The following is a 104,148-nucleotide window of genomic DNA, read 5'->3' as shown; positions in this document are numbered from 1 at the left end:
GGGGAGGGGGACGCAGGTGGTGCCCTACTGGCTCTTCAGATCCGGTGCGTGAGGTTCAGGATCCCAGGAACGCAGGACCTGTCATTCTCAAGTAACTTTTCAAGTTGCAAGTACAGTGGGAGCCAAGCTACCACAGGACCAGAACTGTGACTGGCAAGCAGCAGACAAGATGACACAACCCTTGCCTTCCTGAGAGGAATCTGGCTCACACCCCCACTGCTGGCTTGGCTGGCCATGCCTACCCGACTCGGGGTCGCCCAGCTCCCTTCCGCTCTCTTGCAACACTGCAGCCCCGGTGTCCTGACACACACCTGGGATCGTACGCATAATTGTATTTGTTGAGTTAAAGAGGTTCCCACGTTAGTAAGTTTACTTAAGTGAAAACTGTGTTTGTACTAATAATGACCGTAAAAACCGTGTTTTAGAGGGGATGAAACAAACAAATCTTGAGTCCACCCTGCTGTTTTAAGACAAACTCTTCATTCCGAAGCAGTTCTTGCTAATTAGGATCCCGTTGATGGGTGCACAGTGCTAAGACTTGCTCTGATGTAACTTCGGCTGAGCTGGCCAACAAGCTTCTCCCCACCGGCTATCTGTGCTCCAGTGAGAGGGCACGCAGGGGCTTCCAGACAGGTCACAGCCCTGCCCGGCTCCCAGACACCAGTCGTTTGGCTGACAACGTGGCCAGTGTGCAGAAACCCCCTAAGTGCATTCCATGGGTGTGTGGACATCCTTGCAATGCCTTTCCCCTTCCCTTTAGAACATGTATCTCAAGTATCTGAGCTGCCAAAAACCCATTTTGGACAGTCACAGGCACTATTTTGGGGCTCATCAGGTGTGAAGGTGGGAAGGCCTGAAGCAGCCTGCACTTTCACGCTGGCTGTGCTTTCGAGTGTCATTCCTTCGGTACCCGGCACAGACGCCTGCCTTCTCAACCCCCCAGCACACCAGAGACTGTCCTACGTGACCTGCAGCAGTATGACTTCATCCTGTGGAAGTCCGTCTCCAGACCAGCTGCCAAAAAGAATGTACCGTTTTTAAAAAGTGGAAATACTGTTTTTATAGTCTCATTAGTTTTCCTCCACCACAAAAACTGTTTGCACAGCAGGGTTCCCCCCGCCCCCCAAGCATAATCATTTCAAATATAGTACATCCCTCTATGGGGAAAACAACTTTAACAGCTACAAGTCTGGAAAGATGGTCTATTGAGATCATTACTACCAAGGATCAGTGATGAAGGAACTGAGGGTGGAGAGGACAAAGGAAATGAGGTGTGCCTTGCTTAGGCAGTCAAACTAAACAAATGTTCAGGGCCAAAAGAGAGTAAGAAAGGGTTGTGGCGGGGGCGGGAGAAAGGAGGGGAAAAGTGTCTTAGATCCTCACAGACAATAGGATAGGACAGGGGCAGGGACAAGGACATCAGCCTTGGGGGGATGCTGCACATGTTTATGTAGGAAGAAGGTGCAGAAAGGGGAAGGCAGCTAGTCTATCGGCCTTCAAACTCATATGACTCGGCATCCCGGAAACCTGACTAGCTTGGTTAGCGGAAACTCAGTTCCTAGGGTAGGCAGATCGCAATCCAAGCCAAAAGGTATTAAGTTTTCCTCTACTCTCCACCCCATTAAGGAGACTTAAAACATTCTCTCTGGCATGGGCGGATTACTGGTGGGTCCATTTGCACACCTGGTGGTGCTGAGCTGAATGTCTATGACCTTAACAGAAAGGTTTATGGGAATCAGGATGGAAAAACCAGTGGGCTCTTATCAGTCAAGTGACCTGAAGGCATACAGGTGTGAGAAGAATTGAGGGAGTAACTGTTTTGCTGTAGAAACAGAAGAGAAGCAGCTAGATATTAAAGTGGGATTGAAAATACCTTTAAAAGAGATATTGATCTGGACTGGCAATGAGACAAAGACGCAATGAACTGCTGAGGCACGGGATGTGCTCTGCAGGGCCGTTTAAACCCAAACATCACTGTCTCCCCACAGTGGGGACAGGATGACAGGTCCTTACTTCACAGAGGTAGTAGACAGGGAGGCAGCTTTGGGACTGAGCTTGGGTTATGCTGTTAAGAAAAACCAGCAGCACCAGCACCATGTGGAATCTCTGAGTAGGACGCAGTATCCTGATGTCTATGGTGCTATTTGAATGTCACACGAACAAGATCCTTTCATCCTTTCAGGCCTTACAGACTCTCAAAATCATCATTTCTCTCTATTTGACCTTGTGCCCTTTTCCACACGGCAAAAACTACTATGCAAACAGACAGAAAACTATGGGTAGTAACATGCAAATAATTGATGTCCTATGTGCCTTTCACAGGGATCAGTAACTGATAGGCCTTTTTCCATCCCTCACAACCCTTATTATGATGAACTTAGTGTGAATATTATGGGCATAAATCTTCAAGGAACAGAATTTCTTAGGTAGGGTTTATAGAGAGTATGAATGAGATACACCATAAAAGATAACTGAGGCTAATTCTCATGAATACTCTCCTCTCCCACCTCTCTTAATTTTTCATCTTCCTTTGAATGTAGTAAAATTTGAACCACTTGTTAAAAGTGCACAAAAAAGTGACTGTATGCAAACAGCTGAGCACGCACAGCGTGGTAGAGGCCGAGGGTAGGAATGTTGGAAGCTCAAGTCTGTTCATCTCCATTTCTCTTGGCCTGAGACGTTCTGATTTCATCAGCATTGAAATATTCAGAAGTGTATGTGTGCGACAAGCCGTAAAGCTCCTCTGAGGACCGAACTGCGTGCATCTGTGCAGCCGTATGTGGGTGGGAGGGGTCCCTTGATACAATCAATCACCGCAGCATCAGAAGAGTCTTTTCTTGGGTGTGGGCAAATCTCACTTTAATCGTAAAAGCACTCACTTACAGCACACTGGAAAATGAACCAACAGGAGAGCTGTGACCCTTGAACATACGAATATATAAAAGCCCCTTGGAATTCAGGTAATCAAGATAAGGGCATTCCTCCAGGAAAGCATCCCTCCTCCTTTTTCTGAAGACTGTTATACACTCATTTTGGAAGATGATTAGACATACTTGGGAGTTCAAAGTAGTAGGATGTGCCTTGCAGGGAGAGAAAAAAAACCTTTTATAAAATTAGGTAAACACATTTCAGCATAGCCACATGACAGTGGGATGGATGTCCTCCTTAGATCAGGCCGGGGCAGAACACTCAGAGAAAGGCGGCCCGGGGCAGGGACAGGACCCAGGAGACAGGACCGCCAGGCACCACGCTGCCCAAACAAATCAGCTCGCCCCTGTAACTTGGACGGGACACGCCACTCCACGGCCTCAGAACAGGGTGCACACGAACAGCTACGGTAGTGACCGCTGTCTCACTGCCGGGGATTGTCGAACAGTCGCTGATTTAGCCCTGGCCAGGAAGCTCACAGTCACTGAATTGAAGCCATAAAGGATCTAAAGGAACTTCCTGTTTTATTTATACATATGTATGGGCTCCTATTTACTTAACTGAGGCAGCGACTCACAATTAATTAACATCCTTGTTCTCATATGGGTTTCTTCTACACACTGGAGCAGCTTAAGGAAAAAAGTGTTGTCTAATTTTGATTTTATTTTACACTTTCAAAAGAGAAAGAGGGACCAGAGAGAAAAGAAATGTGACTAATCTATCAACTTTGGGGCCCAGCATGTACAAAACTAGACCTCTCTGACTCGAAGTTCATGTGGATTGCCGGGAAGTTTCAGCGCCCAGGGAAGCCCAGGGAGGTCTAGGGAAGCCCCTTGCACTCCATCCCTACAGACAGAACTCTACAGTTAACCTATCAGAGTGCTCAGCTAAAGCATATGTCTAAAACTACAAAAGGTTTCAACTTAACATTAAAAATTTTAAACTGGAACATTTTAGCAATGAATAAGCTCAGAAAGCTCATCCCAGAAGTGAAATTAAAGAACTATTGCTCTGATGTCTGAAAAGTCAAGGTCATGCTCAGCTTCGCCCACTCGCAGGCTTAGGCAGACACATAAGGTGGCGGTGGCTCCTTGGCGGCACCGGTCACAGTAGCATCATCGTATGGGGGTAACAGCACCTAAGAAAAAGAGAAGATGAGGGTTAGTGTTGAAAAGTGCACCTACGTTCTACTCTGAGCTTTAACTTCAATTGAACTTTTCATGTAATTAAATGCTTCCCATAACCTGTACCAATTTCAATTTTTCAGGAGGTGGCTGGACTTCAACGAGAGACTTTTTAAATCTTTAAAGAAGCAAACGGGAAGAGATTTTCGGCCCTTTCTGAGTTTTCCAAACCTGTTCACATGTGCCTGGATGTCATGGCACCTGGAGGGCCAAAGGGCTATGTGACTGGGACTGGGCAGGAGGCAGTGGCAGCTCTGAAGAGGACAGAGGGCTCCTGCGTGTTATGTCCACCTGCACACACGAGCAGGGGAGGCACCTGAGTGACTACAGGAGCCACTCGCGTGAGATCCAAACAGGGGAGTGGCACACGCGAGGGCCTGGGCTTCCATCGGGAGCCAAGGCCTGGCTCAGCCACACTTGGTCAGGGTGGTCTTGGGGGAATTACGTAATCTCAACTCCCACGTCTGTGAAACAGCGATGACCGAGACTGAGAGGTCTATAAACACAGCACCTAACACACTGTTTGATGCACACCTGCAATGGCGGATACTGTATCTCTGTAAATGGCTGGAAAAAAACGAACGAGAACAAGCACTAAATTAATCAATAACCTCTCTGTTCACATTTCTAGTACAAAAACAATGACTTGTGATTGCTTATGAATTGTCAACGTACGAAAACACGGAGTAATTTTGGCTTTCTCAGAGTAGAAAACGAAACACAAGAGAGTAACAACTCAGTATAATTAGCCTTTTAATCAGTCAGCTAACATTTAGTATGTGCCTACTATGTGACAGGCATTGTGGGCATGACTAAAATAAAACACAGTTCCTACCCTTGGGAACTCAGAGATGAGATGAAATAAAATGTTATGCACTTCAAACACCTTGTGACAAGAGAAACAGTATTTGCAAATGGAAAGAAGGAAAACAAAACAACATCCCGTTACTCTTTCTAATATGGACATCACTTAGAGTGGTAAATGTTTATCAATTTCATCAATTTTCATTCACCTAACCTTTGACTCCTAGAGGGACAACACTAAAATATTAAGATTTTGTCATCCCTACACCCACAATCACACACACCCCCTCTCCAATTTACACTTCACTACCTAGCTCCCTCTTCTTCCAGTCTTGAAGCTTGTCTTGGGCAGAGCCCGGTTGGGCCCAGTACCTATCTGACTACAAGAACTCGGAAGATGCTAATGGAATTACCGAACTATCACTCAGGTGGCCCGCAGAGAATCCGTGTGGTTCATCTGGTGGGGAAATGGAGCCTGGCATTCTAGGCATCTATACTGGTTAGGGTCCCATCTGGGGATAGACACCACCAGTAATTTGAAAAGAGAAAGTTATTAACAGGATTGGAGGGGAAAGAGCTAAGGGGGCTGGACAGAACTCTAACAAATATTAGTGCTGAGTGAGGGCACTGAAGGGAAGAACCACTATGGAAAGGGGTCCCCTCCCCAAAGCTGGGAGCCGAGCTTCATTGAAGGGGGTGATCCACAGAGAAGTTTTCTGGGTAGAGCTAGCCCACAGTCAGCAGGCTGAGTTGCTGAGGTAGGTGTGTAAGGAGCCACCTGCTGGGACTCGGGGAAGCTGCTGCCAGAAGCTGTTCACAGGGAGGTGCCACTTGCCCTGGAAACTGCCTAGCAGTGGGTGTTTGCTGGGAAGGTGGCCAAGCAGGTGTGGCTGCCACTGTCCCCCTCCAACTCTGCGGCACTGCCAACAGGATCCAAACGCACTACAGGTGCACACCAGAGCCAGGAGAAGAAAACCCCTTCCTCCTCCGGTGCCCTCCACTGATGAGGCTTAACAGTGGGTTGGCTGGTAAAGGAGGAATATTTACATATGACACTCAGCTCCAATCAGGCTAAACTTGGGGAGCTAGAAGTGGTAAGTGGCCATATAGGCAAGATCAAGGCCTGAGCCTCACTCCTGTCTGCTTCACGGCCTCTGTCCCAAAAGTGGTGGTGACATTGTGCCTGTGGCCTAAGTCCTTCATACTTCAGGCATTACCGAAGGTACGGAGTTGAGGCCAGTGTTCACTTGTTGCTCTGCAGAAAGGAATACCCAAAATACACTCAGTGCAAGCACCTGTCCAAGGCCAGGAAGCACTCCCAGTGTTCTCCCCACGGGAGGAAACCATCTGCAAGTGGCATGACAGGGCACTCGGCAAGGGTAACACAGACCTGAACACATTCCACAATCTGTGAAGGAACTGACAGTCCAGTGGAAGCAGGTGACCTGCGCATGACCAATGTGTGGGTGTGGACAAGACGTTCAGGAAGAACAGACAGAGACAAGTACTTTGGGTAGAAGGTGGAGGAAAGTCCTCCCAGGAGGATAAGTAGGATCAGGCATAGGGAAGATAACTATGCAGGTAGAGGAGAGAGCACAGGTAAGCGAGGGAAGCTTGAAACAGAACTCTTTCTGGGGACCGAAGACCGTGAAGGTGAACACTTAGGGGACATGCAGCAGAGAGGAAGCTGGAGAGGCGAGTGAGGGTAACAGCACGACAGCCTGTGACCACCTGACAGAGCTTTGTCCAGTCCCCAGCAGCAGCGTCTCCAGTAGGAATCCTAAAAGTCTCAGCCTTAGTGGAGGCAGTGTGTATTCTCTGCAACAAAGTTGCTCTCCTCTCTGCAGTGGCATGTCTGGCTTTAAAACCGGGCCGCCGGAACTCGCGTGTGTGCCTGCACTCAGTACGGTAACTTATAGCCAGGGGAAACAGCTGTCATCAGCACAAGAATATTAAATTCTGCGTGAAAGAGCCTCAGCACTGTGTTCCCCAACCTCATTAAACAATCGCCTGACTCCTATCTATCAGTACCCTTGGAGAAATGATCCTAAAACACAGTGGAACTACAGGAAGGGCAGAAAAAAACAGTCATCCCGGCCAACTTTTCCTTCCTGCGCAGAATGCAACACTCAAACTCTCCAACACGTTCACAGAAGATTAAACATGAAATTTTCCTGAAAAAAGAAAAAGAATGCTGGAAATTTGCCTTTTGTTTGTCACTATTTCTTGCTATTGATTTTCAAACAAAGTTTCATCCTCACATCAGTGTTTAACATCCTAATGGCTTTTCCACTAATACCCTCCTGCCATGGACTCTGTGAGGAGCTTCTCCTTTTGATAGGGGACTCAAGACTTGCAAAATTTTAGCTTAAGGTAAAAAGTTGTAAGTCTAGCATGTAATGTGTATGTTAAAGCTTTTGTTTCAGAAACTACAGATAGGGCCCATCCTGGCTCCTGGGAGAAACAGCTGAGCTCCTGGGGCACTGATAGAAAATTACCACCTGGGGACATCCAAACCTTTGTTCCAGGGAGAGCCCAGACGACCACCCCTCCCCCTTGGGAACAGCTAACTGCCCAGGGCAGGAATGTTGCAGCTTCTGAATCTCAAAGCCCTCACTGCACCTTGTTTGTCCTCCCCCACCCCCTTATAAAAGATCTGGCCAGGAAATAGAAAGGACTATGTTTTGTTAGGGTATGAAACCCTCCATCTTCTCGGATCGCTGGCCATCTGAATAAAGCGCCCATGAAAGATTCAATTGCTGTCATTGCTTATTGGATTTGGTAGTGACAGGCAGCCCGAATGCCGGTGTCTTTTCTGGGTACACTTTCACTGCAGTTGCTAACACCATCATCCTCTGTTCCCCATTACCACGAACTAAGTGCCGACTGTAAAACAGCCTTCACACGGCTCCTTCCACAGGCTCCTGCGGAAAGAGCTCTCCAAATGAAACTGGTTTTAAATTCTGAAGGGACAGTGTCATCTTTTTAAAATCTAAATGATGTTAATATCATTGATGATTTCAAGGAAGGGTTGGTGAAGTAAGAATTGTTACAATCTTGACGGGGGGGGGGGAAGGAGCAAAAGGAAAAAGGACTCACGGATGCCAGTGTGGTGACTGATGGGGCAGGGAGCATAAGGGGACTAACAGTAATGGAAAACAATAAAGATTAAATAAAAAACAATAGTCCTGACTAAAAACACTTGCTATTATCCTTTTCCACTAAAATCAGTGAAGTGCTTGGAAATCTGAGAAAACAACTGTACTATCAATTAAGTTAGAACATGCCAATGAAGATGCCATAGAACAAAACTGGTGAAAACTGTTAGTTTTGACATTTTTAAGAAGTTGGCATCTAGTTAAACATAGTCTTTTCTTTTAAAGAAATTAATCATTCACAATCAATAACCAAAAAATCATCTCTGAGGACTAAGAATATAGGCTGTGTCCTACTTCAATCCGAAGTTACTGCCTGGTGAAAACAGCAGCTGCTCACGGAGTAGATAAACACAGACACATTACAAATCTCAGCCACACACCACACTTCAACAATATGCAATACGACCAAACCCTAACCTAAGTACAGTCCCTGGAAGTTTGTCTTACAGGATCTCAGCCACAGAGTGTCTGTATAATGGTGTAACTCTTCTCCACAGACGGAAAAACCCCTCCTGCCAGTGACCCCAGAAGGCCTCTGTTCGTTGGGGAGATCCGCACCTGTCTGTCTACACTGTCTCTTTAATTGGGAGTTGTCGTGTAGGTGACAGTGTGCTGGTGGGAATGCAGCTCACCACTCATTTCAATTCAGCTCAACAAGTATTCAGAGCATTACCAGGGGAAACACCACGCTTCTTAGCTACATCAACATACAGAACAATTGGAGAGGGGGAAATTATCACCAAAGGTAGCAAAGAAGCGATTCCAACCGGCCATATATCCACAAGTCATTAAAATTTGGGAAACTCGTTCATTCCATCAAATATTAAGAAATGATAAAATGCTCAAGAGGGACGAACGATTTATTGGTAAAAAAGAGAACATGTCTGGGTACTCTGGTTAGAGCTGGACTTTTACTATAATATTAGAGTTAAGCTATTAAAGGCTTATTGGGAATTCTGTAGGTGCTAGGATTACATTTCCAAAAAGCATTATATAAAAGCATTTATGTAAATAAATGTCTTCAGACATTCACAAAATTACATGCCAAGTTTTATGTTTGTTCAGTTATTTTCCCGGGGAGAGTAGAGTGTTCAGAGCTTTCACCAGATTCTCAAAGAAGCATCCCTGGGGATTTCGGGGTCCAGGTCGGGGTTGGGAGGGTGGTGGTACAAAGCACAAGGTGAACCTCGGCAGCAATCTGCTTGCTGCCCCCCACGTGGTCTTAAGGATGAGGGAAGTTAAAACTGGTCAGAGCCCAGGACGACAGCTGTGTGGCACCTCATCTATCCTGCAGCAGGAAGAGAGGCCCCAAGAAAGAAACAAAACTCATAGATTGTCTTAGAGTCAAACATTTGGAAAATAATGTTAACAGGTGACTGAGATCTAAGATAGGTAAAAGTTAAAAAAAAAAAAACTTGGCAGCTGGAAAAACAAGGCAATTGTTTGCTGGGGGGAAACAAAAACTGTACAAGAAAGAGATGAAGGGAGCAAAAATTCGGTGAGACTACATGAGGAGGATGAAGGCCTCAGAGAATACAGGGAGGGCAGTAAGAGACAAATGCCATTCAACAAGAAGTCAAAAGATATCTCAAGTTAATAATAAAAAGTCAGCAAGGCTGACATTTTATAATGGGGGTAAACACTAAAGGAAACATGTAAGAGTTGACAGTGGTGAAAACTGGGTGCAATTTGGAGGATGGGCAAGAAAACAGTAGAGGACAATTAAGAACTAAATCTTTCACTATTATGATTTTTTAGCTATATACATGTAATGCTGTGGTTAAAAATAAAATTAATGTTGAAAAAATAAAAGAATAATCACGGCAGTCCGGAAGTAAAGAGGAGGTCAGTCAGAGACCCGAGAGAAGCGCCTCTGGCAGGAAGGAGCCGGCTCGCGGTTCCTTGGACCTGTAATGCCGGGAGGGGAGCAGCACAGTCACTGACCCTACGACAGATTTCCCACCGCTGCCCCCACGACAGATTTCCCACCGCTGCCCCCAGCCTCCTCCTCTCCCATGTCTAAACAAAAGTAACTGAGTGATGGGAAAGGAGACAAAACAGACACCATTTCTACTGCGGGATGCATGTCTGCAAGCGCTGTGGGCATACAGTTATATTCCAAAACCCAAAGTAAGGTTTGGCTGGAACACCATCTCCTCCCAGCCACTCCTTCCCCAGGTACGGCCGAGCAGCCGTCTGAGGCCAGCTGTGGTGCCAGGTGCTGGGGAGGCGCAGGTGGAGAAACCAACTGCAACCTGGAGCAGGATGCCCTAGCCTGCCTGAGCAATGCTCATCACAGGAGGGGAAAAGCACATGTACAGTCATGAAAGACCAGGGCATTCATGTAAAGATGTAGGTGGTCTTCTGGGGACGGGCTACAAGAGATGAGCCTGGAATGACAGGCAAGATCCCAACTGGCCTTGTAAAAGCAATGACAGGAAAGTGGAACCTTCTTCTACAGAACCCAGTGGTCCTCACTATTTTGGGGAAAATGTGGAGTTTTGGTAATGTTTATATGTAAGGCTCCCATGGGCATACATAGATTTTACAAAATCAACTTCTCTCCCCCAAAATATGGGGAGATAAATACCACTATAAATGGAGACTTGTTTTTCTTTCTTTGGGGGTGCTCACTGAAGTGGGGGTAGCAGGTAGGAAGCAAGGGTTATGGAAGTATTCATGAAAGCCAACAGCTCCAGCCATGGCCAGGTGGCTCAGCTGGTTCAAGTATCATCCCAACGTTGCGTGTTTGATCCTGGTCAGGGTTCATACAAGAATCAACCAATGAATGCATAAATAAGTGGGACAACACATCAATGTTTCTCTCTGTGTGTTCTCTCCTCTCTCAAATCTGTAAATATTTTTTTTAAAAAAAGCACAAAGTTCCTAAGAGCAGCAACTCCTGACAACACATCAGCAACAGTCCCTCAAAGCTGCTTCACAAATAAAATGGACTTGACAGGGTGAAGTCAGAACTCCACTCCCTCCTCTCACCTCAACAAAGGACTAGAAGGCAAGCAGCTGAGACAGAGATTATTGTAGGGATAATCCTGAATCTGCTCTTAGTGATTAAAGTGGGGTGGGGGGCGGGGTGGGGTGAGGAGACAAACCACTGGCAAACTTGGATTTTAAATATTGGCCCCCCACACCAAGTCACAAATGGCTGTCACATAGCAAAGTGGAGTGACATCACAGTTTAAAAATGCTGTAGTAATAAACAGCAGAACCCCTCAAGACTTTTAAATACAGGGATGATAAAATCAGATTTATGTTTTAGATCAATCTGGCAGTAACAGAAAGAAAAAGTGGAAGAGAGAGCGGAGTCCAAGCCCAGAGGCTAGAAGACTGGTTATAACAAGTTTAAAGATGACTCCTAAGTTACTGGCCGAGGTGACAAAGTGGACGTTGTGACCATTCTGAGAGAAGCAGGCGAGGAAGACATGAAGTGAGCTGTGCAGTGCGCGAGCTCTTTCTAGCGATGACCACTGGGTGGTGGGGGATGTGCGTATGGAACCAATAACGGTTCACATACATTAAGCTTCTTCCTTCAACTGAGATACAAAAGAGATAAGATTTATTAACCATCATTTGTTCATCAACAAATGTGGGTCATATTGTGTGCCAGGCACTGAGGCTACCACACTAACTGAAATGGGGAAGGTCTGAGACCGCACACGGCTTGTATGCTAATGCAGGGGTCCGATAAAGAGAATTACCTTCTGCCAAAAAACACAGAGCTTCTCAGCCACAGTCTATTCGCAACAGTGTGCCAAACAAATACTGTATTTTTCTATGTTTGCCGCCGTGTCGAGAAGACTGGGGTGTGCTGGGCTGTGGAGTCGATTGTCTAGGCCCATCTCCTCCCAACTCTGAGGCCCTGAGCCAGTCATTTACCTCTTTAAGCCTCGCTTTTCTCCATCTGTAAATGGGGGCAATAATAATCTCTATCTAACAAGGTTGGTGAAATAAATAAGTCCCAGTAACTGCTTACTAGCAGAGTACATGGAATATGATAGTGCTCAACAAATCTTAATTAGTATTATTCCTGATATTTGTGCAAGGATGAGATGGTTTGGGGTCTCAGACAAAATGCAACATAAGACATGTGAATGTTAAAATAACCCAGAAATAAGACAAAAGGGACAGTAATTGGGTTATGAAGTTTTCATTTCTATACATAGAGAAAGGAAAAGAGGAGAGAGACGAAAGTGTATGTTTCTCTTTTGTGACAGTAAACTGAAACAAGACGTCACAGAACAAATAGTTGTGTAAAAGAAAGAGTAACAGCACAATAGCTTTAGCTACTGGTTTTAAAAAATTTAGCAACTATTTTGCAAGCAAATTATTCTTTTATTGATTTTTCACTATAGTTTGTTAAATATAAGTTTGATTTAGAACTGTAGGCAAAATGATAAAAATGGAAGAATTAAAACTTTCTCAGGAAAAAGATATCCTTAAAAAGAGCCAAAAGATTAGGTGCTGCTGCTTGCCAACCCACTTGCAAGAAGGAAAACTCCACTGTGAGGTTTATCTAGGCTGAAAGCTGGGGCTATTCAGTTCCCTGGGAAGGTTCAGATACTTGTCCTACAAATGCTTAGGAACGTGGGCTTAAATTTCCACCCAGGCAGGGGTTGTGAACTACATGGGCCAAGTCTGGCCTGGCACCTGATTTTTGTGTGGCCTGTGAACTAAGACAGGTTTTTACTTTTTAAAATGGTTTAAAAAATGTTTCAGGCTATGTCAAAATTGTATAAAACTTAAATTTCAGCATCCATAAATAAAGTTTTACTGGAACACAGCCACACTTATATAGCTACACCTGGTTTCACACTACAAGAGCAGAGTTCAATAGTTAATGTCAGACCGCTCAGACAACAAAGCCTAAAATATTTACTATGTAGTTCTTAACATAAAAAGCCTGCCTTCGCCTGGATCAAGGAAGAGCATTACTCTGAATTCGGAGCTTGGAAGACAGGATACTGTCAGATGTGAAAGTACACAGGCAAGCCAATTTCGCCACTTAGAGTCACTTAAGTCTTCAAAGGTCCATTTAAATTCATCCCAAGAAGCCAAAATATTTATTTCCTCTTCTTCACCATTTGTAACACCCTAATAGTCTATGGTGTATCTTGCTTAAAACAGGCAGCATTTTACATTAAATGCTTGTCTTAAATTGGTCACACCACATTTGCCTATTTAGATGTGAGCTTCCTTTACTCAGGCCCAACAGGAAAGGGGAGACAGGTGAAACAACCATTTGGGATAGGATAACCACCCACAGAAAGTCTGGGCTTTATCTTTAAGGCATGCAGAATAACTGTTTCACTTTTGGAATACCCCTACCTGTAATATATGTAGGTAAACACATACATACATAAAACCATACAGAGGTGAGCAAAAGTAGGTTTACAGTTGTTCATATATAAAGATATACAGGTTATCATTATTACAACAGCTTTATTAACTCAAAAGAATGTCACAAAGGCACAATCTTATAAGTGCCCAAATTGCTGGCCCTCATTATTTACACATCTTTGGAGTCTACTTGCTACACTCAAGCACACAGCTCTTTATTGTTATCAATAAACCTACTTTTGCCCAACCCTGTATATTTTTGATTCTAAGGAACAAATTTCTGTACATGTTACCATCTGAATTTAGGCCCTGCCGTGTAATTAACAGGACCTTACAAAAGGTACCTAAAACAATGGTGCAATTTACAACTGACTGACTGTGTCTGTACCCAGTGAGTCCACCAGAGCAGGAGATGGGGAGAACAGAAACAAACTTGGGGGAGTTCTAGTGAGAGCCCCTCTTACACCTGCAATAAGGAGTCATTTCCAAAGGCAAACGAGACAGACGATTTTATCATCACTTCACTGTAAAACTACTATGAACTATCCTCACTTGATATTATAGAAGTTAGTATTTCTCTTAATTCTCAGCAGAGAAGCTATTCAAATGATTTTAGAGTGTACTCATAATATAGAATTCATACTTCAAATCTTTCAAATTGGGTCAAAATTTTCTCACTAGTGAAATATTTGGGCAGGAAATACCAAAATAATACACAGCAGCCCAACTTGCACGCTAAAATGGTTCTGAGCACTTAAATATCTACTATTTAAATAAACACATCAAAAGTAACTGTATCTAAATATACATATACCTGTGTAACAGCATCTAATTAAATATATCTATAAAATCCTGTAGCTTTATCTAATATGAAAATATCTAATTTAACTACGGAAGGAACAGGAGACATGAACGGTGAGCTATCTATCACCACTGCAACCCCACCAAAGGCACCCCAGCTGCTGCTCTTCACTGCAGGCAGGCCTGCATGTGCTGTGCCACCCACTGCGCACGTATGCCCCTGGTGACTCTGCACTAACCCTTCTATAGGCACTTGGGCTGGAGGACTGTCAGAACCTCTGACCTCAGATTCCCACTTACCTGTTTCCCCTGCCCCATATACTTCCCTACCTCCCTCACAGTAATAGAGAGAACTATCTCCTACTTTGATTTCTAGCATCCAACAAAATCAAGTGCCTAAATTTCTATTATATTCTAATCTGTGTCTACAGCTTCATTCTTCCATAGCTGTAAGTGAAATACAAACTTCCATACTCTGTTTCTTAAAATACAATCCTTTCTTCTGCTGTCATACTGGTCATAATTTTTATAGTGATAAAGTCATTTTATCAAGTGGATATACCTTTATTTAACCAAACTAGTCCCTAATTATCCCATAATGAGATTAGATACTTTTGCTATTAAAAATTATGCTGAATAAACATCATATATACATGCATATGAGATATATGATAAATATATATTTACTATTCCCTTAAGATATATTCCCAGAAACCTTTCTTAGAATGTTAAAAAATAAAATTCATTTGTCCCTAGAGTGAAAATCAATATAAACTCTATTTTGGACATTTGTGATAAGAAGTCAAGTTCTATGTGTGTTTTCAAGTAAAATACAATGAAAATAGAGAGTGATTTTGTCCTCAGTTTACTGTAAAACTGATAGAAATTGTTCTCACTTGCTATTATTGGAGTATTCCAAGTAAGCAACTGATTAATAGATACTCTTATCCAGGTTCACAATGAAAACTGGGTTTATCTGAAATGTTCTTCAAATATCTATGTGTTGATCTGACTGTTCCAGATGCTTGCTGGGTGCAATAACAGGTACATTATATGGGTGAGAGATAATTTCTAGCAGATTAGAATATGACTTTTAAATGCTATTTCTTATTGATGGAAGGAAGAAAAGCTGAGTTAACATCACTCACTGTCACCCTGAACTGTGGAACCTACATTGAAGCAGGCGACAGCTTTCAGGAGGAAATCTCAGGGGACATCCAGTCCATTCTCACCCACAACACTTTTCTGTTAGAGCTGTGTGCACATAGAAGACACGGGGAAATGCATGGGGCTGAGCTGTTTCGTATATGAGGCATATTTAGTGTGCATGAATCTGAAACTTCCACAACTGAAAGAGATCTTAAAAGCCAGTCTAGTAACTAACCTTTCAATGAAGACACTTCACACCATGTCAGAAAGTTAGTTAGAACTTTCCTGAAGAATCTGCAAGATGATGATGACTATATTGTCACCTTGGTAACCTCCATTTCTCAGGTATGAAGGAACTTCTGAGGTCTAACTGTAGTAGACTGTTCTGCATGGAGTGGGCCCACCTCCCACTGGGAGATGCACAGGACCCACGCCCACAGACAGGTTTTCCCGTGGTGAATCAGGCCTGCAAGGTACTTAGGCTGCTATGAGTCTTGCTTTTTGCTAAAACTCCCTTATCCTGAATTGAGGACATTTACTGCAAAGCAACTTCCCAAAAACCCTGCTAAACCTTCCAAGGATGAGTGTAACTGGTCCAACTACTTGTCTTTTCATTTGCAAATATCCCTCTACTGTGATGTGATTACCAGCATCCTCTCCTTTGTTTTCTGTAAAAGGTAACCACCTAAAGCGAGCCTGTGCATAGTTAATAAGAACCTTCCTGTAATGTGCCCAGTAAGACAATAAAAGCTCATTGGAGCAAGGGCTGAGGCTTTTGCTCCCCTTAAGAGAAAAGCCATGCTATGCTGTCCCTTTTCCTCCACCGGACTCAGTAGTCCGTGTGAATGTCTCATTTCATCCATAATGACGCAGTCACTGCAGGCAGGTGTCTGCATCACTAACTATTAATCTCTCTCCTGAACTGAACCCTCAGTTTTGTTCATTCCCTGCCCTTTGGCCTCTCTACAGTGGGGGAAAGGGGTAAAATTACTTAGTCAAAAACTTGTTTCTAAAAATATTCAACCTATACGTAGGAAGTAATGAATAACCTGTTTTTTAAAAGCAACAGAAGAAAACAATACAGTGAAACTTTTGTGCATAATTTTTGAAAATCACTGAGAACACTACTAAATCTCAACCCACCCCCCAACCCTTCTTGGTCAACTGAGAATTTCTTTGTGGCACTTTGACAACCCAGGGTCAGCCTTAATTAATTTCAGGTCCCTCAGAGAAATCTGTTAGAAAATGGCTGCTGAGGAGATAATCTGGCCTTGGACAGGTCACTGACTTTTTAACTGTGTTTTTCAAGCAGTCAGACTCAAAGACCCCACATAGCAAAATACTTTTTGAAGTCAAAACAATAACCCCGTATATAATGATCACCAGGATTGGTGTCTACTGCATGACATAGCTTAACAGACCCCACCAAGTTTAAACTTTTCCTATTACCCCCAAGTAGTTAGGAATTGCCAAGTAGTTAACATTACCAAGGCTATGATTCTTTTATCTGAAATCATAACTTTAGACAACATTTTTACTAAATATTAATTGCAATGCTTTTAAAGTGCCCCAATTTCAAAGCAACTGGGTTCCCTACTGTTGAACTTAACTAAATGCTGGGTACTGTTAGCAAAACAAAGTTGCATAAATTAAAATCATTAAAAAAATCTCAACTTGAATAAATTTTAATATGAAAGAAATCTGTTTCTATAATGTGCATGTTTAGTATTTTAATACATTTTTCCTTTAAACATCCAATTTTGATGGAGGTAGGGGAGAGAATGGGGTATTAGCACTACGCATCCAGAATGGAAAGTCCACAACAATGTTCTGAAAGGAAGGTTGCATCTCCCTAGAAGACCCACCCGTGTGCTTTGGTCACTTGAAGAACCACCTTAGTGTTACAGGGTGCAGCCAAGAGGGGGGACCCCAAATAAGCATTTGAAATGGGGTCCAGAACTCAAGGTGTCCAGGAGATTTTAAGATGTCTCCACCCCTTCCCCCACAGGTGTGAGTTGGGGGAAGGGGCACACAGAGCAAGAACATGCAGGGCAGCTTTGCAGCTAATCCATGGCATGGTCATTTCACATACCTATAGTCTTTGGCTGGTCACTTAGATATGCTAAATAGCTATGGCCATGTTCAAGGCCAGGGGGATGGAAAGGGACTTCCCCCCTAAGATGTGACTGGGGGGCAGGTCCCCTGAGTTACAGAACCTGTGTGGGAGCTCGGAGAAGATTGGCTCCATGACATGGGGTCACACCTGCCCAGACCCACGATGGCAACCAGAAAAGCTGGAGAAGACAGCAGATTGAGGGCAAGAGTGCCCGAGTGTAGGAGGAGTTGGAAATGGGGCTGCAGAGGAAGACTGGCGCAGGGATTTAAACCCAGGCATGGCAGCCATTGAGAAGAGAACCACGCGGCCTTGACAGAGTGGAGACTCCCGCAGCCCTGGGAGAGAGGACCACGTGCCTTTGCCAGAGTGGGGACCCCCACAGCTTTAGAAGGGGAACCACCACCTGGTTTTAGCAGAGATCCCGGCGACTCAGCTGAGGGTGCCGGGAACGCAGGGAGGTCTCCCAGTCGAGATGGAGTACTGACTGGGAAGAACCAGAGGACTGCCTGAGCCATGGACTTCTATTTCCTTTCCTGAGATACGGTACTCTGGACTGGGCAAAGGGGGAAGGAAGGAAGGACTGTGTCTGTTTGTGGGTGTTTTAAGGGACTTTGGAATTTTGGTAAAGGCATTAGGTCACTACTTTAAGTTTGTATAGCATTAAATAAACATTTCCTTTCCTTTTCATGAATCTCTGGCATTGAGAGACGTCTTTCCTTGGGTGGCGGACATAATGGACCCGGGGGCTTCTTTCAATAATAGTATATCATCCCAGGCCTCCCTTGTTTGTTCTGTAACATTAGGACATCTTATATTTTCAAGGAAAACAAGTTTAGACACTATACTAGCTACTACTCCTATCTGGACCTGACTACTTAATGAAATGAACAGGTAGGTATTTTTTTTTTGACATATAAAGATGCCATGAACAAAATACCAAGACTCTAAAGCATTAAGAACAGAGTTTGTGACCTTTTAATCTTTGGCATTTCTTTCAAAGGGTTTTTTCTGTGTGTGTGTGTGTAGGGGGGGCGGTTGGAGGGGCGATCTGATTTGCTTGGGAAACTGGAGGAGAGATTAACCCACAGAATGACGTCCAGTATCTAATAACTCTTATCTATTTGGGAAAGTATATTATGTCTGCCTAATAATATGTATACTGTTTTAGAGGGGGAAAAAGCACACTTATTTTCTGCCAACAAGAGCGCCAGTATCTTTCCACAGAGGTCACCCTGAGACTATTCAGCCTGGGAGAAAAGCCATCTGGCCTAATATTTGATAGGAAGTGAAAGACACAACTTGTTATTTTGTCTGTGCAGATTCCAGAAAAAGACATGGACAAAAGATAAGCATACATTATTATACACTATGAGGATCCTAATATAGCTACAGACACCAGGGAAAACGACAAACCTAGATCATTCAAACCCCATTTAGAAACTCGGAGTGAGGCTCTGTAGATGTATATTAACTCCTTTAGTTCTATTAAAACAATCTTTAAACATAATAAAGAGCCCTGTCTCCAACAAAAGAAAGAACAGAACAAGAAATCTGTTTTCCAGCCCTAGGACATCAGAGCACAGTCTCCACCAAAAGGAAGCCGTGCTGCTTTGAGAAATGGCTGGTTCAGGTCTGGGCCCGGCAATGTGCACGGTGAGGGCAGAGCGCCTTGTCACACACACACCAGACAGCAAGGCGGCTATCACAGATGGTGTCAAAAGATCTGGGCACCAACCCGAAGAGGCTCCAACTGGCCAAAAATGGTACAATTGAGAAATAAATAAGTGTATTAACTATAATGTACCAGATATTTAGAGAAAACTTTTATTTCTACCCCTTTGTGAGTTTCAAAATAGGTATTAGTAACAGGTTAAGTTTTATTTAGGTTTACTGATGAAGTTTAACAAAATATTTGTGAAGCAGGAGACAGCACAGGAAGAACTCTGAGACTGCAATACTGTCACTGGCCAGCATTTAGCACCCTGGTTGCCAGGAAACGCCCTTTACCAATTAGGTAGAGTAAATAGTAAACCGAGTCAGGCAGGAGGAAGCAGACAAGTCTCACACGCTAACTCAGCAGTCCTAAGCCTGTTCTGATAATATTGCCAGGTGTTTCAATATCACAAGAAACACTATATTAGCAAGAAAGAAGGAAAGTCCTTGAAATTCTTTGTAACATTTCCACTATCTGGGAAAGAAAGCCTTGAAACTGTGCTTTCATCCTAAGGCCTGAATGTGGGAGAGGGTTGCCGGTGGCCAAAGAAAAAGCCCATAAAACAACTTTGGTTAATTGCCAACCTCTGGTCACTATCTGTTTTAGGAGGGAGTCTCTGATGCTTACAGAAAGAGCCCATAAATAACTTTGAAAAGTGCTCCAATTTTAATTAACTGCCTCCAGTCACATATTTGTTTTACAACAAGATGACCAAATGGAGTCTGGAACAAGGTAAGAATTCGGGTGGACAGACCCCCATTCATCCCTAAATGTGGGTAGTCACATTCCCCCAGGAAAGCTGGCGCCACATTTACCCGTTAATCAATATGTAACTTTTTTCCCTCCTATCCTACCAACTATATAAGTCCAGAGAACAAAGGACTTGCTCTCTCTCTCAGGGGCTCTTGGCTCTCGGGCCACAGGGCCTCTGGCCACTTGGCCTCAGGCTGCCCAGGGTCTTGCCACCCTGGTCTCCAGCCGCTCTTGCTTTTCTCACCTTGCTTTGCTCTGAAACTTTCCCTTTCACCGCCTAATCTACCAGGTCCTGTTCTCGTCGATGGAAGCAAGCCACTAATAAACTGATTACATACTACTAGGCTTGCTGATATGTAATTCTTTACATGTGTCAGCAAGAAGAACCAGGTCTCTCCCGTCAACAGTTGTACTTTTCAGCTGGACCTTCCCAGCTCTTTTAACAGGCCCTCTTTATTACTTAAAAAACACACCTCACCTACACACACGCACACACACACACACACAACCAAAAACTGAACAAGCAGAAAAACCCCACTCCTCACTGGTCAACCACTAGAAAGCGATGGACCAACTTATCATTTTGAAAACTGATAAAGAGAACAAAACCAAGTATATTTATCCACGTCACAAATACCACTGGGTAACCAAAGAGCATAGGAGGGAAAGCTTCTCCTTATAGAAATATTCCAGCTAATAAAAGAAAAAGGAATGATAGGATGTCATCATAACGTGACCCCCAACGAATCAATGAATGTAGGCATTAGGTAGCAATGGCTGTGGACATCCCAGAAAGAGAATCAACCAGATATTATCTGCCTCCTGGTGGAAGAACAAATAATCAACTGTGAAGTAATCTTGAAAAAAAGTGAGAATATAGGAACATAAATATGGGAAGCTTCAAGATCTAATTTACCAGAAATACAAAGCACTACAATCAGAAAAATTTGGTCTGTAGGACAAACTAGTTTCTTTAACCAAAAATTATAGAGACTTAAAATACATACAGGAGTGGGCAAAGTAGGTTTACAGTTGTTTATATAGAAAATAATATAATAATTAGTGAATAATAATAGAAAAATAAACTGCATGGCATACTCACAACTGTAAACCTACTTTTGCCAGCCCCTGTATTGCTCCGAAGATCCTGTTTCAAATAAACTACTAGGAAAATTAGGACATTTATGAAACACTTGGAAATCTGAGCACTTAACTGCACATTTTATATTAATAATTTTATATATAAGTATGCTTTTACAAATAACCACAATACCATTGTGTGTGTGTGTGTGTGTTTAATTTAAATGCTGTCAGAAAGCTGAGACTTCAAGTTGGTGATCTATCCCTGTGTTTTGGAATGAACTATCCATGCAACTGAGTTGTGAGAAATGATAAATCTCCCTTTCCCAAGAATACCATTCTTCAAAAAGAGAAAAGAAAAAAGAAAAAGGCTCACTGGGAACTCTGACAAAGTAGTAACATTATCAGCAGCAACTCAAGTCTCCTTATCTTAAAAAATGGCAAGTTGATACAGAATGACTGAGGAGATAACGACCAGCAACCACCACCAGGTAATCTCCTGGCATCTTCTGTCGGCACTAGGGAAACAACCCCGGCTGGCACTGGTCCCTGGTCCCAAATCCTAGCCACTCACTACAAACTCCTGCCAAGCTGGAACGCTTTCTGAAGAAAAGAGGTCTATTATTAGAAGAGCTGGGATATCCCATTAAAAAGTACAACTATTTTGAGTTTATGTTAGCCTAAATAAAACTTAGCTGTTTTATTCCATATTTAATTTTGAATCTTTCAAGGGGAGAAAAATGTTTCTTGTACAAAGTTAGTTAGATGTATTTTAGAGACTTCATGGTTCTTAAATTCTCTCAGCCTCTCAATTTCCACAAATTTCAGAGTATCCTTTGATTTGAAATGCACTGTGCTCCTGGAGGAGAGGCGGAAAAGGTGAAGGGACTAAGTACAAATTGGTTGTTACGGGACAGTGGGGGTGGACAGTGCCGCAAGGGAATGTCGTCGCCAGTATTCCGGCAGCTATGTGTGGTGTCAGGTGTGTGCGGGATTTTTGGGATGATCACGTGGTGGGTTCTGTGGTGTCTGGTCACTGAGGTGTACACCTGAAACCAGTATTGTATGTCAACTGTAATTGAAAAATAAAAAATGATTATAAAGAATGAAAAATAAGGTATATTATACAATGTGTATCTTTTTAGCTTTTCCCTTTGCTTCTATTAAAAATACACACAACTCTTAAGAAAGGACTATACAAAAACCACTATCAAAGGTATGTTAAAGCAAACACGTGCAAAATGGACATCACCTTTGCTGAGAAACTTCTAAAATATTGTAGCCTTGTAAGTCCTACACATTATGATATCTAGGGTAAGATTCTGATATAGCTTGCTTATTAACTTCATGGTTCTTCAAACTCAAAAATCTCAAACTTTGTTTAGACTTTTCATGGGTTAAGCATGACAATAAATGTACACAGATTTTTTTTAAAAGAAGAAAAAAGAAACATATAGATAACTAAATACCCAGAAATTGAGAAGAAAAAATTCTTTAAGCCAACAGTTATATCAAATGTATAACAATTTTGAAGTTACTTCCTTAAAGAGGCTCACTGGCACAAGCAAACTTCTTTAAAGGGCCGAGCAGACTCGTGTTGACTGTAATCAGTGCACAGAGTTCTGCAGGCCCCTGACAAGGGCATCTCAGCATCTGAGTATGCTGGGCTCTGTGCCTCTGATTAAACCACTGCCCGTGCACATTTGGTTCAACTTAACAAATGTTTGGTGGGCACTTAGGAAAACCATTCATGTATAACATGTTTTCCCTCAGAAACCCGAGAGAGCTCTCAATAATATCAGCTTGCATCTATCTATCTATCTATCTATCTATCACTATATTTAGCAATAGTTATGTCTCTTTATTACAACATTGAATATCAAGCTCTAGTAGTGACACTAATGATTACAGTTTCAAGCAGTGATGAGCATAAATGATATTTTGAGATATCTGCAACAACTCTGTTATCAGAAAATATTTTTCATTTCTGTTGATGACAAATCCTTATGTCAAAATGACACATCACGTATGCATGCAGTTATGTAGTACAAAGGGGAATGGAATGGGCCATAAAAAAATCACGTGCCCTGGCTGGCGTAGCTCAGTGGATTGAGCGCGGGCTGCGAACCAAGGTGTCGCAGGTTCGATTCCCAGCCAGGGCACATGCCTGGGTTGCAGGCCACAGCCCCCAGCAACCGCACATTGATGTTTCTCTCTCTCTCTCTTTCTCCCTCCCTAAAAATAATAAATAAATAAAATTTTAAAAAATCACGTAGTGGCATTAGGATAGTGTGGACACTTTCTGTTTCTGAATTACAGGAGGCCCTAACATTTAATTTGGAAGGAAAATACATTTTTATTTTCATTATCTCCTAATGCAACTATATATTTAATACAAAGTTTGAAATTGCTTTGTTCCCATTTTATACACAGGGGAATAAAGGTAAGGACAGGTTAAATTATTTCAGTAAGGTCACGGAGTGACCAAGTCACCAGAACTTAAAACAGAAAGCAAAATCTAAACCTCTGTTCTAGTTTAGATTTGACACACTATTGGTATTTACTCTGCATCCGTCCTGTCCATTCTATCCCCCACAGTAGTGTCCGTTTCCACCCATCCCACACGCTCATCCCCATCCTTTCCACAGTCATTCCTTGAGCATGTACCCGTGGAGAGTACTGCCTCAGGCTCTGTGCTGAATGCGAAGGTGGTGGGCACACAGGGAGGTTAGTACCTAGAGAACTTACACTTTTATATCACCATGAGCCAGACAGTTTAAAATAATTTACACAAAATGAAAATGATTTCTATGACTATTCCAGTGAAGACATGTTTTCCAAAATCATATCTGAAGCTTAAAAATCTTAAGCATGAACAACTAGTTATAGAACAGAGATCATCTAATAAATTCTCTTACTAAGGTTTTCATATGCAGGGCAAGTTTTAAAGACAAACCTCTGTCACTCTTATTTCTCTACCTATAATACCACATTTCTGGGTCTAATTTCACATGTCAAGTGAGACAGTATAGTCATACTATGCAAAATTACATACAATGGCTTGGTAATTCAGATTTAAGATACATAAATATGGAGAAGGTGCATCTATTTTCTATCTGTAATAGTTTTTAAAGTAAACCAGATGTTGAGCCATCTGGATTTTAATAAACTTTGAGGAAAATGAAACATATTTCATTCAACTACGAATCCCCTGATGCCTAAGCAACTCCTGAGTATGTTTCAACAAGAGTAAAAACATAGCCAACAGCCTTGACTGATGTGGCTCATTTGGGCAACCTCCCGCCAAGCTTTGATTCCCAGTCAGGGCACACGCCTGGGCTGCAAGTTCTGATCCTGGTCGGGGAGCATATGAAGAGTTTCCCTCCCTGCCTTCCTCCCCCATCTCTAAAAAATCAATAAATAAAATCTTAGAAAGAAAAAAGTAGACAACTCTAGAAACATTCATGAGCCTTCGAACAGCCAATGTGGGGAGACTTCCAGGAGGAGTGACTGGCACCTACCGTAGTGTCATTGCTGGTAACATATACCAGGACGTCGGAGGAGTTCCTGCCATTGATGTATCGGTAGCAGTTCCAAACGCAGCTAATCAAGTAACCCTGGAAGGTGAGTAGTGATTATTAGATCTTTGGTTTTCAAACTTCGGAAAATTTTAAATATCAGCATAATAAAGCCATGTTACAAAAGTTTTATTTAATAAATTAGAAATAAACATAGTGACTCTACTAAACTAAAAAGACTTTAAAATTACACATACTGGGTACAGTAACTTTCTGGCAAAGGGTGCTACTCTAGCCCTATTCTATCACACCGCCCCAGAAGGTGGGGGAGGACTGAAAGCAGAACAAGAAATTATAAGAAAAGGTAGTACCAATTGCCAAACACATTTATTGCTCCAAAATTCATAGAATAATTAAGCCATTTCTCATCACATTTTAAACTCTGTGTCTGGGATTTTTTATTCCACATGATTATCTATGATTCTACTATCAAGTCAATTTTTATAAAATGGATTACAGCCCTGGCTGGTGTAGCTCAGTGGACTGAGCACAGGCTTGCGAAACAAAAGGTCACTGGTTCGATTCCCAGTCAGGGCACATGCCTGGGTTGTGGGTCAGGTCCCCGCTAAGGGGCACAAGAGAGGCACCCACACATTGATGTTTCTCTCCTTCTCTTTCTCCCTCCCTTCCTCTCTCTAAAAATAAAATAAATAATTTTAAAAATGGAGTACAGCATGTACATCTGTTAAACAGTCAATGACATTTATTAAAACATTTCCATTTTCACAATGAAATATCCAAAGAAGATACTCAAAATGTCCAGAATAAACACATTCTAGAAATAAAGCATGAGTTCATGGGAGACATTTGAACTATGACCTCTTTGCACTTTTATTTCAATCATCTGCAACTGGGCTAGAACTAAATGATTTCAAAACCCCTTTCTAGCTTTAAAATCCTTTGATTAAAAGAAGTTTAAAAATATGGAGAATGTGGAATCCTCACACATTGCCAGTGGAAATGCAAAACGGTGCAGCCACTTTGGAAAACAGTTCCTCAACAGGTTAAGCAGAGTTACCATGTGACTCTGTGATTCCATTCTCAGGTATGTGCCCGAGAGACATGAAAACCTATGTCCACACAAAAACCTGAACACGCATGTTCACAGTAGCATACTCACAACACCCAACAAGTAGAAGCAGTACAAATGACGATTCCCTGATGGATGGATAGGCAAAATGTGGTGTATTCATACAATCGCATATTATTCAGAAATAATAAAGAAATTCTGATATATGCTATATAGGACAAGCATGAACCTTGAAAATATTATTCTGAGTGAAAGAAACTAGTCACAGAGGACCACATATATGATTCTATTTATGTGAAATATTCAAAATAGGCAAATCCACAGAGACAAGAGATCAGTGGTTGTCTGGGGTAGGGGTTGGGGTAAGGGTGAATGGCACATGCTAAAAACGTTCTAAAATTATACTGTGTAAGCACAAAGCTGTGATTATACAATTCTGGGACTATACTACGAACCACTGAATTGTATGCTTTAAATGGGGGGATTTTATAATATTGAATTAAATCTCAATAAAGTTGTTTTATAAAAAAGACATTTAAGGACAAAAGGAGTGCCTGTCAACACTTTACTAGAGAGTGAGGTAAAATGTCATACTCAACTCAGAACGCTGTCTGTCTTAAGATGCATGCACACTTTGTGGTGATTACTTCTCACATTAAATAAGATGAAAATGTATAATGCTATCTTATAAAAATGTTTCCTGAACAGCAATAATCTCAAGCTATTAACAATGAGAAAGAGAGTCTTGGCTGGTGTGGCTCAGTGGACTGAGCACTGGCCTGTGAACCAAAGTTTCACTGGTTTGATTCCCAGTTAGGGCACATGCCCAGGTTGCAGGTCAAGTCCCCAGTAGAGGGCGCATGAGAAGCAAGCACACATCCATGATTCTCTCCCTTTCTTTCTCCCTCCTTTCCCCTCTGTCTAAAAATAAATAATCAATCTTAAAAACAAAAAAACAAACAAACAAGGTTAACCAGCAGAGGGGAAGTGCCTGGGGTCTGGGATTTCACAAGCCCACAGTTCACACTCATGAAACTCTCCAACAGGAGGAAAACCTCTGGCCTGCTGTCTCTAAAACCCCAGTGACTGATTTCAGTGACTTTATTTCCTATTTGACACTTCTGTAATCTGCTGAAGAGAATTTAGTATATTTCCCAAATTAGCTTGCCTTGAGAAATCACATCCATCATGTACTTGCAGAGCTGGGGGGTAAGCACAGCTCCCTTTACTGTCCTCGGAAGGAGAGGCACTGACACAAGCCCTGGTTTTGACTCGCAGGGAGCTGGTGTGCTGATAAACCTTATCGATGAGTAGCAGCGAATTTAGGTTGTGAAAGCCACTAATGGGGGTACACTGATATGTGAAACCACAACACATATACCCATATTTTTTTAAACTAGTCGTTACTGAGTTCTCATATGTGAGGCATCAGCTTAGTACTAAAAGGGCTATAAAAATGAAGGTATAGCCCTTGCTGGTGTGGCTTAGTGGTTGAGTGCTGGCTTGAGAATCAAAGGGTCACCAGTTTGATTCCCAGTCAGGGCACATGCCTGGGTTGCAAGCTGAGTCCCCAGTAGGCAACTACACACTGATGTTTCTCTCCCTTCCCCTCTCTAAAAAATAAAATAAACAAAATCTTTTAAGAATAAATAAAATTAAAAATAAATAAAAATGAAGGTATAGTCTATGTTCTCAAGGAAATGAAATCTAGTTAAGTAAAGGAGATATGGAAATAAGTGAATATTAAAACAAGCACACATTTCTCATGGGTTGGAGATAGCATTATGGACCATTTGCACGGTGTCTTTTCATTATGATAATTAACACTGTTTTGAAACTTATAAAAGCACCACAGGACAGGAATTTTTCTGATTTACAACTGCCGGAGTCCAGCTCCAGCAGGTCCAGGGGTTCCCAATGGATGGACGGCGTCGGCAAAGGAAGGACACGAGAGGTGCAGTTTCAAGCTCAGCGGCCAGGCATCTCTGCCAGGGCTTTTGAGTTTTTTATTTTTATACAGTTGGGTGTGTACATGTGGCATATGTGAAAGCAATAAAAAAAATGAGGTTTTTAAGGCATATTTGCTTTATCCTTATTCTGTAGAAAATAGGAAGCAGCTCTCTACTGCATATTCTTGTGTAAGCTTTAGCTCCTAATCTTTGCAACTAATCAGTAACACATTTTACCACACTATGTAACACCTTAATTTCTTAAAGCTTAACTTGAGTTTGATCTATATATTCTAAGGTTGCAAGCTGGGCATGTAGCTGGGCACAGGGCTGTCTTAGCTCACTGGCAAAGGCCATGGGGAAGGCTTTCATGGTCAATGTGGTTAGTATCTGTCTCTCACTTCTCACTTCAGCGCCAGAACCCTGTCATCTTGTGCAAGTAATAATCTTTGTTTTGCTCAGTCTATTCGGCTGCCTGCTATCTACCTTGGTGTTGATGCATTTTCATTGTTTCTATCTTTTATGCCTGGCTTTTTAGGCAATAAACACCATGGGGGTCCTGATTGCTTAAGCATTCATAGAAAAGGAGTGCATAATAATCTTTCCAATACCCATTCTTTGAACTCTCTAACCCACTTAGGAGGACACTCTGGTGGGGAGTCACTATCCAATAAGCTGTCATTTTCTTGCTTACTTTCAAAGAACTGTATTTCTTCTGTGGAACTGCCATTTGTCTCAGTCCCATGGTAGATTACATAGACCCTAAGCGCGGGCAGTAATACAATGATTAAGCAGAAGAGTGCCAAGTACTTTCCCCCGCCGTGTCTGCTGTGCGGACGTATGGCTCCCTCTGTGACTGTGTCAGACAGCAGGGCTGGGTTGGCTCTCGGCATACAACTACACCTCAGTACCTAAAACATGACCTGACATAAGGAGACCTGTAATAAATATTTACTGAATAAATGAATGAGCAATGCATCTCCTCATACGTTACTACACCTGAATCTCATAGTACGCCTGTACAGAATGTTTTCTTAACTATCACTGCTTTTTAGTAAATGAAGAAACCAAGGCTCTGGTCACAGCTAGAAATGGCAGTGATAAAAGCTAAATCTAGGCCTCTGACTCAAAATCTCAGGTAAGCATTTCCAATACAAACGAAAATGCCTAGAGCATTAAAATGCCTTTTTAAAGAGCACTGGGAAGCTACAGTTTCTGAGCTTCTGGTAATGGCAGAGTAGCTTCATCAGATGAACCTTCCTGCAGGTAAAAACCATAAAAACTGGAACACACACACACACACACACACACTCACTCACTCACACTACGAAGGCAAGGGAGAGGCACCAAAACCAGGGAAAAGCTAAAGGAGAGTCTATCCTTCAAAGACAACTGCAATAAGTGGGACATGAGAGTCTGTGGCCTCTTGCCAGAGGCCCCGCCAAAGCCACATGCAGCCTGGGTGGTCTGGGGTGGTACAGGACAGGATCTGGGTTGATGGAGCAGCCAGGAAGCTGGGGTGGAGGGGAGTGGGTGCTGCAGAGGTGTAAGCCTCAACATCTGTGCAAAAAGTTCACCCAAATCTTTGACCATTAAACTATACATGCAGTATCAAAATATTCAGTGTGTTTTACGGGGGGAAATGTAGACTCAAATGATTTTCAATGAATTCATTTTCTTTGAATGATTCACTTCATATTACCTATTTAAAATAACTTTTCTTCCTAAATGCAGCTTCCTCAAGCTTACTGAGGTTTGATTTTTTGAAGAATTGGGTAATTTTACATCAAAATAAAGACTATGAAAGAGGTTAAAAATTCAAAGTTCAAAGTTCAACAACCATTTGAGAATTTTCTACTCATTAGTAGCACACAAGTGTGGGTTCTAATGATGTTCATATTATCAGGTTCACAAAGATGAGAAAGGACAGCCCTCAGATGCTGAGGGGGGTGTTAAGTCATTCAACTTTTATGGGCATCAACTTGACAACCTATCAAAGCCTTCAAGTTATGCACACCTTCTAATTTTAAGAAGTGTATCTTGAGGAAGGCATAAGGATACATAAGATGTATTTAAATTTACTCATTGCAGCAATATTAACTGGAAAGGTAGACAGTGTCTTGATGTCCAACACTAAGTAATTTATTAGATAATGATAAATTCATATAATAAACTGTTATAGAATGATGTTCAGAATATACTGCATTTTAAAAACAAATTAAAACATTGCAATAAATGCCGTACATTGTAATATATAATATATATCCTACATAAAGCATAACATTTCAATTTATTCTCATCCTAATAGACTTTGGAACACCCCCTGACTGGCCTGTGGAAGTCTGATGAGGGTTTATCTCTCCCACAGATAAGGGAAGGAACGTAATTTTCAGGAAATCAAAAAACAGTGCGGACATCTAAAGCAAAAGAATGAGCTGACTCAAGTTTGTTTACTTATTTGGCACTAGAATATTCCGGCAATAAGTAAAATCTTCAGGCTTACCTTGAAAGTCAAGATAATGCTGATAAACAGAAGAATAATAAGGACCAAACAGGTAGAATTCACTGACATGATATCATCTCTGTAGGGAAAATCAGGAGGCTGCAAAAGAAAAGCACGTCATTAGCAAATCTCATTAATCATTCAGGATTATATCCCTAGGCATTAATCAAATATGCCTATCAGAAAACAGTTAAAGCAGAGTGCTACTAAAGACCCCCACAGAATCTCTAGCCCACCACTACTAAAGAAAAAGCTACAAATGGTGTGGTGAGGAGGGGCTCATCTGTTCATAATTCAGACAACTCTTGAAAAACTGGAGGAAGATTCATGAATGAGACCTGAAAACATACCTTTGCCTTCCAACTCTACAAAAAGCTAAAAGGCAGTAGTCTTTTTCTTTTCTTTAAAGACTTTATTGATTAATTTTTTTAGAGAGGGAAAGGGGGGAGAAAAGAGAGGGAAACATCAGTGTGTGAGAGACACAACAACATTGATCTGTTGCCTCTCACATGCTCAGCCAGGGACGCGGCCCTGAAACCCAGGCATGTGCCCTGACTGGGAATTGAACCAATGACCTTTGGTTCACAGGCTGGAGCTCAATCTGCTGAGCCACACCAGCCAGGGCTAAAATTCAGTAGACCTTATATACCCCTGATATTTGGATCTCCTGAAAACCTGAACCATTCTAAAGAACCTGTGCAAGGCAAGGGAGAGAAACCAGTTAAAATAGTGTTTTCTTTATATAGCATTTTGTTGATATTACTTCTCAAAGAGCAGAATCTTTTATAACAGGAGTTATTTATAGCATTGAAAAAAGATGATCAAGTCCTGCCATCTGACCACACTGATTGAACTGCCAGGTCAAGGGATATCTTTTTAGGACAATCAAAATTGGCTACTGTGGTTAGTGGGAGGGACAGAGCTTCACCACGAGGCACCAGCACAGTGCTGAGTGCAGCCCTGCATTTAACTGGCCAAGGTACATGTGCAGGGAGGAGGCCCAGTGTGCACCGACACCTTTGATCTCTTCTTTATCAGCCAGTACTATGTGTTTGGATTCCACATCAGCAGTATTTTGAGACGCAACAAAGAAGTTCCAAATGTTCGGGAAGAATACAGAGAACACTCGTGATTCATGTGCTTGGCCCCTTCTCCCAGGGTGAGCATCACTCAGTGATATTTAGAGTCTCCTTTCACTTTGGGTAAAATATCTGAGAAATAAAATCTAAGTCATTCTTTGTGATCAACTGGCCCCTTCCCTTGGAGCCTGGAAGGGTTTTCAAGTACTTTTCTTTAAAGGGTAAGAATAAAACCAATTGCTGTTCACAAGGCCAACATGAAATCCTATTGTTTCTATGTCTAATAGAAAAAAAAAAGGTGGGGATTAAAGTGGAAGTATGTGACCCTTTCCATAAAGATCTTTATCCTCTTCCCCCCAGAAAAGTGAAGATCATTTCTGTATCCAGCTGAGACCCATAAACACACAAGCGCAGCTTATTTTAACTGCATTTTATAAGACTCCACATAAACAGAAGAGGCATTAGTGGGTGCTTCCCTCAACCCTTCTCAGATAACAGTCTCTCTGGACTCATTACATCTCAACTTGTCAACAAGGGCCTTAAAATCAGTGGCTCTTTAACAATCTTTTCAATACTGTGTCTTGGGCATTGTGACAACCTGCAGACCTCACTCTTTCGGCCCAAACTGATTTTTAAGTAGAACATGCTTACTTGTTTTATTTGGTTTATGATAACAAATAAAAGTAGATGGTGATTTTTAAAAAAGAGATTATTGAATTACCGTCAGCATTACCAATACTATCATTTTACTACCAGTAGCTCTAAAGCAAATGAGTCCAGTGACTGAACAGTGTGGGGTATAATACAAAGTCTAGGTCGTATTCTCAGTGTTCTAAGCACTTGCCTACATACTAGGCTCTGCGCTCCTATTCATAAATCTCTGCAATATGTGGGCTGTAGCACAGAATATACTCAGCCCCCTCACATGACAGGCTATGCAGAGATAAGGACTCCTCCACACTTCCAAGGCTGATCCCAGCACCAAACTATCATTACAGACCAAAAGCCACAAGGCTTTAAAGACAGGATTCTGTACAATCTGCTGGTCATATACAGTGTGGGGCAAAAGTAGGTTTATAGTTGTTCATATGGAAAATAATACAATAAGTAACTATACAAGAATAAATTCTGTGTTTCATGTACTCATAACTGCAAACCAACTTTCACCGCACCCTGTATAAACCTCCTCATGCACAAACACTCAGGTATACCACAAGGGATAACACAAATTTAGCACATGGGAAATACACAAAAATTTTCTTGGCACAATATTCTACCAAAACATGGACTTGTTTTCTCAAACAGAGAGAAGCTATTACTAATGAAAATGGCATCCACAACAACAACCTAGAAGACACTTTTAAGGAGCTAAACACTGGAGACTTTTCAGCCTAGGTCTGCTGAGAGCGTTACGTGGTCTGGGCATGACTCCACAAGATCACACACTTCTGCTGCCCCATTTCCTCCTTTCCCTCCACCCACCCCTTTCCCCACTGAACTTTTAACCTCCTTTGTCACACCAAATTCCAGTCTCATCTCTCCCTCCCCAGAACCACTCTGGCACCTTCCCCCATGTTCAGAGACTACTATTAAAATCTTCAGAGTGAACATTCTCTCCATTTAAAACATTGTAAGATTTTAAATAAACTGAATTTTAAGACATATTCACAGTTTAAAACACAAAGGTTAAAACTGTAAAGGCACAAGCCTTGGCCAGAGAACTCAGTTGGTTAGAGTGCCATCCTGACACACCCCGGCTGCGGGTTCAATCCCTAGTCAGGGCACATACAGGAATCAACCAATGAACGCATAAATAAGTGGAGCAACAAGTCAATGTCTTTCTTTAAAATCAATACATTAAAAAAATTTTAATGTAAAGGCACAAAAGTAGTCTAATGTTACACCCTCCACAAACTTTCTAACACTCAGCTATCAATATTCGCACATATGGTAACAAAGAACATTCAGGAAACTAGTCCAAAAACAAAAAGTGCTTGGGGAAGAAAGCATTCTGTGGCCAAACAGGTTTGGGATGCAGCATACAGTGGAGTTCCACTTTTTCCATACAACAGCAGAGGCAAAAAGCTACCCTTTGCTGATAACTGAGCAAATTACATTTTACAAAAATAAGACAATTAGCAACTAGTTTAGGTAGATGCATCTAATACCTTCACCACAGTCACCAACTTATCTCAGATTATGTTTTTTCCAAAAGGCACTCTAACAAAAAATCTCACCTTCAAGATAACATTCAAAAATCTCTAATCAGTAACTCAGATGCAAATTAAAAATCCACAAATTAATGTGAGTGCATGTCTATGTGAATACCTCTGGGTCCCTCACTTAACCAGGGTTCCCTTGGGAGAGAAGCAGTGGTGGGAGGGCCACGTACCAGCTGCCGTATGTACTCCTGAATGGAGCTCGGGTAAACAAGCACGGTGACGGCGACCAAGGTGTTCAAGGCAAAATCGAAGATCTGGTAACAGAAGAAGGGGATGATCCAGGCAGCGTGTTGCTAGACAGAAGACAAAATATGATGTTAATGTTCATCTGTTCGAGATTACAGAACGTTATTTCTTTCAACTCAGAGAAATCTTTTCTTAATATGCAGGGAAATGGAGGAATAGCAATTCATTAGGCCGGGCCATGATGACAAGGTAGGCCAAACAGAAGGAGTCAAACAAATCTCAGCAAACATTTCTGAGACTGCATTGATTTTCCTAGTACTACATAATATTAACAAGAGATTATAACCCCCAAAGATTCTATAGAAAACTGAGAATGACTACACCTCACTTCTTTCAGACAATGGTACAGATTATACATGTAAGGAATGGAGAAAAAGGCCCAGCTAATTTTTTTTAAAACAGGAAAAAAATTAAAATTTTAATGCATGTTCATGGGGAATTCAGGCAACACTAGGTATATTACAACATTTTGGTCCAAAAAAAAAAAAAGAGGGGGGTGGTGAGGTATTAAGCTTCAGAAGTGAGAATGAGTGATCTACAGGCAGCTGAGGACGAGCGGAACACACTTGGCAGGCAAGTTCTTGTTAGACAACTAGAAACAACGGGACACAGTGGGTATCTAGCCAACAGACCCTGCTGGAAGCCCTCTTATTTACTACACTTAGTCCAAATCAGGCTACAGCAACATTGTAAGAGTCCCTTCCCGGTCCAGGTGTTTCTGGCCGAATCTCTTGAAGGCCCAGCTTATTTCAAAGCTGCTTACCTTGTAAGCTCCGTAAGTCGCCATTGCACATATCAGGATCATGAGAAGAGAAATTGCAATAGCAATGCACATGTCTGCCAAAGAGTAAAAAAAAAATAAATGAGTAGATCCATCATTTAAACTTGTTTTAGTCTTTTCTTAAAGGCATTTTGTTTATAAACCAATTATAAGTGAGCACTTCATATTAAGTAAAACACCAGAGTTCTTTGAGAATTTAAGATAGTTAAGGAAAACAAAGTGCTCAAAAGATATTCTCCCTAAATCATATAACGACTATCAATAAGAGACTGACTAACATATCAGTTTATTTCAAAAATGCAAAAGAGATGTTGGTTTCAGATACATTTAAAAATGTATCAGCTGAATTATATATGGTAAACTGAATTATATATTGGTGGGGTTTTTTTAACATGTAGGAAGGAGTCTAACTTATATTTTACAAACTCATGGTGTCTCGTGTCCCTCTTAAAACCCTCCACTGGCTTCCCATCTCATTTAATATAAAACCTCAGTTTCTTAATCATGGCTTTCATGTCTGCTTATTCTAAAGCAGGTCTACTTCCCCAGCCTTGTCTGACCTTCTCCCACACTTCCTTGCTCACTATAACCCAGCCATACCATTTGGTTCATTACACACAGCAAGGGCATCCCACCTTAGGGTAATTCCCACGGACTAGAAGAAACATCCCTCATATTTTCACACGGCTAGCTCTGCCTTTTTAACCACACACATCTCTCAGCTCAATGTCAACAACTCCAAGAGAGCTCCCCTCCCAGGCACTCCCACACGCTACTTCATCTTCTTTGTGGCACCTATCACTATTGTCTTGTTCATATTTGTTGTGCATTCTCCATCTCCCTCTGCTAGAGGAACCTCCCTGAGGGAAACGACTTTCTGTGTCTTGTTCACTACCATAGCCCCGACATTGAGAAGGGGATGGAGAGCCAATAAAGCAGCTACTAGCCACATGTGGACAGTGAGCATATGAAATGAGGTTGATCTGAATTGGGATGTGCTGCTATAAGATTAAAATATACTCCAAATTTCAAGGACTTAATACCAAAAAAGAATGTAAAATATCTCATTAATGATTTTAATACTGATTATATGCTGAAATAATATCTTGGATATATGGCACCGAATTAAATGAGTTATATTACTAAAGTTAATCTCACCTGTTTCTCTTTACCTTTTTTAATGTGGCTACTAGAAAACTGATATCTGTACTTAAGAACATTATTTTTCTGTTGAACATGCTGGTCTAGAACAATACCTGTATCATAGCAGGTACTCACTGAACATTTATTCAAGAGGTCATGCTACCATACCTTTAGGATATTCTGATTAGAGAAGTAGGGTGTGACTGGGTTTATGACTGAGTTTCTGAAGGTGATGCATGGGGTTTTCACTGACACCAAGAGAGCACAAAAACCATGTAGTAGGGTATCTGCCCAGTGCTGACGGTTTCCACGGCATTTCACGAACATCTCATTTAGTCTTCCTCACTCCGAGGTAGATGTTATTGTTCCCACGGGGCAGATTATGAAACCAGAGCTCGGAGGTTATGTAACTTGTCGAGAGCATTTGCACAAAAGGCTGAACCATGACTAATCCCGCTCTCAGGATTTCAGTCTCTGGCTCTGTCTCCTGTACACCCAGCCTCTACTTTGGCTGCAATAATGCACCAACCCAGGCTGCCTCTTCCTACAGGTTACTTCTCCAAAAGAAAGTAGTATTCTAGTTTTAGAACCATCCTCTCTGTGTCCTCAGCTTCAGAGCTCAGAGAACATTTTAGGCAGGAAGATTACAAACAGAAGCACAGGATAGAAGTACATTCTAGTACAGAAATGCAAAAGTGTCAGCAAAGACCATTTGCCACCTCAAAAAGAAAAAGTTTCCTCAAATTGGTCTATAGAGTTAATGCAGTAAATTTATAACAATGCTGATGATTTTTATTAGAGTGAAAATAAGATTTTCAAAAAAGAAAAAATATGAAGGTTATAACCTCAGACCAGTATAGTTAAAAGACCATGATTTCTTTCATGATATATATATATATATATATTATAGTTCAGTTTTAAATTTCAATGCTAAATTAATTTACCTTTTCCTTCTTGTGAGGAAAGAGGTACCTACAAAGAAATTTCATCTATGCCTCATAGGATTCTTGTATGACCAATGGAGGGAATAAACTTGAATGCATTTTAAATGCTTTAAATGCAAAAGGAAAGTCTCCATTTACACACACAGGTACAGTAAGTGCACACACCCATTCTAGTACTATCATCTGCATATGAAGCAATGAGGGTATTGTATTTTATCCCTGCATAAAGCTATGAACATAGTGGAATGTACGCTGTCTACTTTCTCTTTACTCCATTTTCCTCAGTGAATTAGCTATTGTTACTTAATTGAATCCTTGTAGTAAATTTAAGAGGTAGGTACAGTTATTATATCCTCATTATAGAGGAGATAAAGATGACGAAGAAAAGCCATAACTTGCCCAAGGCTGCCCAGCTAGCAAGTGGTGGATGATATTATAAAAAGAGTTAAGACATCAATAAGCAATTATCATGTCAAAGCCTATTAGAATTTACAGCAATCTCTGAAACTTAAAACTCAGGCAGAAGTTTACTATTTGATTCTTTGTCTACTTGTATGATTTCCAAATTCTGTACAGGTATATTTTATAATGAAAAAGAAAATTAATTTTATGGAAGCCAGCCCATCATAGGATATTCTTTGAATACCTCACAGATCTTAAACAATAAACAAATAAGCAAACTCAAGGAATTATTCAAAAATAAAAATAGTAATAACCTTTACTAATATGACAAAATAATAAGAAGAAGAATTACATTCCTAGACTGAAAATAAAGATACCCCAGAACTAAATTTCACATAAACATGAAAACTTTTAAGTATCCACCTTTTTTCAAAGAATATAAAATCAAGGATTTTAAAAGTACAAATAAAATGAAAGTCATAAAATAAAGTATCCTATCACCACTCACATGAGATACTATTTACCATAAAAATGTTAACTTGAGGAGGAAATTTTCAAAGTTCTATTGCCATAAATGATTATATGAACCACACTGAAGAAACTCAATATATCACAAGCATGTGAAATAACGGAGGTAGAACCAAAGTATAAATCAAATGTACACAGAGTAGGTAAGGTAAAATGGGCTACTGTAGTACACTAAACCGCCTGGCACGTCAACTCCTCTAAAATAATGTGCAGCACATCAGGGGTAAATGAGAGTTACTCTGAAGAATTAAATTTCGTTCTTTTTAATTGTCACAGGCAATTGAAGAAATGGTTCTAACAAAAATATAGTGATTTTTCACAAGGAGCAATAGTACTCGTCAGTGACAGCAACCCCCTTCACTGACTCTGGGCACAGCAGCTCCATGAGCTGAGGTCAGAGCACACTGCCACCACCCTGCTGCCTCGGCTGAGGGCCTGCTCAGTAATGCAGTTCACAGTGGCAAAGGATCCTAAGAAAATCTATCCCACAGGCCACAAGAGGCATAATTAGAAAATGCCTCCTGATACTTGGTCTGTTAACCACTGAAATAGAATAGGCATATAAAGAAGTCCTGAAATGCCTTTGTTTAATAAACAACATATTTTGAATTCTATTTTCCCTCCTATTTCTTGAATCTGTTTCCTTCCCACAAAACTTGTAGCGAGCTACATAACTTCCTGATTTATGTTCCCACATCCAACTTGTCTAATCATAAGTCATTCTTATGTCTCAGTTTTCTGTAATTTTCGGTAACATTTCTGGCACCAAGGATCATGGAAACAAACAGTATTTGGAGTATATTCTCACCATTAAGTCTAGAAGCTATGATTTTCAGCTAAATTCACAGCAACGGTCTGAACTACTCAGAGCAAAATGTAGAGTGCCAAACCCCACAGGGACAAACAGAAAACTCAAGTTCAAGTCCCCCCTCTAGGGTCTCACATTCTGAGGTTAAAAGCTTAGGGAAGAATAAGAAATAAGGCATAATTACATTCCCTTAAAACAGAAGGGAGGTTCTAATATACTTTTTGCATGTGTGTGGTGATTGTTTATAACTTTTTATTTAAGTATAGTCATACAGAAGAGTTTTTTTGTAACATCAATTTACAACTTTAGTGTTAAGCCCAAAATTTATTTCGTGAACACTTAATATTCACGTAACATGAGATAAATATTGTGGCACTGCAAAGATTAACAGGACATAGTCTCTGTTCTTAAATGCTTAGCTTGTCCTCAGAAGAGGGAAAAGAAAACGTCAATAGGTGGTAACAGATGAAGAGCTAGGGGGCTCCAGAGTGGGCAGCAGTATTTTCAGCCAAGAGGAACGCTAAAGATTTTGTAAGAGGACACGGGATGGGTATTTTTGCTGGGTCTTATTTTTCCTCAGAAAATTATTTTTTATTGAGATAGAATTAACATGCCATAAAATTCACTCTTTTAATCACTGGTTTCTTTTAGTATATTTACAAAGTTGCACAGCCATCATCACTGATTCCAGAATATTTTCATTCTCCATCTTCCCCCCTCAAAAAGCCCCAAACCTTTAGCAGACTCTCCCCATTCCCTCCTCTCTCCAGGCCCTGGCAACCACTAATCTACCTTTTGTCTCTATGGGTTTGCCTATTCTATACATTTTCTATAAATAAGATCATATGATATGTGGCCTTTTATGTCAGATTTCTTTCATTTATCATAATATTTTCAAGGTTCATGCATGTTGTAGGACCTAAAAGTTTAAAATAAGCTATAAAAAGTTAGGAAGGATTAGTTAACAAAGTAATAGACTTAAATGTCAAACTTAGAGAATCTCTTAACTTCTCACTTTCTAAAATAAAGAAATCAGCTCCTGCCAGCCACACTTTTATACTGACAGATTTATAGTGACAATTATAATTAAGTTGCATACAGGTTGCTTATATAATAGAAAAACCAATAAACAGCATTTAGATTTTTGTGATTATGTTCACTGGAGAACCAAATGTTCAACTAGAACTGAAGAGAAGGAAATAAAATATATTTAATAAAAAAATATATGTGCTCTACACAGAAAATTTTAGAAACACTACTATGGAGCACTTCCATAAGTGGAAAGGCATAAACTGTAATTAGATATTTTTTAAAATTATATATTTCTGTAAATTTATGAAAAATCATTGAATTTTACAATGTAAATGGGTAATATTGTTGGTATATAAACTATACCTTAATAGAGCCATTAAAAAAAAAGATGTAACCAGCCAAAATACAACACATAAAGATATTTCTTCTCCCTAAGATAATCAGTAAGTTTAACACAGTCAAAATTTACAAGGGGATTTCCTGAGACCTGAACAAATTCATGCTAAAGCATAGATTTCTGAGATTCCCTTGCAGTAGGAAGCAGATTAGGTTTTCTCAGTTAGATGCTGACAAAACTAAGACTCTCTCCTCTGACCAAACACCCTGAATCCTGTCCTTGACCCATTTAGTCCAATTTTTGCAAGAATCCTGCTGTCAGTTTATTGAAAAATCCCTCACCCTTGGTATCTGATCACCCTAATATCTGATCAAATTCCTTACCCGCTACCCTACAGAACTTATCACCCTGGCCTGACTTCAGCAAGAATCACAATGAGTTGGTCTGACCTTGATGCTTCCTCTTAGCATTCTCCCAGGCACAGACCCCAACCCTGCTCTTTGGTTAGAAACCCCCATTTGTGCTCGGTTGGGGTGGGAGTTGAGATCTCTCTCCCCCATTAGAAAAGCCCCAGTGTAGTGGGCCCTCTTGAATGAAGTCTTTAGCATCTGTAACGAGTGTGAATAATTTCTTCATCAAAACACAGTCTTTTTCATCAAAGAAGAGACCTGCTTACTTGCTTCAGCTATACAAAGTTCAAGCACATGAAAATTAAACTACATCAATTAGTAATACGAATGTATGTGGGACATCTATAAAGAACAGCAGTGTGGAAGTGCAGCTATCTCTGAGGTCTGAGAAAAGAATGTGCAATCAGGAAGGGACATGTAGGGCTCTTTGGAAAGTAAGGTAAAAATCAATTTCTTAAGTCGAGTGGTGGATACACAAGTACTTGTAGTACCATTATTTGATATGTTTTATAAATATTTTATAAATACTGCTTTATACCTACTCAATATTTAACAAGAGATAATTCTATAAAGAATGAGGAACACCAAATGACTGCTAATGAAAAAAGCAAAATTGGTGTACACTGTACCTGAAACTTTTCTGAAAGGTTTTCATTTTTCCAAAATAAAAATTTGGAGGAAAAAAATGATTCTCACAGTAAATCTATGCTAAATTGTAAATCTTATTCTGATTTCAAAAACATTAAAATGCAAATGACAGAACAGATCATCAGGGAGGCAGCAGGTGAGTGAGAACACAGGAGGAGGTGCACTGGCTGCCTGAGCTAATTTAGTTCCTGCTCAACCACTAGCAAATTAGGACCTCAAACAAATCAAGGGGTTACACAGGTATAACGTATCTAATTTTAAAAGGACATTAAGCAAACTTTTTTTTTATCCTCACCTGAGGGCATGCTTCTTGATAACAGAGAGAGGGGAAGGGAGAGAGAGGAGGAGAGAAACATCAATGTGAAAGAAACACTGACTGGCTGCCTCTCCCACACATCCCAACTGAGGACTGAACCCGCAACCTGCTTATGTGCCCTGACTGGGAATCAAACTTGTGACCTTTTGGTTTATACAATGTCACTCTAATCAGCTGGGCTACACAGGCCAGAGCCTAAGCAAATTTTTCATGGTATTCTTGTAGGCAAAGAAAGGAAATGTACACCTGGCAAAATAGTGTGGTTAAGTGGAACAGTCAGATAAGTAGGTGAATAATTCTACCAATGTCTTCCATTTGTCTTTCCAGATGCACTCTTCACCATCCATTCCCCTGCCCAGAGGGGGACCTGTTACATGGTCTATCGATAGGGCTCCCTTACCTTCTGCCTTTAGCTCACTCCCGCCAAAGAGGAGCCCAGACAAGACCAAAGAGAGAGAAGAAAGCAGAGAGCCAGGCTACCACCTGTTGTCAGGTTACCCTGGGTTGGCTGTAGCCCTAGACCAAAGGTCACCACGTCTCATGAAGATATTAACTATATGCCTCTCTCACTCCCAGCTCCAGTAACCCTAGCCTCCCAGTCCTCCTTCAGGTCTAGAGATGGAAACAGCTAGCGTTGGTTATCCAAGTTACTTCACTATCCCTAGTGATTTAAAGGATAAATAGATGAAAGGATGGAAGGATGAAAGAGTGCCTGGATGAAAATAAAGGGCCAAGATGGTTCCTTTGGCTCAGCTTCCCCTGCTCTTGCATACATGTGTCTATTTCCTCAAGACCGTCGGGACACAAGTGGACAAGCTGTGCAGACTGCTGAGCTTGTTAGGGGTTGTGGAACAGAAAGCAGATAGGTAGCCTAGGACCCCTTCTGAGTGACAGAGCAAGGAGAGAGCCTTACTCTGTGGTGCCAACAGCCACAGGGAAAGCCCCAGCTGACCATTCTTTTCTTTCCTCTCCCCCTCAATTCTGCAGATTTTTCCTAATTTTGAAGATTTGTGTTTCTAGTCAACCTTATTTTTATATTGTTCCCTGGGTAGATATACCTGGCCTGAGGAAGGAAATGGTCATAAAAATCATCAAAAATTTATGGCTACCCATATATGGTTACTCAGTGAAGGCGGAACCATGAGACCCTTCATATCCATCATCTTTCGCCACCATTGCTTCCTAACATGTTCTAAGTGCGGGCATTATATTATCCTGACCTTATCAGACTGAGACGTGATGTCTGCTGTTACATTGCTCATTCTCTGTTCTGAATAACCCTGCTCTTACAAATTCTTCCAGAAAGGATAATGAATTCCATTAATATTAAATTAATATCTCTCTGCCTTCTTCCCGAGTTAAAAGACTAAGCTATAAATATAATGTTTGATTGACATTTAAGATGATCTTTCACTGATTCTGTAGCAGGGTTCCCTCTCTAAGGTAACTGAGGTTAGAAAAAGTTTTGAATGATGCAGCTATGGTTCCACCTGAATCAAACAGTAGCACCGCATGCTTTGCTCTGCCAGAGATTAAAGCTGGGTGATGACTATCTGACACTACAGACTTAATTCAGGTAACTTCAAAGGCTTGCTGGCATTTAAGAATTTAGAACACTAAATGTTTTATACTGTCCTAGATATTAATTCCAGTGAATTTTAGGTTTCTCTCATATTTCATATATTTGAAAGGACTGAATGAATAGTTTGTAATTCCTTTTAGGACTATCATTCAAATCACATTAAAAAAGTACAGAAGAGTGGATATTCACTTGAGTGAATCTTTTTTTTTTTTTAACTTTGTCTTACATTTCCTTTTCACATGTTTTGATCTCCTTTCTCTGGATCTGCAGGTGGTTCAGCATTAGAGTCCATGTCCTGAATTGCAATTCTTTGTTGTTCTGGAATAAATCCATTTTGCTGAAGAAATATCTGGCTGTCTGTTTGCTTAAGATCAATGAATACTCCTAGTCTATCTCTAAAACTGCATCTTGGGCCAATCTCCCACTTACTCAGTTTGCCCCAGCAACAGTTTTTTTCAAATGTATTTCAAGTTCTTCAAAGCGAATGAGAAATAAATTTGTGTGACCTTTTGTTTGGGATTATGCAGAGCAAGGCTCCTTTCAGCTTGCACAGGCACAGTGTGACTCTAACTGTCTATAATCAGATTTCTGTGATCTTAGAGCTGGGTGGCTGGCTTTTTCCCGTTTACCCCACATTTACATCCCTATGTACGTATGTTTCTACTTATCAGAAAAAGGGCCCAAATCCACTGAACAACCACCAACATAGTTTCTAGAATAAAGAATGATCACCTCCTGGAAGGAAAAAAGGTAAATACTAAAACAATAGGAGGCACAATAAGACATGCATTTTCTCCTTCCTTCCTGCCATTTACACCCCCCTCTTCCCCAAAAGACCAAAAGACCGGGGTAAAAAAAAGACTATGACAAAGCAGTAATTTTTAAAACAGGCAAGTTAACATAATATGAAAAAAAGGCAGCGGGGGAATCTCATTTAGACTCTTGTACTTAGAACACAGGGCAGCACAGAAATACTTGTTGATCTGATTTGTAATGATGGAAAGTTGAATCAGTTCAAATGGGCCCATGAGTCAATACCTATAATTTAATAGGAAGAACTGGAAGCCAGATTCCCTGCCCTTGAAAATACCAAAATACCTACAAATGCCATGTGATGTACTTACTGGCATCATCCATGAACTCGAAGTCACCTCCCAGTTCAGAACTTGAAAAGTGGTACTGATCTGGATCAGCCAGGGCGCTCAACAGAATCAACAGCACCACGACATTGAGGATCTACATACAACAAGAAAGAGAAAAATGTAAGTAACACACTCGGCATACAGTCCCTATAAAAGAAAATTATACTGATCACGTGGAACTTAATTTCAACAGACTTAATTTACAATACTAAGCCCCAACCATCCAGGGGGCAGGCAAACATCCCCAAGGCAGACACTCTGCCAGTCCATTCAGATGCAGTCAAGGGCACATAGCTCGATGCCCAGGCGATCACTGGATTTCACCTCACTGCCCACACAGCTGGCGCCCTACAGCAGTGAACAACCAGCACAAACATATGCTACAGCAGCCAGTGGCTGGAAAAGCACAACTTTTCAGCAGCAAAACACATATGCTAATGATCAACTGCAAGTTTTTGCAGGTGATAAAACATTTTTTACAAGTTGAGACAATCAGCGTTTTGAGACCATCTATAAAACAGTATCAGAAAATGAATGCCAAGCTTAATGGCAAAGCCAGGATCCTTAATCCTGCAGGAGCACATGAGCCCCTTTCTGTCCTGGGCCCACAATTCTTCCTCATAGATAGTGCTGAATAAATTTCCCTTGCAAACTTCAAAGTCAGCTCATCAGAACAGAAATCACTATCCTTAGTATATCTCCCACTGTGCACTTCTGTTCTGTATCTTAAAAAATAGCATCACTGTTAATAATTAAGCATGGAAAACACTCAGGCACTATGCTAAATACTTTATGTGGCTATTTCCTTCTTAAGCACTGCAACAGCCTAATGAAATATGTGTTATATCATTCCCATTTTATAGATGAGAAAACTGAGGCTGGGGGGGGGGGTCAAAAACACTGTCCAAGATCAGGCAGCCAACAAATTGTAGAAATGGGATTTGAATCCAGAAATTTCAAGTCTAAGACATAATCTCTTAAAATCTTCTGTCTTATTTTAAGTGCGATTATCTTTGGGTTCACCATCTTCCTTGTCCCCTCAATCCAACCAATTCAAAATTCTGACCATTCTACTTCTGCATTTCTACTTCCAACAATCTTCCCACCTGCCCTCGCTGCACACTCTGCACACATACCAACTGCTGCGGGGAAGGTGTTCCAGAGTTAGCTATGGTTTGGGCTGAGACTGGGTTGTTATTTCTTCTTATTTCTGAGTTTATACACTTATGAAAAAGCTCTATGTTTCACTATAGTTAACATGAAGAGAAAAGATAAATAATATTCATAGATAGAAGATTCTTTTATTAGCTAAAGAATTACCTACTATAAAAACCATATTTGGAAACACTTATTTACAGTAGAGGTTCAAATAGTCAAGTTATTTGTTTTACAAAATGTCCACTCTGGAATCCATTTTTACATGGCAATCCCAAATGGTATTACCGTAGGATCTGGAGTATTTTTTTTCTGCCTCTATCTTCCAAATTGCCTAATATGGTCTAACTGCTTTTTGAAAAATGTAATTATAAAAATGAGAATAGCAATTTCCCAGAGTATACATATAGCACTAATTTAAATAGATACTACAAGCATGTGATTAAAAACTGAGATACAAAAGGGTATAAAGTGAAAAGTAAACACCCCTTATTCCCTTATCTACCAATCACCCTTCCCAGTGTTTTTCAGAACTACACATTTCTTATTTCTCTCCAAAGATCCTAAAAACTGAGCACATTTTAAAGACAGTGGGATTAGCAAAACTCTAGTTACAGAAAACTTTTCCGAATGTTTTAAGGATTAATGAAAGGTACGAGCTAGTACCACAACCAGCACAGATATTCTCTGATAAACTGTCAAGTTTTCTTGGCATTTCGTTGCCTCTATACTCTTATCTTTGGAGAAGGCAGTCCAAAAGATGACAGACTGAAATAAGATCAGATGAAATAACCTTACAACGTGTTTTGAAAAAGTCAAGTATCATACAAAGGCAATGCATTTGTTCTTGTTATAGTAATGGGGTCGGTTTTAGGGATGAAAAGGAAAGACACAAATTTGGGATTCATGAAGAGGTGGAGTAGGGAAGGTGTGAGAAGACGGAAAGGTGAGGAGGTGGTGCAGTAGGTCCAGATTTGGGGATTCCAAAGGGCTAGGTGTGGAGCTCAGATTGTATAATAACTATAACAAGACACCGGTAGAGAGTATTAAGGAAGAATGTGATCTGGTTGGTGTTCAAATGAGTAAACTATGTAAAACACCTAGTAAGGTTACTGGCATATTATAGCCACTAGAATTAGTTTCTTTGTCCTGGCTGGTGTGGTTCAGTGGACTGAGTGCCAACCTGTAAACCAAAGGGTCCAGTCACTGGTTCGATTCCCAGTCAGGGCATGTGCCTGCACTGCGGGCCAAGCCCCCCCCCCCCGGGGGGGTGCGTGTGAGAGGCAACCACACATTGATGTTTCTCTCCCTCCCTTCCCCCATCTAGAAATAAATAAATAAAATCTTTTAAAAAAGTTAGTTCCCTTAGCTCTTCACCTGCACAAGAACCATATAAAAGTTCCTGCCTAGCATCAGAAAATTGCCTGAGTCCCAGGTCTTCTGAGCCAATGTTATTCGGCTGCTTTTCTGTCCTTCCAGTTCCCATGGACCCTTCGCCTCTTAATCAGCGTGTTCTTATCCCCTTGCCTGGCTTACTTACCATAACATATTTACTAATAGCCTGCAATAGATCAGGTATTTGCTAAATGCTTGGAAAGAACTCTCCAGGACTCAGAACATGAGTTTAAACAAGTCACAGACTCAAGTAACACAAAGCATAAAGAATGGAAGTTCAGAGGAAGACATTACTTACCTTATATTTTGGACTATAAGACATACCCTTCCTAATTTGGGAGGAATAATGGTCGTTAATGTTGCTGTTCAGTTCTGTTTACATTTACATTGGTGAAATATTATGTTATTTATGTTATTAAATATTTTACCACATTTTTGCTTCAAATTTTTTTTCCCTATTTTCTTCCTATAAAACCTAGGTGCATCTTATGGTGCAAAAAACATGGGTAAATCCAAGGCTGAGACAGGGTTGCTGAGAGGTGCAGCCGTGGTAGCATTTGGACAGGGACTAGGAAAGATGAGAAGGTTCTGGAACCCTCAGAGGCATGGAAAAGAACAAGTTCGAATATGAGTACGGCCACTGGGACAGGGCCCCGTATTGAAAATAGCCATTAATTCAATTTGGTTGGAACACAGTATAAGGAGGGAAGTGATAGGGGATGAAACTAGAAATGTAGTCTGGGGCCAGATGGTGGTGGGTCCTCAAAACCAGGATAAAAATTTGGGCTTTATTCAAATAGTTAATGAAGATGCCTAAAAGGTTTTTGAGGGGGGATATCACATGATCAGAGCTACAGCAGTAGGAAGTTTAGGCTGGAAAGAGGCCAGGAGGCTACAACGGATACAGGAAACCAATCTGGAGACTACTGTAACAGTCTGGCTGGGACCTAATAAGGATTTTACCCACACGTCTAATTCTCATGCCAACCCTGTAAGACTGTCACCTTACACATTAGCTTGAGAGGCTGAGTGACTTCATGTTAGGTCCTATGTGTGGAAGAGCCATAGTTTGAACCCCAAGGCCTTTCCACAAGGAGGTAAATTATTGGAGACCTAGAGAGTGACTAGATGCAAAAATAAAAGGAAGCAAACATGACTCTGAGATTTCAAGCCTGGGTGACAATATATAACTTGTCATGATCAGAAATAGGAAGATCACTTGAAGGACTATGACAAGGCTGATTTTAGATACAATGTGCTGAAAAGTCCTTGCAGACGTCCAAATAATCCTATTTGGAGCTTGTCCATCTAGCTTCTAATCTTCTTTGTATTCAGTCTTTGGTATGCAGGCCTGCCCTCCGTTTTTCTGTTTGCCTGCTCCAGTTCTGACAGCCTGATTGATATCTAGTCTTGTGTACATTCCTGTTCTCTCCAGCTCAGTCTCCAAACACGTCACCTCATTCCTGACAACATTCTCAGTCCAGAGTGGGCCCTGGTTCCTATATGGACTTGGCTGTGCCCTAGCTGCTCCAGTAACTACCATCTGCTCCTGTACCTCTAGCCCTACTGCCTTTCTCTCTGTGATCACAAGCCACAGATCACAGTCCAGGGGCCAAGTCCCCTTTCAGGTGCCCCTATTCTTCATGAGCCAGTCCAGAGGAAGAAGACATATATAAAAAGAAGATGTGGCCCTGGCTGGTGTGGCTCAGTAGATTGAGCACTGGCCTGCAAACCAAAGGGTCACCAGTCTGATTCCTATTCAGGGCACCTGTCTGGGTTGTGGGCCAGGTCTGCAGTAGGGGGCACGCAAGGGGCAATCACACATTGATATTTCTCTCTCCCTTCCCCTCTCTCTACAAATAAGTAAACAGATAAATAATCTGAAAAAAAAGATATGACAGTAAGGTCATTACAAGGCACAAATGACTCACCACTGTACTCCTTTAATCAGAGAGTACTTCACAACAGGTGTGTGTTGACACATTATTTACTGCATAATTATGTAAACCCCAATTGTCAGATGGGAATTTGGTACAGTATACATGATGTGAATGCTGTAGGGTGACAGGGCGATCCACGAGGACCTATAACTGTGCAAAGAAGTGGGAGATAGGACCAGCCATGGTAACAACTAAACATGGTCAGACGGAAAAGGTCAAATACAAGTCAAAGTCCCATAAACACTGGAGACGAAGTACTTCCCGAGAGAGAAACTGAAAATCATCCATTGTCAGAATGAAATATCACCACAAATGAGAACCAAGAAGATGGTAAGATTTGCCAGAAGCAGGTTATGTAATGACCACTGCTAATCTAAATATAAAGCAAGAAAGAGCATATTTATTTTCTCACTCAATTAATGCTCACTCACATCTGGACTTTCTTCATCTGTTTTGGTAGGTGGTATACAAACTATTCCTATTCTATTTACAAAGTGTTCCTGTGGTGTCACATATATTTTCCTTGTTCTTGACAATGACTACTTCCCTATGTATTTAAATACATTCAACTTCTGTCCAATACTTAAGTGGTATTTAGGCACTTGTTTATTCTGCAGGAATCCAAAGTACTCTTCACCCCTATTATATCAGATCCTAAATGAACAGTGAGACCTACAGCTTGAATCTAAATAACTAAAAATGTAACTATCACTTTTTAAAAGCCTCAACAGCTCAGGCCTGCGAACCAAAGAGTGGCTGGTTCAATTCCCAATCAGGGCACATGCCTGGGTTATGGGCCAGGTCCTCTGTAGGAGGCATGCAAGAGGCAACCACACATTGATGTTTCTCTCCCTCTCTTTCTCCTTCCCTTCCCCTCTCTCTAAAAATAAATGAATAAAATGTTTAAATTGTTTTTAAAAATAAAAGTCACAATAAAAGAAACTTAAGAACACTCAAACCCACTATGATAGTAATGACACAATAATCAGAAATTAGCACAAAAAGCTGTGTCCAAAAATGATTGCTGAGGACTTATCTATTATGAAAACTTAAAACAAAGGTAGGAAGATGGCTAAATATTACAACCACGTAACAGAATCCTAAGTAAGAAATAAAAAATTGCATTAAAAAATATTAATGACAGAAAACTTTCAGTATATTGGTAAATGAAAACTGCAGTCTAAAAATTTTATGTAATTCTAATTTTATTAATCATATTTAGAATATGCTCACATGTATAAATAACAGACTAAAAACACCCAAACATACAATGTTATAAACAAGTGGTAGGTTTGCAGATGACTTGTACCTTTAACTATCATTATACCTTTGTGTATTTTCTGAAGTATCTAACTGCTTTTAGAGTCAGGAAAAAGTATTTAAAGCCTAAAAAACATTTTCACATGAAATATATTACAGAATATTCTTATTAGGTATGTTACAGAATATTTTTATTAAAATATGTTACAGAATATTATTATTAAACCTGACCCTCTAAAGAGAAATAATTAGTAATAAGAAGATGACCAATGACAAACAAATCTGGCTGGGCAATTAATCAAAACTTGGAAATGGGTAAAACGAGGGAGAAATGTGAGAGTAAAATAAAATAATAATAATTAAGAGATCTGAGAGTGGGTGGGGAGAGAGGGGGAAAAGATACAGAGATTAAGTAGCATAAATCATAGGCAGAAGATAGACAGGGGAAGGTTAAGAATAGTATGGGAAATGTAGAAGCCAAAGAACATGTATGACCCATGGACATGAACTAAAGCAGGGGAATGTGAGTGGGAGGGGGTGTGCAGGGCAGAGGTGAATAAAAGGGAGAAAATGGGACAACTGTAATAGCATAATCAATAAAATATATTTAAAAAAATAAACAAATACACCCTAAAAAAAGAAAAAGAGAAAGAAAATGAAATAAAGGTGATTTCATAAAAAGAAAAATATTAATAATTAAGGGATCTGCCACTTCCAATAATGGTGAACTAGGTAATACAACCCCATCTTCTCAGTGAGGATAACTAGAAAATCTAGACAAAATATAAACTGTGAGAAGGCATCAGAGAGAGAGCTAACAAGGAAGTGAAGAATTATTGGCCAAGTTCCAGGAGAAGGCAGAGATAGCCCTGGGGCATATGTTGATTCCAGAAAAGATGAGTAAGAGCTAAGAGCCTGAGCCGCACCCCTGAGAGTCTGCTGGGCCAGGGTGCGGAAAGTTGAAGTACAAGGCCTGCTGGGTGGAGTGGAGGCAGAATTCCCTAAAGCCCTGAAGACCCTGAAGGGACCTAACACCTGAAGGAAGGTGAGCCAGAAATGGACAAGCCTTTACAGAGACAGAGCCCACCTCTGAACCCCAGATGCTAGACCCCCTAGAAGAAGCTATTAAAATCCTCTGACTGGCGTAGCTCAGTGGATTGAGTGCGTGGGCTGGGAACTAAAGTGTCCCAGGTTTGATTCCCAGCCAGGGTACATTCCTGGGTTGCAGGCCATAACCCCCAGCAACCGCACATTGATGTTTCTCTCTCTCTCTCTCTCTCCCCCCCTTCCCTCTCTAAAAATAAATAAATAAAATCTTAAGAAAGAGGGATTTCATATTTAAAGCATGATGTAAAGTAATTAGAAAAATTAGAGAAATTATATATAAAAAAGAAGCTATTAAAATCTTTAATGGAGAAAGAGATCATCCTATACCTCAAATTATTTCTTCAATTTTCAAATATAGTGTCCAGAATACAGTAAACAGAATACGGGACGCTAACAACAAGAACCAACAGACAGCCCTGGCTGGCGTAGCTCAGTGGAATGAGTGCGGTCTGCGAACCAAGCATCGCAGGTTCAATTCCCAGTCAGGGCACATGCCTGGGTTGCAGGCCATGGCCCCCAGCAACCGCACATTGATGTTTCTCTCTCTCTCTCTTTCTCCCTTCCTTCCCTCTCTAAAAATACATAAATAAAATATTTAAAAAAAAAAAAGAACCAACAGACAACAGCAACAGACCACAGGTGCTCTAGATACTGAAGTGAAAAGAGCAAGCCTTTTAAAGTGACTATGCTCATGAAATTCCAAGAGATAAGGAAAAATTGAATGAGAATTTTGGAAGGAAATTAGAATCACACACACACACACACACACGCACACACAAAGACATGACTTATTTGAAAAGAATAGAAACTCTAATGAATGAAAAAATATAGCAGTTAAATTAAGAACTCTGTGAATGGGTTTATTAACCCATTAGACACAGTTACAACAAAATTAATGAGCTGGGTAAGACAGAAGAAAATATTTTGACCCTGGCTTTAATAAAAACAAAATAAGGAGGAAGACAATGAAGTTACATCTTAAAAATGTCAGGGAGGAAATGCCTACCTACAATTTTATATTAAGTAAATAAAAAGTTATTCAAGGATTAAAACAAAACAAAGATACTTTCAGACAAAACTGAGGGAATCTGTCACTAGCAGCTCAAAAATTATTAAAGGGCGTTCTTTGGGCAAAAGAAAAATGATAACAGATGGAAGGCTAAAAACATACCAAGAAATGAAGAACAAGAAAAATAGTTATGTTGGCAACTGAATACTGATAATATAAAATAACTTACTAATACAAAATATAAATAGAACCAAAATACACATAAGAGCATATAAATCAATTGAGGATAGTTGGAATTGATCTTGGGTTCTTGCATTTTTCGGAAAGAAAATGACAGTACCAATTAATGTGAGATTTTAAAAAGTCAAGGATATGTGTTGTACTCTTGAGGGTAATCTTTAAGAGAACAGTCAAACTTGGGTGGTAGATACATGGGTATCTGTTCAGTAATAACTTCATATTTTGTGTACTTTCTATATGTGTTCAATATTCACAGTAAAAATGGTTAAAAATAAAAACATAAATATAACCTGATATGCTGTTTTCAAATAGCTGGCTAATTTTTATACCCTAATACTTCGAGATTGTTTCTAAAATCTACTAACAAATGTGCCTTTCACTTAGGTACAGCTTCAATGGGCAAATCAAAATGAAATGAAAGTTTGCACTTTTTACTTGAAATCTCTTTAAATCAAATTTTAGAATTCTGATCCAAATGTGCTTCCTTATTCCAATAAGCCTCTGTCTACATGGTCCGGCTCTGATATTGAAATAAATTTTGGATACTTGCTATTCCAATGCAAATGACTGTGGTAAATATATTGGGGGGAGGGGGCAGGATGAGATTTACCTACTTGCCTAAGAAATTGACTAAATTAGTTCACCTACTCTGTGCCCAACACTCTACTCGAAGATGAATGAGACATGGCTTCCCTTAGGGATCAGTTAGTCCAGTGGGGTAAACACACATCAACAGCCAAGTAAAATGCGAATAAATCATAATACATCCATTAATTAATTAAATTGTTCAAAAAGTATCTATTAGGCAACAAATGTACGCCTGGCACTGTGCTAAGCATACATGTATGTAATGGCAAACCCCTTGTGGTAGCCTACAGTCCAGCAGGGAAGACAGTCAAACACACTGGATGTTCCATTCAGCATGAAAAGGAATTCTGCTATACTAGTGGCTTGAAGAAAAGGGGGTGGCAGTTGAAAGACTTCACAGGAAGATGACTTTTTTAACACGAGAATGTAAGTGACTTTTGGAAATCCTGAGAGACAAAGATTACTGCACAAATCATTTTAGGATATCAGACTTAAGTGACTAAGAAATAAGTGTTAAGAGAAAGTCCAAGGAACAAAAGCATAAAAATGAGTCACTCTTGCCAGTCATTTGAGTTGGATTATAATTAAAGTCAATATTTTAAATTGCAGAAGCTATAAACCAAAGGGTGGTCTCTAGGTTACATACTGTGAGGGGAAAGATAAAGCAGTAAAAATGGAAGTTGTACTTTTACTAAAGCCCATTTCAACAGGCAATTTTTAAAATGTACTGTAGAGATTTTGTTTTTTACACCATACCACTTTCTATTATTGGAGCAGTTTTTCCTCCTCTATCACACCGTTCTACAGATGAGGACTCTCAGCCTTCAGAGAAAACCAGACCAAGCACACATCACGTTTGGCTGAGACTCAATCATTGGTCCTGTGATTATAAAGATCACACATGGTCCTTCCAGTTACCCAGGCTCCTCCCAAGAGGTCACCACATTGCATTCACAAGCCTTGGCTGACTCTGCCAACCAGTCACCTGGCAGCAGGCTCAGAGTTCTTTTCAAGGGAGTGTTCTGGATGGCCATTCTCAGTGTGACAGGAGGTTGGCAAGCAACACGAAACCGATTTGCCACGCCAGCAGCAGCTACTGCAGTATCTCTGAATGGACTTGGTAGGGTTCTGATCTTCACTCTCAGGCTGAGACACTGCTTATACTCTGAGAATACAGGGTCCACATACTCTATGAGAAAGACGTCTAGACAGGAGACAATGCAAAGGATGGTCCCCTAGCTGAGATCAGAAAGAGGAATGCTGTCCAAAGGACTTCTGGGCAACTTGGAGGGTGGGGGAGGGGGGTGAATGGAAAGAACAGTATGTCTTGAACATTCTGGATCTCTGAATGTGAAGAGATAGGCCCAGCCTAGGGCCTAGTTTAGGATGGACCACTGAGACCTAAACTCTGTGCATACAAATAGTATAAAGCATTAATGGTTAGAAGCCTGGCCTCCGGAAAAGAGAATATAAGGTACAAAAAGGCTAAATTAAATCTTTTAGTGCAGCCAACATGGTGCAGAAATATACTCTATTCACTAGGTCTGTCAGTCCTATCTGTAGCCACCCTGTTCCAACCACTTGGATTATCATAAGATATGCTTTGAAAGACTGAAGTGATTGCATTCCTATTCTGTTTAGTTGTAATGTATAAAATACTTTATTCCTGTAGCTGTTCACCAAAGACAGAAGTAAAACTCATAAAACAGAATGTCTTTACTAATGAAACTCAAAAGATAGTCCAGATATAACCATTAGAATACAAATTTTTCATTAAAGGACGTTTTTATACTGCACTTCAGCTAAAATTTTCTAACAAAAAGCCAAACATTCAATACATCCAACAACAAAAACAAATTTTGAAATTAAAGACTGTAATTATAGAACAAAAATCTGTTAAAGTATAACCTGACAGTTAACTTTTTTAAAAGTCTTAACTGTCAAATTAAAATAAAATGCAATATTATATTATAACCTAACCATCTCTTGCACACAGAAATGTTTTGATATCATAATAATGAATTGTTGAATAATGCTTTCTCTTTTCCATTCCTTTCTCCTTTCCATATTGCCATTCATAAAATGTATGGCAAGCAGTCCTAAGTAGTCATTACCATGAATCTAGGAAATGGAACATTCTTAAAGGTGATATCAATACCTAAATATTATTACTTTTATTAAAAGAAAACAGTATCAAATTACTGCAAAAGTAGATAGCCTCTGCAGATCACTGTGAGCAGCAGAGTAAACTAATGAAAAGATTACTTACTAAATTATTAAATATCTGTTACTAATGTAAATATATAAGTATTTTTAATAGTACATCCTTGTTTATATACTTTAAAATAAATATTAAGAAGATTAATATTTCGCCCTGGCTGGCGTAGCTCAGTGGATTGAGCGCGGGCTGGGAACCAAAGTGTCCCAGGTTTGATTCCCAGCCAGGGTACATTCCTGGGTTGCAGGCCATAACCCCCAGCAACCGCACATTGATGTTTCTCTCTCTCTCTCTCTCTCCCTCTCTCCCTCCCTCTCTCTCTCTCTCTCCCTCTCTCCCTCTCTCTCTCTCTCTCCCCCTCCCTCCCTCCCTCCCTTCCCTCTCTAAAAATAAATAAAATATTAAAGAATCCCCCCAAAAAAGAAGACTAATATTTGAGAAACTCCCATTTACCTTCTAAACTGCTGGTGGGGGGAAAAAATCAACAAAGAAATATTCTAAAGTAAAAATAAAAGAGCCAAAGAAGGTACCTATTGTAATTTACTAACTGAATTTTTTAAACATTTTCACAAAAGCCCTATGGAATTTCTGTTATTAATTTAAAGTTTGTTTCTTATAACTATACTTTGGCTTGTACCATCAAGCCATCAGTTACTTGTTCCATTCAATACCTTTTGAAGGAATAAAAACTAATACTCAAAAGCTTTAACTACATAGGCAAGATTCTAAGAAAAGGAGCTCAGCATCAGAAATGTATGAGTCCACTAAAACCATTGCTACCAAACCAAGAGTGTGGTCTACAGACCAGCAGCTTCAGACATCACCCAAGCCTCATTACTGATGTAGAACCTCAAGACCCAGGCTAGATGGAAGGCATCAGAAATAAATGTAAGAATGACAATGACCTCTCGGCAGCAAGTAAGTTAAGACAGTGGGAAGAGGAGAGCTTCAATGTGTGAAGAGATAATAACTATCAACCTAGGATTGTATAACCAGCAAAAAATCTTTCAAGAATGAGGGCCAAATAAAGATATTTGCAAAGAACAGCTCTGTCAAGAGTCTGCCACCAAAACCCACTCACTAAAGGAAATTTTAAAATAAGTACTCCAGGCAGAAGGACAGTGACCCTAGACTGTCCTTTTGTATCCAGGTTTCAGGTACAAAAGAAAATGATGGATCATGCTCTTCCCATATTTTCAGTATTAAAATATCCATTTTAGCCCTGGCTGGCATAGCTCAGTGGATGGAGGGCGGGCTGCAAACCAAAGTGTCACAGGTTCAATTCCCAGTCAGGGTACATGCCTGGGTTGCAGACCATGACCCCCAGCAACTGCCCATTGATGTTTCTCTCTCTCTTTCTTTCTCCCTCCCTTCCATCTCTAAAAATAAATAAATAAAATCTTAAAAAAATAAAAAAAAATCCATTTTAAAATAAAATTATAGATATTGCAAAAAAAAAAAAAACAATGGAGAGTGAAATACAAAGAATGGCTGGAGTTAAACAACCTATATTATTCAAATGAAAGGCAAAAATGTTATTAACACTAGACTTTGGTAAATTAAGTATATATGTCAAAGTTTCTTCAGTGAACCACTAAAATAATAGAGTATAACTTCCAAAATGGCAAATATGGAAAAATGGATAATAAAAAATATAATATAATTCAGTCAATGAGTGATAGCAACAAAGGAGAGAAAACCAGAAACAATGACTGGAGTAAGTCACAGAGTGCTAGTCATCACTGTTAACGTAGGACTGATTTCTCCAGTTAAAGACAGATTGTCAGGTCCTCTGGCACTGCCACCTCCTTCCCGAAACTCTCCTATCTGCCTTGTCATGTGCCACATACTCTCCTCCTTTGCACAGGGTCCGGGAGAAGTGAGGCTTGCTTGAGTGTGGTTGGAAGGGTAATAATATGAGTGCCATAATTTAGAGTTCTAATTTGAACATTTCACCTAAAATGTCACATGGTTAGCTCAAGTGTGATATTGTTATGTTACACAATTACACGCTTATGATTTTATAGTAAAAAGGGGCATTAATTGTGCCCAACCCTGTAGTATTTATCATAATTTTGTTCCAATATTTATTTGCATGTTTACTAATTAATATATATCAATTATTAATATTTAGATTCCATGTTGGCAAGTACTGGATCTATTTTGAATCACCATTGTATCACCTTGCACAATACCTAGCACAGTTCTTAACACAGAGGAAGTTCTCAATAAAATCTTGTTAGAGGACAAATGAAGAAAAGAGGAAAGAGGGAAAAAGAAACTGGATAAGCATCAATGTACCTTCTAGGCTTAAATTTTCTACAACTACTTTCTTTTGAGATGGGAAGGCCTTACCCATAAGCAATTATACTTTGTGATCTAAAACTAGCTACATTTTATGTCTTATATAGATAAACTACATGTGTTTTCATAGGGAAATTGTATTCATGGGACCCTCATTTTATCTTTTAGAAAATTCTCAAATAGTCCATTAAAAACGCCATTAGTGGAGCGTATCTTGGAGAAAATGCCAGACCAGTAAATGCCCCTGAATCTATCCTTCCCCTTCTTTCACAGTAATAAGTATAGAGAAATGTCCAGCTGAAGATACCATCTCCCAGCCTCCCTTATAGGTAAGTCATAAGTCTTATTTTTGGTTACTGAGATACAAGTAAAAACTATGTGTGCAAATTCCATTTTACATCCTTAAAAAAATAATAAAGTTGCTTGTCCTCCAAGTGCCCCTTATCCCTTCCAACAGACCAGAACACAAACATGGTGCTGATGAGCTGTCTCCAACCACACAGATGAGAATAAAGGAAACCAGCCCCCTGAGACTACTGAAGGAATCTGCACATTTAGGATGGCACCAGCCTGGGTCCCTGGAGAGACCCATAACAAAGTCTGCCTACCTGCCCTAGACTGTTAACAGGAGACAAATAAACTTATGTGTATTTTTGCATCTCTCTGCTACAGAAGCTTTATCTATGCTACAACAAACACAGAGGTTTAAGTAAATATTAACAAAAAAGAGAAAAGATAACAGAGATTCCTACTTTAATCCTACCTTACAAAGGGACAGAAAAGAAAATTCCTAGACCAGCAGCTCTAGATAAGAGAGGGGGGTAATCAAGCTAAGACCTGAACAAAGGAAAAATGCCTCTAAGTACTGCTGGAAGAAGACACACTGTCACGGCCTAGAGACTCCTTTATAGTCCTGAATGTTATCTCTTCTGAGAAGTTGGAAGTAGCAGGCTCTCTTCATGAAAATGTATTAAGTACTCAGATCATTCTACAATTGTAATTTAGTGTCCTCTGAAGGAAAGAAACACATAAGCCTAAGGATAGGAGTATTCCTCTCAACGACGAGTATATTTTCCCACTAAATATTAATAAATTGGCACCTGGTTCTGAGTCCATCTTACTGAGTTGAGTTGGTGTGAATCAGCCATTCAACTTTAGGGCATTGACAAGATCCCATCTCTAGTCCAGGAAGGTTGAGGGCTCATTAAGGGCCCAATTCTGATGCATCCCATCTGGTCTTCCCCTGGTGACCCCTTAAAGTGCTTCTTTTTCAGCCTACGATGCCTCCATTTTTGCAACCCTCAAGCCTTCTACTGTTAATCAGCACAAGTGTCAGTACCTACTATGTGCCGAGTATTGCTGCTTTACATTTTTGCACCATGGAACCAATGAGCCATGTCATTTTAGTAGCTCAAGGTTAATGAAAGAAATAAGCTTAAGTTTATTTTTATTATTAATTTGAAATTGTATTCCCCAAACTTTTTTTTGGCACCTACAGATTTCCTCGAGAAATAATTTCCCCTTGGAAGCTGCAACTGCAAAGAGGCAACTCTAAACATTTAAAGGTTTATTAAGAGCAATTGAAGAAGTATGATCTTTAATTTTTGTTTTGCTTCAAGTAAAATGGGATAACCAGTTTATAGTTCGTCAAGATCTCTTACCAAGGTTCCAGAAGCTCTACTAAGAGTCCATGGAGCCATGGAGCCATGGACTCTTAGTAGACTTTAGCCTTGTATTTCAGTTTTTTATAATCTAATGTAGAGGAAACATGAGGCAATAAGGATTACATAATTGCTCTGAATTAGTCCATATTTTGCTCTGGACTTACAGACTAGTTATGGAATCCGACAGGGGGGAAGAAACCATTCATCTTAAATGAGCATATCACCACCTACTGTGCCTGACCCTAGGGCTGCTTTGAGGTCTAAATGAGAACAAATGTGAAAGCCCACTGAAAACTATCAATCACTCTTCAAATACAAAATGTCGGTTTTACTATCCAGTATTACTACCTGGACAAAAATCAAGTTATTGCACCAAAACTTCCCAGAATACAAAGAGACCCTCTATCAGGCTTGGGTAACAAGCAAGCTGTGACCTTCAAAGTGAATTAGTTGATATTTCAAAGGCCAGGTCATAAAGCCAGTGAGACCAGCTACCCTGAGCTTCCACCCTGTGTAATCCGATATATGGCCAACTACTCAATGAATGGTATGCAGCACAAAGAAGCATTCAGCACATATTTGCTGAATAACTAAGTTCCTAAAATACACTTGGATGATGATAAAAAGGATAATACGCACAAAAGAAGGCCCATTCCTGGTATCGCTGACAGAGGCTTTCAACTACTGGTACCACATTTCAAAACACACTAAGAAAATCCCCTGGTGAAACAATTAAAGAAATTACAAGGGAAAAAGTATGCCCGAGTGTATTGGGAAAGATTCAGATCCTGATGGTAAAACACATTCCATAAGAAATGAGGGCTTTAGCCTAAGTACTTTTTGTCCTCCAAACATTGTTTCCTCCTCCTTTGAATTAGAGTATCAAATTCTCTGGGACAATTATTAAGTCTCCAGCTCTCAATTTGGTGTTCTGAGTCAAGTTAATGCTACCCCCTGGCTCACAACCCTCCTAACCTATAATTTAAGGTCAGTAAAATATCCCAGACCTAGACTCATCAGTATATTCTAGTCACAGAACTCTGGCTCTGGTTCCAGGGTGCACAGACAACGTAAGTTTGTCAAATCAAAACAAATCTCCGGATTTTTTCTACAGATTTAAGCCTTCAATATTAGTTGGTAAATTTGGCAGCCATTTGTATCCAAAAGGACAATCAGAAAAGGAAGGGGATGGGAGAGGGAAAGACACGTGGCCCAACCCACTATGTTTACTGTTTAAATCAATTTAAGTTGGCTTGAAACACACAGGTCATGAAATAAGCACACAGACCTCCCTCAGAAAGCCAAAGTGTTCAGGAGAAGAATACCAAGTTCATATTTGTGTTTGAGAAAAATACCTCTGGGAACTGCATCTATAATAGAATGGGGAAGAAATAGATTATTGATGGCTAGAAGCCCAAAGGCCAGTTCTGAGACTATTATAATGGCCAAGTGAGTGCTAATGAGAGCACAAATGAGGGAAATGGTAGCAAGAATACAAACAGGACAGAAAAAGGAGGTAATTGGGAGGTAGAGCAATACTCAATAGGACATGAAGATGGAATAAAGGAACAGATTAAGCCCTGGCTGGTGTGGCTCAGCAGACTGAGTGCTGGCCTACAAACCGAAAGGTTATTGGTTCGATTCCCTTTCAGGGCACATGCCTGCTTTGCAGCTAAGTCCCCAAGTTTGGGGGGGGGGGGGTGTGAGAGGCAACTGATGTTTCTCTCTCACACTGATGTCTCTCTCCCTGTCTTTCTCCCTCCTTCCTCCTCTCTAAAAATAACTAAATAAAATCTAGATAGATAGATAGATAAGACAGATAGAAAACAGATAGGAAGAGATTAAGATGGCAAGACGAACAGAAGCAGAGTCTAGCTGAGGAGGCTAGACAGAAGAGTCTAGACTATGAGGAAGAAGTTAATGGATTCAGGTTTAGAATACTAAGTTCTCTTGAAGAAAGACAGGGAACCCCAGAAGACCGTACAGCTTCAGGTATTTCTATCATGATCCCTCTGGAAACCATTCTCTGTGAAGATGGATAAGCATCCTACTGCTTGTCTTTCTGTGAACATTTGTAGTTATTACAGGATTATATAATAATTCAACTTTTTAAATGTTAAGTGATTAAACTACCTTTTTATTTATTTTTTAAAGATTTTTATTTATTTATTTTAGAGAGGGGAAAGGAGGGAAAAAGAGAGTAAGAGAAACATCAATGTGTGGTTGCCTCTCACCTCCGCCCCCTCCCCCTACCACCAGGGACCCGGCCAGCAACCCAGGCATGTGCCCTGACTGGGAATCGAACCAGTGACCCTTTGATTTGCAGGATGGCACTCAATCCACTGAGCCAACTCACCTAGTGCTAAACAACCTTTTTAAATAAACAAACACAAAACTCAACCCCACATTCTAATATGAAAATTAATTTGAGATGGACCACCGAAGTAAATATAAAAATTAAAGCTATAAAGGTGCTGAAGAAAATGTTAAGAGAATACTTTTACAACTTCGGGGTATGAGAGATGTCTTAGAACACAGAAAGTATAAATCCTAAGAGAAAAAAATTGACAACCTAACTTAATTGAAATAAACGACCCATATTCGTGAATGCATTTGTGGAGGGGAAACTGTTCCATGAGGAACCTGCAAGTTAGATCCTGCTAGATCCCAGCCAGCCAGACACTGCTTCCTGTGAATCCCCTCAGACGCTGTCTGATAGATCCTTCTCCTATGCCCAGGCAGGCTGGTTCCTAGAATAGGCGCTTGCTCTGCCCTGGGGCAAATGTGTCAAATTTTCCCCTTATCTGGGCAGATGACACCCCCATACCTCTATCCATCCTGCCCTGTTCTATATATAATTCTTTAGCAACTACCATGCAATATGGAAAATATCCATGTTGTCTTGCTGCTGCCCAAGATGCCTGGCATGTAAGTCCTCTTAAATAAACTCTTGATGTCTGGAGTTGCCAGCCTCTCTCTTTGGTCTCTCAGCCCCAGGAAATTATCTGAACAATACCATTAACAAAATGAGTAAGCAAACCACACTGGGAGAAAATGTTCACAAATATATATCTAACAAAGGACTGATATCCAAAATACATAAAGAATTCTTACAAATCAGTAAGAAAAAAAAAGATAAAACCCAATAAAAACAGGCAATAAATAGCACCTCACAAAAAGACATATGATAGGTCAATAAGCAAAAATAAACTTCCATGTCATTAGCCATAAGGAAATGCAAACTAAAGCCACCATGAGCTATCACTACACACCCACCAAAATGGCTAGAATTAAAAAGACTGACAACACCAAATGTTGACTAGGATGTGGAGCAACCAGAACTTCACACATTCTGAATGGAGGGTAAATGGCAGAACTGCTGTGGAAAACTGGTCAGCAGTCTTCCTATAAAGTTAAACATACATCTACCCAAGAATCAGCTATTCCACTCTTAGATATTTACTCAAGAGAATTAAAAGCATGTATGTCCACAAAGAGTCTTGTGCAAGAATACTGAGCAGCTTTATCCATATCCCAAACTGAAAACAATCTAAATGTCCATCATCTAGCAAATAAATAAATTGTGGTATGTTCATACAATAAAATAATACTAAGCAATAAAAAGGAACTGCTACTATTATAATCCAACAACATAAAGGATTATACTAAGTGAAAGAAACTAGGTACAAAAGAGTATGTACAGTATAATTCCACTTATATGAATAAGGAACACTCGCCTGTGGGGCGGGATGCATGTGATGAAGATTAACTGGGAAGAGACAAAAAGGAATTTTCTGTGGTTTTGGAAATGTTCTCTAGGGATGTGGGTTACATAGGCATATGCATTTGTCAAGTCAATGAATTGTATGCTTAATACCTGTGAGTTTCACCATATATAAATTATGCCTCAATAAAAGAAAGGAAAAAACAAAACAAAACAAAGACAGACAAAAGGGTTTCTAATATAAATACCTGGAATCAATATGCTTTGTTACTGGGCTGAAGAAAACCTATATTATTTCAAAGCAAAAATAAAAGACACTTGCATGACTTTTAAAAACTCAAACAGTGAAAACAGGATGGACTAAAACGTGACTTGGAACAAACCAACCACGGGCCTTACGTAAATCACCTAAGCTCTCTTAGCCTCGTTTTTTCTCATAGAATAAGAATAAGAAGAAACTGCATAAAAAAGATCCACTTTACCTTTCTGGTAATTATTTATCAGCTTAAGGAAGAACCCTTACAGTGGATTCTTATTTGAACTTCTACCTACACCCCTACTGGCCTTTTCCTGAACATTCTGCCCCTTTCTGTAGCTGCTGGAATTCCATCCAGATGGCTGGTGAGGTGAGAGGGGTGGGGGAAAGCGAGAGAGACGCCTGGTTCTTCGCTGACTCCGCTTAAAACTGTTCATGTAAATCAAAGTTTTTTATAACCAAATTACACTTAAAGATACGAGGGAAATTCACTGTTTTAAAAAAAAGTCTACCTGGTTTCATGAAGTGAAGAAGACTTTTAATAAAGATTGCCAGTACTTAAGCCAGATTTCCTATTAATTAGTTTTACCTGAAGAGGTATTCTTACATCTGCTGGAAGTTTTCTAATTATCTTTCAAAAGGCCACATATTTCTAAACGCTAAAACATGCACCCCAATAACAACTTTACACAAAGGGTATGCTCCAACGGTAGAAAAAGCACGCAGAGTAGTCTCCTTTTATACTGCGAATACTGTCTGGTTGGCTTTCAGCCAACAACAGGGCTCCAGCAGATTTATCTTTCCTATAGATCCGCAGTACATTTGCCTGATGCAGTGCCCTAGATTTTACAAATTACATTCACTGATGTTCTTGCATTGCAAGTCTGCAGATTTGAATGTTTGCAATACAAGTCATTTGTATAAAATAATCTCATCATCAACAAAAGCATAAAATATTTTGAAGTCACATATTATCCTTTTGCTACACAGTAACTTTACATTTCTGTAAAGGATTTCCTGAATTTTAGCAAAGTTAGGGTTGAGCCAAGACACTAAGATTCTATCTGCATTCACACAAACAAGACTCTTTCAAGACCAAAAATTTCTTTGTGTGTCCCGTGACAGGCACTGACTGAAGGAAAGTGGACACTATAAATAGCACAGACAACACCATATGCCTGGGGGTAGGGGGAATTTTTTGCTTAAAATGTCACAACTGCACAATTGGACATGATGTTCTTATTATATCAAATAATTGAATATGACTAAAAAAAACCCCTGATAATTAAGAAAATTGTATTCTCACTAAAAAGAAGTTCTATGTGCTATTTTACTACCATTTTTAAGGTATTTCCTCCTGATGCGGTGGCTCACCTTAAAGTGGCTCAGGTGTAACCGCCACCTACTCAACGTTGGCGCGGTCTAGGGGTGCCCACAGTCAACCTGGAAAAGGTGCGGGGCAGGACGCCATCAGGTTTCCTCACTGCCCCTGCTAACCCATTGCTCACGTAAAAATAAGATCTTTAAATAAAAGTTCCAATCTTAAAAAAAATTTCACATTTGCCTGAGGTCTGCTAAGAAAAGTACAGGGATCACCTGCCAATAATAACAATAACCAGGAAAGTAGGTGTAAAATGGCTTCCCCGAGCTGACTGGAAAGCAGTAAACCACAAGTAAATCCCTTCCCAGAAAAAAATGGCTTTAAAAGAGTGTGGGGGGAACCATTCACAGAGTGTGGCAGGAATCCTCAACCACGCCAACTCCGGGCGCGAACGTGCGCAGGAGACTGGGCAGCAAGCCCGGGGCCAGGTGCGGGCGGCGAGCGCGGGCGCGGGGGGTCCGCCACCAGGACCGCAGGGTAACAAACTTGCCCGGTCACCTCTCGGCGCCATCCGGCCCCGTCCCGACACAAAGCCCACCGAGCGCTAGGAAGAAAGGAAAGGAAAACACGTGCTCCTCAGATAAGATCCGAGTCGTCCGGCCACCAACTGACCAACTGTACATTCACCACCAGCCGCGGCCGCAGGCGGCTCTGCGCCAAGGGCTTTCGGGCGCGCCCCGGCCCCCCCGCCCCCCCCCACATGCCCCCAACTCCCGGCCCCGACTGCCCCCCCCCCGCCCCCGCCACAGGTTGGCGGATCTGGGACGGTCGTGGACCAGCTAACCCAGAGAAATTAAGTTTCTAATAATAGAAGTTTAGGCGGATTAGGGACGGAGTCACCCAACCCCAGGCTGAGCCAGGAGCAAACTTGAGGCCCTGAAAAGCGAACCGGAGGTGCGGGCCGGGGTCCCGGGGGGCTCCATACGCTGGCGCCTCCACCCGGGCAGGTGCGCCCCCGGCGCGTCACCAGGGTCCCCCGCGCTCACCAGGTACCAGATGCCGAGCAGGATAGTACCAGTGCGGACATGGCAGCACAGGCAACAGCTGTTAGAGTAGAACCGCGTCCAGGGCGCGACCATCTTCATCGCTCGGACCGCGGGCGCAGTGGCGCGAGCCCGCACCCAACTTTTCAGGAACCTCGACCGCGTCACTCCCGGCCGCCGGGCGGCTGCTGTTGGCTCCTCCGCCGCTTCCGCTCCGGCCTCGCTCGCCGCGGGTTCGCTTGCACGCCCTCCGGCCTTCGCTCCGCGTCTCCCCCGAAAGCTCCAAGCGGCGGCTGTAGCCGGTCGGACCCTGCGCTGGGAATGCAGCGGGAGTAGGAGGAGCAGGAGGGGGCGGGGGCGCCCTGGGACACGTGACCCGCGCGCCCGGCCCGTGACGTCACCGAGGTCTCCAGCCTGATGTTAGCCTTGCCAGCCCAATGTAAATAAATCATCTTGCACCACTGGCGGGTCCCAGAGTCAGCCCGCAGTGGAGTTCCGGACCTTCCCTCTTTCGCTGGGTCGGTCGTGTAACGCTATCACGGGGTTAAGGTTCTTTTACAGTCCAGCTGGGTGGTAGCTTTCTGCCTTTCCACGCCTATCTTGAAGATAGTAAGTTGGTGCAGTGCTCTCTCTGTTGGCATCTTGCACACTGGAGGAGGGAAAACTGCAGGGTGTGATTCCGGTCAACTGCGGTACTTTGAACCGCTGTGGAAGCCGCCAAGAGCAATTTGTCTCTGCTTCCCAGCTCACTTAACTGTGGTAGTAAATCTCTTCCCAGAAACTAGGATGTGTGTCAAGGACATCCTCACTGTGCTTTGGGTAGCATTTTTAATCAGGACTGCGGCTGTAAAGAAACAGTCATCAAGCCAATTATTGCCATAAGGTTTCTGCAAGACACAACAGAGAGCTTTAAGAGATACTGAAAGATAGGACTACAATTTGGGGGTGTTTCCTCTTATCTTGTGTTTTGTCTAGAAGCTCTCTTGTCCTAGGTTAGACTCTGAGGGACAGGGAGGAAAAATAAAAAAGGAGTCACTATAGTAAATCAAGTAGGTTGAGGTATGAGGAAATTATTCTATTCTTGTTTCAACTATCCTAGAAATTTAAACTTTTAAATTTTCCTGATATTAATGCCTGATATAAATAAACATCAAACCTGCAGATAACCTTCCGATTACCCCACGAAGGACTAAAAACAGGATGTTCAGGTATCCAGACCACTGATCATCTGGGGGATTACCATTTCAGATCAGTCTAGAGGCTAAGAATGCAGAAGAGAGCTTTAAATACATTCTTCTCAAGGATGTATTTTTTACCAGAGAACTCTCCACTTACCTTTCTTCTTTGGATCACTCACTCTTGCCTAGCTGGTTTCCAGTTTGCAAACCCTAAGACTCTTGAATAAATCTTTATCATTTTTTTTCTAGCAAAGCCTCCAGACTCGAGTTCGTTCAACACTTTTAATCACTGGTTAAGCCAAATATCTCAGACAAGTTACATCATTAGCATATGTCAAAGTTTCATTTTAGACTTGGAGCAAGAGAAAAACTGTTTGGATTTAAATCCCTTAAGGACAGGCTATATAGTAAAGAAGAAAGAATGTTTAAGTGCAGAACAGGTTAGTTTTATAAGGCTGTAAAGCTCTCACATTCTTACTGTGTAGCTTAAACCTGGATCCACAGGGACCCAAGAATCATTCTCAGAGGTATCAGGTGTGGGTTCTTGATCGGAAATAGTAAGCAAAATTTTTCTGGGTGTTAGCCAGAAAGACCAAACAAGAAAGATTGTTTTTTCCGACCACAAAGTTCTGTTTTCCTGAACATTAGAGATAGCTTTCTCTCTGGAATCTTCCATTTAATATTTAAGTATGTCCATAACCACTTTTAACCAGCTATAGGACAAGCATTAATGCCCTGAGGAGGAATGGAAATTGAGAATCAGGATGGGTAGTGCTATAACTTTCCAAATTCAAACTTCCAGCAAGTTCCCACTTCTCCCTCCCCACCAGAATTTCAAATTCATTTAGGCAGATGACTCATTGATTTAGAAAGTTTTATATTTCAGAGAGCTTACTATTCAAGATCCAAATTTGCAGAAAGATGCCAAATTGCTCTAGATAAGGAGACAGAGTAGAAGAATCCTGACTGAAGAAAGGAGGTAGGAAGAGAGAAACAATACATCTGGAAGTAAAGTTTATTAACTTAATGTCCATGTCTTGGGTGTTGCATAATTTGAAGCAAGAGAATATGGGGAATAGCCTCAAAACAAGAACAAAGGCTTTCCAAGGAACTCAGTGACAGCTGAGTCACTCATTTTCAAACAGGGCCACGTTTAACTGGCCTACTGATTGCAGTAGTACAGTTATTTAGACAAGTCACCTTGTTTTCATCCCTAGGAGCCTCAGCTTCTGGGACCCCATTTCCTCCTTTTCCAGAAACACTTTCTCCAGGAATCACATAGAGTTACACAGCCCTGAGGTAAGAGAAATCTCACTTAACCTTCCTGGGCAAGGCTCTGTCTGCGGAGAGACCTCAGACCCCTCTCTCAGAGGCTCTCCTCGGTAAGACAAAAGAAAACCTTGTAAGTCTCCTCATGCATTCTTCAAATAAACCAGGGACTTGTGCGTCATCCATTAATGCATTTGGTCACTGGAAATTTGTTGAGTATCTCCTTGGAGCTGAGCTTGGATGCCATTTCAGAGAACATGAGGATGTCTCTATAAGGAGATCACAATGTACTGAGGGAGACAGAGAAATAAACAGAAAATAACATAATTGCAAGACAAGTGCTACTGTATATTTGGCACAGGGTTCTGTGAGAGCCTCATATCTCAGTTTTGGGAAGATCAGGGAGGGCTTCCCAGAGGTGGTGACATCTAAGTTCAAAGCTGCAGGATAAGTTGGAGTTGGCCAAGGAGAGAAACAGAAGACCACCCCAGGCACGATGGAGCAGGGTATACAGCTGGTGAAGTTTAGAGACAGCAAGTAGAACAATAAGTGTACATGTAAACAATAAGTTAACATGTAAAGCGAAGTGGGGCAGAGTACAGAGAGAGGTGGGATGAAGAAAGTTTAGGGGTGTCAGTGTAGGTGCAGGAGGTAACAGAAGATAAAAAGCTTTTCATGCCATGCTGCACTGAGAAGTCTGGAATATATTTCCTGAGAAAAATGGGAAACTTTTGAATTACTGAGGGTTCTATTAATGTTAAACTCACATGACTCGATGATAAATTAATGTCACAAGCCTAAGGTGTATACAGAAGGGGTAGGTAGAACTTGCTACTTTATTTGAGGAGTCCAGTACAAAATGGAAATATGTGGCCCTCTTGTTGTGAACCCTGAGAAAGAAGATGCCTGCTAAGAAGTGCTCCAGGTGGTTAACTAGGCTCAAATTTAGAAAACAGAGCCTAGCGACCATTTCTACAAAAGGCCACTCACATAAACTACAGTTCAGGGAGAAGCCTGCATTGAACTACCTCCCTCCGCACTGAACTGCTTGCCTGCATGCATTATGTTTCTGCCATCTGAGCCAGCCTTTATAGAGGAGTTCCTGTAATCCTATTTCCACCATATTCAACCAATTGGACTGAGGCTTTCCGCATCCAAATGGAGCTGTGCAGCTTTTTCCCCATCTGCTTCTGCACTGACCAATCAGAGCAGCTTCATTCTGACTAAATGGAACACTGCCTTTTGGACCAATCAAACTTCAAGGATTTGGAGTTCTCATTTGCATGAGGATGAACCAATCAGGACCCAGGGTTGGGGACATCTATGTAAGCCCCCCACCCCCACCCCTGGCTATAAGCTGGAGCTGAAACATGAAGATGTCTTATTAGAGCAGAGCAGGGCTGTCTAACAGCCATGCGGTTTTCACAGCCATAATGCTGTATCACAATTGAGCTGTTTGCACTAAATAAAATTTCCTTTTTCACTACTCTAAACTGGGGGTTCCTGTTGGTGCTGAACTGACATCAACGACCTTCAGTTGACATTAAGAATTTCAAGATGGCTTGTCTGAGTGAGGGACCTGGTGCTACCGCCCAGGTCACATGCCCATGAAGCTGACCCTGGAGATAGGTCCCATATCTCTCTTAGAAATTAAACCCAAAACTAAACAACAGATAAACACACAAGCAAACAAGTGCAAGCTGTCTCTTGTTTTGTCGGATAACACAAAAATGCTTCATGGAGGCTGTGATAAATGCCGTTTTTATAGGAGTGTGTGGAAGAAAATAAGTAGCATGCCAGATGATTCATCAAAGAATCTGGACCTTGTCCCAGGCGGGGGGGTCAGGACGGTGAAGGTCAGAACGTGGAACTGGCTCCAGCCCTGAACTGCAGCCAAGGTAGAAGTCAAAAATCATGATTGATATGCTCTCAGAGACCCAGGTAATTAATCGCAGATTTATTAAAGCACAAATTTGGGGTTTGGTCAGGTTCTAGACTGAGGATTGTAAGAACAAGTGCATAAGATACAATCCCTGGCTTCATCGCTCATCAACACCCTTCCTCTCCACACCACCCTCCACACCACCCCCCACCCCCCCAGGCAGCTGCCACACATGCCTCTCCTCATGCTGGTCCCTCCGACTGGAACTCTTCCCCACAGCTGGGGTTTGTCTGCCAAGGTCTCAACTCTGACGTCACCCCCTCAGGCAAGTCTTCTCAGATTTACCCTATTTGAGTTAGTGCCTCCATGTGTTAGGATGATTTTTGGCTACTCATAACAGAAACATGACTACTGTGGCATAGAAATTTAATTTGTCTCTTGTGTAAAAGGAACGTGGAGGTAGATGGTCCAGGGTAGGTTAGCAGCTCTGCATTCACGGGGGACCCAGGCTGCTTTCTTTCTGCACCCCCATCCTAGTACGGATCACTTCATGGTCCACGCTGACTGGTTCAGCCACTGCGTTTCCATCATAGGCAAAGTGTTTGTCTAACTGGCATCAATTAATCACAAAACCAAACTAATGGCCAAAGTTCTTTTCATCTCCCCTGTGATCCAGAGCCCAACTGGTTTCTTATCTAACTCTCATTCACCAAGTCAGTGCTTCCCCTGCCCTAAGTCACCCCAGGGCCAGGTCCCTGACAACTAAGGACAGCCCTCATGTCCCAGGGCCTGCTGGAATTACTCAAACTAGGCAATCCTTGACCTGCTTATGCTGCAGAAAACACAGGAAAGTCTGTGGCCTGTGCATCTCCCTTGCTCCTGCTATGCATCCTGACCAAACCTGGTGCTTCTCCATGTGCCCCTGTGCAGCATGGTGTGCCTCTCCTCTTGGAAACTGTAGGTAATAAATTCTTCTTCCAATGGCATGCATTTCTGCATGTCATCACTCAGTCTCCTCTAGAAAGTGATACCTGGGAGCACACACGGTGAATCAGATTCCTTTATGCAGCCTTCCCTGGCCCCCCTACACTGAAGAGTGAGGCCCCAACAAGTGTCCCCCCAACAAATGGCTCCAGAGGAGGCTAAGAGGGCTTCATCGTGACCCAATCAATCCGGGTTCTGTCATGGTCACTTAACTGTGTGCCCTCCTGACACTTCATGCTTCTCCTGGGCGGGCTGGCATTTGTCCTCCTGTCTCACAGTTACCTGCTTACTGCTGTCATCTGTCTAAGGGCCTGCTGGTAAGATGCAAGATGGGTTTGTCTTGTCTCCTTGGTGACTGTTGTCTTTCTCCCTGCATCTAACACAGGGCCTTCCACATGGTAGGTACTCAGCCCTGCAAAAGGAAGTGTAGTTTGTTCACAATAAACTTAGGAACAGAAGCAGAACTTGTCTGCATGGTTAGGTTAACCATACTTTCCTTATAAAATGGGCAACACATTTGACATGGGTTTTTATTTACGTGGTTCTTGAACAAAATTTTTTGTTTTGAGCACCTACCATAAGTCAGTCTCGTTGCTAGTTCTAGGTGCCAGAGACAGTGCTGAGCTGAACAGACATGGTCTTGTACTCAGGACTGTGTCTAGAATAAGTTGCTGGCAGAAGATCTAAGCCTTGAGGGCTCACCCTGCTTTTTTCCTTCAGATGAGTTTAATTCTATACTTTTTGCAGTAAATCTCAACTGAGCCTCTGGTTGAAACCAGGACTGAGTGGGAGATTTTAAATGTCCTCATTATCATCCCAGTTTCCTCTTTAAAAATGTTACTTGGTCATTCTTCTCCTTTAAGTTTTAGAACCCCCAAGAAACAGGGGTTATTATTCAAGAAATTGAATAATCTAATAGAATAATAATTCTATTATTCAAGAAATTGAATAATAAGGGCTGGATATAAATACTACTTCCCTTTCCTGGAAGGTATCTTTGTACACTCCATATCGTTTTCCTTTGAACTTTGGATATTGTAGAAATTCATGGAGAACAGGTTTTTAGCATGAGCTGAACTACACAGAATCACACAGTGTTATCTTTCCTGGTCCCAAGTTCTGGGGTTTCAGGTCTGGTGCACCATGGGAGCCCCTAGCTACCCCCACCTCTGTACAGGTTTCCCAAAGACATTTTCCCTAGGCCTGCTCTCCGAGAAAATAAGCTCGCTTCCAATAGTGACTCACTGCGAGCTCTACTGTGACTTGGCAAGCTTCTTGAGAGCATACTGGGGAGTAGAGATTAAAATAACAAAATAGCCCCCAAAATTAGACTCAACAGTTGTATCAAGGTCTGTTGCCTGGCATCAGCCTCCAGCTGTGTGGCTTTGTGCTCTGGACATGTCAGGGTGGGGAGGTGCAGCTGCTTTGTTATCAAGGACAGATGCGGCTGCTGCCGCTAGCAAGGCTGCTCGGACATTTCTCCCCACAGCTCAGTGAGACACCATCAGCACCATTCTTCTGGCCATTGTGAGGCATCTGACTTCTCTCTTGGCACAGAATACATGACCTAGTTTAAGAACAGTGCTGCGCATCATTTTATTACATGCCAAAATTCAGTGGAGACAAGCGACCTGAGCACCGTCAAGGCCGGCGGAGGGTGCTGGCTCTCGTCCCTGGGAAGTTAGGAGCTCTGAAGGCTGAGAAAGGGGATGACCGGTGACAGCAGTGAAATAATGTAGGCATTAGGTGCTTTGGTCTGGAACTTGACCACAATCTGAAGAAAGAGTCAACAGGAGCGCTGACTAAGTGCGGGAAGAGAAGAAACCAGCAACTTGTATTTAAGTGTCATTTCCTATGTGTGTGCCCATGAAACTTCTGGACTTGGCTAGAATGGGACACTTTTATTAATTTACTGTGCTTTCATTATTGTCGTGCTTGAGTACAGAAAGAGAGGCACCAGCAAGCGAAGGAATGAGAACAGTAGCGCTTAGCTGTGAGAGCCTAGGCAAGGAAGACTAGAATCCAAGATAGTTCACAGCACAGCACGGTCAGGGGGACTTGAAAGTGCTTGAAAGCATAGAAGAAGGAGCTGGTAGAGGAGAGGGAGGCTTTGGGAGAGGCCGGAGTTAAGTGTGAGGAAAAAGCGCTCAGGAAGTGGGCGCGGATGGGGTCTACGGGGCAGGTGAGGGCCCTGCCCTGGCAGAGAGATGAGAGAGATTTAACTCCGGAGAGCAGAGAGAAGAATGAATGGAACAGGCATAAAATAGCAGTGATTGCAAGTGAGGGTAGTAAACAAGCAGGCATTTAAGAAGAATTGTACTGCGTGTGGAAATGAAGGAGAGGGTCTTTGCCAAGAGTTGCTCAGTATTTGGTGTCTTATTTGTATTTCTAAACTCCATCGTTTGTAAGCACAGGCAATCAAAATGGTTTTTCCTAAGGAAATTCTGCAGCAGGAGTGATTCAGATGGTGATGGGACTGAAAGTTTTGTTACTAATTTATTTTATGCAATAGGAATTTGTCATTCAAGAGGCTTTGGAAGAACATGATAAAAATGGTGATGGGTTTGTTAGTTTGGAAGAATTTCTTGGTGACTACAGGCAGGATCCAGGTAAGGAGCCTGGGGGTTGTGTGGGGAAGGGCGGGGGTGACAAACGAAGTAAAGAAGAAAAAACAAGAAGAACATGGTCTGATTTTGACTTGTTCTGCCAACTTCAGTACAATACAAGAACCACGAAGGGACTCGCTGTATCTGAGAAAGCTGTCCTGCTGTAGTGCCATGTGTGGGTTCAAACACATCTTCATTTTCAGACAAATACAATGTTGTTATGAAATCAATGATGGAGGAAGTAAAGGTTAATATTTTTACGTGAAATCTTGTATCTTTGCATGTAGATCTTGACATGGAAATGTAAAATAAACATTGGTGTAGATTGTAGAAGGTGACTTCTGACTGTTTGAAATTGGGAGTTTGTCCATGCAGCCTTTCCTACTGTGAATGCCACTTTAAAATTGCATGTGGCATTACTCTGTAAGAACACATAGAATGCTTCATGTAGTCATATGATAAACATAAAAACATCACTCAGATAAAATTTGGGGAAACTAGGTATCAGAACAAGTAGCAGCAGTGAACACAATTACTAGTTTGTGATGTACTGTGCCACAGTGTAAAAACCCAGAGTTGTTTATTCCTGTGTGGCACTTTTAAAAATTATTATGTAGTTTGTACTTTAGCACTTTTTGTTAAGTATTTCTGTTTCCTATACCATTTTTTATCTCTCTCTGTCTATTTTATGCCTACTAATTATGCTTCTTCTTCCCTGTACCTTTTCCTCCCTATTCCACCCTCCCCCTTCGCCACTGAAACTTCTCCACATGATCTCCATTTCTCTGATTCTGTTCCTGTTCTAGTTGTTTGCTTAGTTTTTTCTTTCACTGTTTTTCTTTTTTTAGGTTCATTTGTTCGTAGTTGTGAGTGTGTTGTCATTTTACTGTTCATAGTTTTTGATCTTCTTCAATATCTTAGATAAGTCCCTTTAACATTTCATATAATAAAGACTTGGTGATGATGAACTTTAACTTGACCTTATCTGGGAAGCACTTTACTTATCTTTCCATTCTAATTGATAGCTTTGCTGGATAGAGCAATCTTGGGTGTAGGTCCCTGCCTTTCATGACTTGGAATACTCCTTTCCAGCCCCTTCTTGCCTGCAAGATCTCTTTTGAGAAATCAGCTGACTGTCTGATGGAAACTCCTTTGTAGGTAACTGTCTTCGTTTCTCTTGCTGCTTCTAAGATTCTCTCCTTATTTTTAATCTTGGGTAATGTAATTATGATGTGCCTTGGTGTGTTCCTTCTTGGGTCCAACTTCTTTGGGACTCTCTGAGTTTTCTGGACTTCCTGGAAGTCTATTTCCTTTGCCAGATTAGGGAAGTTCTCCTTCATTATTTGTTCAAATAAGTTTTCAATTTGTTGCTCGTCCTCTTCTCCTTCTGGTACCCCTATAATTCGGATGTTGGAACGTTTAAAGGTGTCCTGGAGGTTCCTAAGCCTCTCCTCATTTTTGTGAATTCTTGTTTCTGCATTCTTTTGTTTGGTTGTTTCTTTCTTCCTTCTGGCTCACTCCATTGATTTGAGTCCCAATTTCCTTCCCATCACTATTGGTTCCCTGTACATTTTCTTTTATTTCACTTAGCGTAGCCTTCATTTTTTCATCTAATTTGCAACTATACTCAACCATTTCTGTGAGCATCCTGATTACCAGTGTTTTGAACTATGCATCTGATAAGTTGGCAACCTCTTTGTTGCTTAGTTGTATTTTTTCTGAAGCTTTGATCTGTTCTTTCATTTGGGCCATTTTCTCAGCACCTGCTACATATGACGGGCAGAGCCTTTGGTGTTCACAAGGGCGGGAAACCCACGTGGCTGGGTTGTGGTGCTATATGTGAGGAAGGGATCTGAGAGGGAACAATGGCACTTGCTCTGCTCTCTGCTGGATTTCATTCACTTCCCCCTGGTACCCACAAGCAAATTGGGCCCTTCTGGTGCTGATTCCCAGGTGGGTGGGTTTGTGTACATTCTAACACCCTGTGAGTCTCTCCAATGAACTCTCCTGTGAGGCTGGGAGTTTTTTCAACTGCCTCAACCCCCACAGATGTTTGCAATCAGGGGTTTGAGGCTTTATTTCCTGGTGCTGGGACCCTGAGTTGTGTAGTCTGTCCCGCTTCCCAGTTTCGCCTGGTTTTTCTGCGCATGAATGTGGGACCCCCAGTCCTCCAGCTGCCACCTTGCTGTGACCCCTCTCTGCCTGGCCACCCGATTCCACCCTTCCTACTGATCTGGATGAATGTTTCTTCTTTGACTCCTTGGTTGTTGGACTTCACTACAGTTCGATTTTCTATCGGTTCTGGTTGTTTTTTGTTTCTAAATTGTTGTTGTCCTTATTTTGGTTGTGCGAGGAGGCACATTGTGTCTGCCTATGCCTCCATCTTGGCCGGAAGCTAGTTTTGTTTTTTATGATAGTGCTCTGGAAGCACTTTTGTATGTGTTTTGCTGCACACATTTATCATTCATCTATTGCTGGGAACACACTGTCCCCAAATGAGCGGCTTAGAGACAATAACCATCAGTTTGTTTGTACTTCTGCCATTGCTGTCAGGCTCCGGGAGCTTCTGCCAGGCTCACCCGGGGCCCCTCACATGTTGCAATCACCTGGGTGGGGGCTGGCTGGGCCGAGGTGGCGTCACTCACACGCTGGCACTCAGGGGGCTATTGGCTGGAACTCCGTGTGTCCCTCCCTTACATGCCAGCTGGGTTCTGAGGAAGTGAGTTGCAGGGATTCTTCACTGGCTGTGAGTCACTGTCATTTTACCCCAGTCTCCCTCTTCTATCTCGAGTGATTTTCCTGTTGATTAAAAAGGAAGTAACGTTTGAGCTGAGGTTTGAAGGAGGCTGAGTAATTACAGATCAGGGAGGCCTGCTGGTAAGAAGCACACATGGTGCTGAGAGGAGGAAGAATAGAAACTGGGGCATTTCAGAAAGAGCCAGACTCCAGCGTGGTTGGAGTGTGACAGGGACCAGAGTCACGGGGTGACACTGGTCAGGGCCAGGAGGAGGTGGGCCCTCGGTGAGCCAAAGGCAGCAGCATTCACTGCGTGTCACCTTCCCTTTGTTTGGCCCTTGGAAAGTAGATTCCAACGCTTAGTGCTTGGGGCCTAACAAGCTCATTAGGACTTTAATAAAACAATCATATGTAGGACCACAGAAGAATTAAAATGACAGAAACAGGAGACGCACACATAGATATCAGTACGAGATTGGAGAAGAAAGAAACAGATGGAGAAAGAGAAACAGACTTGTTGGGAACATGAACACATACAGTGTCCTTGGATGGTGGCATTTTTACAGAAAATCTCATAGGAACACGTAAATACAGTTGCAATGAGCTCAGATGTAGCTATCAGAGCAATGCATTTGTAAGAAGCAGAAAGAACAGACTGGACTGTTAACCACAGTGCCTTTGACCTTTGAAGAGGAGTGTGGTTTTGAGGACGGCGGGGTTGTGAAGTTCACATAGAGGTGACAGTGAGGGACCCAAGGACTCACAGAAATGTCAGTGCTGGAGTGCCCTTCTCTTCTTACTCACGGAAGCATCTCAAGCAATCCCTGCTTTGGAGGCTCTTCGTCCAGGAATTAAGTAACCGACACGGAGACCAGATGAAAAACCCAGATGGACGAGTCTCAGCCGAGGAAGTTCTGGTGTGAACTTTGTTTTCGAGTATTTGTGAGCAAAAATGCAGTACCCTGGTCATCCTCTATCTCATCTCTATCTAACCAGAGGGAAGGAGGTGGTGTGGCATTCTTGCAACTGTTCTCAAAGTCCAAGTGAGGAGGATGAGCATTCTGACATCCGCCGGAGAAGTGGAGACTGCAACTGGAAAGGGAGAGCTGGATTGACTTTTTGTATTATAATACTTTTTTTCTGATTTACTCTATTGTAACAGCCACATGTGCTTATTTTTAAGAGGTACAGCAGAAAGGAGAAAATAAAAACTCCATAATCCTATTACCCAGAGCAAGAACATTTTGGTATATTTCCTGCCAGTCTTTTTGATGCACACCCAGATCGACATGCAGGGCTAAGTGCCGAGGCCACCATCGTGAACAAGGCAGACGCAGCCTTTCCTTAGGGAACCATCCTCGTGGGGCCAACAGACATCGCGCAGCTTCTGTAACTGCACTGTGATCAGCACTGTGCAGTCAGCACGGTGGTAGCCGCGTACTTGATTGCTTAGTATATGCAATGCAGTACACCAACCGCTTCACACATGGTTAGGTGTTCCGTCTACACCGTCTTAGTTACTCTTCACAGTGACCTATGAAGTGGCCTACTGCTGTGACAGCCCTCACACACATCACAGCAAAGAAACAAACTCTGAGAAGTGAGATGATCTGACCCAGGCGGCATGACTCAGGACCACCCTCAGATGTGCCTGTACGCAGACTCTCTTCATGGCCGCCAGATTGGCTGTAGAACACATGATGTTTGCTCTCTTCTTCCTTTGCTAGGTCTGATCACCGCTGGGGCGCAGAGATGCTAAGCTATTCCCATATGATGGATGACAGGGAGCTGAGGACCAATGGACACTCACTGTTAAAGGCAGTGTGGCTAGGGAGGCTCAGGCTGACCTGGCTCCTCCTGGAAGGGGGGGGCTTATGTCAACGAGAGCAACGACAAAGGTGAAAGGCCCTCATGGCAGTGTATGTCACCAAACGTGCGGACCAGCAAAGCGCTGGCAAGTCCAAGATGGGAAGTACCCGCTGGACCACAGAACAAGTCTGGCAGGACTGCTCTCATCCACGTGTGTGTTAGGAGACCTGGGGGCGAAGTGGTCTCCTTGCTGCCAGAGAACAGAGCAGACCCCAGCCTCGAGGACCGCACTGGGCCTCCGCTGTGGTTTCTGTGATCTGTGCTGACGGCGAGGACGCGTCGAGACATCTCACTGATGCCTGCAAAGCCGAAGGGAAGGAGGTGATTATTGTAAGATTGGACAAATCGTTCTCAGGCACCAAAACCACCAAATGGTATCTTAACGCCCCTCCTTCACCCATAGTGGAAGGCGGACAGTCACTCTCAGACACAAAACTGATGTCTCCAGACCTGGGCTCCCTACCCTGCGGGAAGGAAGATGACTTCACGCAGAGCATCCAAGTGTTTATGACACCTCCAAGGACCCCAGTGAGCCTGCATCACCTGCCAGGAACATCAGGAACCTGAAAAGGGCCCGCCTGCTCCAACTGAAGAGGCTGCAGTCTGAACCCTGGGGCCTGGTCGTGCCCTTCATGCAGGCAGAACAAAACATGTGGTGCCAGCACAGACACCAAGGTCAGAGAGAGCATTAGTGACTTGTCCTTCCCCAAGAGGTGGTCCCTTTCCAGAACCAGCAGTATTGACAGCAAAGACCCCATTCCCTTCCCCACAGGCACAGAGCAGGTTCGGAAGATTCCAGCCTCTCTGGCACCGGAATCATGGAGGGCAGCCTACGAGAAAGGTCAGGCGTCCCACCTGTGTCTGGCCAGGAGAGGAACTCTCCCTGTTGACCAAGAGAAGAGCACTCTAGGTCCACTGGGATCCTCTGCTCTCAAAGACGCAGTGTCCCTTAAACAGCTGAAAAGTGACCTCTGTGATTTAGATTTATAGCCGGGGGCTGGCCTGCCCAATGCCACTTCCCTGGAATTAGGCAAAGAACCCTAGATAGAAAGAAGCTCCACAGCTCCCACCAACTTCTCCTCCACGGCTCTCGGGAACCCCTGGGTGCCCTGGCCAGCACATCCCCCAGGTCAGCCCGCCACAGGCCGCCACATCTTCTAGAATGATGAGGTTCTAGAACTCTGCTTCTAGACCAAACTTCTCACGCCAGGCCTGGCTTCCTTCCTCCTCTAAATGTAAACCTGAACCCACCTACCTTGGATTTTAGATCTAGCAGCAAACCGCCTTCTCCATTTGCTGGTGGCTTCAAGTCCATGGTTCCTGTTGCTCCAAGTTCACCGAAGAGAGTTGATCTGAGAAGGAAAAATCAACTCCTTGGGAGGCATTCTGTGAGACTCAAGCAGATGAAGCAGCTGTCTGACTTGGAAGAGGTCATGACCTAGGAGATCTTAAGACAAAAATGAAAACAGAGACCCAAGTCTGTGTAACTTATAAAGGGCACCCTAATTTAGACCCACGCCGCCAGGCAGACCCCCTGCGTCTCGATCCTCCACGCCAGTGCACGGCTGCCTCGCATCACACGCAGACAGGATGTGGGTCTTCTTCTGAAATCATCTCTGTGTTTCACAGGCCTACCTGAGATGAGCTCAGGATATTTCAGTTTTGGAGATGAAATGACCTCAAAAAATTCTCCAAGGGAAGAAACATTTGGAATTCCAAAGTCACACAGCAAGTCCGATGGTCTAAGTTGTTGACACCTGTCATTTTCTCTCAGACAGACAAGAACGCCAGTCATAAGAGGGCATTTGAAACGCGTCCTTTGTAACAACCCTGTAAAGTGCCTACGAAGAAAATGAGTGGAGGCTGCGAGATTTGGGTTTGCATCTCAGTTTCATCACTGACCGGCTGCATGAGCTTGAGGAAGCAGCTTGTCTCCGAGCCTCCACTCCCACACCCACAAAACGGGCCCAGTTCTGCTCATCTTTGCACGGCTGCGGTGAGAACTAAATGAGACAGTGTGTGTAAGTGCCTGCTGCTGTGACTGGCTGGGGCAACCGCAGCTGGACACGCAGTGGTGCATTTTAACTGCCTTCTTCAGACCCTGAAGCTGCCAGTCCCAAATAATACATAATGTCCCACACAGAGGGAGGTCTAGCCAAACCATCCAAGCGTCCCCACAAAAACTGAGCCCTAAACTCATCTGTAAAGCGATATAAATTCTGCCACTGAAGCTCTCCATACCACATCGTTTCTACAAGGACATTCACTGGGAATGTCTCTGAATATTCCAAACAAAAGTGCTAGTGATGGTTATAAATAACACAATGATTTTTAAACAATTCTTTCAGGGCAGGCACATACTCAGCCTCAGCACTGCTGACAGTTTAGTCTGGATCATGCTTTGTCATGGCTGAGGGCTGTCCTGTGTACTGTAGGTTCTTTAGCAGCATCTCTGGACTCCACCCGGTAGGTGCCAGCAGCACTGTCCCCTCATCGTGGCAACAAAAATGTCTCTAAACGCGGCTAGACACACCTCAGGGTGCAACACCCCCTCAGTCAACCACCGCTGCCAATTAGAGGTGGAAGTACGCCAAGAACACCGGGGCTACACGGATGTGTGTGTCTGGCTGGCTGGCGAGGCTCACCCACCAAGTGGAAGGCAACTCAAGTTGCGCTTTAGTGAGATGACTGATCCGCACACCACTGAGCCCTTAGGACCCTGGGCCAGCACAGAAACATGAGCAGGGAAAGCTTCGCGTACTTCTCAGGGAGGGAAGACAAGCGCAGAAGCCAGGGCAACCCTAGGGCTCACGAACCTGGTTTCGTGCAAACAGTCCGCAGGCTCCTCAGGGCCACCTAGTCTTTCACGTTCTCACCGCATGGGCGTGGTTACAGCCAAGGAAGCCCCCCCACCCCCCCAGTGCAGTAAAGCGAGAGCCGCGCACAACCGATGTTCTCAGCAGTTCATTAAACACTCACTCACACACACTCACTCTGCATCTTCTAAGTACTTTCCCAACTATTGTGAGTGCCAGTCAAACCTAGCCTCTGCTAGTGGCATCTCACTGTGGGGACAGCACAAAACCGCGGAGAATTTTTCTGAGCCTCTAGCTCGGATTTGGAAGCCTCATTTGTCCGATGTGGTGGATGTGGTACGTTCATAGAAATCAGCTCAGGGAAAACACTGAACATGGTGAGTGCCAACTCGGAACAGCCTGCCAGTGCAGAAATGCATCTGCGCCTGGTTTCATCACCTGCCGCCATGTTGGCCGAACCACACGGACCCGAACCAGCACGGCCACCACGACACTGTGTCATGTTCGCAGGTAAGTTGGTGTTTTGGTCCCTGTTGGCAAACCTCACAAGAAGGCTTTTAAAAAGCATATTTTAGACTCCAACATGCTTTCTAAATCAGAGATTAGCTTTTATTTTTGGATTCCTAGAATCACTACAGAAGGTTACTGCAAACTATAGTTTCAGTAATAGAGGGATTATTACTTAAGACTCTGGTACATTTATCAAAATATAGAATCTGAGTCTGAAGTTTAAAGTCTGGAACTTTGGTTTAATTTCTAGATATCCCAAAGCCCCCTTTTGCTGGTTTGTTTAAATCCATTGCTGATCCTCTTCGTGTTTCAAGTACACGGTACTCTGCGAAGCGCTGGCTGTGTCCGACCTCCTCTGGGAGTGCAGGCTCCTCCCAAGTACGTGCCTTGCTGGAATGGGTGATATCCCAGGCTCCAGCGGATGCCTGCTCAGAGACGCATCGCAGTCCCTGTGATAGAACTACTTAGATGTCTACTATGTCAGTAGAAGATATATTACAATCCTTCACTAGTTATTTCCCATTTTCCTTAGTAAAATCTGAATTATGAAAGTTACCTTTCCCTTAAGATGGGATTGACGTGACTGCCCAGTAACTACAACCTTAGCAAACACCCAATATTTTATGCACACCAAATTAAAAAATTAATTTTAAATTGCACACGTATTACAGTTTCTCTCTTGTATTTTTTTTTCTGAAGGTGAAAAATGAACCCTGGCTGGTGTGGCTCAGTGGATTGAGTGCTGGCCTGTGAACCAAGGGGTCACTGGTTTGATTCCTAGTCAGGGCACATGCCTGGGTTGTGAGCCAGGTCTTCAGTTGGGGGCATGCAAGGGGCAGCCACACATTGATGTTCCTCTCCCTCTCTTTCTCCCTCCCTTCCCCTCTCTCTAAAAATAAATAAATAAAAGGGCAAAGAATGAGAAGGAGCATTGCTGCTATGAGGGTGAGTTGCTCTGCTCTGCTCTGCTCTTGCTGCCAGGGTTTCCCCAGGCTCTGCCACCTGCTACTGGCAGGGACTTAAAGATTGCTGGATGTGCCCTGGCTGGCGTAGCTCAGTGGATCGAGTGCAGACTGTGAACCAAAGAGTTGCAGGTTCGATTCCCAGTCAGGGCACATGCCTGGGTTGCAGGCCATAACCCCCAGCAACTGCACATTGATGTTTCTCTCTCTCTCTTTCTCCCTCCCTTCCTTCTCTAAAAAATAAATAAATAAAATATTTTAAAAAAAGATCGCTGGATGTCTCTCCTTGGGCCCTGTATCTGTGTCAGTACTAGCTGAGTTCTCTGGGCTCTTACTCAAGGGGAGAGCAGTAAGTATCCAGTGAACTAACTGGAAGACCCTTCATGTCCCTTACATTGCAGGGTTCTGTGATTCAACTTTCACCCAGACTCTCTGATTCTCTATACGGTTCCAAACCTTACCCACAGTTCTTTCCTAAACGCTTGAAAAAAATGATGTCAACAGAAAGAAAAGGGGACTCTTTCAGCATGTCTTTCCCCCACTTCCATCTCCAGGGAAGGGTAGCCAACCCTGTTTCCAAATTCTTTGAAGAGAGATTATGAGGACCCTCTGGAGAAGGAGAAAATGGAGGTGGAGGGGGAGAGGTGACTAGGGGAAAGGCCAAAGTGGCTCACCTTCAGGGAGGGAGTGGGTCCCCAAGGTGGATAAAAGGCTTAGAAGTTTCCGGTCCCTTGAGTGGAAGCTGTTCCTTACAGAGCAAAACCTTTGGAGGGAGTGGCTGTGTGGCGCTCTGTGGGAGGCTGGGCCAGGGTCAAGCTTGGCAGAAAGGCGTCTGAGCCGCCTGTCTGGGAGACACCCTGCAGCGCGGACAGTGGACACATGGGCAAGGTGACTGGGCGGCTCTGAGGTCCGAAGGGCTCCCTGAGCCTGAGCGCTGTGCGCTCTTTCAGAGCTTCGCAGAACCACTGGGGAGAGCTTACCAGGGCTGAGATGGACTTTCAACTTTAATTTGATTTAGAAAAGTGAAAAAATGGGATCTTTTTTACCTCCAAAGGAAATGGAGTGAAAAATACAGTTTTCGGTGCGGTGTTGTCTGAGTTGGCATCTACGAACGGCGTGAGCGCGGCAGGAAGTCGGCCCTGGCGGCACCTGCGAACAGAGGAGCGTTTTACTGCCCTGATGGTATCCTAGGAGGATGCGGTGGTCCTCACGGAGCGCCCCAGTACAAGGTGGGACTGTGGTCCGCTCCCAGCAGCTGCCGGTGGAGGTGGGCCTTTCGCAGTCACCGAGTTAAACCTACCACTGCTCCCCAGAGAAAAGGGTGGTTGTTGTAAGGGGCGGGGGCTGGAAGAAGAACAGAGGTGATGCGGGAGCCGCAGCACAGGTCAAAAGACAGGCCTGCCTGGAGTCAACCTACGCGCTCCCGCTCCGGGCCCTGCATCCCCGAAGCGAGTGTGGGCAGGCACCAGGGGCCGTGGGGTGTCAGGGCCCCCGCGTGGGGGACGAAGGATGCGTACTCGCACCCCGCCTCCAAGAAGCCCAGTGCCGCTCGCACCACGTAGGTCCCAGCGCAGTGCTGGGTGTTGCCTCTGAGGACCAGCCATGGGCAGCGCAGCCCAGCACTCCGCCTCGTGGCTGCGGCTGCTGCTGCTCCTGCTGCTCCTGCTGCTCCTGCTGCTCCTGCTGCGGGCGGAGCGGCTGCGGGGTGCCGAGCTCACCTTCGAGCTGTGGGACAGCACCAAGCAGTGCTTCCATGAGGATCTGGAGCAGGGCGTCAGGTTCTCCCTGCACTACCAGGTGGGGTCTCACCCCGCCCCTTCCAGTGCCGCCCAGCATCTGGGGGGTCCCCTGGATGGGGATGCTTGGGCGGGCCCAGCATCCCCATCCCTGGGAGCTGGCCAGGATGAATCCCGAAGGCCCGAGGACTCTTAAGGCATGCCACCTCCAGTTGGCTGGACACAGGTTCTGTCCCGAGCATCTTGGACCTCTGTCCCCATGTGTACTGGAAATGTCAGCGAGAGGAAGTGGGTTGTGGTTTGATTTTCTCTTTCTTCCGGCTTTTAAAGTCGTTGCTGCAGCGAGCGCAGAACCAATGAGATCGGTGAGGTCTCCTCTAACCGCCCTCTTCAAGTGGCTATGGAGAGCAATCAGAGCACATTCAGGCCATTAGTTCAACAGAATCTCCCTCCCCCCAAGACATTTTCAAGGGGCTAGTTTTCTTCTTACAGGTTTGGACACAAGAGTACAGTGGTTTGTGGCAGTCAGGGTGCACTGCCTTCTGAGAGCCGCAGCTGCTGTGCAGGGCCAGACAGGCAGCCTTCTCAGCAGGCGGGGAGCAGCTATGCCGTTACCACTGAGCTGTGAGAAGGTGTCTCCTTCCAGCCAGGGATGGGCTGCCGTTTCTCACGGGTTAAGCTCTCTCCTGGGACACCAGTGGGCTGGGTCCTGAACAAAGGCAGTCTGATCTGGTATTGATGATGTTTTATTCTGGGCTTGCATATGATGCGGCACGTGGAGTCTAGAAATTTAACTTCCTCATTTTCAAAGTTCCAGGTCCATCCCCCTTTTGGCCGTGGGGAAATGTTGCCAAGACGATGCCCACAGGCCGCTCTGTTCCTAGTCTGCACCGGGATGCGGATACCTCTGACCGTCACACTCCCTAGTCGGACCAAACGGCTGTGCTGTATATTGTAGGGGTGTCACTGTCCCTGCAGAGCACAGACCAGGTACACAGATGTTAGGGCTTTACCTGCAGTGGATCTGCGAGAATGCCAGTTCCCCTGCCACATGGCTTCAGGCAAAATTGTAAGAATGCAGAGGGAAGTTTCTCGCTAGACTCAGCTAACAGAGCTGAATGGCCAGTTATGGGGCAGGTTTGGGAGAACTTGTTTTTCCAGCGCTGGTGGCAGAACAGGCTGTCGTCAGCCTCCCCGCTGCCTGCCATGGAGATGGAAGTTGGAACTTTGGGTTATGTGGAAAGTGATCACCTTCTGCTTATTGCAGCTCTCTGAACATAATACTCATACTACCCTCAGAACTAACACGTCATTGTAATTCTGGATTCCAGCATGGCCGGGTGCTCTTTTCCCCGGCTGGCTTGTGTTTCTCAGCCCAGTATTTGTCTACAGGGAAAAGAGGCTTCACGTATGATTTTCTGTCACATTGAGGAGAAGTCAGCCAAGAACTAGGAAAGACTCAACATCATTTGTGAGTCTGTTTTCGTAGGAAACAGTTACTGTCCAGTGACTGGTTCAGTGCAGACTCCTGGTGCCCATGCCTTTTGTGCTGCCGAGTTTAAGAGCACCATGAGAATCAGATCATAGGAAAGGGCTCCTGAACAACTATGTAACATTTGCAAATGAAGTGGCACAGGGCGGCACTCCACTAGCGTTTCCAGTAGGGTTTGCATGGAAGCCAGTCAAACGAGTCCCTACACCCACCTGAGCTACCAGCACTTGGAGAATGGGTGTCCCCTCAGCAGTTGTGCTGTGATGTGATTACTAAGTCAGAAGCAGCCTCACAGATACACAAGACTTTAGACTCTTAATAGAAATCATAACAGTCACCGTTCTAAAACAATGATCTTGGACTGTGGCTTGGAGACATGAGTTCCCGTCTCCCAGGTGGCTGGCATCTGAACAAACCAGTTTTCTTTAACATCAGCACCTGCCCCCCAGGACCAGCTTTCAAAGAGGCAGGCAGCAGGACCTGTTGGTGGACACACTGAGTTTGTCTCCTGACCACTCTAATACGAAATGAAAATGATTCACAGTGAAGCGCCTTCTGGAGACTATTTGGGGAAATAATCAAACAATTTTCTGATTTTAAAACAGCAGCCAACTAAATACCTGACTTCTCTGTGCTTTGAAGTTGTGTTTTCACTTTGTGGTGGACAAGTAACATGTACGTGAAGCATTCTGTACACACTCAAACACCTTCCGCACAGGCAAAGAAGCCAGCAACAAAATGAAAAGGCAGCGAATGGAATGGGAGCGATCGCCTGCAAACTCTGAGAAAGGCCAAAATGCGCACAGAACATCCCGGCAGCCTTGCCTGCACTGGGGGCTCACCCAGCTGCCCTCACTCGCCACCAAGGTCAATCAAGTTGTACAACACAGACATTCTTTGTTAAAGATACAAACATAAACACTACGAATATGGCTATTCCCTTCTTCTGATGCACTGATTACAATCTAATATTTAAGGCAAAAATGAAACTTCGTGCTCTTAGGTGCCCAAGTCTGGTTAACCTTTGTCAGTGTCACTAGCTCCCAGGAGGAAGTCCCAGGAGCTAAGGGGGTGAGAAGGCCGTGTCTCCCCCGGGAAGCGGGGGCTGGTGAGGAGCAGCTACTAGGAGTACAAGGTGAGCTGCAGTTAGAGGAGCCCCAATTTGACCTGAGATGCAGGGAGGACAGCTGGGGTGCACTTCAGACAACATCTGGGCAAGTTCTGAGAAGACCCGGAGAACCCCGCACCTTGGCCATGCACGCCCAGTGGCAAGGCCACCAGAGGGGTCTCAGCGCTGCCTTCACCCCTCCCCCCTTATGTGGTCTGTGTTCCTGGCATGCACTTGTTGCCCCAAATGCCTCTGTGCTCGAAAAGTGGCCCCCTGTCCTGGATACCTGTCCTTTCACGCAGAGGGAGCTGAGTTTGTGGCTCTGACCAGCAACGCCCCAGTTAATGCAGCAGAGCCAGGAGTCACCTGGTTCCAACTGCGACCCTTAACTCCTCACAGCGTGGGAATCACCTGGGTGTGTGTGTATGCTGGGGGGGGGGGGCGGGTTTAAAGCATTGATGGTTGTGTCCTCAGTCCCAGAAGTCACCTGCTGATGTGGGGTGCCAGCTGGTCTCCTGGTGGTCTGAAGAACAGCCGAGGAGGACAGACCTCTGGTCTAGCTGTTTGGGAGGCTGTGGCTCTGGATCTGGTTTGCATGACACACACCCGAGGTTTGTTTAACACCACAAACACCGGGGCACATTCCAGACCAGGGGCTCAGGAGGGGCCAGGACATCAGAGTTTTCAATCTGGAAGAACTCTGACTTCTCCAACTGTGAGTTTAGATGAAGGACCCTTCTCACGTCAGGGTTTCTCAGGCTCGCAGGACAGCAGACTGACATGGTGACACTGCAAAGGCCTGGGCCTGTGGCAGGAGCACTTGTACGTGCGTATGGGGGGTGGGCTGGGGAGGCATCAGTGCTTTAAACCTTCTGGGGTGATTTAAATATAAAGCTGATAGTGTCTGCCATGGCAGTAGGGAGTGGAGACAGGTGAATTTATGGCGATCAGTGAAGAAAGAACTGCATGCCTTACTTCTCTATAGATCACCTGGAGTCTGGAGGTGAACAAACCCGAGAGAATGACCCCGCAGTCTGCCTGACACCGAGTTTATACAGACAATAGAGATAACCTGGAATCGTGACCCTCTTGAGCTGTGAAATGCCTGACAAAGCATTTCTTTATGATTGAGGAGCAAGTATTGTTAGCAGTTTTAACGGGATAATTAAAGTCTGGGAACCTATCTGGCCAAAGCTCAGTCCCTCTAACTTCTAAAGTGCGTGTACAAGCAATATTTATTTATGTGAGATACAACCTTATGGGGGCTAATCAGGATTTTCAAAACCTAGGCTTTGGTTCTTGCATCACAAATTACACATTTCTTCCTGGAAAAGCATCAGCCCACCAAGCATGGCAATGTTGTTCTTCACGAGCTTCTGTGACAATATAAAAATAAATGATTATTGGTAGTTAAATGTTTTTACTGCTGTATATATAATGTTTTCTATCGTCCTGCAGAGTACAAGGTTTTTACACAGAAGCAAAGAGTGTTTTCAGAGGCAGAGAGTCCATGGTGTTATTTTGTCTTCAGAAGTTTACCACTTTGGAAGAGCAGCGGCTGTGGGGATTGGCCTCTTGAATGTGAGTTTCATACAGATTGTGTTCTTCAGATGCCCATGAGTGAAAGTGTTCTCAAAGATCACGTTATTTTGATTTATTTAAATAATCTGAGAAATGTGAGGTGGAACATTATTATTATTATTTTAAGAATTCTCAGTTTGTTGAGAGAGATCCTTTCTTCATAGGCAAATTGGCCAAATTTCACTCGTTCTACTGAAACATGGACATTTTTGCTCCAAATCGAAGCATTCTTTCATAGGGAAATCCAAGCACTTAGTATTTTTTTTGAAGAGAGGTTTATTCAGAAAGAACTTGATTGACTCAACAAAGTACATCAAGTTCTTGTTCGTCTACTTTTCCCTGTGTGAAACCTGAATGTAAAATGTAAATTATGTCATGTAGTTATTAAAAAATATAAAACATTAAGTTAAAGGCTGCTGTTGAGAAGTAGGTGAGTGTAACTAACTGACCAATAGATTCTGAATGTTTGAAAGATGAGTTCTTTTGGGTGAAGAATTGAGCATCTATGTAAATCAGTTGTCATCAAAGAAATGTTGTTTCGATAAGTGAATACTGCCTAATTTCTAGAAATTGGAGAAGAGCATTTCTTTTTAACAGTGAAACGCATGAATTAAAAGTTTCTTAAATATTTGAAATTGAGCTTTTTAAAAACATGTAGTTTAATACAGCTAAGTTTAGACAAAGAAAACTTATTCACAGAAATTCTCAGAATAGAATTAATGCAGGATTAGCAACACAGCACTACCAATTTCCAAGCCTCTTGATTCCAGAATTAGCTGTGAGAAATTAGTGCAGAGTAGCCTTGACCCTGACAGCTGATACTTGAGTGCACCTTTTTAGGAAAAGGAAGATGGAGCCCTTGCCATGTACTCGGTGGGTTAGAGTATCATCTCCATCGCTTTTCATCTTGTTAGTGGTTTGTGCCGTGTAGACGCTGTTTATTAATAGTTCAATATGGTCACACCTCTGCTTTTGGTGTCAGAGTATCCCAACGTTACTGTTGTGGAAACCAGACCCATGAAGTGGTCTGCCTTCAGGAGCACAGCTAGTGAGCAGCGCTGCTGGAGTTCCCCTCGGCATCTCTCTCACTCCGGAGTCCGCTGCTCTGTGCTTTTCGTAAACATTATTGGCCCAGCAACCTTCAGAGGGATGAAGTGAAGATAAAAATAATGTATGAAAGTGTCTTTAGAGTGACATCATTTGTATTTTCAAAGTATTGTCTATGGTGATATTTTATGATGATACCTTTAAACATATTCAATATTTAATTTTCCAAGCTTCATTTAAAGGACAAGAAGCGATTTGAAAACGCTAACCAGGATTTAGATCCTGCTTTGAATCTTGAAGAATTTATTGCTTTTGAGCATCCTGAAGAAGTTGATTATATGAAGGTAAGGAAGAAAAATTTTAAGAGAACTCTTGAGAGACCAGAACTTTAAAACCTGTTTTTACTAAGTCATTAAAGTGAATTGTATAGCAACCAGAATTTTAAGAGGCTGGAAGATCCCAGGTTCTCCCTGCTTTAGATTAGGCCTGGGAAGGAGGGTCCCAGGGGTGGGTTGCTTAGTGGGAGGGAGGAGGTAAAGGACTGAGTTGGTTTTTTTTAACCTCTGTAATATATGAGCATTACTCTTCCCCTGACTTGCAGATTTTTCTGTGGTTTTTCAGTATTAGTAACACTAAAACCTCCTATTTTGTTTACAACATCATTTGTGAAATCTTTCAGTCTTAGAAAACACATCAGCCCTGGCTGGTGTCGCTCAGTGGATGGACTGACGGCCTGCAAACCCAAAGGGTCGCCGGTTCGATTCCCAGTCAGGGCACATGCTTGGGTTGTGGGCCAGGTCCCCAGTTGGGGGTGTGTGAGGCAACCAATCAATGTATCTCTTGCACATCGATGCTTCTCTCCCTCTCTTTCTCCCTCCCTCTCCCTCTCTCTAAAAATAAATAAAATCTTTAAAAAAAGAAAGAAAACATCACATTAGCCTCTCTTTTCATTGAGGGGGTGGAGGTGCAGGCACAGCTGCTAATAACTACTAATGTTTTTGCCACGTTAAGCATAAAGAGTCCTGCCATCACCTCGTCAGCAGTTTGTGGCACTCTAGGTTTAACTCAACAAACATTACTTTGTGATTTGTGCTCAGGCCTTAATTTATTAAGGAGACTGAATGGTGACATGGAGACACTAAAGCCATTGAAAGAATGTATTACTTGCAGTTCCATTTATTTCAGACCTTTTCTCTGCTCACCTGCCTTTCTTACGGTAATGGTGCTAGAAATGAATTAAAGCTGTGTGTTCTAACTTGGAGGTCTCTCAAACACTGTGTTACCAATGTATTAGTGTCTATGCAATGAGGTACATAACAGGATATGGGGCCCGAAAACCCGATACTGCCATTTTTATCGATTAATGTCAGCGCAGTGGTGTCTAAACACAAAATACCTTCCTTCGCTCACTTTCTGTTGAATTGCCCACTAGACACATTCTTGGAAGATTCCATCTTTCCCAGTCACTTTCAGGAAGCCAAGTCCAGTCCCACCTATAGCGCCAGTCTAAACTTCATCCTGTGTCCTCCCCCAGTGCTGGCCGGGCCTGTGGTTTAGGGATTTGGGGGTCAATGGAGCTTCCTCTGTGCTTTCACTTCTTTCCCTCTCCCACCTGGGGTCGAAGAGGGGTGTTGTGAGTGTATGTTTTGTAATATGGTTTTTCCTAGAAGTCAGCTGCTCGGGTTGTCTGACCCAGGCCTGGAGGACTAGCAGCGCCAAGCTGCCTATACAACCACCAGTCCTGCAGGTGACACTGACACTGAGAAATGACAGGGAGCCAACACAGGTGACTATGCTATCCACTCAGCTTCTATTAATTAATGCAGATTCAATCTAGATCCATACTAACCTAATAACAATAGTAATCACTCAGAAACAACCAGTAGTAACATCACACAAGAGAACTGGGGGAGAACGAACCTGAGTCCCAGAGTCTCAGTCTATGCATCTGGGAGACGGGCTGGTAGGCAGGGGAGCGGCAGCGTCTGATAAGCAGAACCTCTGGAGCTGAGGTGGGCAGCAGGGCAGACGAAGTCCTTGGTCCAGCAGGGCAGAGCCTCCGGTGGCACAGCAGGCAGGAGATCGGCACTGCATGGGCAGCACCTTGGTGCATGGAGCTCAGCTGTCTCAGCAGTGGTCGGAAGCCTGCCTCAGTCCTACCCTCAAGGGTTGGGTACTCCCTGCCTCTGCGTCTCTTCATAAGGGCCTTGGGAACCTTGACACCAAGTGGGAAATTTTCCCAGGAGCCTGTCTGTGGGTGGTCCTGCTCTGTAGACATGTCTGTTCTGGTCACATGTATAGATGTCTTAGGCGTACCTCCTTGCCAGATGTGTCTGGTGTGACTTAGGTCCTTTCCTTCTTGAACCAAAATGTCATGGCTGACTGGCAGTCATCTTGGTTGACACAAGTGACATTTTCTTTTACATAGTTTATCCTATCTTGACCAAATACCATTTTATTTGTCCTGCGCTCCATAAGGGGGCATGTGATCTACCATGGGGACTCCTCCCTCTTCCATACTCCAGTTGCTCTGATGAGTCAGGGAAGCCAGCTGGGAGAGGGGTTCTGAGTCTCTTTCTGACTGCTGATCCTCCCTTGGGGCTTGTGATGTTTCATTTTGCATGTCACCTTGGCTAGGCTGTGGTGCCCAGTGTAGCATCCAGCAAACGCGAGAACAAATATCGGAGACTTTCAGAGTATCAAAGATGTTACTTTATTGGCCAAGTTTAACCTGCGTAGGGGCGAACTCTCAAAGTGTCCAGCGACACAGTGCCCACAAGGAGCTGCAAACGAGAGGCGCGCCGAGCGCTTACAACTACGTTCTTATATATGGGCGGGCAAGCAAGCGTTATACAGAAGCAGATATGGCAGTTAGTAATTCGCTTACAAAGACCGCTGCGGGAATTTCAAACCAAGCATTCTTTCATAAGGCGGGAAGGCAGGATGTTTGTTCATTAACCTAGTAATCTCCTGGCTCTAGCTAGCTAGGTTCTTATTTTCTGATTAAAACTACAAAGCATTGCTTATCTAGCCTACCCAGGGGAGAGCATCTGCTAGACACAGGATGTTTGCTTAACTGTACTCTGGCTCTTTTATCATTTCTTTTTAGCTACAATGTGGTTCCTGTCTATTAAGGTTAAATTTAGTTCTTAATTTCCTTGTTCCCAACACCCAGTTACTCGGTCAAACAGCAGTGAAGATGTTGCTGTGGAGGTATTGTTTAGACGAGATTACCGTTTCAATCAGCAGACTTTGACTAACGCAGGGACTATCTTCCACAATGTGGGGGGTCTCATCCAACCACTTGAAAGCCTTAAGAGAAAAGACTGAGGTCCCCACAGAGGAAGGAATTCTGCTCCCAGACTGTGTTTGGACTCAAAACCACAGAATGGATTCCTGTCAAAATTTCCAGCCTGCCCGCCCACCCTGCAAGTTTCGGACTTGCCACCTCCCACAAGTGCAAGAGCCAATTCCTTAATATAAATTGCTCCCTCTCCAAAATCAGCGATCAAGCCATGAAAAGACACAGAGGGACTTAAATGCATATCGCTAAGTGAAAGAAGCCAATCTGAAAAGGCTGCATATTGTATAACTCCAGCTATATGGTGTCTGAAAAAAAGCAAAACTGCGTAAACAGTGAAAAGATCAGGAGTTGCCAGGGTTTGGTGGGGGGAGAAGAGGCAGGGCACAGAGGACTTTTGGGGCAGTGGGAATACACTCACTTACACTGTCACAGTGGTAGACACCTGTCACCATGCATTTGTCCAAACCCATAGGATGTTCAACTCCAGAGTGAGCCTTATGGTAAACTACGGACGTGGATGCGGGTGTGTCCCTTGTCCTGCCCCAGACACATGGATGATGGAGGAGTCCATATGTGTGCGGGGGCAGGGAGTAGTGTTTGGGAAATCTCTGTACCTTCTGCTCAATTTGTCTATACATCCAAAACCACTCTAAAAATGGAAAATCTTAATTAAAAAAAACATAAAATAAGTCATATATGTGTGAAGCAGGAGACAGCATAAGAAGAACTCTGAGACTGCAATACTGTCACTGGCCAGCATTTAGCACCCTGGTTGCCAGGAAACACCCTTTACCAATTAGGTAGAATAAATAGTAAACCGAGGCAGGGAGGAGGAAGGAGACAAGTCTCACATGCTAACTCAGCAGTCCTAAGCCTGTTCTGATAATATTGCCAGGTGTTTCAATATCACAAGAAACACTGTATTAACAAGAAAGAAGGAAAGTCCTTGAAATTCTTTGTAACATTTCCACTATCTGGGAAAGAAAGCCTTGAAACTGTGCTTTCATCTCAAGGCCTGAATGTGGGAGGGGTCCCCGGTGCCCAAAGAAAAAGCCCATAAAACAACTTTGGTTAATTGCCAACCTCTGGTCACTATCTGTTTTAGGAGGGAGTCTCTGATGCTTACAGAGAGAGCCCATAAATAACTTTGAAAAGTGCCCCAATTTTAATTAACTGCCTCCAGTCACATATTTGTTTTACAACAAGATGACCAAACGGAGTCTGGAGCAAGATAAGAATTCGGGTGGACAGACCCCCATTCATCCCTAAATGTGGGTAGTCACATTCCCCCAGGAAAGCTGGCGCCACATTTACCCGTTAATCAATATGTAACTTTTTTCCTTCCTATCCCACCAACTATATAAGTCCAGAGAACAAAGGACTTGCTCTCTCTCGGGGTCTCAGGATGCTCTCTCTCTCAGGGGCTCTTGGCTCTCGGGCCACAGGGCCTCTGGCCACCCGGCCTCAGGCTGCCCAGGGTCTTGCCACCCTGGTCTCCAGCCGCTCTTGCTTTTCTTACCTTGCTTTGCTCTGAAACTTTCCCTTTCACCCCCTACTCTACCCAGTCCTGTTCTCTTCCATGGAAGCAGACCACTAATAAACTGATTACATACTACTAGACTTGCTGATACGTAATTCTTTACATGTGTCAGCAAGAAGAACCAGGTCTCTCCCGTCAACATGTGTATATATGTGTGTATGTGTACATTCTCTTAGAGCCTTCAGTAGATCGGATGAGGCTCATGCACATTTTGTACACACATGCGCGTGCACACACACACACACACACACACACACACACACACACGCTGTGTGGTTCTGTGTCTCTGGAGAGCCCTGTCAGGTTTTCTACTTCTCCGCCATGACTGTCTAGTCTGCTTGAATGGCCTCCAGGTGCAGCGCAGACACCCGAGTCTTCAGAAGACTTTACCTTGGGACACTTCTTCCTCTGGCTGGGGTGGTGGTAACAGACACTTTGCAAAGAGGGGAGGGAAAGCCGCAGTGCCCTGCTCTGAACCAACACCATTCTGCTTCTGTGACTTTCTCCCCATCTCCCTTCCCTGGCCCCCCCTAGGATGGGGCTTCGGGATGGACGAGCTGGGAGGGCCAGGGGTTGACCAGGATGGTGCCCTAATGATGGCGGCTCTCGTTGGAATGTGGGGGACTTAACACCTCGTGCTCATGGGCTGTAGGCCTCAGTGCTCTGTGCCAGGGCAATGGGAACACTGCAACTCAACATCGGTTCCAGTAAGTTTCCAGGATGCTGTTAGGCCTTCCTAGAGAAACAAAGCAAAAGAATCTAAATGTCTTTAGGGACAAGTAACTGAAGAAGAGTTAAACACTCTTCTGAAATTCTAATATGCTGATGTGGACGGCGAACTCCTGAGAGAGGAAGCAATGTCCTGGAATTCCCAAGCCTTGACTCCAGAACACAGTCTTGAGACGCAGCTATTAATAACCGCTGAAAGTGTTTCCCAGAACACTGGGTTGGGAAAGCCTGAATTAGCAAGACAGTTGAGCAACCGGTTCTGTTTCTTGCTCTTTCCCAGCTGCACAGCCTCTCTGGGATTTGGGACTGTGACTTAACTTCCTGAGCTTTTGTGAGCCTCTGAGATGACATACATAAAGCACCTGCTACAGCACAGATGTTCCATACACAGTAGCTCTTACTGTAAATAAGATCTGAAATTCATGGGCAAGGAATCCAATCATAGCCCCTCCCACCACCAGTAAGCATAGTTCCCTGATGGGTCTTCCATTGTAAGAACAGTTGAACAGGAACAAATTTAAAGGACACATGGACAAAAACTAGGGGGAGGGTGGTAATGGGAGGGAAGTGGGGAGGGTTGGGTGGGTGGGCTGGAATGGGAGTAAAAGGGAGAAAACTATTTGAACAATGATTAAAGTAAAAAAAAGAAAAAGAAAAAGAAAAAAAAACAGTTGAATATGTAACGTGCTATTAAGGCATCTAAACTCTGAACTGTGCTTTGAACACATTTCTGCTATAATCACTCTCTATTTGTCCATGTTCCCAAATTGGCACCTGAAAGAAATCTGGTGCATTTCCCCTAACGCTAAGAAGATCTGAACAGTTTTCAAACTGGTCCAGTTAACTTGAAAGAGATCGATGAAGGCACTGAGAGTGGGTTAAATGTTAGAAAACTCAGTTTCCTGTAACAAACAGGCAATGAGTAAGCCCAATTTCCGACAGCAAACAAGTGAATCCCAGAGGTGGCACACCCTGAGGGAAGAAGCATTAGGATGTGATCAGATTCCTTCTACCCACCGCCAGGCCCCCATTCTCAGGTGCCGGAGGTGACTGTGAGGGGGAGTCCTTTTCTTCTCCTGGGGGAGGAAGAGAGGAAACAAACTGCCTTGTGGAGATTATTCAAAACTCAGTTCATTCAGATGTGACCAAGTCCCATTATCTTTGCTTTTGTGCTCTAACGGATAGGATATGCTAGCTGAAAAATAGGGTTTTTTTTGGTTGTTATTTTGCAACACCACCACCTTCACATTCATATTTTATGTGATTACATATTTTGGACTGCATACACACATTATGGATGTTTACCGTATCACACAGGATCAAAGTTTGAAACTATAAAACAGAGCTAAAATTCTCCGAAAGAGACCTTCTTACAAATAAAAAATGTCAATTTACGATGATAATGTAAGGAGTGCATAGCATTTTCCAAGAAAAAATCTACCCCAGCTGACTACTGTTTGTGTTGCGGAAGTCTCCACGGTGTCTGTCCAGTAGTGCTCTGCCTCCGGTTCTGATCGATCGATCGCCTGGGTAAGAGAAGGCGCTGGCTGGGTCAGAGCTCCCCCTTCCCACGGTGCAGTGCCAGCACTCCGACATTCTGCCTCTTAAGGATGCTGCTGCTAGGATCTCGTGTTCGTGATTTTAATCAAGGCTGTTTCAAAGCATCTGGGGTTATTTATTTATTTATTTATTATTGTGGCAAGATCACAAGATGAGATCCACCCTCTCGGTAAAGTCGTAAGCGCACAGTATGATGTTGCTGACTGTGGGCGCCATGCTGCGCACCAGATCTAGAGCTCGCTGTCTCGCCCAACTGAAACCTTGCGCCCATCCAGCGGCATCTTCTCTCCCTGTCCACCCCCACCCCCTCCACCCCACCCCCTCCACCCCGCGCCTCAGCTCCGGGCAACCACCATTCTGCTCTGTTTCTAAGAGTCCGACTATTTTATCCACCTTGTGTGAGTGGAACCATGCAGCAGTCATCCTTCTATGATGGGTTTATAATTTTTTAAATTCATCAGTGCTTAACATTTCACCATGAAAAGTGTCTTTGTTACTTTCCCTAATATGCTTTATCGACCACAATCAGCCCAGGACTCACTGGCCTTACCACATTCTTACCAGCATGAAGAGATGACTGTTCAGAATTTCACAGCACTTCGGTTATTTCCGATGTGATCAAGCTTTGAGTGGTAACACACCAAACCTACCGTCCCCAGGTGGGTTTTATGGTCTGATGCGCAGCAGCGGGATCCCATGGGAAGGCCAGAGCGGACCTTGGTCTAAAGTAGCTTTATTTTAACAGAACACTTGATGTTCAACAAGATTTGAACTTATTTTCAAATCGGCCCTCATTTTAAAAGCTTTGGTTTGAGGCAGTGTGAAATGGTGTGGCCACTCTGGAAAACAGGGTAGCAGTTTCTTATAAAATGAAACAGCTACGGCACAGCAGTCGCACTCCTGAGCACTTCTCACAGACTAATAAAAAGTTCTATCCATACAGAAATATGGGCATGAATGTTCATTGCAGCTTTATCCAGAACAGCTCAAACCTGGGAACAGTCCAAATGCCCTTGGGTGGACTGGTGGTTAAGCAAACTGGCGCACGCGGGCCCTGGAAAGCTAACAACAGGAGCGGACTATTGATACAGTGGGCTGGGGGGTCTCAAGGGAGTCATGCTGAGTCATGAAAAACGCGAGTCCACAAAGGTGCACAACGTCTGGTTTTATTTAGATAACATTTTGCAATGAAAAACTTCGAGATAGAGAAAAGAGCACGTGCCGCCGTGGGTGAGGGGCTAGGTGGGGCTAGGGAAGGGGTGTGGCTGCAACAGGCAGCAAGGAGAAGCTTGCGGTGCTGGGGCTGTTCTGCATCTTGGCTGGTGCTGATTACGTGAATCTACACGTGATAAGATTGCGCAGTATTAAATATTCACACAAAAGGGCCCCTAACATTGAGGAGATCTGAATTAGATGGTGGATCATATCAATGTTAGTTTCCTGCTTGTGATATTGTACTAGAGCTTTGCAAGGTATTACCTTTGAGGGAAACTGGGTGAAGGGCTCTGTGTTATTTCTTACAATGGCATAAGAATCTACAGTAATCTCAAAATTGACAGGTTTAATTTTAAAAAGGCTTTGCTCGTGCCCTAACTGGTGTGGCTCGGTTGGGCACCATCCCGCAGAGTGCAAGGTCGCTGGTTGGATTCCGGGTCAGGGCACATGCCTGGGTTGCGGGTTTGGTCCCCAGAAGGGACGTGTATGAGAGGCAACCGATAGATGTTTCTCTCCCACGTCAATGTTTCTCTCTCTCTCTCTTTCTTCCTCCCTCCCTCCTCTCTCCCTCTCTTCCCCTCTCTCTCTAAAAATAAATAAATTAAATCTTTTTTTAAAAGGCTTTACTTGTAATTGAAGATGTTGCAGGGCAAGCGATTCTTTAAATTTGTTAGGCTGTTACAAAGAAAAATTTTCATTGGTTTCTATGGAGGAACAGCATATATTGCAAAATGCAATAGAACCATAGGCCTCAGGGAAGTTATAAATCACTTCTGTCCTCGAGAAAGCAATTTGGTCTCAGTACCCTCTAGAGGTCAGGGCAAGGATAAGAACAGCATAAGGTGAAAGTAACCTACATAAATTCTGAAGGTAAACTTTTATTTACCTTTCTTATTCTTTAAGCGCAGAATTAAACTACACACACATGTAGGCCCAAATGGTAAATTTGCTCATAGAGCAATTTGTATGTTTGGACATTGCAATTATTCTTGTCATAGTTAACCATTCATCCAACAAATGGCTCTTGCATTCCTACTGTGCGGGAGGCACTGTGGGGTGCAGAGAGGTGATAGACATAGAGGGTCTCAAAGTATTTACACACTCCCACTGAGGAAGCTGGGGCGGTGGTAATCTGGAGTGTAATTAATGCCTTTGGGCAGGTACAGCTGCAGGCCAGGGCTGTGCAGAGGGGGAAGAGATTGTGTGTGTGTGTGTGTGTGTGTAGTGACAGAGTTAGATGCAGGCTGAGGACATCAGGGAAGGATTGTAGAAAACAGTATTCAGACTTTGAAGGGGTTGCCTGTGAAGCTCTTTAAATTTAGATACAAGTCAATATACGTTTTGTTTTTCGGTTACATTAGCTGCATTTTAAGTGCTCAATAGCCTCGTGTAGCTAGTGGTTTCCATACTCGACAGCATGGACACAGGACATTTGTTTTTATTTAAATTGTTGCAGTACAATTTTCTATCTTTTACTCCCATCCCAACCCACCCACCCAACCCTCGTCTCCTCCCTTCCATTTCCACCTGCCCCTAGTTTTTAACCATGTGTCCTTATACTCGTTCCTGTAAACCCTTCCCCTTTTCCCCCGAATTTCCCCTGAAATTCCCTTCCCTCTCCCCTCTGAACACTGTCAGCCTGTTCTCTATTTCAGTGTCTTTGGTTATATTTTGCTTGTTTCTTTGTTTTGTTGTTTAGGTTCCTGTCAAAGGTGAGATCATATGGTATTTGTCTTTCACTGCCTGGCTTATTTCACTTAGCATAATACTTTCCAGTTGCATCCAAGCTGTTGCAAAAGGTAGGAGCTCCTTCTTTCTTTCTGCTGCATAGAATTCCACTGTGTAAATGTACCATAGTTTTTTGATCCAATTCATTTACTGATGGGCATCTAGGTTGCTTCCAGCACCTAGCTATTGTAAATTGTGCTGCTATGAACATTGGGGTGCAAAGGTTCTTTTGTGTTGGTGTTTTAGTGTTCTTAGGATAGAGTTCCAGCAGTGGAATTGCTGGGTCAAAAGGCAGATCCATTTTTAATTTTCTGAGGAAGTTCCATACTGCTTTCCATAGTGGTTGTACCAGTCTGCAGTCCCACCAACAGTGCACTAGGGTCCCCTTTTCTCCACAACCTCTCCAACACTTGTTTGTTGCTTTGTTTATGCTGGCCATTCTGACCGGTGTGAAGTAGTATCTCATTGTGGTTTTAATTTGCATCTCTCTGATAGCTAGTGATATTGAACATCGTTTCACGTGTCTTTGGATCTTCTGTATGTCCAACACAGGACATTTCTAACACTGAGAAAGTTCCACAGGGCTGTGTTTGCCTTGAATTTGACTGTGCAGTCTGGAAGAGTTCTCCAGGTGGAGTGGGCAGCAAGGACAGTCAGGAACAGGTGTACACAGAGACCAGTGGGAGACAAAAACCAAAGGGAAATTGGAATCAGGCTGTGAAGGACCTGCATGGAAGGTCCACTTAGCAATACATCCTGTGATCACGAGATAGCGACATTCTGAGATTTTGCTCATTCCTTTCTATGCTGTGTAGAACTCCATTACTGAAAGCAATGTAATTTCTCCAACCAGCACCTCTTGATAGATATCTGTACTATTTCTAGTCTTTCATTATTACAAGCAATGCCTAATCTGTAAGACATTTTGTATTTTAGGCCATGTCCCCTTCCATTCAGTGTTTTCAGGGGTGACCTCCTGATGGCCCAGCCTAGGTGAACCCACTTCTCTGTCTCTGCCCTGTCTGGACAGTGGCAGTCAGAGATTGTTTTGCAGTGTGAGAATGCTCAGTGTTCAAATCGCTGCCTTGTGGTGGTTTCAGATTCCTCCTTGGGTTTTTAAATCTGCCCTGTGGTGGGCAATGGTAGGTGCCAAGGCTGAAGGTCAGTAGTCAGCACTCACCAGCAAAATCATTTGCTTGGAGCCAAGGATGCCCTCAGTACCTCATTAATACCATTGTCTTCTTGAGCTGTCACTGTGATTATAATGTCCCACCTGCCACTTAGGGTCTTAAAAAGACTTGCCATTGCTCTGGCTTTGCATTAAAGTCCAGTGAAAGGGGTGGGGTTGCTCCATATTTGACTTAGGGACTCTGCCAAAGAGCTGAGGGAAAGAACTTAGGGTCTTTGTCCTTCCCTACAGCACTCTCGGTTTTATTTATTTTTTCAAAGATTTTATTTATTTATTTTTAGAGAGAGGAGAAGGAAGGGAGAAAGGGAGAGAAGCATCAATGAGTGTTGGGAACCACCTTGCCTGCTTTCAGAAGCTGTTACTGCCCCCCCTCCCCCTGCCTTGGCTGAGGCTGAGTAAGAGACTTTGGGACCATAAGCCCCTAAGGAGACAAAGCTTATCCTCCTGGCAGTGGTGCCACCTCTGCCCCCTTTACTTCACCCTGCTTGGCCCTGGGCGGATGACTGGTTAGCCAATGACGGGTAAGATTCTTCAAGGGAGGGATGACCTAAGACAGGCACAGTCATGAAGGAGCCCTCAGGGAAGGACTTGGGGGGCTATAGAAAAAGGGGGTGATGGACCCTCACCCCTCGGCTTTGACATAGCCTGAGTCCTCATTCTGTCTGGGAGAAGTCTCCTAATCTCTTGGCTGCCTTACTTCACTTGCCTGACCTAAGCCTGAAACAATGCTGGAGGTGGGTGCGGCCCTGTTCTGGAAAGGGCAGTTTTCCTGGGGCAATCAGGCCTAAGAATGCATAAAATCCTGTGAAACCTGCTTTGCTAATACTCTCAATTTAAATGATAAGGATCCAAGCATGAAATGAGTTTGTTCCCCAAAGTTTTACGGTCCTTTAGCTAGCTGACCCTGACTCAGAATAAGCCCCCATAGTTCTCTGAATGTTATCCATTGTTTGATCATTACTGCCTGACAATGATGAATGAAGACCCTCCTTGAGGTAATGCTCCCAGAAAAGCAATAAAAGCCTGTCCAGGCAAGGGTTGGGGTGCTCTCTCACTCAGAGAGTGGCTGTCCCATCCCTTTTTCTCCACAGGACTTCTGCAGTCCTTGTGGGTTTGTCTGTCACATCTACACCACCTCGAACACCACTGGTCAGAGTCCGCATCAGATCAGCTATATTTCACACGCCCCCACCTGGGGACCCAGCCCTCAACTCAAGCACGTGCCCTGACTGAAAATTGAACCAGTGACCTTTCGGTTTGCAGGCCTGTGCTCAATCCACTGAGCCACACCAGCCAGGGCGAGCCACTTTATATTTTATTCTGATGCCTGGTGTTCATGAGGCTAGTCCCCATCCATCTCCTGCTGCTGCCCACTGCTTTTTTTTTTTTTCACTTTTAATTGTTGTTCAAGTACAGTTTTCTGCCTTTTACTCCCACCCCAGCCCATCCCCACTTTTTTTACCTGACCTTTTTCACATAATTCATTTCTATAATCCTTGAGGTACTTTAAAAAATGTGTTGGGGTTCTAATTGAGACTGAGCTCAATTTATATATTAACTCTGGCAAGATTGGTAATTTTGTTTTCTACATAAAGGATGGACAGCTTTTCATTTGCCAGATTGTCTTCTGTCCTTCAATAAGACCTTACAATTTCCATTTGGCCTTGTCTTTCTTGAAATATTTATTTCTAGATATGATGGTTTTAGTTGTGAGGTAATCAAAATGCTTTCCCTTCATTTCTTTATAGGTGCTAATTCTAGTACAGGAAACTCTTTTGGTTTCTGTATATCCACCACTTTAGTGTATTCTCTTTCCTGTACTGGCCACTTTTTATCTTGTTTTTTCTCGGTATACAATTAGGAAAAAATAATTTCTCTTTTCTGATGTTATACCAATTTTTAAATTTTCTTAATTTAAGAAAATACATTGTGGGGAGGGGAGGCAGTTCTAGGAAGTGCCTGCCGCTGGACCCTGCAGATGGTGCCTGGCCCAGACAGACCGCTCCCCACAGAGCCCCGAGACTGGCTGTGGGCCCCCCTCTCCGCCTCAGGTGTGCTGTTCCACCTCAGCGAGCGTGTCAGGCATTTCCTCTTACCTGGGCTGGGTCAGGCACCAGTACCCCTGCCTATCCTGCCCTGTTCTATGTAATTCTTAAGTGCCTGTCGTGTGCCTCGTATATAATTGCCTTAATAAACTCCTGATGGAATTAATGTCATTACTTTAAAGTCTGTGATGTAAGACTTGCCAGCCTCTTTTTTTGGTCTCTAGGCCCCGGGAACGCCTCCCAGCCCACAGCCCATCTCAAAGACAATGTGGGCTAGCAGTTAACAAACACTGCTTTGCCCTGATCGAATCAAGATCAAATCCAGATTTAATCAAGATTTTAGTATTTCACCTACTTTAAGCTTAAAACCCCTAAATTTGGAATGGATTTTTAAAAACTTCTTTAGCAGTGTCATAACCACTTTTTCTGCCTTAATTTAGTGATAAAATGAAGTACGTTAATAGATTTTCAGACACTGGCTGACACTTGCATTTTTGATGGGCGTTTTATTCTTTTGATAAATCACTGGATTTTATTTGCTAGTAACACACAATGCCTCCTTTCCTCATTCTAGTGCTAAGACAGACTTTCTTACATCTGTCATTGTTGTGATTTCACTTTTGTTACAAAATGGGAACAGTTGCAACTCTTATTATCTTTTATTACAGATGGTTTAGATGAGAAAGAAATCACAATTCCCCTAAGTGACTAACAGCTCCTGCTGGTTTGCCCTAAACCCTGCTGCGGTGTTTGCCAGAAGTGTGCTGCCCCTGAGAACTTCACAAGGAACCCTGCCCCCCGCCGGGCACCTGCTGTTCTTCTGAGTGCCTCGGGTAAGCTCATGGCTGGAGCCTCGCTGTCCTCCTTCCTCATGGAAGGCCTGCCATGCCATGTCCACTACACAACTCTGGCAACATCATGCGTATGTAGTCATTGTCCCCAATTATTACAGTTTCCCAACGCCAGGGAGGCTGCCCTGATACCTTTCTATGAAGAGGCCCGATGTTACCTGGGCCCCTTAGCCAGCTCTGGCACCAAAAGGGACCTGTGATAAGTTGGGGCATTTGAGAGCAGCTATTTTCACCCATGGCTTTCCCTGCTTGACCCTGTTACCAGACAACAAAAGTCAAGTTCACCCCCAATATCCCCACTGGTAATGTTCTATGTCTTAAGCAGAATGGTGGTACAGGTGTCCATTTTATTATGCTTTATAACTTATGTACATGTTACATATATTCATTTTAAATGCTTTGATACAATAAATTTAAAAAAGCACACATATACAAATAAGAATGCCATTATCATGGGGATGACCTTGAATTCAAATTAGCCTATTCATAAACCTCAGCAAACACCCTATAATATAACTCACATACCTGTATTGATGTTCGACAGAAATTATTCTCCCATTAAATTATTTAGAAAGAATAGTAGCAATGACTTGTTTCCTTGTACACCAGGGTAATTCTATTGAAACTTGTAATCTATACTTGCAGTACAGGTATGATGGGCTAAGTTTCTTTCAGCCTTTTCTGTAATTTAAAGCTTTCATTAAGGGGCAGAAATTTCCTCCAGAATCTATTACATATATATTGGAACATTTTTAGCTGCTATTTGGAGCAGCATCCAAAAGATTTCACCATTTCTGCTGAACCGGATAAGCTAAAATCTGATCTTAAAAACGATTGTTTGGGTGAGGGATACCTAGTGTACTACTAGCTGCGCCTCATCCCCGATTCTCCGCTGCTTCTTCGGTAATGAATCCTGAAATGTTAATCTGGCCCATGACAGCCCACAGCAAGGATTCTTTCCTATCCCTCTTTGTAGCTAGGGAGCCAGTGATAGTGATTAAGTTTGGGTTGATAAGCCCATGGAGTGTGAGTAATGTGTCAGGCTTGTTCTTAGAGGAAGGACACAGAAATGCTGATAGGACCTTTCTAGCTGATGCAGGTTTGTGCAACGGTGACATGAAAACCACGTGCTGAGAACAAGGAGAAGCAGCACAGAAGGAACGTGGACCCCTCACCCTGCAGTGTCATAGTGGTCCTGGACTGCCTTTCCAGACTTTTACATGGGAGAGAAATAAACAACCTTGTTTAAGTTGCTATTGTTGGGA

At 42.9% G+C, this 104,148-nt stretch overlaps 2 protein-coding genes across 2 annotated transcripts; one reads left to right on the top strand and one right to left on the bottom strand.

Annotated features, from left to right (window-relative positions):
• Positions 1-2,837: 2,837 nt before the first annotated feature.
• On the bottom strand, positions 2,838-65,293 carry LAPTM4B (lysosomal protein transmembrane 4 beta). Its single transcript, XM_045861358.1, has 7 exons — positions 64,950-65,293; positions 43,705-43,816; positions 34,413-34,486; positions 33,574-33,696; positions 30,103-30,201; positions 24,564-24,659; positions 2,838-4,066 (listed from the first exon to the last, which is right to left on the bottom strand). Exons 1-7 carry the CDS (start codon positions 65,046-65,048, stop codon positions 3,989-3,991), a joined length of 681 nt encoding a protein of 226 aa, XP_045717314.1. The 5' UTR covers positions 65,049-65,293; the 3' UTR covers positions 2,838-3,988.
• Positions 65,294-77,374: 12,081 nt separating this feature from the next.
• ANKRD34C (ankyrin repeat domain 34C) lies at positions 77,375-78,912 on the top strand. Its single transcript, XM_045861384.1, is given in 8 exon segments — positions 77,375-77,464; positions 77,466-77,502; positions 77,505-77,568; positions 77,570-77,703; positions 77,706-77,954; positions 77,957-78,098; positions 78,100-78,509; positions 78,512-78,912. Coding segments are annotated over 8 exon segments (1,527 nt in total).
• The last annotated feature ends 25,236 nt before the right edge of the window (positions 78,913-104,148 follow it).

The sequence above is a fragment of the Phyllostomus hastatus genome, unplaced genomic scaffold, assembly GCF_019186645.2.
Source record: "Phyllostomus hastatus isolate PE091 unplaced genomic scaffold, TTU_PhHast_1.1 phas_scaffold_21, whole genome shotgun sequence".
Taxonomy (NCBI): Eukaryota; Metazoa; Chordata; class Mammalia; order Chiroptera; family Phyllostomidae; genus Phyllostomus; species Phyllostomus hastatus.
Note: the sequence above shows the minus strand (reverse complement) of the source record. Positions and strands in the feature narration are given on the sequence as shown.

Bases quoted from the DNA above. Each gene is read 5' to 3' on its own strand.
- LAPTM4B (XM_045861358.1), bottom strand. From the start codon at position 65,048: ATGAAGATGGTCGCGCCCTGGACGCGGTTCTACTCTAACAGCTGTTGC. The intron at 43,817-64,949 runs GTGAGCGCGGGG...TGTTGTATGTAG, and splicing joins TGCTCGGCATCTGGTACCTG to ATCCTCAATGTCGTGGTGCT. The intron at 33,697-34,412 runs GTAAGCAGCTTT...TCTTCTGTCTAG, and splicing joins CGACTTACGGAGCTTACAAG to CAACACGCTGCCTGGATCAT.